This window comes from Barbus barbus (genome assembly GCF_936440315.1).
Source record: "Barbus barbus genome assembly, chromosome: 24".
Classification (NCBI taxonomy): Eukaryota; Metazoa; Chordata; class Actinopteri; order Cypriniformes; family Cyprinidae; genus Barbus; species Barbus barbus.
In genome coordinates, this window is record NC_136752.1 from 17,022,122 (window position 1) to 17,142,654 (window position 120,533).

At 36.8% G+C, this 120,533-nt stretch overlaps 6 protein-coding genes across 7 annotated transcripts; 4 read left to right on the top strand and 2 right to left on the bottom strand.

Annotated features, from left to right (window-relative positions):
• The first annotated feature begins 517 nt into the window (after positions 1 to 517).
• LOC306843446 (uncharacterized protein) lies at positions 518 to 11,214 on the top strand. The gene is made up of 8 exons (XM_079374962.1): positions 518 to 754; positions 1,332 to 1,381; positions 2,397 to 2,490; positions 4,492 to 4,560; positions 4,815 to 4,898; positions 7,088 to 7,396; positions 9,311 to 9,678; positions 10,238 to 11,214. The coding sequence occupies exons 1-8, from the start codon at positions 709 to 711 to the stop codon at positions 10,319 to 10,321; spliced, it is 1,104 nt and encodes a 367-aa protein (XP_079231088.1). The 5' UTR covers positions 518 to 708; the 3' UTR covers positions 10,322 to 11,214.
• A 716-nt stretch (positions 11,215 to 11,930) lies between these two features.
• On the bottom strand, positions 11,931 to 29,327 carry LOC306843409 (inositol-tetrakisphosphate 1-kinase; the record flags this gene model as incomplete). The annotated part of the gene is made up of 11 exons (XM_079374897.1): positions 29,197 to 29,327; positions 28,937 to 29,033; positions 26,418 to 26,442; positions 22,545 to 22,670; positions 22,148 to 22,265; positions 17,367 to 17,465; positions 17,155 to 17,195; positions 16,035 to 16,200; positions 14,202 to 14,269; positions 13,932 to 14,094; positions 11,931 to 12,232 (listed from the first exon to the last, which is right to left on the bottom strand). The coding sequence occupies exons 2-11, from the start codon at positions 29,029 to 29,031 to the stop codon at positions 11,931 to 11,933; spliced, it is 1,203 nt and encodes a 400-aa protein (XP_079231023.1). The 5' UTR covers positions 29,032 to 29,033; positions 29,197 to 29,327.
• Positions 29,328 to 31,203: 1,876 nt separating this feature from the next.
• LOC306843410 (lysosomal enzyme trafficking factor-like) lies at positions 31,204 to 33,438 on the top strand. Its single transcript, XM_079374898.1, has 2 exons — positions 31,204 to 31,324; positions 31,752 to 33,438. Exon 2 carries the CDS (start codon positions 31,767 to 31,769, stop codon positions 32,193 to 32,195), a length of 429 nt encoding a protein of 142 aa, XP_079231024.1. The 5' UTR covers positions 31,204 to 31,324; positions 31,752 to 31,766; the 3' UTR covers positions 32,196 to 33,438.
• A 1,413-nt stretch (positions 33,439 to 34,851) lies between these two features.
• LOC306844145 (putative E3 ubiquitin-protein ligase UBR7) lies at positions 34,852 to 41,545 on the top strand. The gene is made up of 11 exons (XM_079376087.1): positions 34,852 to 35,378; positions 35,706 to 35,839; positions 36,311 to 36,371; positions 36,457 to 36,552; positions 36,733 to 36,786; positions 36,914 to 37,019; positions 37,199 to 37,320; positions 37,780 to 37,971; positions 39,940 to 40,120; positions 40,247 to 40,308; positions 40,411 to 41,545. The coding sequence occupies exons 1-11, from the start codon at positions 35,247 to 35,249 to the stop codon at positions 40,501 to 40,503; spliced, it is 1,233 nt and encodes a 410-aa protein (XP_079232213.1). The 5' UTR covers positions 34,852 to 35,246; the 3' UTR covers positions 40,504 to 41,545.
• A 199-nt stretch (positions 41,546 to 41,744) lies between these two features.
• On the bottom strand, positions 41,745 to 101,260 carry LOC306844144 (BTB/POZ domain-containing protein 7-like). 2 transcript variants are annotated; one of them, XM_079376085.1, is made up of 11 exons: positions 100,828 to 101,254; positions 77,622 to 77,838; positions 75,334 to 76,458; positions 56,146 to 56,354; positions 54,618 to 54,693; positions 52,769 to 52,929; positions 51,057 to 51,200; positions 50,517 to 50,706; positions 49,818 to 49,996; positions 48,549 to 48,956; positions 41,745 to 47,401 (listed from the first exon to the last, which is right to left on the bottom strand). In XM_079376085.1, the coding sequence occupies exons 2-11, from the start codon at positions 77,701 to 77,703 to the stop codon at positions 46,745 to 46,747; spliced, it is 3,231 nt and encodes a 1,076-aa protein (XP_079232211.1). In that variant the 5' UTR covers positions 77,704 to 77,838; positions 100,828 to 101,254; the 3' UTR covers positions 41,745 to 46,744. The 2 variants fall into 2 exon arrangements, with proteins under 2 accessions (XP_079232211.1, XP_079232212.1); XM_079376086.1 differs by lacking the exons at positions 41,745 to 47,401; positions 48,549 to 48,956; positions 49,818 to 49,996; ... (3 more) ...; positions 54,618 to 54,693; positions 56,146 to 56,354 and adding an exon at positions 73,686 to 74,928 and having other exon boundaries at positions 100,828 to 101,260.
• A 1,608-nt stretch (positions 101,261 to 102,868) lies between these two features.
• LOC306844146 (cytochrome c oxidase subunit 8A, mitochondrial-like) lies at positions 102,869 to 103,645 on the top strand (the record flags this gene model as incomplete). Its single annotated transcript, XM_079376088.1, has 2 exons — positions 102,869 to 102,988; positions 103,535 to 103,645. The coding sequence occupies 2 exons, from the start codon at positions 102,869 to 102,871 to the stop codon at positions 103,643 to 103,645; spliced, it is 231 nt and encodes a 76-aa protein (XP_079232214.1).
• Positions 103,646 to 120,533: the final 16,888 nt, after the last annotated feature.

A 120,533-nucleotide genomic window follows, 5' to 3' on the forward strand; every position in this document is an offset into this window, starting at 1 on the left:
AAAAAAAAAGCTACAGCCTTGTTTTGAAATGCCTAGATGAGTTTCAGGAAAGGGTGATGTTATGTTTTTGTTTGCCTTTGGTCCCAAGCAGAATATTAACACAGCAAGCAAACCAGCATCGCTTAAATGTATTGCTTAATGTTGCGATACATTTCAAAATGAGTAAAAATAGGCAAATAAATCAATTTCTTTAGATGACCCAACACACCCGTCTATAAAATATGGGACCCCAACTATCGAATAGAATTTGTACTTAGGCTACTACTTAGTATAGGCTATATGCATACTATGTGTATTATTACTAGAATTAATAACATTTAAATAATCAGCAAATGTATGAAATTAAAGTAAAATTTAAGCATCCATATATGCATATAGTAATATAATAATAATAATAATGAACTTTTTTTTCATTATCATTCAGTAGATGGTGAACTAAGCAGCTGTACTTCATACTGATGTCATTTCCTCTTCATCACATCTTCTATATAAAGGCGGCATCGCTGCAGTAGTGAGTAGTGACATTGAGGCATTGTGATCCGGCGAAACAAATAAGAAAAGGCGCCTTATGCGCATAATGCATCCATAAATCAGCGAGTGTTTCCCTTCACTCCGAGGAAAGGACAATACTAGCGTTCATTCGCTTTTCTCTGGCTCGACGGTTCTTCACTTTTAAACAGACGGTTGCCTGCGCTTCGTATTACGACAATGATCGCACGAGGATGCGCTGCTCTCGTGGTGCTGGTGAATTTTGGTAAGTGTGCAAGATGTACAAATAATCACGTAACGTGTTAAGTTATCGTGGGAATACTTAGTGGAATTTGGATGATGAATTGATTCTGTTGACTACATTTTCTACATGTGAGCTGTGCCATGTCTCTGTCAGCACCAAGGACAGCGGATAAAACACTTGTGAGGAGCACAAAAGGCTTTTCACACTTGACATTTGTAAACGTAATCTCGTTACATGCTTTACAGTGTTAATACAGTCTTTTAGTAATTCATCTTTTTCGAGATTTCGCATTGTAAACCCAGGGTTACATATTTACAAAGCCATTGACATTAAGACAAATACAGCAATAACCGCTTGTTTACTGTATCTGTGTAAATCTCCTCACGTTGCTCCACCTCGGTTGTTTTATAACTATAAAACATACAACAAAACATGACATTTTAACAGTTTTCCTCAGATTACAAACAGCTAGTGAAAGTTTCTGCGACTTACAAAGAACATGAATAATTAATGAGCTAAGCCCTGAAGCAGTTTATGATTGGTTGTCTGTTGCACAGAGTCATTTGTTTTTGCTTATCAAAACTCTCTCTTTCTCCAGTCTTCTCCATACCTGTCTCTCCAGGTCACTTGGACGATAATGATGTGAAGGTACGAGTTGATAAATCATTGTTTAACAAACAAACTATTCGTTTTCGGCTTCACTGCTGTTCAGTATTATTTTGATGTGTATTTGGAGCAGCCTTTTGGAACATAAGGATGCACAGAATGGCAGCAGCCATAGTCCATGTTGTCAGGAAGTGTGGAGGAAAGCAGCATAAGTGAGACAGTGACTCAACAACACGATTTCAGCCTAGTGACAGCTGGTGCCATGTGTGCTTACTCAGAGGAGGCTACCAACTACAGATGACTGCAAACTGTGCTTTTAAACTATGATGAACTGAATTTAAACTTAAATTGAAGTTGGGTTGCAAACATTTATCTCAGTTGAGATTGTCACATGATTCTTTCCTTAAGAGAGGGTATGTTTTGATGAAGGACACTTGAGTATTCTAAAATGTGTGTAAATCTGAAGTTTTGGGGGGGAAGACATCGGCAATGTCAAGTTGCAAACAGATGCAGTTCTTCTCGGTAAAATGATAATGCCATTTCAGCAACGCTTTGGCCTTACTGAGGGAGGCTGTTTTTCCCTGACAGCAGAGAAATGTTTGACTTTGGGGGAATGTGGAGCCAAACAAATCGCAGAGACGGGTGAGAGGGATGAAAGCACTGAGGAGGAAATGATATTGATTGAAAGTGAAATGTAAGACAGTAAGGATGGCTAGATATGGGGGGTTTTGAGATATTGTTGGCATGCTGCATCTGTGTCCTCTGTTACATTAATCTCATGAGTGCATGGAGTCCATATATACACACTACCGTTTAAAAACAAGGATGCATTACATTTATTAAATGCATATTTGAAAGATTTCTAAAGGATCATGTGACACTGAAAACTGGAGTAATGGAGCTTTGCCATCACAGGAATAAATTACAATTTAAAATATATTCAAATAGAAATATTATTTTAAATTGTAATAATAATATTTCACAATATAATTTTTTTTCAAAATAGCTTAAACATGTCTCGCTATTTCCTAACCCAATCTTCTCTGTCTTTGTGTAGGTGATGAAGTGTATTGTGGAAGTAATTGCAGATGCCCTGTCCAAGCCTCATCCCATCCCAGTCTCCCAGGACTGCCTTGAAACCCTCAGCGCTGGTGAGTGCCTACATTAGTGACACCTGGACTACTATTATTTCTGTATATTTAGCTGCACTTGGGTGCACTTCCTTCCTATCATCAGCAGTGACCTTCCCGATATGATCAATATATGCTATCATTGCTGCTGTGACTTCACGTTTCTGATAGTTGAAAGTTAATGGAGCAAAGTAATGAATGACATTAGCACAGGAGTCATAGTGTGAAGTTTTGCCATGCACTGTTGAGTCACATTGCAGAGACTTTTTTCGTTGATACTTTAAATTGGAAAATCAATCATTCTATTAGCAAGGCAGGTACTGTTACTGAGATAACGCTTACAACAGTGAAATCAGACGCTCTGTGAGAGGCTTACACAATGAGTCTAGGACAAAGAAACAGTGAAGGACAGATACTGACAGAAGGAGAGAGGAGGACCGATTTGAGAAAAGCAGAATTTCATAAAGACACTGTAAAAATGTTTTTAAAAAAATTGAACAGAAAAATTGCTATACTAAAAACTTTAACTGTTAGTTACCTTACCAAAATATAGAAAAAATATATTATATTGAAGATAATATAATATAATAGTAGTAATAATAATAATTATAATAAGAAAATCATTATTATAAAATTAATTAAAACTTATAAAATAAATAATTGAATAAAATGCATTTTAAATTTTAAGAAAATATTGTTACTGTCAGTCCTCTGTCGTGTGTGCCATGTGTTCCTGCCTCTTGTGTCCTTTTTTGGTTTCTTTCCTGTCCTTGTTTAATGTGATTATTAGTTCATTCTTGTCCAGCTGTTTGTGTAATTAGCCTGTGTATTTAAGTTCCTGCCTGTTCAGTTTCGCGTCGTCTGGTCTGCTCATTACTCCCTGGTATTCCTGTTTGTGTCAGCCTTGCCTTGCCTTGTTTGGAGTCATTAAAGACTGTTAATTTGAGCTTACTCCTCGTCTGCGTGTTCCTGTATCCTCCTCGTGTGTGCACCGTGGCAGTTACAATGATAATTATTTTCATTTAAAAAAATAAAAAGTATAAATCACCTTATATATTATAAACCACCTTCTAATTCATAGCGAAAGGGACATTCTCAAGATTCTGTTTATACCCACCTTTTTTGTTATTAATACAGGAAGAAAAATAATTTAATAGTTCAAATAAGTTAGTGTATTAAAATTGCATTATTAAAAGACATACAGTTAGTAACTGTAAAATATACAGTAGGGTAATCACAGTAAACTACATCTATAACTGAAACTAAAAATAAAAAGATAAAGATCATTAGTTGAAATAAATGTTAACTGAAATACAATATATTAAAAAATAATTTCTCATTTTAATTTAGTTTAACCCGATGAACTGAATAACTAAAACTGAAATAAAAAGGAACAAAAAGTATATACACATATTTAAAAACTACTAAAAATGCATCAAAATGACTAAAACTTGAACTAAAATAAAATGAAAATGGACAATGCAAAAATAAAAAATGGTAAAAAAAAAACCTGTTATGTCTCAATGATAAAATAAGACTGATATACAGACACCAAAATACCATTCCCTAATGCTTGTCCATTATTTGTCAATTCTGTACAGCAATATTCTGGCAGCTACAGCTACAGCTGTCAGTTCTGTACCATAACTTTAACAGATTGCGAAGAGGCTTGGCAGAGAAATAAGGCGACAGACATTTTTGGAGAGAAAGTAAGGAGTAGAGTGAATAGCATTGCCATCGAGTGAGCAGCCAAATCTGCATGCTCTCTTTGTCGGTCAGCAGAAAAGGAAAATTTTGACTCAACGTTAATTCAACGCAAATCTCTCCTCCCCCCCTCTTTATTGCTTTCACTTTCTATCTTCTCTCTCAGTGGACCTGATCATTAATAGTGCTGCTCAGGAGAAGGCAGTAAATTTCAGGGCAATTAATGCAAATAATGTAAAAAATAAAGTGAAGTGCTAACTGCTAAAAATAGTGTTTGGAGTTTGGAACTGTTTGTGAGGTGTACCTTATATTTTCCAGATGACAGGCTTGTGAGCATCCTGCGCCACCGCAACTTTCTCCGAGAGATGCAAGATATCGCTGTGGAGGGTAAGAGGCAGATGCACCAGATTTGATTGGGACAGCATTAACTAACTCTGTTTCCTATAGAGAAACGCTAATGGTAGCAGAATGTCAGTTGGGTGCTAATGGCTTTTTTGGCAGCAGTAGGTCATTTGAAATGTAGAGCAGAGAATTGTATAACACTGCTGATGAACTCTGAAAGAGAATCCATACATTCTGTTTTATTGCCAAGAAGCTGCCATGTCTGCTTGTGACCATTTCCCCACCAAACTGTTTCTTAGGAGCCAATGAAGGAGCACAGAAACACCCAGGAGATCCTCCTGAACATGTGACTAGCCTCTCTAGAGACACAATGAAAACTGCAGGTGAGATTAATCCACTTCTTAATTGCCACGGTACATGACTCTATGCTAGTCTGCTACATCTTTATTTATTTATTTACATTCCCATACGGAAATGTTATATCTGAGAGTGTTATTGCCATATATGTTACATATATATATATATATATATATATATATATATATATATGTATATATGTATATGTGTGTGTATTAGTGCTGTCAAACGATTAATCATGATTAATCACATCCATAATAAAAGTTTTTGTTTACATAATATGTGTACTGTATATACTTATTATGTATATATAAATACACACATACGGTATATATTTTAAAAATATTTACATTTATATTCATAAATGAAAATATAAAATGAAATATGTATATTTTTATATTATATTTATTATATATATATTTAATATATAAACAACATATTTTTCTTAAATATATACATTCATGTGCTTGTATTTATATATAGGCTAAATAATAAATATACATAGTGTACACACATATATTATGTAAGCAAAAACTTATTTTGGATGCGATTATTCACGATTAATCATTTGACAGCACTAATATATATATATATATATATATATATATATATAAATATAATTTTTTTCCCACATATTTACATACTCTGTCTGGATAGATGAAAGTTAGAGAATATAGAAAGATTCTGTAGAAAATTTTGTTTGTGTACATATGATAATTATATCTATATGATGATTTTTTTTATATGGTATAATTAGTAGCAACCATATATGTCAACAATATATTTTATTTATATGCAACTTTATTAAAACAACATATATACATAAATCTGTATATTAAGTTTTTTTGTAATAATTTTTTTTTTAATGCATGTGTGTCTTTTATACTCATATAATATCATATATATGAGTATTATACTCATATATAATATTATATAATATATAATAAGCTGTATTGATGAGTTTTAGGATGGATATACATGTATGTGACATATGTCCAAAAAAGTTCATACATATTTGTGTGGGCTAGATATATATGTTAATATATTGTTCCAATTTCTAAGGCTTCATTTGTGTTTTTACTTCATACGAAAATACGATCACAATTTAATATATATTTTTAATATATATTTAATTTGTGTATGGGTTGTTTTACTATATTATTATATTATATATTTTTTATATACATGCTTATACACTTGCATATTAGAGAAGAAAGACGAGAGATTATTCTAATCGTAGAATAAATTCCTGGGAAAAAAACAAAAACAAACGCTGCTTTGATTTAGCATTGCCTGTCACTCTTCAAAGGATAGAAGTGCTCTCAAAGCACATTTTAGTGTGAACCACTGTGTTCTGCTCGTTAGTGATGCACTTAGCAGCATTCTGACAGAATCAGGGCAGAGGGCACATCTGTCTCTTCTAGTGTGCATCCTTTCGTGGTGAAAATGCACACTACCAGTGGTACAATATTGAGCTTGTAAAATTTCTTATGCAAATGATCCTGGACTTTTGTCTTGGATATGTCATATCTCAAGTCCGTGGGCACAAGTGTGTGGGTGCTAAATATCATTCTGTACTTACAGTGTGAGAGTCAAGTAAAACACAGATTGTGTTTTAAACTACCCCTTAATTTGTGAGTGGGTTGTCATTTCATTTGACCTCATTCAAAAGTGCTGACCTTGAAAATGGTGTCATCTATTTCTATGATCTGCTTGCATTGCAATTTCACATATTAAGCCGTGTCAGTCTACTTATGGTCAGTCTGCTTAACTTTTTCCTGAGGTTAACGTGTTTTGAACACACCATCTATATGTTCGTTTTCAAGTACTGTGCTGCTGAGGTCAGACAGATTGTGCCAAAGAAAACCCATGTAAACAGTCTGTTCCACAACCTTGCACTTTCATTAAAAGGCACTGCAGCAGAATCACAGACGAATCAAATCTAAAAGCTTAGAACCTGAAGACCTGAAAGAAACAAAAACAGATCTCAATAAAGTCAGTCTGTCATACAGTATATAAATCAAACCCTAAGGATCTTACCGGAAAGAAACCCATCTGGATAAAAGAATATCACACAAAACATTTATTTATTTTGATATATGAATATATTAATTTATTATCATATATGAACACTATATAATTACAATTTCTTTCTTTATTTGAATAATACAAAAATGAGCACCTAACCTCAGTGTAACCCTTTACCATCCTACAGATGATCAGTCAATGTTGGTTGCCTTGGATAAACCAGAAGAAGATGCAGAGAAGAGAGGAGTAGGACAGGAGAGCTCCAGGGAGAGTGAGGAGACAGAGCAGGAGTCTCAAAAACGCTACCAGATTGCTGAGGAAGAGGAGCGTGAAGAACGTGAGAGTCCTAGCAATCACATTTCCAACTCCATAAACCCAGAGCAGAAGAGAGAGTCACAGGAGGAGGTCACAAAAAGGGAAGAGGGTAAACAAGAGGAGAAGAAACACTCCAGCTTGGAAAAGGAGAAGGGAAATGATCCGGCTCACCACAAAGATGGTAATGACGAAAGCAATGTGTGGGATGCCATATGCGCTACTTTCTGAGTTTATCGTTGGGTTGACAGCCTTATTCAGTATGATATGATATAACAAGTGAAATTCTGACTGTAGATGAGGTGTAAGGATGCATTACTGGCCCGATGGGTCCAGTGCCCTGGGACCTCTCAAATTCAGGGACCTCCTGCTGAGAAGCTTGTGGCTCGATACCTGGAAACAAGCCACTGCAGATGTACAATTGATAGATGAATAGTGCTTGAAAGTGTGCCAGAAAGTACTGCCACGTTGTGAACTACACAAAGAAATGAAATATGTCACTTGTTCCAGGATCCTTCACAGCACCAGCAGAACACACTGATGTTCTACACTACTAGATTTCTTGATTTATTACGATTCTGAAACTCTCGATTCAGTTAGATTTCAATTCAGTTCTCATTTCATTCCTTTTTGATTCAATTCTAATTCATTTGGGTGTATTTCAGCTATAATGTCCACTTTGCTTAAAAATAAAAAATCTCTCTCTACTAACGCTGTAAATAACACAAGGCAGTGTTTAAAACCGATAACTTAGGTTATTTCCATAGGGTTTTTTTATATTTATTAAAAGAACTGATTTATAAGAGTTATTCATTTCAGGAATCATGCTACACTGATTGTGCTGTATGTTTTTGATTCACTACAAAGAACCAGCTCAAGAGTCATTTGTTTGTGAATTGGATTACACTGGTAACCAATGTAGGTTTTAGATCCACTAAAAATAACAGACTCATAACAATCGTGGAATGGACACTGGTGCCATTCATTTTGATACAAGTTACATAAAATGTGATTTCTTGATACATTAGGTGAATATTAATTTTAAAATTGCTGTGTAATGTTTTGTTTTGACAAAACATTGTAAATTCTAATTAGTGATTACGAGTTCTAACAACAGAACATTCATATTTTTACTTAGCTCTAGTCACACAACATTGCATTTCTTTTGATTTTAATTATAATGTGTTTTTCTTCTCTTTGTTTCTTTTCATCTCAAAACTGAGGTATTATTTAACATATTTACAATTGTTATTTGGCCATTACATCATACATTTGTAACACGAATGACTTCAAAGTATCATATCATATAAGGATCATAAGTACCATGATCAGATGTGTACAGCTTTAAGCCCAGCAGATGAACAAATAGCCACAGTGCTCCTACTAACAAATTGTCACCCCTCCTACATTCGATCAATAGCGACATAATCACTACTCTTTGAAAAGTGTGACTGTGAGTAACAGGGATGTCCAGGGAGAATTCATATAACAGGCACTTGCTTATATCATTGAAGAGGTTGGGAATAACAGCAGGAGATTGTGTCTAAGACAAAACAAGGTTAAAACGGGACAGGAGGAAGGGATGGGGAATGAAGATTGATAGGGGAATTTAGCAGTGCTCCATGAACAGGCCAGTGTGACAGTGCCTCCATTTATGAAATGAAATCCACGTTGCACTGTGGCCCGCTGAATCGATTCAATAATTGATGTTGAAGGCCAGCCAGATCAGCAAGCTGCCTGTAGCTTGTTAAAAGTAGCCCTCAGATCTCAGAGGAACTTGGTGAAAAATCAGACATTTCAGGTGACTTTGCTTTAGTGTGTCTGTTAATAGAAACAATGATTTGGGAATCTGTGTGTTCATGAGTACAGATAGGACAGGATGGGGGCTTATATTTCAGGATAAGAGGCAACAAGCAGTGAGCTGTGAGCTGGCAAGAGAGAGCATTTCATTTAGAAGAGTGCTGGGTTTGCTGATGCTGCACTAAAGTAAAATGTGTGTGTGCGTGTGTGTGTGTGTAGAATAGAGAGAAGTGACTAAGATAGATTAAACAGAGAAGATAATATAATAATTATAATTTTGTTCCATTTTTATCTGAAGGGGAAACAGCCACAGATGATCAAGAAGCCAATCCTGATGTAAAACAACCCATCATGGAGGACAGCGAGGAGCACAAGGGAGCTGAAACAGAAAGAGCACATTCAAAAGAAGAGCTGGAAGAAGAGGAGGAGAAGAAAAGAGAGGTTGGAGAGAAGCGCTGGAGTCGTGTGAGCAAACTGTCCCACAAGAGAGTAGATGCAAGCCCAAAACTGGATGAGCACTGGGAAGCACCACATCACTCTAAGGAGAGAGAAGATCAAGAGGGGGAGCTGTGGAGGAGCCCGGAGGAGCAGGAGCTGCAGCTCATGGCACAAACTCAACCACAGGACAAACGAGATGAAGAGGGCAGCGGCAGCAGAAAGACAGGGGTAGGACACCTACACGTTTTCTTAAAAGTACACAAACAGTATTTTTCTTCCGAGGAACACAAAAGTAGAATTTTTCTTTCTTTACATGGCTCTTTCAGTGAATCCATGGTTCATTGTGACCATGTTGGTCTAGCTTCAAAAATGACAAAAACAACATTAAAATAATCCATGTGACTAATTCCAAATCATCTGGAGGAGTCATGCTATAGTTTTGTGTAGATATTTTATAGTTTTTTGTTCTTTATAAATTAAAAAAATATGTATATGAAAACTATGTAATCAGTATATTGAAATGATTTCTGAAAGATCAAGAGACACTAAAAATTCAGCTTTAACATTAGGAATAAATGACATTTTAAAATATATTAAAATTGAACAGCTATCCTAAATTATTAATTTCAAAAAATTATAAATGCAAATAGATAAATACTGTCTTGGTGTGCATAAGAGACTTAATAAAAAAACGGACCTCAAACTTTTGAATGGTAGTGTACAAGTAAATGCTCATGAAGCAGTTTAAAATGAACTAATGGCCTGATTTTCTCTCTTCTGTCATCAGGATGCTGAGATTGAAAGTCTGGCTGCCATTGAGGCTGAACTGGAGAGTGTGGCTCAGAAACTCCATGATCTGAGACGAGGCTGAGCTGCTCCAGCTCTTCTTCTCTTTCCACTTTGCCCTTCATCTCTCCTTCAATAGAAAGGCATGTTAACTGGAGATGAGGCTCTCACCTTCTTGCTCAGTCCACAGCAGTGCAAGCTCTTATCTCAGCGCCGCAGATTCTGTGCTTATTCCCTCCATGTGTTAAATGAAACCTCAAAGCAACTTCTCTGGTGTCAGACATTCAGAGGTCCCTTCACTTTTTTTCTCCTAGCTCCTCCGCTTTGCTTTAATGTGCTTGCTTCCCGAAGAAATTTGGCCATTGAGTACATTGTAAAATATTTGCTACCCAGAATTATCACACTAGGTTGAAATTTTAATATACGTAAGGATACATATCTGAAAGATTGTACCTGATATAATGGAGTCTTATGATCCATAGGCAATAATGTTTTTATTAGATATGGTGATGACTGTAATTAAATGCTTTTTGGGTTTCAAGAAAACAAATAAAGATCAAAAAGAAGTGTTTCAAACTGATTCCACAAAGTGTGAGTCTGAACTAAACCTCAAAGCGACCCAAAACTGCAGACAAACAATCAGTCAAAGAATTCTCAGTGCATAAATCATTCTTTTGTTATTTTAGAGGCCTTTTCTGTCTCAAAAGAAAAAAATTAACATATTTACAAACTATACATCATGTACAAGTATAACGTGATGGGGATAAAACAGACTAACAAACTTACAAAGTCAAAATAACAAATTTAATACATTTGCCAATCATATTTCAGGGAAAGTTCACCCAAAAAATGCAAATTCTGTCATCATTTACTCACTCTCATGCCATTCCAAACCTGTATGAATTTAGTTTTTCTGTGAAGGAAAAAAAATTATAAATGTGTTGTTTTTTTTTGTCAATAAAATTAAAGTGCTCAGTGAATGGTTCAGTGTTGTTTTAACCTCAGTTACTTTCATTGTATCAACAAAAACATTTTTCAAAATATCTTTTGTGTTTTAAAGAAGAAAGAAAGTCATGATGACTGAATTACATTTTTTGGGTTAACTTTTTTTTTTTGGTGAAGTTTGTTAATTTTCGATTTGCAATCAATGCATAACCCCTATACAATCTCATAGCACCTGCCACAGGTTTTTAACGGGCCCTTCAGATATGAAATGATTCAGCCTTAAAAAATCGTATTCTTCAATCTTTTTAAAAAAAGCAAGCAGAGCTGCTGTTGCCGTGTTTTAAGAGATTAATTGCCAGCAGATTGCTTCATTCGGTGTTCCAGCTGGACACCTATTTAAATAATGCAATGTCTTACACCCAAATTATGACACCAATTTTCCTTTCAAGTATTTCATTAATATATTAACATCAATAAAATTTGTAGTTTCTCCACAAAGCCATTTTTCTGCAAATCAAGTTCAGTGCAACATTCATAAAAAATCTAATCATATATATATATATATATATATCTCCAAGATCAGGTCGACCATTCCAAACATGAAATTAAATAAATGAAAAGACGCATTCAGTCATTTCCTACACAATTCACATTTGGCACAAAGGAATCTTTTATACACCTACCCTTTGATGAGGGTTCATTTGGTTTATGAACAGTAAAGAAATATTCTATTGCGTTGTCTCTCGGCATCACTGCGAGGACGTCTCCGCTGCTAAACTCGACCTGCCATGCTGGTGAAAGTTTGGAGCCATACAAGCACCACCGCAACTCAGTCCCTGATGGGGTCCTTTCTTTATCCCCTCGCTGTCCATCAACCAACTGCTTTCATTTCCCAGCATGCCACAGTGCATTCCGCAGGCCACAGATGGGCTCTGAGCTATCCCGTTCAATCTCAGATGACCACACGCCACTCCATTAGACACCTGACCTTGCAGGACGCTGGTGATGTGACTCAACAGGTCATCGAAAAACTTGGGGACTCCCTCGTAACCTGGGTAAAAAGTGAAGGAGGTTTTAGATAACATTAATTAATGGGTTTCTTGTGACGGTTTTGAAAGGATTGTAAGCGCTCTGAGAGGTAGATTAATAAACGACAGATATCATCTGTTGTCTTACTCCTGCGGCATCATGGGACTCGTTGGATGTACCACTGAGAGATATGAAAGTGCCGTTCCCTGCTAGATACACAAGATCACCATGGCAACAAGCGGAGAGAAGGCCAGGTGGCTTTTAAACATACTGTAAGCTGACAAACACAGCTGTGCCTGCAGATACTACTACAGTCTTTAAATCAAGAGCTTCGAATGTACTTTTTTCCCCATCCTTCCACAACAATATACACACTACCAGTCAAAAATTTTTGAACAGTGGTTCAAAAAGTCTGCTGCACACCGAGCCTGCATTTATTTGATCCAAAGTACAGCAAAAACAGTAAAATGACTGTTCTCTATCTGAATATATTTAAAAATGTAATTTATTTCTGTGATTTCAAAGCTGAATTTTAGCATCATTACTCCAGTCACATGATCCTTCAGAAATCATTCTAATATTCTGATTTGCTGCTCAAAAAACATTTTATAATCATACTTATGTTGAAAACAGCTGAGTAACATTTTTTAAATTTTCTTTGATGAATAGAACGTTCAGAAGAACAGCATTGAGCTGAAATAGAAATATCTTATAACATTCTAAATGTCTTTAGCATCACTTTTGATCAATTTAATGCATCCTTGCTAAATAAAAGTATTAATTTATATAACCCCCCCCCCAAAAAAAATATACTGACCCCAAGCTTTTGAATGGTATCGTGTATAATGTTATAAAACCTTATTTCAGATAAATGCTGATCTTTCTATTCATCAAAGAATGCGGAAAAATGTACTCAACTGTTTTAAATATTGATAATAACAACAACAACAACAATAATAATAACAAAATGTTTCTTGAAGAGAAAATCAGCATATTAGAGTGATTTCTGAAGGATCGTGAACTGAAGACTGGTGTAATAAAGCTGACAATTTAGCTTTGATCACAGGAATAAATTAAATTGTAAAATATATTCAAATAGAAAGCAGTTATTTTAAATAGCAAAAACATTTCACAATATTACTGCTTTTGCTGTATTTTGGATCAAATAAATACAGGTTTGGTGAGCAGAAGAGAGATCTTTAAAAACAGGGGTCACCAAGTTCGGTCCTGGAGGGCCTGAATGCTGAAACAATTCTTAAACCTGAATCAGTTACTAAACAGCTCTCTCTCTCTCTCTCTATATATATACACAAAGCATGGCAAGAATAGTGGGCAAAAACCCAAAGTGAATGATAGGGACTGTCAAATGGGAAAAATATTGCATCATGTTTTGGAGAGAAGAGTGAGAAGCAGATAGTAGATGTTTTAATAAACAACATTCCACTGGGTGAATTCAAAAGTTGTATAAATCTGTTTAAATAGAGGTAAACTCCTTATTAAAGAAATATTAAACACCTTATTAAAGAAAAATGACCTATTTTAGCATTACAAAGCACTAAAAGGCCTCTTTATGATTCCGCACTGACACCATGTGGTCTGTTTGCATTATTGCATTTCTGGTTTTGAAAGCGGGAATAGAGGTCAGTGCATAAAGATAAGATATATTACCCAGTCATTATTGGACTGGATTCAGTCACTGGACTGTGAGGACCTGCGCGTACCTGGGAAAGCGTTTATGTCTATGACGGCGTGCTGGCCGGTGTGGTTGTTGATGATGATGTCAATCCCGAACAGAGAAATACCAAGGGCCTGTCGTAACCTTCTGGAAATTTTCTGAATGACATCATTGTTGGGTTCCCCGTACTGGCCCTCCATGTTGTCCCTCTAGAGGAAACCAGATAAGGGACAAATGAAATGCCTGTTTGTTGAACAGTTTGTTGCTTATGAATCATTGCGAAAGCCAAAACACTTCAGAAGGCATGCTGACTTACGCAGGTCAGGTCAGAAGAGGACTCAGGTTTGGACACATTATGACTGTTGAAGGATATTGCTCTCCTGTCTAGAAGAAAAACAACACAACTTCAGTTGTGTAAGAAATATTTACACTACTTTTCCAAAAGTGGGGGATAGCAAGTAAAAAAAAAAAAAAGAAGAAATTAATACTTTTATTCAGCAAAGACACATTACATTGATCAAAACCTTAAGCAGCACAACTGTTTTCAAGATTGATAATAGAAGGAAATGTTTCTTGAAGGATCATGTGACACTGAAGACTGGAATAATGGCTGCTGACAATCAAGCTTTTCCATCACAGAAATAAATTACACATTAAAATATATTAAAACAGAAAACAGCTATTTTCAATTGTAATACCATTTCAGAATATTAGTGCTTTTACTGTATTATTTATTTTTAAATTTAAAATTTAAACCCAGTTAAAAAACAACAACAATAACTGTTGAACAGTGTTGCATACACAGTAAATATTTCAATTCTTTTTGTCCTTGTCAGCTACATTTATTCAGCAAAGAAAAATGGCCAAATCCTTCACTGTCTCATTGTAAAGCAACAAAAATGACAAAATCTTGGCAATGGTGAATTTGATTGATTCATCGGGGGACATAATTCACCAAACCGCACTGGCATCTGATACCAAAATCTTTGAGTTGCTTATTCAATAAATACCATGTCAAAAACAAAATAAACCACTTCTCTGTAAGAGAAGGAAAGGGTCTAAACATCAGCAACATATGTTGACAGAATGGTCTAGACAGGCTGAGAGCCCTCACCATCACACAGAGTTGCTCACGAGCTGTTAATGTCAATCTCACTTTGTTTCTGATAAAGCTTTCAAACATAAGGAAACCTTATAAAAAGTTCCAGACTAAGCGGGTTTGTTGGGACAAGCTTGTGTGGATGGTTCAAACTAGTTGAAAGGATGTCCGGATGTCCAAATTTCTGAACCTGGCACCCTATAAAGTGTTTTTATTGGCTTTAATGCCACCTGGTGAACTTGTGTCCCATGTGTGACACACACAGAGTGCAATTTACAGATTTGTCTTTATTTCTATGTGCAAAGTAATATGTGACCCTGGTCTGGAGCACAAAAGCAGTCATAAGTACCACAGGTATATTTGTAGCAATAGCCAACAATACATTATATGGGTCAAAATGATCAATTTTTCTTTTATGCCAAAAATCATTAGGATATTAAGTAAAGATCATGTTCCATGAAGATATTTTGTAAATTTCCTACCATAAATATATTAAAACATAATTTTTGATAAGTAATATGCATTGCTAAGAACTTCATTTGGACATCTTTAAAGGCGATTTTCTCAATATTTAGATTTTTTTTTGGCACCCTCAGATTCCAGATTTTCCAATAGTTGTATCTCGGCCAAATATTATCCTATCATAACAAACCAAACATCAATGGAAAGCTTATTTATTCAGCTTTCAGGTGATATATAAATCTCAATTTTAAAAAATTTATCCTTATGACTGCTTTTGTGGTCTACGGTCACATATATCAAAAAACTATGTAATATCATTCAAAAATTTGTTCAAAAGTCTCTTATGCTCTCCAATGCTGTTTATTTGATACAATGAAAACAGTAATATTGTGAAATAATATATTTAAAAATTATATTTATTAATTTGACGGCAAAACTGAATTTTCAACATCATTACCTATAAAGAGTTCCTTATCTATAAAGAGTTTGATTTATGACTCAATTACAGAACCAAATATTTCTAAACTAATTACATTCATTAAATACTTTGAACCATCCATTAAAGGGATGTTGTGTGACTCAACTTACCTGTGGGTCCAGATGGGAAATTTCTAATGGAGGGCCGCTGAACCACATTGTAGGCCTCTCCTACAACAAACACCTTATACAGCACTGCATTATGGTTGATGAAGCTCTGGATGACACAAGGGGGCTTGATGTCCTTCAGATCTTCCTCACTGAAGATGATGGCCATCTGTTGAACAGGAACCAAATCAACATCTTAATACATTCCAGAGCAGGTAGGTTATAAATTACCACGATAAAATACACAGATACTTGTTGTTATCTTGAAATGTAAAGGAGCAAACAAGAAAGGTCAAATATAATGTATGTACTGCACTCTCACAACACTAAAACTGCCACACCAAAACCCCCTCAATCCATTTATGTTCCGTGTTTTTCCTTTAGCTAAGTAAACCCATGTGCTCACAGTCATAAAACACATGATCATCAACCTGTTTGCACAAACACAGTCGTTCAGCAGTCAGTGGTGACACATTAATCTAGTACGTTGAGTTACTAGTGTCTTCAAGCAGTATTCTGAAGGTATGTGAGTGATCAGAGACTTTGCCTGTACATTAGTCACTGAGAATCAAAGATATGGTCACCATAGCAACGGAGGCTGCACCTCTGTTAATCATCCACGAGGACAGCAGGGTTGCGATGAGAGATTCAGGTTTACTCTCTCTTTACAGGGGGATATGTGTCAAAATACTTTACAATTTATGTGGTTTTTATTCTTTTTTTTTTAGCATTTTTTTAGTATCACACGTTCAAGGCAAATTAAATGAATCACACATTATAATTTCTGTGATATTTCAACAACACTGTGGCCACTTCAACCTCATAAAGGCACAGAAATTATAATGTGTGTTTTTTACTACGAATAATAATAATGATAATAATTAGACCTCTCAGTCCTTTAGCTTTATGACAATAGAAATCCTGCATGAAAAATGGTGCTACTCAAGCCCAGAATTAATAATTTTAATGAGACACCACTCAGTGTTAGAAATGATTAACTAACATCATGTAGCACCTCTTATGTAATGGATCGGAATAGCACTGTACTCTACTGTACTTATATACTGATTATTATGTAAGATATGAAAAATAGTGCAGGTTACAGTAGAGTAAAGTCTCTTACCTCATGGGAGTTGATGCCATGAGCTACTTGGGTTTTGCAGACTGCAATCAAACAAAAATAGTGTGAAAATGTGTGTCGCACAAGTACACGAGGAAATATGTAATAAGCTGATTTTTTGAAGTCTGAAACTCCTTTTCTGAATTAGATGAGCCAAATCTATGTATGTAAATGGTCCTAAAGATTACTGCTGATTTTAACTGTCTTAAACTTACTGAAGGGAAACGTGATTCCATGTTTCTGAAGCTGCTCCAGAGTCTCAGTGCCACATTCACTCTTGAGGACCATGAAAGGAGGTGAGCAGATTCTGTCATCTACAGAAAACACACATGAGCACATGCTATGGTTTTGTCTAGATCTATTAAATTATTTAATAATACATTATTTAAATACGCATTTCATACATATAATGACTTGAATATTCTTCTTATGTGTTAAGAATGTTTTTAATTTCTGGTTAAAAATTAAGTTTGATAATGTAACTGCACTGATATCATAATGAAGAAAAAAGACAAATTAAAAGGGTGAAATTCTTGAAAATAAATTTAAAAAACAAAATTTGTATTATTATTTGTTTTAAAAAATGAACAAACTTCACTGCTTAATATTTGAAAAACCTCTTCAGATCATTTAACAAAGCAAGGTTGGTTTAGGTTATAAAATGTCCCACGGAGCGATAGATAGATAGATAGATAGATAGATAGATAGATAGATAGATAGATAGATAGATAGATAGATAGATAGATAGATAGATAGATAGATAGATAGATAGATAGATAGATAGATAGATAGATAGATAGATAGATAGATAGATAGAATATTAAAATTAAGATTTAAATATGTAAAATCTATGTCAAAGAAGTCTTCTTTACTCTTATGGATCTGATCATGAAAGTCAACTCTGATTCTAAATTTTGTTTGTAAAGGTCTGGGAGAAATAAAATATGGTATAGTTGATTCTTGGATGTGTTTTGATTTCATCTTACTTTCTGTGTCTTTTTCCCCCTAACTAGCTAACATTTCTTTCTTTCTTTCTTTTTGCTACACACACAAATGAAAATGCAACAAGACAGCAACATCTTGACAAGATTAACCAGCACACCCTGAACATAAGTCTTCGTAGACACAAAGTTTGGATGGGGGTCTTAATAATGTGTAGCCTGCACACATTTTAAGTGATGACTACACTTTATACAGGATAATATTACTACTGGATCCATGGAAACTAAACTGCTGAGGTATCTGTGAATTTTCAACTTGCTTTTGATCTGCAAACATCAATTAAATCTTATAAACAGCTCCTATTCCAAGAGTGAAAGTGCAAGCTATTTATAGCCGCTCATAAACAATCTTTTTCTATGTTGGGCAGCGCAACACAGCTCAGCATATTAAAGCATCACATTTTACATTAGACAAGGAATGTGAATCCATTTGATCAAACAAGCAGTAACCTTTAAAGCAGCTACAAATGCTGAATACTGCAATGTGATGTGTAACAGTGATGTATGAGATAAACCAAAGTGCGCATTTTGGGGGATACGGGTTGATTATGATTCATTATGAAACCATAGGATGAGCAATCAGTTTACACAACCAAGTCAAATGACTCAAAATTAACTGAGCCAAAATAGCATTGAACTTCACTGCAAATCCCACGAGTAAGAACATAAATGTAAGTCACATAAGACAGTACTTGCTTTACATTCAAATACTTGGCCCACAACAGCTTGTTGTCATCAATTCACATGGACTTGACATGGTGGTCGATTAGCTCATGGAAAAATGTGTCTCATTTAACAAAATCAGTCATTGATGGCACTTGCTGATAGAACCAAACATGCATGAATTGGGCAAGTGAGTTATTTTAAAAAGGATCTTGTGTAATGCAGAGGGTATATGAGCTGTGTTATCTTTCTTTTCCCAGAATCCATTGCAGTGTTGTTTCATAAGCTAATAGCCATAGAGGCAGTTGCCTGGTGAGCAGGCTCGAGAAAATAGTCACTCCCTTTGTATCCTAAACAGAGTCGTCTCTTTCTTAGAGACTGGGGAAGCACCAAGGCAGATGGTTAACTTCACACTAACCCTCAGCTGACACTCCTGTACCCACACGTCCCTCTGAGAACATTGACGTTCTGATATGGTTTTGATTGGTCAACATCGGTTTCTCTGATCTGAATGCAAGAGATTTCTTTGTGAACAATTTGTAAAGCATGCTAATTTTTGCACTTAAAGATCCTTTATAATATCCAAAAAGCCACACTGTCACATTGACCACACAAGATGCTCTTTGGATCATTCTCAAAAACCTCATCAGGTTGTACTCAAACTTGTGGAGTTTATACAGCTTGAGTGTGTCTGTCATTAAAGCAAAAGAGGGACAAACCAAATAAGATATTATATAATTCAAATTCATTTTAATTTAAGGAACTGCTTGACTCAAGTTTGTATCCTGACATAAAAAATGGTAATAAAATGGTAGTTTGTACTAAATTATAAAAGAATGCAAATTGAAACAGTCCCAGACTTTAAAGGGATAGTTCACCCAAAAATGAAACTTCTGTCATCAATTACTCACCCTCATGTCGTTCCAAACCTGTAAGACCTTCGTTCATCTTTGGAACACAAATTAAGATATTTTTGATGAAATCTGAGAGCTTTCTGACCCTGCATAGACAGCAATAAAACTGACACATTCAAGGCCCAGAAAGGTAGAAAGGACATAATTAAAATAGCCCATGTGAAATCAGTGGTTCAACTGCAATGTTATGAAGCTAGGAGAATACTTTTTGGGCACAAAGAAAAAAAAAAGACTTTATTCAACAATTTCAGTCTTAGATGCTTGTACAGGCGAGTAGCACGACGCATGCACGTGATGCTGCAGGAAACGGCGTTCTGATGTAGAACGTCCATCTATTTTAGTTCCTTGTCTGTATATTCTAGTTCGAATAAGTAAGGCTGGGCAAAAAATTGCAAGTCATCCTCTCTGTCAAAATCTTCAGACATGTTTACGAAGACTGTTTTATACACAGTGTGCATCTTCTTATGCTTGTAAACAAGGTGAAACATATCAAGGTTCTATGTAAGAACACTGGCTCCTGCGTCAGCATGCGTTGCGCTACTCTTCTGAATGTGCATCTAAAGCCCTATTCGGACGGGATTACTTTTACAGGGGTAGATGGGGTAATGTAATTTTACCACAGGACGTCTGTAATATTAATGGTCGATTCGCACGGGATTAGAAATCTCAGTAAAACTATCAGAAGTGAGAGGGGTAACTAGATTTACGCACCGTCGTCACCTGCTTGTCGTCACGTGCGTTCCTGAATGCAAGTGCTCTTCATCGTTCTGCAACAGTAAAAATGCTTGAGGTGGTTTAGACAAGACGAGTGATGCGCTGAGTGATTAACAGGAGCCGTGACTATGTAGAACTGCTGTGTGTGATATGAACTCACTGTCAGAGAGAGAAGAAGCATAGCGTAGCTGGTATTGTTTTACTAATCCTGCAACGTTTTATGTTGAGGTTTGCCACTGACTTATCCCTCTGCCTAGAACGCAACTGAAAGCTTCTTCAAGCGCCTCCATATTTGAAAAACCGCGGAAAATGACAGGAAATGATGGAATATTTACGTATATTTTTACAGCTGGTCTATTTGCACGGGATTAGTATTACCTGAGATAATTTCTCCGGATCTTTTTACAGAAGGTAAAAGTCACCGTAATCTTTACTGACATTGTCTGTAATGATTACTGAGATGGCACATTCAGACGGGACTAAAATAACTGAGAAGCTCTGGTAATAATTACTTTACCCCACCTCTCCATGTAAAACTAATCCCATCCGAATAGGGTTTAAGACTGACATGGAAGAAAATAAATTGTTGAATAAAGTCATTGTTTTTGTTTTAGCTTCATAAAATGAAAGTTGAAACACTGATGGCACGTGGACTATTTTAATGATGTCCTTACTAATTTTCTAGGCCTTGAACTTGTCAGTTGTGTTGCTATCTATGCAGGGTCAGAAAGCTGTCGGATTTCATCAAAAAATATCTTAATTTGTGTTCTGAAGATAAACAAAGTTCTTACGGGTTTGGACGACATGTATCTAACTATCCCTTTAAGACCCACTTTACACTACAGTTCAAAAGTAGTTTTTTTTAAAGAAGACATTTATTCAGCAAGGAAGCATAAAATTAATAATGTTACAAAACAGAATTCTTTTTCTAATAAATGTTGTTATTTTGAACGTCATCAAAGAATACTGAAATGTATCACAGTTTAACCAAAAACCTTTTTAGCAATAAATTGGATTTTAAAATATATTAAAATAGAAAACGGTTATTTTAAATTGTAATAATATTTCACAGTATTGTTCTTGCTGTATTTTAAGCATAAAAGACTTTCAAAAACATTAAAAACTCTTACCAACCTCAAACTTTTGAACGGTAGTGTATGTGTAGATACTTATGTGTGGAAATGTTTAGACTGAATATTTTGAATGCAGATTTATATAGAATTCCTTTGGCACTACGCCATTCAAACAGCTGGTGATTCTGTTGGCTTGTAGTGATCCTGCGGGCCTCCTGTTATTTCTGTGGCCAGTGAATGCAGCGCGCAAGCATCACAAAGAATGAATGACTCAGCAGCTTTAGGACATAAGCCCTCCATAAGCCTCACACTTCCCCTGTGGAAAGGCAAAACCTGCCCTCCTCATGTTAGTTCACCCCTGAAGAACAAAGGAGGTTCTAAAGGCCTGGTTTACAGAACCATTTGCAACATTTAGAATTAGTGGAAATGCTGTAAATGGTCTGATCTATATTACAGCTTAGCATGTCTGACACAAAAAGCAACCAACCACATGTTGCGTGCCATTTAGGGGTGAGCTTATCTGAAATATATAGCTGGGTTGCCCATTATCAACAATTGTATTTAACACAGTTGTATTTTGTGTGATTAAATCACACACATGTATAACTGTGGATTAGTGCTGTAGACAGACCTCTCATGCATTCTTCAAGTTTATGGATTAGCTTGTATGACTTGCAGCGGTCCAGCAGAGTACGAATGGCTGGAAGAGGGTCGAGAATCACTGTTTCAGGATGAGCATCTATGTAGTCCTGGAAAGAGGTCAAAACATACAATTCATGAGGTCTTGCTTTGTATACGCAGCAAAATTAAAGTACAACAAAGATATAAAACTATATCTATATAATGTTACACTATTATTTTTAAATATGTTTCTAATAATATATTATTTTAAGTTATTATTAAAATATTATTAGCAAAATGTAACAAATATTAAAAATATATACTATTAAATTTTTTATTTTGTATTAAAAGACAAGGAGTGACGAGCAGATAAGTGTATGGCCACTTGAGCTGATTTATCTATTTACCTGAACACCCTGAACAAGCAGCAGAGACTCTGTGACATTTTGGTCAGCATCAACAATGTGGTCAGTCAGCTTGTGGATGATGACATCAAATGGACCCTGCTTCTCTATTGGCTGGCTCAGATCCAGCTAGACCGGGAGAACAAGGTAAAGAGCTCAGTAAACATCCATGAGCCATTTTTTAACAATACCCCTCCGGGAGAATTCTAATGTCAATATGAATAGGCAGAGGATGTCTTTTTATCAAAAATGCACCTGTGTGTATTATTTGTCAGACATTAACTATTATAATTAGCTAATTAAATGCAATGAAATTGAAATTCCAGTTTTGCCACAAGTTCTGTTTGCTCAAGGGGGACATTTGAAGAACAGATGTTTATGACGTGATGTTAATTGTGAGGTGTGATCTGTGCCGTCATTCAGACCTTGTACTGCTCAACTCCAAAAAAACTATTTTGTTTGTTCTAAAGCTCACATCTGGAGCAAATAGAGACAAAAAATGCATAATTACAGTATTTTTTCATAAATATAATGGTAATAGTAAAGAAGCAGTCAACTAATTGTGTATGACAGCACAATGTGTTCTGAAGGTTTTACATGTTGTCTAATATGGAAAATGTCTGCTTGGGCTACGTAGAACATGTGGTCCCTTTGGGTTTAACCTTTGGGGATGAGAGCATATTTCTTTTGGATCAGACCACAAAGGTTCTCGGCAAACGTCAGAGGCATTTGAACATGGCCTAGGCAGTTAATAGGGGACAGGGTCATCCCTAAGTGCACTTTTATTTAAAACGCTTAGACCCTCTCTTTTAAAAGCAGCACCAAATAAAGAACTTAGGCTGTGTGGCCCACCAGAGGTAATCCAAAGGGGTTTATTATCTTATTCCCTAAATGGCTCTGTTTAAGATTACAGTGTTTGGAAATACTCTCATAGCCGGCACAGATGTGTGACAAACAATTTGCGAAAACAGACATAAAGAATGAAGAAGATGACACACAGATTCCACCTTCACACTTCAGAGAAAAGATCCCTCCACTTCCTTTTTGTAGAGGATATTCAGCTGATACACACATCATCTGATATAGAGCATGAGACTGCCATGCTTTACATCACAATAATATTGCTGTAGCATTTTAGTCATTTAAAGTAGCTTTTTAAATAACAATCAGGCAAAGAGCTTCACTTCTTCCTGGATATGAGGCCTTATTTGCTTTGCTAGATTATTGTTCTTCCATCTAACACACTTCTTCCTGAAAAACAGAACTAAATCTCTAACTTGCTGTTGCTTCTGTTGAACAGTGAGGGACATAACATCATTACACCAAGTTAAGTGCAAGCCAAGGAAGTGATGGCAAACAAAAGTCCTTCTTTAAATTACATTTTTAAATATATTAAAATAGAAAATGGTTACTTTTAAATTTACAATATTGGTGTTTTTACTGTCATTTATAAAATAAGCATTCAAAATCATTAAAACATCTTACTGACCCCAAATTTTGATAAAAAAAGAAAAGAAAATTGATAAGGACATTCATATCCTTATTAAACAAAAAGCTTATAAGGATATGTGTTCACTCCCATGACCCTTGGGTTATTATATTTTTGAAATAAGTGTTGGTAAATTCTTGAAGTGTAATTATCTTATCTGTATGGTGGTGACATGCTGAAATGGCAGTTTTTAAACTATATGAAAATGTACTTTGAACTTATAAAATAATTTAAGTAAGTAAAGTAGGACAGGCTGAGAAGAGAAGGAAGTGTATGATGACCAACAAAACCTTTTTTAACAGTATTTACCCATAGAAAATACATTCAGGTAAATATTCAAAGACTTAATTTTCAAAAAAAGTGATGCGATTAAGCCTTTCCCCTTGATTGCTTTTAGTAACTTAATGATTAAATAATCTCATTATCTTAAACAAATTAATGACACTCCCTCTGTCTAAAGTGATCAGCCCATGGACTGATTGCTAGATAGTTAAGTACTTTAGAGACCGTATAAAATCTATGACTGGGTGCAGCTGGGTAGCTATTGCATGAGGTGTAAACAGGTCAAAGTCCATCCTTTACTCTCTTCGGTTTCCACGCCTATATGCTGTTGATAGCAAAGAGGTGTATTTTGGCAGAAGAGAAAAGCCCTCAGTGTTTCACTCATCCAGACAGCAGACAGCGTCACTGATAAATGTCTGACTCACAATAAAGGCCCAGAATGAGGGACCAAGGACCTTGGTTTAGTCTACCAGCCCTCACATGCATGTCCCAAAACAAAACAAGGTGACTCTGTTCCGTCATCACTCATGTACTTTCCATGGCAAAACATTAAAGAACAATGATTGTCCATAAACATATACATGTATTGATTGATTTAATTTTTAACTAAAGATTTGCTTTGAGTTCTGTGGCTACAAGCAAATCCACACCTCATTTCCACTGCAAGCTGCTTAGTTTGTTATAGGCAGCCCTTTACGTATCTCAGGGCCACCTCAGTTCCTTTTTAACTTAACACAATACAAACATGCTTGACAAGGACATGTCCTGCTGGAATGCGCAAATACTGTCTTCATATGTCCACTGAAAATATTAACACAAAAAGTCTCTCCAAAATAAAGCATTTCTCCAAGTCATATATATATATATATATATACATACATACACACATACATATATTATATATATATATATATATATATATATATTATTTTACTTTAAAACATAAAATATATCTTTAAAATAAAATAAAAAATTTACATATCTTCACAATTTTTTCTTAATTGTATGTCTATTTTCTATTTTTCAACTCCTTAAAGTTTAAATAGATTTTAAATCACAGATTTTCAATGTGGTCTTAGACTTTTAGGGGAAAAACACCCACACACAAAATAATAATAGCAATAATGTCTTAAATATGTCACAGTACATTTTAATCTCTGTGAGTCACGTGTCTAATGATTTATCAGTGCCATGGTGAAACAAAGGGAAGGTGCCACAAGTGCAACAGAATCATTCAATAACTCGCCATCCTTGAGCAAACATAGCATGATGGTGATGGCCTAACTTGAAAAAAGCCATGCAAGAGCAGTCCATGTTCTGTTCATCAACACTAAAATGGGGCACCAATTGTTTTTGTAGGTATAAGACATCTGTAGACATCTTTACTTGAGTGAAGCCAAGGATGCAAGATTAAGCAAGGACAAACGGAAGACTTAAAGACCTATGTGTACCATGCTGTCCCACTGCACTAATGTCCTCAGCACAACCTTATAGAATTACTTGATAAGACAATGTTTCAGCTTAGACTATAAATGCGGCTCATATCACCCTGATATGAAGAAGGCTAATCAGTGCAATTTCCATGCAATTTTGTAGAAGCAAACTTATGTTATCTTATGTTAGGCTATATTAGGCCTGGCTGAAAACAGTTTTGAGGCAAAAAAGTCTATAAACTGTTTTTACTGGCATCTATTCAATGGCAAAGTAAAAAAAGCCACAAGAAAGTCCATACAATAACAGTATGAACATTAATAATATGGCATTACAGTAAGCAACACCAGCCCTATTAAACAATGCATTTATTATTATACAATACAAACCTCATAATGCACAATTCCAACTGCATTCAAAAGTGACTAACTGTGTAGTAATGCAGTAATGCAGTAATAGTACACAATACTCTGATGAATTTAAGTGTCCCCAGGTATAATAGCTGCATTTTCATTTAATGAAAGGTCTGAATGATGAAAGGTCATCTGTTTCGAGCAGATGCTGACAAGTATATTGTGATGATATTGTGGAAGCAGCCGCACATTAATGAGCACCCTTTTGTGTCATGGAAAAGTCATAAAAAAAGAAAGAAAAATGCCATAAGGGTATCTTACCTGGATCATCTCTATGCCTTGTTTCCTGGAAAATAAAACATTGGAAAAACAAACTATGAATATTTTATATTGATTCCATGACTCAAATAATGATCAACGTGGACTAGAACTTGGAATAATGAGAACTTCACAATGAGACAAATTATTAGGAAGACAGAAATTCATACAGAACTGGGAAATAGATGTGTGACAAAAAAAGGGGGCTTCAAAAAGCAAAAACTTACTTAAAGCAATCCCTGTTTAGCTTTGGACTCAAATAGGACAGAATTCTCCAAATTCCCACTCATAAACAGGCACAAAAAAGCAACAAACACACATGCTTAAAATCAAGTATCATCCCTCTCCATTTCCAGACAACACATTTATGCGACCGATAAAGCAAAACAAAGCACTCTTTAAATGATAATGCAGTTCATAATGTATAATGAACAGTGTGTCTAATTAGTTCTTGTGCTTTGGGAATATCAGTATTTGAGCAACTTTAAGTCTTTAAATTTAAAAGTCCCTGAAGATAACAATAAGCTCACATCTTTATTAACAGCTGACAATCCTGTTGAGATTTAACGAATGCAGCACTGTTTGGCAGTTTATCAGTAATGCTGAGTCAGTAGTGTGTTTCTAAAGCTTCAGAACTAAGTGAAAATATCTTAGCCTTTCATCAAATGTCCCAAGACAAATATACCAAACAGTAGAATACCAAATCACTGAGCATTCTGAACTAGCTTAAGTAAAATCGGTTAAACCGGTTATCTTTAAGTTCGAACATGCTTGTGAAAGACAGATCATGTTGCATTAACTCAGAAATGTCATGTAGCCCACGCACGGTACGTCTTCCGCACAGATACGTATCTAAGGCATGCTCAGTGCCTCCCTCCACAAACACAACATTTAGTGAAGTGACATTCAGCCAAGTATGGTGACCCATACTCGGAATTCGTGCTCTGCATTTAACCCATCCAACGTGCACACACACAGCAGTGAACACACACACACCGTGAACACACACCCGGAGCAGTGGGCAGCCATTTTATGCTGCAGCGCCCGGGTGAGTGATATTTATAGCTTTATAGCCATATTGATGACAATGCAATGTAAACTTGAATAAGGTAAGTAACACAATTCGGCTTTGAATCAGTTAAGGAACAGGCACAGTCTTGCTGCAGACTCTTGGAATGCATGGAGTCTAAAGAGATATGCGAGCAATGTTACTCCTAATTCTGTGAAATTCGAAGACTGCCTGACTGCCTGCATGGTGCTTATCCAGGTAACCGGTGAACTTTGTCCACGCCTTTGTCTTTTTTATGGTGAAAATTTCCACAGATTGTTTTACGACCATCGAATTATGAGAATCCCAGGACAGTGTTACAAGTTACAGAGTTTTATAAGCAATCTAGGACAGTTCAGAAGGGACTCCCTCGAATAGCAAACGCTTAGATTATTGACAGGTAGACTGACTACACTGACGAAGGATGGTTTTATGATTGAAGCTTCATGGAAGCAGGAGTAGGTGTTTATGGGGGGAGGGGGTGGTACAGGAAGAAAGTTCATTTCACATTTTTTAGACAAGACGGAGAATACAAACTACAGAGACGATGGTGAGAAATAGTGAAGAAATATTTTTTCGTTACATTTACTGGACACAATAAAGTGAGTGAAACTGTGTCGACGAGAGGACAAGTGTGATGAATCATGTTTCCTATATCCTATAACACTAATTAACACTAAGCCCCGCTTGTTTTAAATCTCTACAACTCATCTGAATTACACATTCACGTTTTGACACATCAGCACCCTCAAAAATAAATATCTCATTTCCCTAACATTAAATGACAAGTAGTTTTAACATTTATTCGTTAAAATGAACTAGTATATATTTTACATTAGCACCTTTTTAACTAGTAGTTAGCAATCCAAACAGTGACTCTTTTTCATTGCCACTGGCAACTGTTTATTAGATAGACGCCAACTTGTTTCTTTTAAATAACTACTACAATATATCACTCCAATTGTGTCAAATAACTCCAATAATGTCAAAAACTGTGAAATAATGACTCAATTGTTATAAATAGCTTACTTTTGCCTGTTTGTGGAGACGATGACAATTGAATAGGTACAAAGAGCAATTTAATAAACATTAGTATGCTCTATAATGTATTGCGTAGATTGTTACTAGTAACATTTTACTCTTAGTAACACGATTTTTTAATTGAAATATAACAAGTAAAAACACTTATAGCACTTCAGTATGCAAACCACTAGTACTACTAGTACTAAGTACTGATAATTCATAGTTACTAGTATGTACCAGCAACAAATGGAAAACTGAAGTGAATAGTATTAGTAAATAAAAAAGACTGCCTACTAGTCACTAATGGATACTTACTACTAAAACTTACAACTTATTATTAAAAATGACAAATAGTCATGTAAACAGAATCTAGTTCGTTTGAAGAACTCGCTATAACCTAAGTAGGCAACAGGACGGCTCTTGTCTAGCACTGAGATGCGCTTTTACGCACCTGCACATATCCACGAAGGTCTGGAAACTGAGTTTTTTAATCTTCTTTTCGCTGAGCCAGTATCCAACTCTCTTTCCTTTCACGAACGTCTGCATCTCTGGAGAGAGATAGCTATGTCAGTCCAATTGCAGAGTATATTAATTAAGAAATCGACCAGTAATCTAGTGTAATAGCCTACTGTAAACTGCACGCAAGGAGAATAGTTGGGTGGTTAATGTCAAAAGATGCAGAAGATTTCATGAATGCAAGTTTGAACTGACCTGACAAAATCAATGTGTTGAATCAATGCGTTCTGATCAGTTACTTCTCGTAAAGTCCAAGTTACAGGTTTAGACTGTCGTTAATAGTCCATCCAGTATTGCTAGTGTCCTCCAGAATGCGTGTCCCTCTGTCTAAATAGTTGTTCAATTTTATGACAACTTCGTCACATTATTTATATGACACCAACACATATCGACATAACAAACACATCATGACACATCAGAGTGTGAGACCGGCGCGTGTCCCTTGTCTAACCTCAGTCTTATTTATCCAAGTGGTCTCTCCATTACTTGGCAATGCTGTCGATTAACAATGTAATGATGATTGGTCATTTGGACAGCAACGAAACTTATTTGCCCAGACACACCCTCTTTCAGAGGCGGGCTTAAGTCACTGGTGGGGATCTGCTCCGGCTGGATTCATTCATTCATTGGTGTTTCGTTGAACCAAAGTTCAAACCTTTACAATAAGAAATATAGGGAAATAAAAAAGAGGTGCAGTGGCTTGTTGGAGTGGTAGAGATGTAGATTTTAACCGAGGCATGAAAAAATACCATTGTAATTTATAATAAATTCTGAAGTGTTTTTGAACCATACTATAGTAACGTACTTGAATTAATTTGTTGCACTAATTCTATAGCTGCTGTGGATATATAACAACTATAGCCTAGTAATATAAACAATTACTTTACCCAATAGCCTACTGTTTTCTACAACTATAGGGTATAGTCTATTATAGTACAATACACTAAAGTTTACTGTAGTAAAAACTAAAGTATAACCGTATTTATTAGTTTACTATAGTTAATACTACAGTATGCTGTAGCATTCATTAACAAAGTGTTGTAAATACTATAATATATAGAGTATAATACACTTTACTATAGTATGGTTCAAAAACACTATAAATTACTATAGTATTTTTTCATGTGGGTAATTTCAAGTAATTTTCGTCTAGGTTAGCTATTTCAATTATATAAAATATTTTCTAATAAAACATTAAAGGTTTTAATGATATAGGCTATTTGTAATATTTAAATACTCTACTATAATACTAAATACTAAATATTCTCTCTTAAAAGTTTTGCATTACTTAGGCCTACCAGTGTTGTAGGCTTACTTGTTACTTATTAATTACTCCTTCCAAAAGTAACTTTACTTAGGTTACAATACTTTCTGGCAACAATAATATGTTACACTGTAATACCACCCCCACCTCCCTAAAAAAAATAAAAATAAAATAAAATAAAATAAAAATCTGAAATGTTAGCAACAATATATTTCTGCCTCATCATTTGGATCACAGTGAAAGGTTATTACAAACAATCAGTGGTGATTGATAGTGACTTTTAAGTGTTGTATTAACCTCATTAATTGTCATGTGTATTATGTAGCTTGAAGTTAATTGTAGCTACAGTTTCTCTGTTTCCCAAATATGATTATACTCATGATGTATTTTATGAAAGGAAATTGTGTAAGTTCATAAGAAAATGTTTCATTTTCTCAAAAGATTTTTTAAATATAGTAATACAATTAATATCAGGATCAGAGGGATGTGAGTATGTAATGCCAGAGTAAAGTAATGCCACGACTTCTATAATGCCACAACTAACACACAACCCCCCTCCCCCCTCCATTTTGTTATTTTTTTATTATTTAGATTTTTTTTTTTTTAGATCCCCTTAAGGAAAACAGCTTATAAATCATATAAATCACTAAATTACATATATTTTAGAAAATGTTTAAATGCTAAATGTTTTCTGTGAAGTTTAGGGGTATGGAGATACATTAGCTATAAAGTTTAAATTATTTTCTTATCTCAAAATTGTTGTGGTCTTTTAAATCCCTTGTAATTTTACAACTGCTTACTGTCATGTATGATAATGTTGGTTAAACTGTTGGTGTTACAGCACACCCGTGTATGTGACACAGTGATGCTCTGGGGGGCAGTAGAGTACTTTGAGAGGTTAATAATAAAGTCGGCGAAGATTCACGGGGAAACTTCCCGGATGTTGCTATTCCAGGAAGTGAGTCCTATGACAACAGTCCTGTGACAGCGTTGTGTGTTTTGCCTTGAGAAACATATTGCCCTGAAAACTGCGCAAAATGGCTTGATCGTGTGATCACAGTAAGTAATACTCATGTATAATCTTGTGTTTAGTGGATGTGATGGGGGCGTGTCGTTCTATAATAACACAACAGCTTTGAGAAATCTCCAGATGGTGAGGTTTCTTGTGTTTGAAGGACTTCCTCTTTGTTTATTTAATATTTCAAGCTAGTTTTATAATTAGTTTAGCAATGTGTTTCGTACAACATCAAGGAATTTAAATATTTTAGTGTTGTATTTTTGTGAATATAATTAAATATGAACTAGTATGTTTAATAAGTATTTAATAACAATAATGGTATGTTTTTCAATGGTGACTGACAGTTTAAGCTGATTTGATTTTTATTTCCTGAATATTCAGCAGTGATCACACCACTGATCACATGATCTCACAACCATGTGTTTGGTTTCTTGTCATCTTGTGCATTTGCTGTCATTGTTTCTCCAGAGAAGAGCATGGAGAATGATGAATTTCCGCCAGCGGATGGGGTGGATAGGTGTCGGACTGTACTTGTTGGCCAGTGTCGCTGCAGTGTATTATATATTTGAGATCAGCCAAACATACAACCAACTTGCACTGGCACAAGTAGAAAAGGCGGCTGGAGCACAGACAAAATGGTCGGGAGATGCTTCTTCCTCTTCAACATCTTCGACCTCATGGATCGTGACTCTGAAAACAAGACTTCTCCTCCTGCCCTTCTGGGTGTGGGCCACCATTTTCCTCATTCCCTACCTCCAGGTGTTTCTCTTTCTTTTCTCCTGCACAAGGGCGGATCCCAAGACTGTAGGATACTGCATTCTGCCCATCTGCCTTGCTGTTCTCTGCAACCGTCACCAAACCTTCGCCAAGGCCTCCAATCAGATCAGCAGACTGCAGCTGATTGACACTTGAAGTAATCGTTAAAGATGAGGAGGAGGTGCCATACAGTTTGGTGTCTTAGGGGGTGGGCAATACAAAAGTGCATTCATAAGTAAGATTATTATTTTTTAAGACTTGGTCCTGATTTTTTTTGGTGTAGGAATTAAAAGGGGAATGTGTTTAGGATTCATTTCTTTGTAATTTTTTTTTTCCTTTGTAATGAAGTATTTTCCATGTTGGCTCAGTCTTATGGTACTTTTTTTTTTTTTTTAGAAGCTTAGTCTTGATTTAACTGAAAAAAACTTTTATAAATGAAATCTAAGTAGCCTAAATGGAGGCAATTAAGCCATTGTCCAAGATGTGGAGAATGTTGATGGGGCTGTGTACTACTTGAATTACACTTCTAATGGTGGGTAGATTTTACTATAAATCACGATGAATAAAGATTTGTCAGTGTGGACAGCTGTAATTGTTTCCGTACTATGAGGCCAATGGATTTGTAGTGTCACTTTAACTCTCCAGGTGTTTGTTCTCAACTCCAGTGGACATTTTATTAGTGGAAAATAAGAAAACTGCCGACAGCGGTGTCACATATGTATTTTCCTTTTGTTTATAACAGTGTCTAACTTTTTATTTGTTTTGAATATAAAATGCACTCAAGGCAGGAACAAAGAAAGGAGTTGTAATAAGGAAAGATTTGTATTAAAAATACACTTTTATTATCAGTATTTTGTTCAAATATGATTTCTTGTCAGCTCTAGACATGGCAGGAGTATTCTCTCCAAATCTTCTTTGTGTTTATTTGACAAATACAGTTTTTCATGTATCATAGTGATAATCAACTGTCCTCAGAGAAAAGACATCTGTGTTTCAAAAAAGTTCATAATCTGTTAGTACCTGTCCATATCTGTGGAATAGTTGTGAACTCAATCTTATGTCTTATTGTTGAGGGATATCGGCATCATTTTACAGTGCGAGTAATCTTATCTTGAATAAGAAATGCAAAGGTTATTTAGCCTTGTTGGGTGTGGTAGGTTGTAATGAGTCTGGCACAAAACATTAGGTCTCAACTCAGACCTGTGTTTTGATTTTTAAAATCACGTCTTTTTGTCCAGTGGCTTTTATTCATTTGTTGAAATGTTCAAAAAAGGCAAATCATTTTTGTCTAAAAGGGCTTGACTGTGAATTTATAATGATAATGTTTGATGGGTATTTGTTAACTTTCCATTGCAATCTATACACTGTGGTTTGAAACTCAAATCAATAAAGAAATGTTATGTGCAGTCTGTGTTCTTTTGTAACTGCTACATTGATTTCTCAATCAGAAACTCAGACATTTTATTGGACAGTTTGAATCCAGTTTATTATCACCTGTTAAACCACAGTACTGATAACCACTGTCAATTTGTAACTTTACAAGAGGAAAAATGTATTGATAAAACAATTTTCCTTTCACACTGATATACTTTAGCCTTTTAAAGGAGCCTGAAGTTATGAAAAATAACTTAGAAATACATAAAAATAGGAACAAATTAAGGCAAAATCTCAACATAATCTGGAAATTGTGGCTGAGGTTTTTCTGAGGAGGGGTTATTGATGTAACAACACATATTTATGTAATAAAGGCCATGACAAAATGTCAGTTCTGAAGATCATGACCGCAAGGTTTTTCTCCGCTTGTTTGGAGGCCCTGAGTTTGACTTTTTGGTGGTCATTTCTGTGGTATTATCCTCTTCGTCACTGTCCTCTTCATCTATAGACATGGGTTTCACAAATAGAATGAAGTTACAAAATGAGACAATTATGACAAAATATAATGACGTTGACTTAATTGTTATAAGAATTTTGAAGTAATAAGTATTTTAAAGGCAGTAGGCTTATATCAGTAAAGTTAAGGAGCTCGCTGTCAAATGGAGACTTTTAGCCACCTTCGAAGACTTTATTGTATATATTTTTATTTATTGTTTAATTTAACTGAATTTGAAGTGTCTTGGTTTTCAATAAACAACCCAGTCCATTTTAGCAGCTTACCATCTACATCTGCTGTGCTGTTTTCCGCTGAGCCCCTTTCTAGTTCAACAAGAGCCGTCAAAACTTCAGATATATCAGCGTTTAATTTCTTGATGCCAGTTATCATTGACTTCAAATTGCCATCTGCTTGTACCGTAAACTGGCTTGTCTGTCCATCTCGGTACTTTAGCTCTCCCTTCAGTTCGCACGCTGCCATATTGCAGAAACACACTGTAAATCGGTTGCCAGATCTCACAATAAATAAATATATACACGCAAAATGGACTGCCTAAATAAAATGGGAAAAAAAGGAGTATCTAAAAAATGTATTTATAAAATAGAATGGAATAGACTGCATTACAGGCTAAACTACAGCATATTATTATCAGTAATTATGTCATTTTACAAAAATAGCTAAAATATTTCAGATATAGAACTGCTCATTAAATAACTGCAACAGGCAGCAAATGAACAATACAATACAATGAACAAAATGTAATAACCATGTAAAAATTTGACAACTGAAGAAGTTTTAAATATATATATATATATATATATATATATATATATATATATATATATATATATATTTATTTATATAAATCGTACGAGTAAGTGACACTATTTATAAGCAGTAAAATGAGTGGACATGGCAACACTGATCTACCCTTTGAACTCTGACCTATCAAATTAGTTTTGCGAAAATTCCTATTTTTTCTGTTTATCCGGAATCGAGTTAATGTGGGTGTGATGTATCAATACACATTAGTCAGAAAAAGAGCTCTGAAATAATAATTTCTATTTACAACTCCCACAACTCTCCCGCCAAAACATCCTGCATTTGCATAAACCGGAAGCAGCATTGGGGTTTTGTTATTGTCACAGTTAATCCCGAGAATCTGTTCGGGTAATGTCAAATTGCATAACACTTTCCTACATCTTTCTTTTAGTTCTATTACAGAGGACCCACTTTCTCCAATAAAGCGTGATCTCGTTGATAGTTCAGTTAGCTCGTGTCTCGATTCGTGCCCTGGAACAGGAACTAGAAACATTTTTGCGCTCATCTCGTCAAGGATGGCGGCAAATGATGGAGCGGAGGAGGCTACTGTATCTCTGGTGGACGTCTTAGAGGAGGATGAAGAACTGGAGAACGAAGCCTCCGCTGTTCTTGGAGGGAGTGATTCAGAGAAATGCTCATATCCAGAGGTTTGGCGTCTTTATGTAAACGCAGACTTTAAATAGAATCCGTTTTTAGCAAGCGCATCATACCTTGACACAGCCTATTTCAACATAATTCTTGCAAAATATTAGTAGGATTGTTTTGATTTGGGTTTAGCACGAAACATTATTAATAATGCGTCGATGCTGCGTCTATTTGTTGAAAATAAACCTTATTGCAATAACAGATAATACCAAGATGCCTTAAACAGCAGTTGTCAGCAAATGCTCAGTATATACATTAATATTCTCAAATGGAAATAAGTTATATGTTCTGAAAACAAGGTGATTATTTTTATTTTTTTGTCCTGACAGGGATATGTGAAGCGTCAGGCTCTGTATGCCTGCAACACCTGCACACCAAAGGGAGGAGAGCCAGCTGGCATCTGTCTGGCATGCTCCTACAAGTGCCATGAAGGGCATGACCTTTTTGAGCTATATACCAAGAGGTGAATATTTCCACAGTCCATCTAAAATAACCACTGAAGCCGTGATACTATGTTAGAAGGCACATTTGCTGCTGCTCTAACCCATTTAAGCAGAGCCTGATTGGATCTGACATTATTGTTTGATGGTTTGCTTAAGGGGTTCCATGTGCATTATGCAAACTATTTTGCCTAATTTGTATTAATATATTTTTGACAGTATGACAGGGATTATTTAGCGGTCTTTCCTTTTGTATTAGAGCTAGCTGCATCATTGGCAATGAGAGTGAATACCTGAGTGAGAACCGTCACATAAAAATAACTTTAATGTGAAGAAATTTCCACATGGAGATCCGGAGGCAGTAAAACTATAGGCTTCAGTGTTTTTAGGTGCTTTGGATTGAATTACACACAGATCCTACTTTAAATTGTGCTTGCTGAGGCATTGTGATATGTTACGAGTAAGCTGCACTCAAAACCTTATTGATAATACAGGAATTTTCGATGTGATTGTGGAAACGACAAGTTTGGGGAAATGGAGTGCAAGCTGTTTGCGGTGAGATTCGCTTGGCTGTTAGTTTGAATTTGTGTCTTTCCGTTTTAATTAGATTTTTCTAATCTGATGGATTTCTGTTAAACAGGATAAAGAGAAAGTGAATTCAGGGAACAAATACAGCCATAATTTTTTTGGCTTGTATTGCACATGTGACAGACCCTACCCAGATCCAGAGGACGAGGTAATGTGCGGTTTAGTTTGAGATGCATTCTATAATGTTCTGTTATTGCATGTTGTATTGCAAATTAACTTTAATTATGAATCCCTATTCAGATTTGTATTGTGTTTGGATGTTTAGAGTGCTTTTATTATATTACATACAGTAGATTACATGCATATATGAACCAAGTTCTCTCTTCAGGTTCCAGATGAGATGATCCAGTGTATCGTGTGTGAGGACTGGTTCCATGGTCGGGTTAGTATCAAATCAGATTGCAGTCAGGCAGGACATGAACATGGTTAAGTGTTCTTTGTGTGTGTAGATGAGGAGCATAATGCATTCAGGTTGAATGTTTGAGAACATCTCTGTGTGTTTCTCTCAGCATTTAGGCTGTGTAGTGCCAGACTGTGTGGAGCTGCAAGAGATGATCTGCGAGTCATGCATGAATAAAACACCTTTCCTTTGGAACTATGCTGCACATATTGCAGGTAAAGTGGTTATATATATATTTCTGCTTCCATTTTGCATTTACAGATAGTTCTTTAAAAATAGAGACAAATTAATGTATCAGTCAGGACCTATTAAACTGATCAAAAGTGACAGTACATTTACAGTGTTTGCAACATTTATACATTTGTGAAGATTTATTCTGTCTTGTTTGCATCAGTGCCACCCATAACAAAAGTAAGTCCATGCAAAGGAGAGGAGGATGTGAAGGTGGAGGCAGAAAATGGTGAAGAGGAGAATAAAATTAAAAATGAGAGCCCGAAGAGCCCTGTCGATGAGAAGGTATTACTATTTGCTGTAATGTGTCTGTATTCTTGTCTCTAAATAGGAGGATGAAACATGACATTGCATTTTTAATTCTGTTCATTCCTGTTCAGTCCATTTTATTGTGGACAGCCAAACTTAAATCTCCTACTTAGATAAGTGTTTTAAGACACTAGATGCACTAAGCTGTTTCAGACAGATATTTGTCTTTGTTTTGAAGTCTCACCACAAGGTGGCAGTAGTTCTGTTAGATGATGCATGTCTGAAAGACTTTTCATTGGGGAATTGGTTCATCTCATCTGTCTCAATTAAGCCGTAATTTGAAGGAATCGAGTTAAACTGAATTTGCACCACATTGTTTTGTTGCTGTTAGCAAGAATGCCAACTCAGCTGTATGAATGAGAAATGATTTTAACAATCTACACAGAAAGAGAGGAATCAGTGATCAAGATTTAGTGACCTTCTCTCTGCCGTCAGGTGCAGGTCAACGGGACATCCACCTGTAAGCGGAAACACCAGGAAGAAGCTGAAGGCTCCTCAGAGGAGGGTTCATGCTCAGGTTGCAGGCTGAGAGAGATGAAGGCCTCGGGGAGGAGCCAGACTCTGCAGGGCGCCGTGTTCTGGCCGTCTGCCTGGCGCACAAAACTCTGCACCTGCACCGACTGCAAGGTACAGCTCAAACACACTTTACAGAGGAGATTTACTAAATAATACTGCTTTTACCCTTGTTTAAAGGATGAGTTCACTTCCAGAATAAAAATTTCACTCACCCCCATGTCATCCAAGATGTTCATGTCTTTCTTCATTCAAAACAAATGAAGGTTTTTGAGGAAAACATTCCAGGATTTTTCTCCATATAGTGGACTTCAATGGGAGCCAACGGGTTGAATGTCCAAACTACAGTTTCAGTGCAGCTTCAAATGGCTCTACATGATCCCAGCCAAGGAATAAGAGTCTTATCTAGCCAAACGATCAGTCATTTTGTAAAAAACAAAAACTACTCTGTACCGTGTCAAGTGCGGTTCGTTTAACCATACCCTGGCCCTCTTGAAGAGGTGGCTTGGCTGCGGTACGCATGTAGTGTGATCTCTAACCACATTAGAGCATGGAACAGTTAATTTACTATTTTTGTATGCACTATTGTTATCATTATGCCAGCAAAAATCTTTATTACTACTTGGATATTACACTTTTCAATTAACTTAATTTTGAGTACATTTAGGTTTATAATGGGTCTGCTTCTCGTCTTATTGATGAACAGGTAATGTAGTTTTTTGTGAGTAAAGCTGCAAATTCCACCACTATCCTAAACAGCCTCTGTAATAATCCTGTGATATCTGTCTGTTAGCGAAAGGAAAATCGTGCTTGGGATTTAGTACAAGGCAACTGTGCGTAGTGCGATTATACCCTTAGAACTTTTTTTTTTTTTTTTTTCTAATCTTTATTATTAGCATTACAGTTATCTTTGTCTTGGGGTACACACACACACTTAAAGCTGCTTATTACTCATTTATCCATGTTTCTTTATCGCATTCTTTATCAATAGTTCCTGCCCACTAAAAGCTCCACAGATATATTTGCATACCATGATAATATAGAAATGATATAGAAAAAGTTCAATCGATTTACACTTTATATCATCGCCAACATATATATTGTCATATCGCCATAGCAAGCAGTAATGATTAAAGTTTAACAAACACATTTGACTAACTAGTTGATAAAAAAACAAAATAGACCAACAAGAGTGACTAGTGCTAATGCTATGTTCCCATTGCTAGTGCTCTTTTTTTACATGCTGGGACAGGTATGCTTTTTTTTCCCCACAAAAGCAAGATCACCTTGTTTTAATGTTGAAGTCATGCACATAGTAGTGCATTTTGTATGGTTTATACACCGCAAAACAGCATGTGTTTGACTGAAAATCTAGCTAAACTGTAAAGATGGCACTGTGAATGATGATGATAGTTGTCAACAAATGGGATGCTACATTTTATTCAAAATTCAATATCTTATATATCTACAATTTTGGCTTTAATAAGATTTTCCCAGGAAACCTGGCATCCTCCACGATTCCTGTTCTTTCCAACAGCAAAGCACTTGAATGCGACATGCTTGTAATCAGGACTTTTGAAATTTGAAGTAGGAAATTTTGATAGAACACGAAGGCAGTATTATTCCTTATTTTCTTACAGGAATCCAGAAAATTTCATTACCCAATTCTAGATGGAATCACACAGCTGCAGCTCTCATGCATGAAAGTGGCATGTTTGAGGTTTGAACTAGTTGATACAGGAAATAAGCAGTCTAATAAAGAGGTTGATTGGCAAAACGTATTTGATGTATTTCGTATTTGACGCCATCTACCTACATTTCACTCTTGGTTATACCCTGTATAATTGTGTATGTGACAAATAAAAATTCTTGGTATTTTGAAAATACAAAAAAACTAAGATTAAATGCATTTCACTAACCACACTTAACCTTTCCAACGTGATTACGTAATCCGTGAAGTCGGGCATGCACAGGTAGTGCTAGAGCATTTGTGCATATATATATATATATATATATATATATATATATATATGGAAAAAAACAACATTGTTTCTGGTCTCATGGTTTGCTTTCTTTGCTTAGGTCCTCTATACCGATGCAGGAGTGTCTTTCCTTGTGGATGAGATGGACACTGTTCTGGCGTATGAGAACAAGGGCAAGTCTACAATGCAGGCTGAACAAGCAGGAGGAGCTGAGGGCCGTGACCCCTTGATGTCGGCCCTAAACAACTTAAATCGGGTTCAGCAGCTGGAGATCATCCATGGTTAGTAGAGTTAAGTGGCACTAACATCATTATCTGTGTGAAAGCAAAACTAATTCGTTTTCTGATTGACATGAGATTTCAAATGTAACTGCTCAACTGTGATGATGGCATTTAATTTTTCCTCAGAATATAATGACATGAAGACAGAACTGAAGGACTACCTGCAGCGATTTGCAGCAGAAGGAAAGGTAGGTTTTTGTGTGCGCGTTTTTTAAATGTGTGGTTTAGTTGAATGTAAGCTTGTAGTGTCTAGTGTTCATTTTCTTCTTCTCCTCTCCTTCCTTGTCTAGGTGGTGACACCTGAGGACATCCGTCACTTCTTTGAACAGCAGCAAAGCCGCAAGAGACGAAGAGCCAATGCAGGCCAGTACTACTGCAGTTAAACCGCCCTTCACCCTGCCACTTCAAGCATACCAGCTACATCCAATCCTTCAAGATTTTACCCCCCAGTCTGTTCATTTCAAGGCCACCCCTGGTTTTGTAAAATAAATATGCAGTTCAAATTCAGGCCCTGATAACCTTGTATGATTTTGACCTTGTATAGTGATGTATGACGGGTTCTGTTTCTCCAAAGATGTAGCTGTAATTCTTTTCTTGTAATCCTGCCATTTCAAATCAACATGTTGATTGGCTCTCAGATGCATTATGAAAAACAATGAATTTATGGAAAACCACTTCTATAATGTCTTATATAGGAATTGCAGTCAATCCTCAGGAGCTCTCTCTCTGTTAAGCAATTTAAAATGCTTCCAGTATTTCCAGAAGGCTATTAGGGAAGTCACAATCACATGACTGCAGTCAGTATTCATTCTGTTCTGATGAGACAGCAAATATTCACATTCACGTATGTCAGGGTAAATAGATCTATAGCCTATTGAAAAAATCTGTTTAGATAACAAACCTACGCAAGCGCTTTTTCAGGTTGTTCAGTTACAGTTGTGAATTGTCTAGTAATGCTTTATTCATTTTTATCTTGTTTTAACCTGCTTTGTTTGTAGATTGTTACTTTTTAATGTCCTATCTTTGAGAAATAGACATGGTAATACATTTGGGCCCTGCGATGTATGTCTCCGTTTATCCCAAGAACACTCCGTTGGGGAGAAATAGTTTCAGTGTTTATATTTCATTAGTTCAGTAACTTCTTGTAAATCTTTGAGTTCTGTTAATAACTGATGAAGCTTTTCACACCATTGCAGTGGAAAAAAACTGACCAAGGCTACTAGACTTAAAAACTTTATTCTTTAAAAAGTAGTATATGATTTCAGTCCCAATTTAAGGGGATGTTTAGGCATGTCATGAAACCTGCAGCTAGTAATTTACATAAACAGGCCCAAACAATATCCATAAGAGCTTTCCTCCATCCATCCATCCATCTATACCTTAAATAGTTTAATAAAATGACTTTTTTTGGTTGGTTTTAAATTCAATTGTAAATTTCAGTGGGAACTGAATCATGATTTCCACATGACAGTTTCTATGCAAATTGTGTGGTTAGTGAGACCTGCTGCGTTTCCCCCTCCCATTTCCCTCTAATGGCAAGGTGTTACTCACCGCTCGTCTGGCAGCTTGAATTAATGAAATCAAACAAAACACACACACACACACACACACACACACACACACAATCATTATAACTCAAAACTATTTATTTCCAAGACATTAGTCACCTAATTGCAGAGTAAAGTTCATAACTACACCGGCCAAAGAAAATAATAGAAAAATAGACACTTTCGACAACTCCACAAAAGAATGGTTTTTTTTGTGTGTGTGTGCGTGTATATATACAAATATTTGCACACGCACACAGTCTCAAATAGATATTTGCATGTTTTATATAGATTTATAAAAAAAAACTTTACATTTTACATACAACAAAACACCATATTTCTGAGGCCTATGATCAAAGGTACCAAAAATCTTGAAAAATATCTTTTGAAGAAGAAAAGAAAGACAAATTAAACATTATGCACACTAAGCGTTGGCTACAGTGTTTACAAAGAGACGGTTTAACAGAGGTTTGTAGAAAGGGCTTGCATAAGACAAAAGGGGTGTGGAGGAAGCCCAGCCTCAGGCAGGGAAGGCACTAAATCATCTCCTTAAGAGAGATAGCACAAGAGAGAACCTGCAAACACAACTTCCCTTGCCCCTCACACATCCAAAACACAAACCTTCAGTTCAGTTCAGCCTTGCGGCACTTTGGAGATAAATAACGCAATGCCATGCAAATACACAAAGGATTAGGAATTAATGTTTAAGACAAATGACTCAGCTGTGAATCTAGAACTGAATAAACAGACGTTTCAGTCAAAATAAATCAAAATAGCCAACAGAGGGCGCTATTCTACATCAAACCTTACACTTCACCATCAAAAATTTAGTGCAATGGGTACCTTCATCTGTTCTAGCTTTTACTCCTCAGTTTAAGTATAGTAGCCAAATTCATTCCCACCCAAAACAAACCCATTATTCTTAAGCAATGAAAAATTAAACGTCAAACTACGTGCCAGTTGAGTTCTACAGGACAGACTAAATGATTCAAGCTCCTCACTGGGAGCTCAAATGCATTTGCAATTCATTACCTAACAGTCTTTCAGGCAAGCAACCCACAAAACCCAAATGACCACAAATGGCATTTGTGATAGAAATGTATTAATTATGAGGTCAGTGTGCATCTCAAATACAAAATAATACCTTCAAACTATGCATCGACTTTTGCAGCAATCAAAATGATCTGATCGGTGTTTTGTAACATGAAATAAATGACTTCTTAGCAGTTCAAAATGGCCTGAGTATAGCATAGGCGAAGGCGATCTAAGGAGTTTTCCAAACCTCCCCCTTAAGTTTAAGGCATGGCTGGGTCTATATGAGACTAGATCACTGGGATCAGCATTGACGTCAAGAAATAATGTTCTCCGCTGGCAGGAAAATCTCTGAGTAGCAGCAGTAGGCCTAAATATCCATCTGTCGATTTTGGGTTATGGTTACGCAGCCAGTGCAATTCGCTAGAATGACATGACAAACCTCAGATCTCCTCTTGGCTGCCTTGAAGGGAAGTGCTGATGCCAATTACTCAACGCTTGGATTCACAGGTAACAGGAAAATCTGAACTAACATGCAACTGTTACATAAAAACAAGAAATAAAACATACTGAGAGGTCTTCGCTCGACAGAGGACCCAATTCAAAATGGCATTGGTACAGAAGGACGGACCGACAGCTCAAAAATACTAAGTTACAAAGTCGCAATGCTGAGAATTTTAAACGACTGCACTTTTGACAAGAGCTTCCGACACATCAAAAGAAGAACGTGAGAGCTGGTGGTAAAACAAGTCGCATGACAGGTGTATTGATTCGTCGTTATGCTGACATGAAACGTGGAGGATCTGCAAGGCAACAAAGTTTGAGTGAAACAACTGCTCTGAGAAAAAAATATATCTTTTTATTCTGAATAAATGTGGTTAGTAAATCGTCCTCTTTTTGCTGCAGAATTAGGTCAGGGAAGGTAGGTTTAAGTAGGCTGCGATGCATTGCATTTTGAAAGAACCACAGATACTGAAAGCTCAATCTCATGATGTATTATCAGGTTTGTTAAACGCCAATGGAAAGGCTGAATCATTTGCAACAGGGACTGAAGATCTTCATGTATCTGATAAGCCTGACGTAAAGAGAACCGCAGAGCTATGTCCTTGACATTCAGAGGAGACAAACAGCCTCCTACCGATCTCAGTCCGATTCAGATGACTTCAACTCTCTGAGGAGATCACTTGCACCCCAGCCAGGGTCTACGTTGGATCTATTTTTGGATCTGACCCTCTGAAGCTTCGCGGGACGGCAAACTGAAGCTCTCCCACTCAGGGTTCATGACTCTTTCAGGCTTGACTCAGAGGTGGGCTGTAGTAGGAGTCCAGGAGGACCTGTTCGTTGCACTGCAACTGCATCAGGCAGCTAACAATTCTGAAGAACAACCAAGGATAGATGAAGAATAACACAACACCTGTGATAACTGTAGATTGAGTTAATTGTCATCCAAGACGGCATTGTCCTCACATATATCTTAACGGTCTTAACTGTACTGTTAAGTTCTAATAAAACTGCAAGCGTAAAGAAAAGTAGGAGAGGAACCTCACAAAAATATGTGAGAAAGTGGTGAAAATCTGATTTCCTGCTGTTGGTTCTGGTCCCCCAATGATAAATGTTCAAGGTGAAGCTCAAGAGGTCTGAATAAGTTGAAAAGAATATAAAGATGGAAAATCGAATTGACTGAAATATGTTGAGAGAAGCTGGTCAGAGGTAGAGAGTCGCTCTGGCACAGAAGACCTTATGTGATTTAAGATGGAGAACTGCATTACCCAAGGTAAGGTCTTGAGGCCGTAACTACAGATACAGCAGCACTAACCCTTAAGGCCATCTCTGTAAGTCAAAATGCCTGGGGAGAGATCGATAAAATCAATCAATGACAAATGTTCCTTCGATGGTCAGTCACCAAAGAGTCTTGAGTAACAAACATGAATCTCAACCCAATGGTTCAACTTGCTAGGAGGCAAAGAAACCTGGTAGATAAAATAAAATGCTTCCGAGATTCACCAAGCAACACAAACATCCTCCCAAACTCATCTATGGTCTAACTGTGGGTTCTTAACAGTAAAAAACAAACAAAAAAACAAACAAATTAAAAATAAATAAAATCTGATCGACCATCCAACCCTAACTCAAGCCTTTTACCAGCGTATAAATTGTCTGAGCACTTTTATCTGACAAAATGAAATGACATTCTCAGTATTTCTCACAACGTTGTGCTTTCAACCAATAAAACAGTTCTTGTGCTCCAAAGAAGAAGCACTTGAAGTGAAGAATGTGGGATGGATACAGCTGAGGATCGTTCAGATATTCAACAAAGGTCCCATCCGGTTTAATAGAACATGAGATTCTTATATAATAATATTTGAGAGCATGTGGGAATACAGTACCATCATCGCTTGAGGGGAAAGGCGATTGTTGATTATCTTAAAGGGATAGTTCCCCCAAAATGCAAATTCCTTCATTTACTAACCCTGTTGTTGTTTCAAATCTGTAAGATTTTTTTTTTCTGAAAAACACAAAAGATATTTTGAAGAATGTTCTTTGAAGAAAGGTTTTTTGGTCCACACAGTGAAAGTCAAAGGGGTCAAATGCTGATATTGTTGGACCTCACGGACTTTGTATGGACAAAAACGGTTCTTCAAAATATCATCTTCTGTGTTCCACAGAGAAAAAAAAGTTACACAGGTTTGGAATGACATGATGTTGAGTAAATGAGGACACAATTTGCATTTTTGAGTGAACTAGCCTGCATATTTGCTGCATCAGTATTATCCGAGAAAGGTTCTTATTGTAAGGAGAAGAAAGCAAAATGAATATTTAAAATGAAAAAGCTGCACTATTGCACAGTTATTTAAGAATACAGGTATTTCGGATGCTAAAAAACAAGCTTATAATAAGTCACTTCATCTATAGGTATTGTGTGCAGCAGTGTGTATGATATTGTTTATTAAAGTGTTGTGTAACAAATAAAAAGTAAATACTTGTGTCTAAATCCATGACACTTCCAAGAATTCTCTTTTTTGCAAAGCCTGTTCATGACATCATAATTGTTGGTCATCTGCTGACAGAACTAGCACGGAAAAGCTAATGAACTCCCGCCCATGGACTGCTGCCGTCCTAATGAACCAGAGGACTGAGGCTGTGGCGTGAGGTTGGTTTGGTTGAGCGTCCTGTAGAGTTCTGGAGAACGTGGCTGATAATGATCAACCCATATTTGCCATCTCTCAGGAATGCTACCAACTGCAGCCTTGGAATGAGAATCTGAATGCAAAAGAGGATGCCAAATTTTTGTTTGAGAGAACAGATAGTTTTTAAAGTTAAATATACTGGAATGAATCTGCAGATCTGAGTTGTGAAACACGCTAAAACAAAGCCCCATTCACATTTAATGGTGCATCTGTGCCATTGTTATGCCTAATAAGTTGCCTCATAGGAGACAGGGGATTTCATTTGTTTTCCCTTTTATGTTCCATCTCGGCTCTTAAATTGCACAGGCTAATGTAAAAGCCAGCGTATGCGGCAGATTACGTGAGCTATTACTGCCACTCTGCCCTCAAAAGGAGGAGGAGCCGTTTGTCAAGGACTAGACAAAGTAATGAGTTTGCAACTTATTGCCTTCATATTTTTTCAATTTACTCCCTAAGAAACTAAATCTGTGCATATAGATGAATGTATATTTCTCCAGTCATCATAGTCTGTTCAGGAAAATAAAAGTAAAAGAAATATACTGTGATGCTTGTACCTTAATATCCTGTACATAAATCTAAGGATAAAGATTCAAATATTTTGCATTTTTGACATCTTTTCAGGGTGCACACAACCAAACCAAGTTCTCCTCACTGGGTTTCAAACCTATCCAGAGCAGTTTCCACGACATCTCCCTTTAGCCTTCAGAAAAGCAGCCACTTGCGCAGCTTATGGGCATTCATCACTTCAAGATACTGTCGGCCCTCAAAAGAACACAAAGTGCAGGGACTGCTGGTGCCTCACCTGTTAGCTTACACTTAGCATTTAAATCAGTCCTTAGTCTCTTTTTAATCAGGGGTCAGAGAGCAGACTTCCTATAGGGGTATTCGGGTTTGCTGGGCGACCTGCGGTCTCGGGCACCCAAGCCTCCCTCGTCCCCAGACCCAACGTTCGCCCCTAAGCCCAGCCCCATTCCTTCTGGAGCAGGCCGGCGGCCCGTGGGCCATTCCTCATACTGTTCTGTGGAGGGGCCAAGCCCACAGGTGAGGTCCGTCTCGTTTATGGGCCATGACCTCTGCACGGCTTGTGCAACGCCCCCTTGCGAGACGATCGCCAAGTCTAGTCTCTGTGGAGGCTGTTCCAGCACATCCAGGCGGAGGGATTCTGAAGCCTCGGAGTAGGATGGAGGTGGCGGTCCACCACCTGCCTGACGGCCGTGGATATAGAGGTCTGGTCCGCTGTAGGGAGGCACGTGACGGCCTGGGAACTCATAGAGATCTGGGAAGTCAGGCTGAGGGCCCTCGGGCTTGGGTTCGGCTGCGTGCCGCTTGCGGGAGGAGTGTGGGTGACGACTGGAGTAGCTGTGGGACATGGGAGGAGCTGTAGAAAGGTGAGGGTGGGCTTCGTGACTCTCCACCTCCATGGAGACCTCCGGAAGGCGCCGGTCCTTCAGGCTCATTGCCGAAACACCCATGGCGATGTCTGGCATGAACTCATTGATAACAGGCTCCATGTTCTGCAAGAATAAATTAGAGGATGTACATTAGCAAAGCTCAAAATGGAAACCCATTTTCATACTGTACATTATAATGCTGTAATCCCTAAATTCACTTGAAATTTATTTAGACAAAATATCCTAGAATAGCCTCTCAAGTGCTGTTCATAACCAAATCCTACACAAATCTACACATTTTGTAAAAAAAAAACATTTACACAAAATAAATAAAAAAGATAGTAATAAAAATAAGAAAATAATAATAAGGGGGCTAGAGGATTAATAGGAATGAAATCGAAAACAAAATTCAGAACTTCTACCTGATGTGATTTTCCCATGTTGGTTAAATATCTTTTTTTTTTTATATTGATAATATTTCCCCTTAAAAACATACTACCGCGTTGACCATTGGGCTTGCGTTTTTTTACAGCGTCTCGCACATGAGTGGCACGTTAAAAGTATTTAAACTTTTACACACAGCACCACTCATCAATGTCAATCCCAAAACAGTGGACCAATGGACCCTTTTAGCAAGACTGCGATGACGCGTTTCAATGGTCATCAGCATCCTCAAAAGTTTTTTATATTTTGATATTTTTAAAAATAAAAATGTACATTTATAACACTTTGTCTTGTTATAAGTACTGTGTTATAACACTTTGTTATAATAACTGTCATATCACCTTTGCATCAAATTACAAAAAACGTAGGTGGGGCAAGCGTAGCGAGTTTTTTTACAGTAGAAGGTTGGCATGGCAACTTCTGTATTTTATGGCAACTTAGTGGAATAGGTATACTCCGCTCTGCTTTTTTTATTTTCTACTTTTGACATGCCAATATTCATTTATTTTGTTTGCAAAAAATATGATATAATATATATTATAATAATATAATAACCATAAATTGTTATTTTGAAATAATTGAAGGAAAAACTAAGATAAGAGATGCACTCTTTCATTAGAAAAAACGCTTTCATTAGAAAAAAAATCCCACTTTTAATAGTTGAGTATATTTACAGTAGAAACATTTAATGAACTATGAGTGTAAAAAAAAAAAAAAAATCATTCATTAATCATAATTGAGGTAAAATGTTCAATTGACTGAGATCTTGATTTTAGGTCATATCGTCCAGCCCTAATAATAACAATAATATATTGGTATTAATCACCATTTGCTTGTCTGGATGAAGATTTCTCCCCCCCTGTGCATTAGTGCAGTCTGGGGGCAGGGGCTTGGCTCCGGGTGGGTAGACTGGGCTGCTCATCTTGGAAGAGGGCTGCCTGTGAAGGAGTGCATGATTACAGGGGTAGGAGAAAGATCTGGAGGGAGGCTGGGTGGGGACCCGAGGTCTCCAGCCCGTTTTATACTTCTGCTGGCTATGGCCCGGGGCCGTCGGGGGATGATAGGGTGGAGGAGGAGGGGGCAGAGGGGGGTGGAAGCCCACCAGAGCCTCCAGGTCAGTGAACATGCTCTCCACAGCTGGTGTACTGTTGACCCGGCAGCGACCTGACTGGCGCAAGGCCAGGACGGGACTCTCGTCTCCAAATCGCTCCTCAGGAAAGAATTTGTGTGGATTCTGAAACACAGCACATTTAACCGTGAGAACAATGTTTGTGCTAGACATGCTCAAAAATGACACTTAATAGACTGTCTGGTATGCTGAAGAGGTTTTGACTCCTTCCAAGTTATCCAGCTTAGGTTCACTGGTCACTTAATGGTGAGAATAACAAGATATCAAGGCAATTCAAGAGCTCAGGGAACTTTTAAACCAAGAGCATAGTAACTGGAGAAATTTGCTAGTCAAAACAACATGGAGTGATGCAGAAGTACAAGAATGCAGTTGTTCCCATCCAAAATGTGTCAGATTGCAAGTACCCACTGCATTCTCAGTAAACTATAGTTAACATTATTGTAAAAGGTCTTTTCATTTTTTTTAATTTGCATGTTAAGTGTCAAGTTGGTTTTGACATGAAATAATTATAATAGAAATGTGTATTTTTCTGCCATAAGAATAAATACAAATGTTAAAGTCTATTAAAATATTATATAATATAATATGTAATAATTAATAATAATAGGTATTTAATTGTAATAATATTTAACAATATTACTGTTTTTACTGTATTTTATAAAATAAATGCCGCCTTGCTGAGGCATTAGAGACCAGACTTTTGTATGATAGTGTATATAATACACATTTATACAGGCATTTGCAATGCATTTAAGAAGTGTTCAAATCTGAATAACAAAATTCTCCCTTTTTAATCTTTTTTTATTTGAACAAAATCAGTATGAGTGCCTGCAATCACTGGAAAATAAATTGTATTCATCAGAGGCCGGGGTAATACTAACTGATATGAAAGTCAGAGAGATATTCACGGTAGCCAGCCATAGCAACACATGTCAGTCTCCACGTAAACTGGATGTGCTGGGTTACCTGTAGGAGTTCTGCAGCTCCGTCAGGTAGGCCAAACTCTCTCAGCACACGGATCTGCAGCTCATAGCTGACTGTGGCGCCCTCACCACAGTTCAGAGCATATGCTCGCTGCACCTGGTCTGTGTGACGCAGCTCCTGCAGCCTACGGATCATTTCCTTCACTACTGCCAACCTGGGCACTGAAAGACAGGGTGATAAAAGGAAAACAGGTCGACTTATTCAACGTGCAAATACAAATGAAGAAGCTCATCAGTTAACAACATTACATAGCAGAAAAACAACATTATTACAAGATGGGTATATAAGTGAAAAAAAAAGTTTTTTTTTTCTTTTCTTTTTTAATGGGTGTTGAATTGTTTTGTTTTATAACACCCACAGGATCACAAAGCTTGCCAACATACAAAGCCAATGTTCCCACTCACATTATATATACCTAAAAAAAACTGTGAATCGCTTCTTGCAAAAGAATAGCAAAATTAACTTGAGAAAACAACATCTCATGGTTTGATTTATGGGATTCGAGACTACATCTAGATTAGGACATGATTTACTTGGCCTTTGTGAACTAAATCGCAATTTCTCTAAAATGACTTAAAACGAGTCACGACAATCATGTGTAAATGAGTATTTTAAACAGAAATATAGTGGCTAGTTTTGAAGACTGGCTGAAAGAATGCATCATTATAATGCTTAACCCACCTGGTATCTCGTTAGCAACCACAGACGGTGGAGCTGTCTGGCTGCCAGCCATTTGCTGGTGGTTGATCATGTGACAACACTGGGGGACTGCATTGTTTACCATGTAGAGTGTGTCAGGTACATTGGACATACGAACCATGCGCAGCCTAACCAGGTCGGTCTGCTCAACCATCATTTCCTCCAAATCCGCCTAGAAAAAAAATGCAAAGTTTAATGGAAGTCATATAATGAAATGAGTGTATTTAATAACAGCACTAAGGTTATTCTATAAACCAACTGCCTTTTTGAAAAGATTTGATTCACAGTCTACTATTACAGTCTATAAAAATTACATTCTATAAATTTATAAAATTAAAAAAAAAGTACTTAAATTTTTTTTTATCTTGTATTATTAAAGTTTTATTTTAAAGAAATTCGATAATTAATAGGTGTATCATTTAATTGCATTTATCTTTTAATCACCTCTTCTGCCTCCACTAGTTCATTGTAATGTTACAGTTAACCACCCTGCTGTATGTGAGGTGAGGAAGTGTATCCTACCTTGGCCTCCTCCACATAAGGAGAGAATAACCGTGGGCGGACATAAATGCCAGCACTCTTCTGCCGGAGCCAGGCGTTGGCTTTGCCTCCCTCTGCTGTGGGCAGCATGTCAGAGGGAGGGGTGCTGATCAGACCCCTCTTCAACTGTTAAAACCAGAGGAAAAGCCTTTACCGATACTTGAAGAGAGTGGTCAAGAAGAACGATGGAAAGATGATATAATTTGCTGGAGCATTAGCACATTGGGGTATCTGTTTTCTTACTCTCTAGCAAATTACATCCTGAGCAGTACTGAGAATCAGAGTATGTACCCATACACATCAATCAATATCACCATTTTTGTCATTCTTATTCAGCGTGCGTTGTACAGAAAAACAAAAGTAACATGTTACCCATTTGGCTTGTGGTACAATAAAAAATGGATTTTACAGACTAAAGAGCAGCGTTGGGAAGGTTACTTAAAAAATGTAATAGGTTACAGATTGCAAGATACCCTATTTAAAATATAATGAGTAGTGTAACTATTTCAATTACTTAAATTACTTCAAGTAATGTAACTGATTACATTTGATTACTTTCTAAATTTCTAATGAATGTTTTCAACTGTTATTCATTTTCAAACATTTAGACTAGGCAGGGTTAACCTTAGAATAGCATTCAAAATTTCTAAATTCTTCATCAGTTGAATTAAGATTATGAAAACGTAAAAAAAAAATCAGACTTTAGCACCTCTTTTAAAGGTTAAAAACTGATAAAAAAAAATTAAGCATATACATAAACCCAAATAGAAAATAAAATGTTTATTGAATAAGCATGTGTCCTATACTCCCGAAACATTGGTGTCTTTGACTCTTAGAAGAGTCAATGCAATTTGGGAAAGAAATCAATTAAAGCTTTGTGTCCGTGTGAAAATATTCAGATGTAACCCCCTTTGTAATATTTAACATTTTCATGAGTAACTAATTTAATTACATATTTTTTCACAGTTACTGTAACAGATTTCAGTTACATTTATTTTGTAATTAAATTACATAACTGTTACATGCAACTAGTACATGTACAACACTGCTAATTAAGTTTTATGTTGATTCAATTACATTCATAGCTGGTAGGTAAGCATATTCAGTTTAGTTTAGATGTTTAAGTTCAAGTTTGGTGAAAAAATGGACAAATATTGGATTTAAACGCTTCTTTTCTATATTCTCTTTGAAAAAAGACATGAAGGAAACTGATGGTTTTGGTAGTTTACACATGACCCTGATTTACATATTTTTATAAAAAGTTTAAAAGAACACTATTAAACAAATTACTGTTCAAATGTCTGGGGTCTGTAATAAAAACAAGCCTCTTATGCTCACCAAGTCTGCATTAATTTGACCAAAATTACAGTAAAAACAGTAACATTGTGAAATGCGAAATATGTTTTCTATTATAATATATTTTAAAATGCAATTTATTCCTGTAATGGCAAAGCTGTATTTTCAGCAGCCATTTCTCCAGTATCAGTGTCACATGATCCTTCAGAAACCATTATAATACTCCGAGTTGCAAAATATTTCAAAATAACTGTAAACTTCAATTAAGAGATGCTGCATGGAGCTTAAAATCAATTCTGTGTGCTTAAAATCTAGTGTGACTGCCCCTTAATGCTCCTGTTTAAACCAAATAAACCAAAAGACATACACATTAACAGAAGACACACAAACACACTCACAGTGTCAGAGAGGACCTCACTGTTGATTGGTAATATGTGCTCGGTTCTGACGAAAGGCAGCAGTGGAGAGAGAATCTCTTTAAGCTCTTCCAGGTCCAGATCCCTTCTTTTCACGCCACGTTTATTCACACTGTGTGCAGTACCACTTAACAGGTTAGGCTCTGGGGAACACACAGAAACACAATTTCAAATGCACACATACACACAAAAATTGGAGTTGGAGGATATGGTGGCCCAACTTTTCTAGCCCACAATATAGATTAGACAAAGATGGGTGAGAGGGTGTGTGCTTCCAGAGGATTAGCGGTATCGCCATGCAGCTCCACTGACTTTAGCCGTGCCCTTGAGCAAGGAATTTAAGCTCCTCTGCCCTGAGGATGTTGCACTGCATTGGACCCTGAATTACTATCTACACCTCAGACAGCAAATCAGCATTATTTATAAAGACTGTTAATGACAAAATGAAGGTGAATCGGTGCATTGCTGTTTCCCTTTAGAATGTGTTCTGGGAGAAAAGCAATCGGAGATCCTGTTTGTGGTTTGGCACCAGCTATAAACGTTTAAGATAGTGTTAGTCTGGGTATATTTAATTCTGTTGGGTATACAGAGCAATTGCAGACCCAGGTCTGGAGCCGCCAGCCATATGCTATGCTTCTGTATTGCAGGGGACTTGGCATGATTTCTCAGAGCTGAGCCAGTCAGAGTCTGATTAGTAGACATTAGGTGGATAGGGGAATAAATCATTAGACTGGCATAGTTCAGAACACCATCTATAGCAAGAGGTGGAAACGGGGACAAATTCAGCAGCACAGAAGAAAGTTAAGCACAGAGAAAGGTATGTGTGTGTGTGGAGGAGATGGAGGAATAGTTTAGGCAAAAATTAAAACCTAACATTACTTTGTCACCTTCATGTTGTTCCAAGCATGTATGATTTTTCATCCGTGGAACACAACAGTAGTAGTTTAGTAGGATATGTGAGCTGCTCTTTTCCATACAATGAAGGTGTATGGGGACCACAGGCTATCAAGCTCCCAAAAGCATCATAAAAGTAGTCAATATGACTTGTGCACTTCAATTCTAGTTAAAATACAGCACAAGACAAACGGACCACATTTAAGATATTCATGTTTATGATATGTTTATCATAAATATTCCACCCATTTTTGACATGGCCATTATGTACTGTCCCTGTATGAAATAAGTTATGTAATGAGTCTTGTAATGAAATGCACAGTAACGTTCAAAAGTTTAAAGACAGCAATTTAAAATTTTCTTTGAATAAATACCTTAATTCAGCAATGATGCATTAAACTGATCAAGTGACAGTAACATTGTAGCATTACAAAGCATTTCCATTTTTAATAAATGCTCTTCATTTGAACTTTCCAGAAGAAAACTGTATCATTTATTCATAAAAAATTAAGCAGCACAACTGGTTTCAAAATTGAAATCAATATATTAGAATAATTTTTGAAGGCTCATGTGACACTGAAGACTGGAGCAATGGATGCTGAAAATTCAGTTTTGCCATCACAAGAATAAAATTACAATTAAAAATGTTAAAATACAAAAACAACAACATTATTTTAAATTGTAATTTCACAATATTATTGTTTGTACTGTATTTTTGATCAAATAAAATGAAGCCATGTTAAGCATAGGAGTCTTTAAAAAAAACAAAAAACATTCAAGTCGAAACCAAACGGCAGTGTATATAAACACTTTTACAACACATCATATAAGTTTGGAATGACATGAGGGTGAGTAAATAAATGGCAGATTTGACTTTTTTGGATGAACTATTCCTTTAATGTGTATCTAGTAATATATCACTGTCTGTGTGTGATACCTCTATCGGCCATCCTCTTGATGAGCTGGTGCTCTCCCCACTTTACAACATACTTGAGGATGTCCTGTTCACTGGCCTGTGAAGAAGGAAGAAGAACAGTACCAGTTTATGTTACTGAATCTAGTCAGTGCTGCAAGTCACTGCTGTATGCAACAGAACGATATCGAAGGAAAAACAGGATATATAAAACCAATATATTTCATAGCAGCAGGTCCTGCAGGTACATAAATGATTTTCCTACTATCTATTTTATCTCTTACTGAGAATATTGCACAGCCAAAATCTCATTTCATTCATTGTCAGAAGCTGATCCAGGTTTAATGGACATAGATTAACCCTCAAACAAAATTACATTTTTTAATATCAGGTGGGCCACACTTCCTTAAATTTTATTTTTTGGGGCTTTCTGCCTTTTTTCTGCCTACAGCAGTAGAGTGCAGACCGGAAATTAGGGGTGAGAGTGAGTGAACAGGATTTAGACATGACCAACAGCTCTTATATATGTCTTTACCAAGTCCACAGCACTTAAAACATTTATTCAAATTAATAATTTAAACCTATTTGTTAACTTACTGAAAATGAATGTCAATAAACAAGCTTTACTTTACTCAAACTCTAGACAATAACTAAGGAAATGAGCATAACTAAAAAAAAATGTATATTCATTAGAGCCTAGTCAAAATTCACTGGTATTTATAGGCTTTCCATGACCATGCCAATGAATCAACCAGTTAATGCCCCTTTTTTGAAGCATAGTATAAAAACATGTTTACAGTGTCAAAACAATGCTAGTCTCTGTTAATATTTGTTTACAAATTCTCAGTCACTACAGGGATTTGATCATTTCAACAGGTTTGACCCAGGATAGAGTTAACAAAGACTTGAACAGCTAGCACACAGGAGTGTGAAGGCGCTAACAGACTTCTGTGTGTCAGGCCAAATCCCAGATCGGGTTACAGCTCTCTATACAAGCTCACACAGGAGACTTATGGGGGTCATCTGATACAGCTGACTAATTTGTCTAAAAACAAAAGCAGGTGACCTTTAAGAGAAGGGAGCCCTGATCAACAGAGATCGATAAACAGACTGATACGGACACGCTGCTGTCTGAAATAGACAGGCCTAAAGCAATGATTTGTGGACTAAAATAAATACATTTCCCAATAGTGCAATATGATTCAGTTACCCTGAATTATCCCTGTATGTTTTCAGAGAGAAAATAAACTTGACCTTGAAGGAATAGCACAAAAATCGTGTGTAACAGACCTTACAATAGGTTGTTAGAAATACTGAGGTAGAAAATTAAATTCAATCAGATTTTTTGCACACATGAACATATTTTGTCTGAGGATCCCTGTGTGAACAACCCCCTTATTGTTCACATTTAGTTAGCAAAAGACGTCTCTGTATTTACAGTGTAGTTTATTTGACTCGTAACCAGCTACCCTAAATTGCAAAATCGTGAGCTAGATAATCTTGCACTGGGAAATCCAAAAAGTACTCAAGGTGAATTAGTGTAGGTCATCACCTGCAGGTAATCAGACTGAATGGCCGCCAGCAGGTGCTCCTTGCTAAGCTCGTAGAGGACATCAGAGGTCATGACCTGGCTGAACTCCTCACACAGGAAGTGCATGGCCTGCCGATGAACCCATTTGGAGCCGTATGGCTGTGAGCTCCACTTCAGGATGGCCACCACAGAGTCCAGCGAGATGCTGTCTGCCACAATGTCTTCACAGCCTAAGACCAATAAACAATGACATCACATTTTATTTAGGCATAAACAGGGCTTCAGCTGCTCTTAAACATACAAATCTGTGTCCAAATGTAGTTAATCAAGATTTTAAAACAAAAACCTGGGTGGTCTGGATGCTCTTAGAATAGGGCACTACCTCCGTGTGCCCTCTGTGCTGTTTTCTATTTTTCTAAAATCATTTTCTCATCACTGTGACTGTAATATAACACTTTAAAAGTTAAAAATCCTGAAACACACCAGGAATATATTCTACCACAATATATGCAGATGTCTAAAATATTAATGAAAATGTATGCATTTAAATGTCACTGTGGGAAAAGATGAATAATTTACCCAATTATTCACAACGAAAACACTGCTTTATGCTGCTTCAAACTGTGCCTTGAATTACTGATTTGATCTGTTTTGTCTCTTCTATTCAATTCTTTTGGTCTCCTTTTCCAGTCATCAAAGACCAAATGTCAAAAGAGAGGCATGCATTCAGTGCAGTTTAATCAGTAAATGCCACCGGTTTTTTTTTTTCCTGTGCTTGATACAAAGACCCCCGGTGCATTGGAGAATTTCAACCTCAAAGCCAAGTATCTCTAGAGAGCAAGTATGGTTTTCCCTTTCTAACAGGCATTATGAGAAATTCAGTGCCAACAATAGTTTGCAAACAGAAATGTACAAGTTTATCATATAATTCTGAAAGTATTTGTTTCCACAAAAATATTAAGCAGCACAACTGTTTTCAACAATGATAATAATACAAAATGTTTCTTGAGGATTAAATAAGCATATTAGGGTCATTCCACGAAATCGATGCCTTCGGCGTCCCTAAGAAATAATCAAACATAAATTTAATATAACAAATAAATGTGCAATTTAAAAACATAGCAATACTATGTACCCTTGCATCAATATTACATAAAGTCAATTAAACATTATTATTTATTTTTAATTCTTATTAAATCATTTAAATAGCATTTATGCTGGTAAGGGTAAGGTTTTTGGCCTGTCCCTCATTATGATTTTTCTTTTTCAGCTTTTAATATAGTCTCATTGTTAAGCAATGTTTTTGGCATAAGTATTTAAACATAAGCAGGTTTCTCTCACTCCTCTATAGTGTTCTATTTTTGATGATTTATGAGGCTTGACTGAGGGGGGCCATCATGCAATGTCAATCTTGTTACCATTTTTAAAATGTAAATGTAAACAATTAGCCTATTTCTTACATTTAATATAATACATATCTACAAGTAAAATCCTTTCAAAGTGTTCAATATGTTCTTTTGTGAACTTGACTATTAGCTAGCAATTAGCTAATTTGTTTGCAATCGTCAAACCTGTTACTGTAAACCTGTTACTTTTTAGAGTAACAGGATTTGACATTTGGGTTAGAGGTCTTCACGGGTCCAAAAATTCATACCCGAACCCGAAGAGACCCGTAAATGTGCTGCACAGAACCAACCCGGACCCATATTTTATTTGAAAGTGGGACCCGAACCCGTGCAGACCCGAGAAATGCCTTTAATGTACTACCTGGACCCGACCATTACTCGAAAGATGGACCCGAACCCGGCTGGGAAGACACAGACCCGACACCCGATCGCACAGCAAACTGCTATTAAGTCAATAAACATTTTGCGAAAAAATAAAAATAAAAAATAACCGTTAGCATTCTCGCTGACTGTGATGGCTACAATCCTCCTTGCCAATAAGTTTCCATCCATGTTAGGTTGTTCCTCTCTCTTGTCGACAGAGAGAGCCTTAAAAGTCTACTTGCTGTTACGGTTGGTGACGGATGACTAATGCAACTTCGCAGTTATTTTCATCTCGAGTCAACTTCGACTGTTGCGTTTAACCTACAGAAACTTTTTGTTGGTTGTAATAAAGACTTGGAGCAATTATTTTTTTGCAAAAATAAAAAAATGCACAGAACAAGAAGTGCTTTACGTGTTCGATAACAGGTTCAGTTTTGTTTCAGCTTTTTTTTTTAACACGTGTTTTTTTTTTTCTTTATCTTATTTTCCTCTCACACTTTTCTCATCCTAATTTTACAAACTTTAAGTTACGCATGCTGACTGACACTGATCACTGGCGGGTGCGGTATTCTCCGATCGACTCATACATGGTATTACATACAATGTTAATCAGACCCGGGTTTCGGGTCCTCCGTGAAGACCTCTAATTTGGGTAACAGGGATGACATTAGTTTTGACCCTGTTTTTAAAGATTATCTGTGCAAAATTCAAACATTTTAAAGCCCACCCTCGGTATATTATTGAACTAATGCCTATATCATTCAGTGGCATATGAGTTTTAATTAAACTATAGTATCTAGTAACGCTTGTGTCTGTAACAGGGTTGACAAAAATACCAAAACATGAGGTAGAAAAATAGCCATAAAATAATAAATTACAGAGCCTGAGATGGCACAATACAATTTCTTATCATTTTAAGGTGTCTTCATTTCATGTATATTTAAAAAATGTTGATTAAACATTTTATTTTTCAAATTTTCCAAGTGGAAAAGGCACAGATTTTGTGGAATGACCCATTAGCAAGATTTCAGAAGGTTCGTGTGACACTGAAGACTAGAGTAATGGCTGCTGAAAATTCAGCGTTGCCACCACAGGAATAAATTACATTTTAAAACATGCTCCTCATATTTGGAGCTTTATATAAATCATTATCCAGCTTTAAAAGGTATGAAAAAAGCAGCTCAAATATTCTGTATAATAATTCATTTCAAGATAAACAGAAGAAAGAAAACAACATGTTGATGGAATGAGGGGGAGTAAATTTCCATAAATGGGTGAACTACTCAAACTTGACTTCCATAACATTTTCTATACTATGGAAGTCAATGGGGACCAGCAACTATTAGGTTACCGACATTCTTCAAAATATCTTCTTTTGAAGAAAGAAACCCATACAGGTTTGTAACAACTTGAGGGTGAAGAAAATGATGAGAGGATTTAGATTTTTGGGTGAACTATCCTTTTAAGTGTTCAGGCACACTGTGCTGATCAGTACCATTAAATATTCAAGAAGGCAGCCTGCGTCAGAGCAGATGCCTCTCTCAAAACTCTGGAGACAGAATTACGTTGTCGAATGACATTTTACGTAAATAAGCTGTTTTTCAAGACTCATAAGGGTGACCTTGAAGATGTTAAAGAGCTGAGGAAGTCAAATAAAGACAACAAGCATTCATAGTTTCTCACGCCATAACCCCGTCCTGTCCAAAACCACAACTTGAACCTTTTGTCTGCAAATATAAAGTCAGATTTACCATAAAATTACTTGGGAGTGTTTATAAAAAGCATTTCAAAACGTTTTTCTATACCCCAAAAGACTCTGTACATAATTTAATGCATTCGTGATTACCTCAAAATCAATAATCACTCACAATTGTGCTGTTTTACTGAATCTAAGCCATGATTGCCTGCAGCTTTGTGCCAAATCATAACCATACTGATATTCAGCACAAGTGTGATATTGCTTAAATAGCCTTCTATACCTTCTCTTATTGCCTGTAATGTGCTAAGGTGTACTGTTTAAGTCTGGAGCACACAGAAGATTAAGAGTAGCACTGCATCTGTTTCACTGCATGACTAGAAACCATTTAGCATACAGAAGCAAAGCAGTGCAGTATTCCCTAATAAACCCGTCCCAGTTAATTATAATCTCTAGTCGCAGAGCCATAAACTTGTCATTTAAAAAAAAACAAAAAAAACAATTATATTAGCCTCTAGGGAGTGTGTCACCCAGCATCCAAAAATCTCATCATTCTTTATTGACTTTGTGATCAATGTGTAGATTGTTCACATTGGGCATGAATGCAGAGCAACAAATCAATGCGAGTTAATGAAAGTTAATGATTGGTGCGAGTCAAATTCAAACCATAAGAATGATTGCAGAACTTACACCAAGGAGTTAATGATTACTCAAACATGAGATGAGTGTCCTAAAATGAGACCAGAAACAAAAGTCTGCTAAACAAAAGCAACACATGGCAAGAAGACTTTGCACAAACAACTTGCAGTGTTTTCCACTCAAAAGCACTTGAATGCCAAGTGCAGAAGATGATGAGTCCCGAGCAACTGCTGCAGATTTCATCAGTACTTCGATGTTAGTTTTGTGGACTCTGTATCTCCTCATCATATCTATAAACATGGGAAATGCAGATAAACAGTGTTGTTTTTAAACAGCATATCTTAATGTTTGTGCTTCACATTGGGAATAAAAACATCTATTCAAATTAATGGGACAAAATCTGCATTTACACTAGGCTGCTCAAATTTAAATGGATTTTGATAAGGGTTTATTAAGAAATGTGAGAACCCCTACAGGGTGGGCTCTGTTCTACACAAAAAAACAAGATGCAACAGAAAAGTGTTGGTGGGTGTGGACATCTGCATTTGTGTGTTCTGATCGGTCTCATCTTGTTGCTGATCACTTGTCCGAAAGCACAGATGTACTCCTCAGCAGTTAGTGTGGCCTCCTTTTTAGTGGTTTGATCTTATGCCCACATTTGCTCTGTTCCAAAACCTAGAGAGTTTCCTATGGAGGCAGCAATTTGAGACATCACAGTCACACTCCTAACGCAAAGATTAATTATGCCATACTACTTAATACCAAAAGCGATCAATAAAAACGGTATAATATAATTAAAAATGAATTATTGTTAGAATCCAGCTGTATGTAGCTCACAAAAAAACTCCACATCCCAGTTCCCTAATGAAGTGAGGAGGAGTCCTCTTAAGTTAATGTCAATGAGAAAAACCCATGCAGATCTGTAGGGGGAAAACTAAACAGGAAAGTTATGAGAGTGAAAAAAAGTCACAGCCTGCACGGTGAGAAAGGAGGATGATGAGGATGCACAAGGAAGGTCGGCTGATTCAAGCAATGTGGAACTGCTAACAAATGAGTCATTTAAAACTCATTTCACTAGAAAACTCATAAAAAACTCATTTAAAACTAAACCACAAGCAAGGCAACGTTTTATAACAGATTCAGCATCCATTTAAAATATGCTTCCTCTAAAGAAATACATTTTGTCAAGGACTCCAAGCTAACAACAAGGCCATGTGATGTGAAATACCTAATGGTAGTCTTGAGCTCATTTTACAGTTGAGTACACCTGATATTGGAGGAACACAGCAACACAGGAAGAGAGCAGAGACAGTGAAGGACTAATCATTAGGGTATCTATTAGCCTTGAACAAGTGCAGTACCCCAATTAACTAGCCAGAGCCCCGGAGCTTGATATAAGGGGTAGACAGACTAATAGACAGAAGAGGAGGAGAAGAGATAGAGCGAGCCAGTCAATGAGAGAAACGGCGACATGCTGAGAGGAAGAAAAATGGAAGGAGGAGTAAAGATTAGGAGGGTAATGTCAAAAAGGACAGAGATAGTGGAAAATTAGCCCGGTCTGTATGACTGAATGTGAAAGACGGAAATTGCTGAAAGATAGAGAGATGAAAATGAGAAGCGGAGAGTGAAGGAGCCCCAGAGAGGTGTTGGGTTAAAATTCTCCATGACCTTTCAGACAAGCTGTAACAGACAGAATCATTACAGAGCTGACAGTCTCTCATAGGCTTAATGGAAACACCACCAGCAATCTGTGTTAATACTAATCAGAATGGTGCCTTGGGGCCAGGAAGGGTTTCCGTATCGAGTTTGAAACACACTCTAAAGGACGTCTGACTCAACCTCTTGCACAAGCATCAAAGCGTTGTCGTTTCAAAAGGACTCTCTCTCCAAAGATATCAATATTAGACCTGTTCTCTCTAGGAACAGAGGTGTTGAGGTGACAGTGTTTGTTACCCACAAGATTTTTGTTACTTCCAGGCTTTATATTCAGTACAAAATGTGAATGGCTTATAAAATGATATTAAATCAGGAATAAGATAAAAGAAGAATGTTAGGGATACACAATATATCAATAGCATTTTGATATTAGTGATTTATTTGTGCCAGATATTACATTTTTAACTGCACATGCTCATTTGCTCTATTCTTACATTTAAATTAAATAAATCTTGAAAAAATAATCAATAATCTAAATGAATTTTTTTGAAAATCTCAAAATAATTTCGATATTATACATTATAATGTTGTAATACCTAAATTAAATTGTTCAGTGTTTTTTGATGTATTTAGACAAAAGTATAGAAATTTAATAAATCAACCATTTAACAGTTAATTGCTGTAAAAAAATGAGTTTATAGGTAGAATTTAATATCAGTGGATCTCAAGAAATGAAGTCTTCAAATATAACAAATCAGCTTTATACATATAAAGCATGCAAGAATATAGAACAACCCCATTAAACAGTTGAGGACTTGTTTTTTTAGCTCATTGGTAGATAATCACAATATGAGATTACCATTTACACTCTGCAACCGTACAAACTGGAAAAAAATAAATAAATCTTACTATATAAGTTATTTATAAGTATATAATATATATTATATACTTATAAATAACTTATAGTAATGAGTTATATATATCATTGCCTGCGTCCCAATGTGCACACTATCCATCCTAAATTCTATGTGATTATTAGTCATTTTCAATACTATTTAGGGCAGATAGGGTGGATATACATTGGGACGCAGGGGTTGTGTGATTATGAGGCGCCGGGCTAGACAAAAGTGAAGCGAATGCGGAGAGAAAGAGAGTGAGTGTGTCCAAGAGAGAGAGGGAGAGGGAGAGAGAGAGAGAGAGCGCGCGAGAGAGAGAGAGAGAGAGAGAGAGAGAGAGAGAGAGAGAGAGAGAGAGAGTGTGCGCAAGAGATCTTATACTCATATGTGATAAGGGTACAGCGAACCAGTGTTGCGGTTTTCCCGCACAATTGGGCTATTTTGAAAATAGAGTCGCAGGAAAAATTACAGAGCTGTGGGTTGCGGTTTATTGGGCTACTTTTATAATGTACCGCGGCCGCCCAAAGTATACACATGTGATCGCAAAAGGAAGTTATTACCAACTCTCGATGGTGGTTTAAAGTGAGTTTTGAGTAAAAGTGCACTATTAATCTCATCAATTGTCTTATGTAGCATGATGCTAATGTTAGCTCTAATGCAATTCTTCTTCATAATGCATTTTATCATAATACTTCATGTAAGGTTGCAAGAAAATGTTTTGTTGTATTTATTTATAAATACTTTTGATAATAGTTGGGTAAATGTGTGCTGGGATCGAAGCGATGTGGCTTGGTAAACATTTTATTGCCAGTATAAAGGCTGATAATGGCTGAAAAAAAAAAAAAAAAAAAAAGAATGAAGGATTATGTCTCATACGTGAAAGTTTATGTTTCCTTAAACTAGTTTGTCATGCATTCCTTCATTTCAACACATTTACAGGTAGTAAATATTTACTAGTATTTTAAATTTGCGATTAATCACAGTCCAGGACTGTGATTAACGCGATTACATTTTTTAATCGATTGACAGCATTAATATATATATATATATATAAAACTTACTACTATATAAGCTATTTATAAGTATATATATATATACACACATATATATATATATATATATATATATATACATATACATATATACATAGGCAGGTAGTTTAGTTGATTTAATTAAATTGTATGAAATTAATGTCTGAAAAGCTTTATAAGAAAAAAAGGTAACAAAGACCTTGCTTTATGGATTTTTTAAATGCTCCTGCTGCCCAATTTTCATTGTTAGATAATGATGAAATATCAAAGGATCCTGTTTTAACCATTCAACTTAATGAACAGTGACACAAAACTGCAAGCGGAACAAAGAATGAAAAATACAAATGAACACATACTGAAACACACAAAAGGTTTTCAGTTTGTGAACAATTTCTCTCTTCATCCCCAGATGTCTCTTTCTCAAATGAGAAGCGATGCATTTTTTAAAGGTGCTGAGAACTGGAAGAAATGTGCACAGCTCTCTGTAGCTTCCAGCCTCCAGGCCCATCGATGCAGCATTTCATTTGCACTACAGAACAGACCTATGGTACACCACGCTGTCAGTTAATGTTATCGTCACAGGTGCAGTGTCACGCTCAGCCCTGTGTCAGTTCATTCACAGCACGAACCCTCACCAGAACGGTCTCCTTCAACTCCAAGTCAGTCTATTTCCATCACACTGTTTGAAAACAGTCTCATGCGTCTAAGCCTGATATCTGGACCACCACTTTGCATCATCATCGACTCTGTGAGATACTGATTAGATGCTAATTTTTCCCCCTGAGGCCCACTTTTAAAGTTAGCCAGGTTTCCTGCACCAAAAAGCCATCATTTAGTTTTACAGGAGCAATTACTACCCTCTCTCTGACCCTTAGAACTAAACAGCCTGTTTAATTTGCAACTGCACTTTAAGACTTCTATATGTAAATGATCACAGTTATGAATATGACAGTACTCTGCAGTTAGCCAATGTCATTCATTAGGTTGGGTCAAGTGCCAAGTTACTGAAGAACTCTTAAGGCAAATGTGACCTCATGTCTTCATTTGCACATGCTTCTGACAATATAACCATGCTGGATCTGAGCGAGTCTTTGCAACTCACTGTCCATAAATGGTCTGGCTGTACTAGGAAGGAAACTTTGCGTTGTGAGTATTGCATTAAAGGAATCGTTTTACCTAAACAATTCTGACCCTGAAGTCTTTTTAAATGCAGAGCCTCATAAAACACAAAAACTGCCATAGAAGTACAATAAAAGTAGTTGAAACTACAATTCAAAAGTTTAGGGTCAGTAAGAAATTAATACTTTTATTCAGCAAAAATGTTTCTTGAGCACCAAATCAGCATATTAGAATGATTTCTTTGCAACACTTTCATTATATTTTGCCAATAGCAATACCTGTATTTAGGGATGCACGATATTTATCGGACAGATAAATTATCGACCGATATGAGAGAAAATGACGTCATTTTTATTGCTCCGATAAATAAATTAAATCCGATAACTAGATCCGATAAAGTATGCTTGCTGGTAAATCAATCAATCAGTCTGATTTATCTGAGATTCATCTTCTTTCCGAGTGCAAGTGATTGCAGCTTTAAACTGCAGTGATGTGTTGTGCTCATTACGTCATCATTTGCGAACATGTCTTCGCCGGTCTGGAAGTTTTTCTCGGTGGCAGAGGAGGACAATGCCATTGCTATTTCCAACGCATGTTCAGCAGGGATTCCGAAAGGAGGAAAAAAGGCATCAAGTAGGGTTGTGACAGTGAGGAAATTTTCCCACTAGTTAATCGACGTGTGTCAACACCTTACCGGTATCACCTCGGTGGATGGGGGGTGGACGTCGTTTGAGTCTTCTCTCTCCTTCGGTTTTAAATAGCTTGTAAGCTCTGTGCACGTTTTATTTTCACTTTCAAATTAGTGGCAATTCGGCGTCAAGCAGTTGTTTGTTTTTAGCTCGCTTGAGTTTTCTCACATTCCTTTGCTTAAATAGCTTGTAAAATCACCGTGCGTATTTTATTTTCACTTTTAAATTAACGGCAATTCGGCATTGCTGAATTCAATTCAAGCAACAACAAAATACAACATAGAACATATAGCTAACTTTTATTAACAAAACGAATAAAAATACACCATGCTATATGCCTAATATAAAATAACAGATAACTTACAAATTTTAAATATGCATGGTAGGCCTATACAAAACTGAAAATCAGTAAAGACTGAGGAACAAATAATTATAAAACGTAGAACGTTTATTAGTGAGATGGAAACTTTTGAGGCATGGACTGCATACACCTTGATGTAAAATAATGGGAAAAATATCAGTTTAAATAAAAGTCTGCAAATACTGTAGAACCAAATAGGCTAAATGAGAAATGAATGTTTAAAAAATAAATAAATAAATAAATAGACCTTCCAATTTCACCTTAGATAAATGGCAGGTCAACAGGCTTTTCAAAATCCAAAAATATTTTTAAAACTGGCGCTTTTACATTTCGTTTTGAAACTCTTCTGCCATCGTCTTGTCTTTTTCACCTCACTCTTGTCAGTCAGCTTGACTCACTCTTCTCAGGTGATAAATTAAATCTGATCTGTGATGCGCGACTGTCGTTCGTTTGGTGTGCTGCATTGAGCAGCCGCGTTCAGTTTTAATTGTAGTGTCTGTTCTCTAACTGAACTAAATGATTTTTATTACTATTAAAAAAATCTAAATGACAGTGAGGGACGGTGCTGCGGTGGGCAAGGGATAACCGGTGTTGCGACTTAACAACCTTGGTATGAGCATGCACTTTTGTTTAAAATTTTTTTCGAGGCTGACAAATATCAATGCATTTTTTTTTATAATGTATTTGAAAACACGTGACTTAAAGACAGTGGTGTGCAAGTTACTTCCAAACTGTAATACATTACAGATTACTTGTTATTGTTATTTAAAAGTAATTCCTTACCTTACAATATTACTGTCTCAGAATTATAATGCGTTACATGACTCCTGTATTACTTTTGAGTTACTTTCACCAAAATATCTACAGAAGTAGAACTTAACATTCTAAAATGACAAAATGTACTAGAGCCCTGCCCTAATGGCAAAGTGTTTAAATTTAGCTCTTTTTATTAAGTTCATTTAGAAAAAACGTTTGGAGCATTTTTTGTTCATTAAATACGTTTTTTCTTTCTTAAAGTAGCGGCCAGCGGCAGACCGGCAGGCTGATCATAGTTTATGTTTGATCAATTTAGCCTTCTCAAATCATCACAACTTGCCTAAAATAAAATCTATAGCTATACTAAAACAGTTCAAGCATATAACAATGTTTAAACGTTAAACCTAGATAATGTGCGCTGCATCAGTAGTTTGTGCGGAGAGTGGAAGCTAAATCGCAGGACATGGAGGCACCAGCGCAATCAATTGCATTTTTGTTTCAATGGAAACAACTTACGCCATAATGTTTGCTCATAAAGGTAAGAGTAATACATCATTCGGAACTTTAAAGGGTCTACTTTTATTTGTGTGCACTCACAATGTCAACAAAACGGCCTTTTATCTTGAACAGGAGCGCTTCACAAAAATTAACCGAAATACATGCCTCACAGACATGATAAATATATCATGTCAGAAAGCTTTAAATTGCTACTTAACGAAATAAATAAAAACGAAAACTGTTTAATATAATCATTATCCGTGAAGATGCACTTCTCTCTAACGGCGCGTCTAACGAGGAGATGGCGAATCCTTACTATTTCCCCGGACACATTCATGGTAATTACTTTTGCTGGGGCTTTTGCTTTATTGCGTGTATTTGAAGCAAAACTCTTCAGCTGTGCTGACGGCTCGCTGCTGCTGCAGGACACTAAACACAGTCGAGCCGGTCTTGACAGTCGCGGCAGCACGGACTCGTGTTATTTCCACCAGCGCGGCAATTTTTTTTCATCAATAATTGATGGATGTCTAAAATATAAAGATAAGGAGAAGCCTAAAACAGGCCCGAGGCCCAGCCCGCGTCTGAACTATGACGTTAATATTGGCCAGAAGCCTGGCCCTAGGGTCATAAAAAAGTAGGAGCCCGACTTTAAATTAAATAAAAAAATATAATAATAATAATAATAATTGGGGGCTAAAAGGGTGTAGTAATGCAAGCGTTACTGAACATGTACAGAGTAAAATATTACTAAAAATTGATTAGTAATGCCTTACACTACTGCGTTACAGCAAAAAGTAATACGTTACTGTAATGCATTACTTTTGTAACGCCTTACTCCCAACACTGCTTAAAGACTATATAGCTTTCTCATCCTCATGCACTAAATATGTTGAATAGATGCATTTCTTTATGCATGAAATATTTGAATATAAATTTGTTGTTAATGAGTTGTTAATTGCAGATAAACCATAGTTCTGTCATAATTCTGTTAAACCATTTCTGTTACAAAGTATTGTGGTGCCTTACACAAAAAATAAAAAAACATTTGAAGAGTCAGGACTGATGTTTGCTATAGTTAGGCCAGAGCTACTAAAATATCAGTTTAATCAGTGAATCTTAGATTTTGTATTCTCCTGGGTGCACAAACTGCAGATTATATGAAAATTATAATAAAAATATGAATTTATCGGTATCGGTCATGAGAAGGATTTAATTATCGGTATTGGTTAAAAGTTTTCATATCGTGCATCCCTACCTGTATTTATTATTAATTTAAGGTAACATTTTCAGGAACTGTCACTGTTAATAACATCGATCACCGGTATAATTAAACTATAGCTGATGATCACTATGGTATCATAAAACAAAATACATTTACCATTTTCTACAAATGTATTGGCTAAGAGATGCAACAGATAATCATATGAGTTGGCTTATTTTGTTTAGCAAATACAGATAACCAAGTCAACAATGCACTGGGAAGACCTTGTTACTTTCACTGCTGTTATCTGTTCACAGTTTCTCTTGACGTCAATTTCCTGTCACAGCAAAAACACAGCGATAAGAAGGGTTTTTCACACGACTTCCTTAAAAATTGGGTGCTACAACACCAAGTTATTAGGTTACATTTAATGTTTTGTCATTGCTGGGATAAATATGCAATTTTTGTTGTGATGAAAATGATTGTGCTTCCTTTTATTTGACTGGCACATACACAGTCTGGGCGAACATACGGCAGTCGTGCACACATCAGAAGCTAATACAAGCAAGCATACGGCGAGCTCTCTCCTATGCATCCTCATTCTCAAAGGAAAGTCTGTCTGTCTTTTCTCTGTGAAAGTGTCTATTTTTCCAACTTTCAAACAGGCAAACAAAAGTTACCGCAATTAAACCAAACTTGAAACCGTTCATGGAAACTCATACATTCTAGTTTTCTTCAAAACACAACAGTTATTGGTGTCTGTGCATCCCTACCATATGTCACCTTTAAGTTCACAGCTTAGGTTTAACGAAGAGGTTAATAAGATCCACAGCTGCAGGAGCTGATTTCCTGCATTTAGTGTGAACAAGAGTAATTTTCCTCTGCAGAACAGAGTTGGTTCCAGACCAATGGGTGGATTATCATCAATGTGCGTCTGCCTGGTCAGCACATTAATTATCTTTGCCAAGTACCAACCACTGGCCGGCTGCTGACTGGGTGTTAAATGACTGCTGTGCCTCCATTTCCTAGAGGTCATTGACACGTTTGTCTCCCACCGGATGTTATCAACACTCATGTACTGAAATGACCTCAATGATTGCCTGTGTTAAGTGCGGAGTACTCCATCTAGGGCTTTCTTTGACTGACGGAGTGCCTAACTAGCCCTAACAAAACAAACAAGCAAATACAATGATAGGGCTGATCGATTTGACCTGAAAATCAAAACCTCGATTAATTGAACGCTTTAGCTCGAATACGATTATATATATTATTTTTTGGCCCTCATAGTTTATTAAAGGGTTGTACTTTAAAAATACTCCACTATTAAAGGTGGGATTTTTTCTAATGAAAGTGTGCATTTCTTATCTTATATGATTGAAGGAAACAAACTATTTATGGATATTTTCTGAATATTTCGAACAATTTAAATCAAAGCTTGTTTGAAATGAAGACGTCTTATGAAAAAAAGTCATTTCAGTTTTATTGTAAAAAGCAAGTTTCCTAAAAAAAAGGAAAAGAAAAAAAAATTGAAAATAGAATAACTTATTTTTTGCAAACAAAATAAATTAATATTGCCATGTCAAAAGTAGAAAAAACAGCATCTCTTTCAAACAAAATACATTTTAAATATTGTCATGCGAAAAGTAGAAAACAACTTGTATCTCTTGTAAATTAATAGGCTATTATTTTAAATAATGCAGTGAGAAAAGTAGAAAATGATAACTTGAATCTCTTGTAAACAAATGTTTTAAATAGGCCTAATGAATGTATGCAAACAGAACACTGCTGAGTTAGAGAAAGAGCATGACACAATCTCATTGATCTTGTCCTGTCACCCTGTATGTGTATTTACTCTAGGTTCTTACTGGCTGTTCACACGGAACGTCTGTGTGTCTAAAACCGCGAGATGCAGCGTTCAGGAATGGTTTAAAAAAGCGCAGAATGATGTGTGTTATGTCAACCAGCTACTGTAAACAAAAGCTCGCAATGCTTGCCCCACCTCTGGGGTCTTCTGGGGTCCGTTCTTCGTACATCGCTTAATACATCAGAGATGATTTGAAATATGCCAGATCTTCTAATAACTGATCTCTGGCTAATTTGGTTCTTCAAACTAATTTGCGTATTAGATTAAAATATCTGGATTAAGTTGTCTAAGAATACTGCGCTCTCTCGTGTCCCCCGAAAAGGGCAGATGTATCGATACTTGAAACCATGATCAGCAATGCAGCGATTGGCTGGCGGCAAGACAGCAACGTGATGACATCATATCATTAAAAAAGACACCTAACGAAAGAGTTGACAAATTTCTGGACCTTTATAAAGAAACAGCCAAGCAAACAAAACTACATAAATGTATATAGATATAAATAGATAAATGAGATGTAAATAGATAAATACATTTTTTATTTATCTGTATTTTTTTTTTACATGATTCCCAATTATTTATATCCATGACTTCTAGTATTTGTACAGGCTTTACATTTTTATTTCAATGTTGTAATTAGCAATTCATTTAATTTTATCTTTGAAGCAGCTGTTACGTGACAGCATTAATTCAAGTTTCTTAGAGATCAAGTTATCTGCATCTCCTGCGCTCCATCAAGCCCCTCCCATAATATCTGTCATCACTCAAATTAATGCACAGCTCCGATTAACTGTATAGCAGGTGTGTAAAACTCCAATACAATTAATAAGACTCCAATACAAAGTAATTATTTCATCACTAATAAATCTTTCAATGAGTAAAACTGGAGGTGTCTATTGCATTATAGACTACACAACATTGTTATCTTATTTTCAATTTAATTTTTAAATTATTATTATTTTAAACTATTGTCCCTGGACCAGTAGGGTACTCTTGTAATAAAGTAGCGATGGCTGGGACCTATTTTAAGTATCAATTCCGCTTAAAAAGATGCAATCTAATCCTGTTTACATTAAATAAACCTGCTCCCGAGCAGGTTTAAGCTTATGTACCTGTTGCTATGACAGCAAGTCTAGGATGATCAAGCGAAATCGTCAACCATCAAATCCAGCTAACTGAGTTAGTGACGTACGAAGAACGGACCCCTGATTGGTCCACTGTTCTGGAATTGACATTGATGAGCGACGCTGCCTGTAAAAGTTTAAAATCTTTTAACATGCCACTCATGTGCGAGACGCAGCAAAACTCGTGAACGCAACACGTCCGTATATGACGTGGTAGTAGGGGGTCTGCAATATTGAAAAAAAATTCTCTCTCGATGTTTTTGGGGATTTTTTTCGTTAATTAGAGGATATTTTGCCGAGTGTGTTATTGTGCTGAGATCTGACAACCGTAGACAGCTGCAGTTTTTGATATTCTTCATATTCTGTGTGGTCGGTTCACATCAGTGATAGAAATTAATCAATTCTTAGAAGTTTAAATTCATTTTTACCTTTTATGGGCAATTTGACCTTTAATAAAGCCATTTTTGTTGTAAAAGTATGCAGCTTTTGAGTCAAATTGTTACATTTAACCAGTCAATTAGAATAATAAGACATTTAGGCTGTTACCAAACAAATGAAACCAGTTTCAACAAAATTAATATTTGCAGTGAAAATTAATAAGTTGCATCTGTAGTGGCATATTTACACACGGTTTGATGCAGCTCAGAGGGACATGGAGTGATTTAACCTGCAGTTACAAATGCATAATGGTTTGATATTTTAAACATAAAACGTTGAATAATGATATTTCAAATTATTAAAAAAAAATTAAAAAGATACTTTAAATGTGAAATTAAAACGCCAGTAGGTGGCAGCAAGTCACTGTTAAAAAGTGAGTCATTGCGATTGAACCGAATCATTTAACGGTTGATTCATTCAGGAACGAAGCACCATCATGTTGCTCAGAGAAGCAAAAAACAGTGCTGTGGCTGTTTGGAATTATTTTTAGTTGGCGAAAAGGAGCTTGTTTTTGAACTATTGTATAAAATCAATATCACATTTTTAATTATGCTTATTTTTGAAGAGAAAATGGCACTCTTCATGTGATTTTAACTATATGAAATGAACATTTTCTGCCCCCATATCTTGAATTTTGTGATCATTCTTAATGCATTTTAATAGACTGAATCATGTAGTAAAACAAAAAACCTCTAAATGCACACGTGCAATGTTTAAACCACTAGACTTCATCACGTAATGTATGCGTGAGCTCTGTAGGGGCGTTTTGTTTGGTTTTAGCAAAATACTCGATAATGTGAAATTGCACATCGTTAAAACAACAATTATGATATTATCGCAGATGATATATATCGCACACCCCTACATGGTAGTATGTTTTTAAGGGGAAAGTATTAACAGGATTAAAAATAAAAACTAAATAACCGATATGGGAAAATTGCGTCGGTTAGAGGTTCTGAATCTCAGTTTCGATTTCTTTTCGATTAATCGTCCAGCCCTATACAATGATGTCAGTGGACTCATAAGATTTGTGTGTTGAAAATCTCATGCAACACACTGCAACTACATTGTACCATACAAAAATAGCTGTTAAAAACTACCAGGAGGAGCAGCTGACAAGGTTTCTGACAATAGTAAGTTAAGTTTGTAAAATATTAAGTCAAATCAAATCAAAGTCAGGGCTGTACAAGCAATTTGTATTTAATTGCCATATGTTTCATGTAGGTGGGAAAAAACAAGGGTTGACGTAGCAAGTGGCACAGCATGTTCTGGAAGAAAACAAGCCCTCCTGAGCTCATCATCGGGCTATGCTGACAGGGCTGAACCGGATCGCTATCTGTTACAAACCACAGCTGACCAATGGGTCACAAGGATCAGCTGACACTGACGCTGCAGACCTGTGCTATAGAGCTCAGGGTTTGATACTCTCATTCAGATGAAGTAATCAGAAGGAGGATGGCTCGCTGAAAAACATCTCTTAGCACAGCACAGCTGAAGCCCATCACTTTATGCAGTAAATAGAGATAAACTAGCTAATTCACAAAAGGGGCTGATGATACAAAGCACACAGGCAAGGGGTGTACAAGCTAGTAAATGTGTAATGGAAAAAAAAAAGACAAGGCTGCAAATTTGCTGGCGACAAAAAGCCCTTTTTTGAGAACTGATACACCGGCAGGTTTTGGCAAGGCTGCAGTGATAAATTAAATGTAAATTACAGAGAGGAACTACTTTAGATACCACTCAAAGAAGTTATTTCATCCTCCAGTGAGTAGGGCTAATTTTATATCACCAGTAGAATTTAAATGATGAAATAAAATTCAAGTAACACTGAATATCGCAATGATTTTATTGCCTTTGTATTTGATCATTAAGCTTCCCAAAAACCATGTAATTTGAGTAGATTCCTAATCTCTCCTCATTTTCCTTTACTTCAATTCATTCATAAATGCTCAAAAACTGTTCTGGAGTGGAACTTTTCTTGTATTAAGAAAATGCATTGTCATATTGGTGCATACTACCATTCAAAGGTTTTGAGTTGGTAAGGCTACATTTATTTGAAAAAAAACATATATTTGGTAATATATAACCACAAAATAAACTGATACATCTTAACAGGACTCAATGATAGATGGATAGACTCAATGATAGATAGCAATGATAGACATTTAAAGGAACTATTTATTTTAAAAAGAAACCTAAAACATTAAAAATTTCTTCACTGATCAAATATCAATAAAATTAGTGCCTAAAATTGCTGACTTCAAATGTTTGAATAGGAGTGTAGATATTTTACATTTAAATGTATTAATTTAGCAGATGCTTTTATTCCAAAGCGACTTACAAACGAGGAATACAAGTGATTTATCATAAAGAGGCAAATAAACACAAGAGGTGCTATTACTATTATTATTAATAATAATAATACCTTATCTGAATTATGTGCTGAATGGTTTATATAATTTAAACTCTGCTAAGATAACTTGCTACATGAATGCTTTTAAATAATTTAACATGCATATACACATAGATACATCTGTACGTAGCAGGTAACATTATGATATTTCAGTCTAACTTTATTAATAATTTATCACAGGTACATACAGTGTTATGTTTGAGCATTGATAAAAATAATTTTTGATGATATTCTTTATAATATTGTGTTCATCTACTGAAAAATTATGCACATAGTAAAAATCCACCTTTTGTCCACCTTTTACATCTGGCATAAAACATTGAATGTACTTAACAAATGGCTGTACAAACCTTTTAAATAATGTAAGAGAGAAACCTATATCAAATATCATTAAAAGGGATTAAAAATATCAAGACATGCTTTAGCTATATCACACAACCAAACCAATAAGTAATATTACCTTCTTTAAAAAAAAAAGGGAAAAAAAAGAAAAAGAACTGTCTCCATCAACTGCCATTTTCAGAAACTACAGACACAGGACATTAAATACAAATCAATAGCTGTACCCTGCAGCACACATCAACAGTAGGAAAAAGACATTTGAATCCAGAACACAAACCACAACTTGAGAGAGGTGACCAATTCTTCTATCTCCTGCCACAAATACACAAAGGAAAGTTAACAGTGTTTAATGTAGGGCTGCTTCAGAGAAAGTCGACCCTGAAGCAGATTTATGTCACTTTGGTCATTAAGTACACTTCTAACAAAAGGACCAATTCTGCAACCCTTAAAACTTCCTAAATAAAATTAATACAGGCAGGAAATGGATGAGGGTATTAAGAGAATTGCAGAGGTTGCAATGCTTTGTTGTTGGGCACATATGGGAATCTTTCACAAACAGTATTCCCAACACGAGGCGAATAAACTACAGCAACCCCACCCTGTTCCTCCGGTCTTCCCTTGACAGCCTGTGAATTAATCAGGCAGTAAACAAAGCTGGGGGAGCGATGGAAGGGGAGCGTAAGACAACAACTAGAAAAAAGAGATGCTTAGACTTACCCTGAGCCAGCATGCTAAACTCCAAGAAGAGAGCGATGTGGTAGAGCTCCATGGCCTCTTCAGCCCGACTCATGCATCCTCTTCCAGCCACCAGCGCCTGAACTTCACCCAGACTGCCTTCGGAAGGGCTCCCGCGCAGCACCAGCGAAAGGTCCACTGCATCAGTGTACATGCAGTGCAAGACCACACGGGCGTATTTCTTGGGAATGATGGATTCGTCAAGGATAATACGGGTAGGCGTTTGCAGAGTTCGCTCTGTGATCTCCTCACCCGAGCGGATGCGTCGTTGTAGCAGGTTGCGGAAGAAGGGCGAGCGTGCTGAGAGCACGGCCTTATGGGCCCTTAGCTCCTCATCAGGCGAGCTGTGGTTCACCCCTGCATTTCCAACTCCTGCGCCACTAAGTGCAGGTCCACCTGCTCCGAAAGCCTCCACCAGCTCAGAATCTGAGGAGAAGCTCAGCAGTGAGTCAAAATACGGCATGTGCTCACAGAGGTTTCGCATGTCGGCTTCTAGGGAGTTGGGCGTACCGAACTCCTCGCTCAGTCTGACCAGCACATCCACATTCTGCAACCTCACGTCCTCCGAGCCCAGCTCACCTGTATAGAGGTAATGCAGCAATGAGGAGAACATGGGCGCATCCATGCCTGCCGTCCCAACGTCTAACAACACCTCGGCCCCGTAACCCGGCGATGACGAAAGCAGGGTCTTGAAGAATGGGCAGCGAGTGGCCAGAACGGCACGGTGTGCTGGGAAGCAGGAATCCTGGAAGACCAGGTCCACATCAGTGCAGTACTTGTGCTGATAAAGGGTGGCTAAATCACGCTGCAGGGTGCGAGCCTCGGGCCGGGCCAGGCCCGCCTGCAGACTGAGCTCTTTGAGTGCTGCCGTGCCCTCATACTCCTCCACCAGGGCATTGACGTCACGCACGTCCCAAACCGAGAGGAGCTCACGCATCTGTCGCGCATGATCGGCAGATCGACTGGATTTGCGTCGCTTAATGAATTTCCGCTTGAGCGTGGCCAAACCAGAGCTCTTTTTCTTCTTGTCCTGAGGTTTTTCAGGGCCATGTTCTAGGCTGTAGAGCTTGGACTCGCCGCCATAACCCTGTGGTGCATAGGAGGCGCCTGGTGACAGAAAAGAAACGCTGTGTAAGAGTCTGGAGACCTTCAAAGTTGTCAGCAGGAAAATATGCATTGTGAGGTCTGCTGACATTATAATTAAAGTTTATTCCAAATATGTGCAACACCACATGGCTTTGCTTTTTGCAAATGCCTCAGAACAATTCTAAAATACACTTTACTTTTAATGACATTGGACCGATGGAGTAAACAATGCAATAAGAGTACAAAAATTACACTACAACTAGACTCAACTTGTGTGTCTATAACAGCCATCAAAAAATAATAAATTCATTGTATGGCGAAATTTAAAGGGATAGTTCACTCAAAAATGAAAATTCTGTCATTGTTTACTCACCCTCACCTCTTCTTGACGTAACATTGTATAAACAATTCCAACTTCAAAAAGGAAAGTATGTATCCCCAAACCACTTAATGTGCACTTTTAACTTTCCCCCCCTTTAAAACTCTAAATTTTCACCTGCCAAAAAAGGAAACTATGAAGTCATCTAATGTCCTCCCCAGCATGGCTAATATCTCCCTGACGACACTTTATGTCTCAATCCAATGTTCCATTTCTCATTGTAGGCCCACTGTCATGCATGGCTTAGCATTTTGAAAGCACCATTACTTTACTGATCTCAAAGACATGAAAATATTCACATCAGAATATGCCGTTAAAGCCAGACTCTGTGGGATACTGAAGGAAAAAAATTACGAAGCAACTGCTGACAGTTGTGATACAATTTCCAAGCCTTTAAATAAATGAATACAGACAAGATGTTACAGTGAAAGAATATGAAGACTGTCCCAGCTGGTGAAGTCAATAATTTAATGAGATTCTATTTCTCTGTGCTGTTGAACTGCCTTTGAACATGAACATTGTTCTTTGTTTTTGTTTTTTTTAAACAATAAACAAATGTATAATTATTTTATATTCTAGTCAAAGATGAATTTCTGTCTTTGAGAGAGGTTTCCTTTTCTTTTAATAGAAAAACATCATCATATTGCAATGTGATCCAGAGAATTTGGGTCTGATATATGCCATCTGAAACCCAACAAAAGTAATATTTTTTTCCATTTCTAACCTTTCTATTGTTATTGATCACAATAGTTGCTAAACTAGGAACAACAAATGTCTCTATAATAGCATTGAAATGTGAGTTTACCTATGAAGGTCTGCTGGGTGTGTGGGTTACCCCCGAATCGAGGGGAGCACGAGTGAGGGTAGCTGGAGGCATTCACACCCATCCTCTCCCCCCTTCTTCCTCCTCTTAGTCACCCTGCTGGATCATTCCGTCTGAGCGTCGACGCACTGAGTAGCTCACGGCTGCGCTCAATCAGACCTATATGAATGTGGCGACACTGCAGCGATGTCCTTCATTCCTGGGAAAGAGAGAGGTGGGGGTAGAGAATACATTAAACGTCAATAAGACAGTCATGGACAAACAAAATATAATAAAAATACAATATTTTATAATATATAATATAAAAATACTACATCTCAATATTATAATTTATATAGTATATAACAATTACAATTTTTTTATTGCAACATTTAATCAAAATATTTATAATAAAAATTTATTATAAATTAATTTTAAAAAATCCTTTTTTTTTTTTAAAAAGGAAAAGCAATTGTGTAAAATGGCACCGAATTGTTCTTGTTCTAATCTGAAAGGAAGGCAAACGAAACAAACAATACAAGCAAACCAAACAGACTACATAAGCAGAGCTTTGATGTTTACTTCTGCTCTTGAAGATCATTACAATACTGCTGGAGGATTCCGACTTTATTCAAACCCTCCCACTGATGTCATGCTAATGCAATCTGACACAGAGGCACAACTGGCGTGTTTACTCAAACTAAACAATGTCTACAGTACTTCACATCTCTTTTTAGTTCTCTGTAATCTCCTAACTTTGACCTGTGACTTTGCTTTGGCCTTCAGCGCTCAAGGCTGCAAGTTCACACCATCGGCACAATGTATAATTTCTAGAAAACCAGACATCTTCCTTTGAACTGGCCTGGCAACAAACTGAATGTTCTTTGCCAAATATGAATCTTCTTGGGGAGGTGGAAGACTGGGTTTTGCTGTATCCAGATGAAGAGCTATTGCTCCATCCAGATATTTATGTTTCACATTACATTCCAACCTTGTGCTGCTGGGAACTCCTCAAACGGGGAGCCCATAACATTTTGGGGAGATGTAAACGCTTTACATCCCCACTTGTGACATTGAGAGTCACAAGGGCTGAAAAGAGAATAATTTTCCAGGCTGAGCCAAAGCCTAAGGACACCGGACAAAGTCATCTTTAGCTTTACATACACAGCTAAACCTCGATTAGACTTCACTGCATGCGCGCTAAAGCACAGATCCCTCATCTGCTCCCTCAACACTGGCCGGAGTTGTTTGTGAAATCCCCAGAGGCCAGAGCGATCAAGACTCTTTTCCTCTGACAGGGTGTGAACGAAGCTGTCTACAGTGGAAATGAGTTGCAATATGCATTCAGCTGATGGAAAGCCTGCCAGCTACAGAAACTTGCTAAAATACAGCGACTTCATTAACTGACTGCTATCAGTTTTTTGTTATACTTCAATATATTCTGACAGGTGCATCAAAAGCAGCATAAATAAGATAAGTTAATTAAACAAGATTCTTAAAGTCAAATTGCTTTGGATATTAGGCCTAAATAAAATGTATTCTCAAATTTGCTCAAGTAATAAACATACATTTCCAAAACCTAGTCACCTGCCAAACTGCCTAAATGAGCATCATTTTAACAGTCATAAATTAAAGCAAACAAATTGAAATATATATTTGGTCATAATTTCTGTGCTCCACAGTGACAGTGAGGGACATGCATATGCATTCGCAGACTAATGTTTGGCATTTAGTCTCTTTTATGCTGTCTTTGGAATGTTCGCAACAAAGTAGCAGTTTTAATGCAATGACTTTGCTGACAAAAGTCAGCTGTCTCTGTTGTTGGATCTTCAACATCAAAGCGCTGTGGCATTACTACTAAAAAAGAAAAGAAAAAAGGGCTTTCATTTAACTTCTGACCTTTGTCCATGAAATAATTCCAATTTTGCAGATGTGCAGGGTATGAAATTACAACCTGCCACCATCCAATGCTGTGCGTTTTGCAAAATGGCAGGTAATTTTGCTTATCTGCCAGCCACTGTGGCAAGAGTCTAGAACAACATCTCGGATTGACACTGACAAGAAATGCCATTGCAACGGTTTCAGCTTAATGTCCACAGTGTGTATTATTTATAACATGACAAAGAAGAGCTCTGCAAATTCACTTTATTTTGACAAAGTTAATGACATGCAATGACAGAAGGCTATTATTATTAATATTATAACATTTAGTGTTTTAATAATTGCCCCAGTGCAACTGTGTTAGGTTTTAATAGTTTAATAATTATAGTACTAATAACAACAAAAACAGTGCTATTATTATTATTATTATTAAGTAATATTAGATAATAGTGGCTATAATTAGATGTGAATAATAATAGTAACAATAATATCATCATCATTATTATTAGTATTAATGCTATAGTTAATAAAAAATAAATAATATAATTATTATTATTATTATTATTATTAATTGCTAATAGTATTAAACTATAAACAAAATGTAAAAAAAGAGGTAATTACGAGCCTAACTAAAGTACACCAGAGGTGTAAAGTACACCAAGGGCCTTAAATAATAAAGACTTACAAGCTCTTGAAAAAATGTTTTTGATGTGTTGATCTGTCCAACAGCTTATTTCACTGGTATAGTAAGTGGAGAACCCTAAAACAGGACTCTGAATGTTACATCCTTAACTTACAAAAATAAAGGAAATGACAAGCTCCAGTCTAAAAGAAAATCTTTAGACACTGAGGTGCAAACCTAAGCAACAGTTTATCACATATTTCATCATTCCAGCAAAGCGTAAACAGGCAGACTCTGCCACTGGAGAACACATCAAATTTACAATTACAATTACTGCGAATTCACTGCCACCGTGAACTTGACGAGCAATGCTGAATATGTATTCACTCAGCGCAGCCGAACCCTCCATCAGGTGAAGTAGCGGTGCATTGTGCATTGTTTAATAAAGTTGCTTTAAAGTACTAAAAACGTTAGTCAAAGATAAGGCCTACATTGAGGGACAGCAGGCTCATTATAAACACTCGGCGGTGAAAAATTACAATCACGGTGTCCGATGCAACAACTGTCTCTCAACGTGAGTGACAGGAATGGAGAGGGAATAAATGAATGGTTCTTTAATGCTGCAGAGCTCCAGAGCAGGCGCTGACACAGACAGCAGTTATGTAAGCAAGCACGAGAGTGGAGCAGTTTTGCCACATTAGGCAAATCAATAGGGAGCCTCTGCACCGTTGCTGCAGGGGAAAGTATCAATAATGCACCTCAAGGTTTTCAAACCGGCTAGGTTTGCTTCCACCCAAAACGACATTTAAAGCTTCAGAAATCCAACGTTTCTTTTATTTGGACTACAACTCTAAAGAAAAGAGACCGCAGAGTAAAACATCGAGAAATGTGTGCCCTGTGTGTCTGCAAACCTCAAACTGGGTCACATAAATCAGCCTGTATACTCGTTCATCAATTGCAAGAGGTGGTTTTCCTTGTAGCTGCCTCTGACCCAGCTTCATTCCCATTCTTACATCGACTTCAGTGGAGTCAGGAAATTGATCCTTGATCAATATTTTTTCCTCTCTGGTTTAGAACGATCAGAATCAGCTTGACAAAGAAAGGTCAGTGTTTAACAGGAGCACCTGTTTCAGACGGGCTGTCTGAACAAGCTCTTAATGTCTGAAACAGTCAAACGTTGCCTTTGAAACACTGTGATTTTGCTTAATATGGGCCTATACCTAAATGCTACGCAGAGAGAAAAGATTTGGTTGTTCTTCAGCTTCACTATCTCAGATGACAGGGGTTTCTATGTGGATCCTCCCCTGAAAAAGCCTGCCATCATCACTTCGGCTGGGTGTGCCCCATATGGTGGGTGTTTGTGTACTCGGATTAAATCGGGCCCTGTGGTTAGAAACGCAGCAGCTTATAAAAAGACGTTCATACACACTAAAACACTACACAAAACAACTTAGCACACCATAAAAAGGGCTTCAGACATCGCAACAGTGCCTTAAAGGAACATTACAGGTTCAATAAAAGTTAAGCTCAAGCAACAGTTTTTGTGGCACAATACCTGAAAATCTCATTTTGGCTCATCTCTCTTTTTACAAGCAAAAACTGAAGCACTTATAATGGAGTTAAAGGGGATCGATCCATAAAACTTCAAAAACTCGGTTACAATAGTATAGACAGATGATGTAAACAAAATCTGTTTTAACATGATTTTAGCAGGGAACAGCAGAATCACTTAGTAAACTTTTGCATGTATTTAATTTCCAATAAAACTTAATACTGAAATACATAAACTCTTAAAACAACCAAAATGACTAGTTCAAAACATACTCTAAATAATAAAATACCTTTAAAAATTTTGGGTGGGTAAGATTTTTAATAATAGTATTATTATGAACTATTGCAATTTAAAATAACTAGTTGATTGACTCTCTAGCTGATTATATTTTAAAATTTAATTTATTCCTGTGATGGCAAAGCTGCATTTTCAGCATCATTACTCCAGGCTTCAGTGTCATCTGATCCCTCAGAAATCATTTTAATATGCGTATTTGCTGCTCTAAAAACACTTCTTATCAATATTGAAAACAGTTTGTGGTGCTTGATATTTTTGTGAAAGATTTTATCATTTTTTTAATTCATCAGTGTGTGTGTGTGTGTGTGTGTATACACTGTATATATAAAAAAAAACTGACAAATGTTGACAAACAAATGCTGTCGATTAAACTTAATTTTTATTGAATCCAGCATATTCCTTGAACTGAGCTGGCACAAGCTCTTATTTCACTTTACTCTTCCAAATCACATAGCTGCATATCCATTACCCAATAACAACATAAAGACATTGCAGGATGTATTCCCAGTGTTATTTGTGCCATTTTCATTCTGTTGCATTTGGACATGACCAGTTATATCCCAGGGCTCCAGACAAAAAAAATCGAGTAAGGAGCCATTGGCTCCTATAAAAGAAAAACTTAGGCGCCAAATAATTTTTTTAGGTGCCACAGAATAAAAGTGGTTTATTTTATTATTATCATTTTATTTTTCCCCCCTATTTTAACATTTCAATAATTTTGTCATGTGTTTATGTCTTATCTTTTCTAGGCTTTATCAGCATTTTAATCCATCTTGTAGATGATCAGGTCGACCGGGGGACTAAGGTTCACTTAAAGTGTGAATTAAATGTCTTTTACAACTTGAAATATACAGTCACAAAGAATTGTTCGTTACACAGAATCTGTACCAATATCATGGACCATAAGAATCACTTGGCAACTGAGTGCAGTGCATCCTATAAATGTTGTCACGTCTTTCACACATTCAGTCTGTTTTTCTTCATTAGTAAAATGCAATTTTATAGGAGGAGTTGAATCATGTACAACAGAATAAGTAAAAATATTAATATGCAACAGCACAAAAATATAGCAAAACGCTCCTCTTTATAGTTATTTTTCTAGCTGACTGATGAGTTTATGGACACTGAGTGGTTATTCTGAGGTAAATGTATTACAATGCAATGTTTACAAACTTTATACATTTCCTCAGTTTGAAACACTGAATATGCTTTTACATAAAACATTTCAGTAAGTTGTACTATAGGCTTTCTTATTGCCTACCTTTTGATCATGTTCATTTCATACTATAGTAGTAAATCGAAATATATAATGGGTTCACTTGCTGCTTTAACTGAGGTGCTAAAGAGATCGCGCCTGCGCATTAAGTGCGATACTCTCCGCTCGCGCGATCCGGACGCATACACAGACCGTGTGGACGCGGGGTACTGGTGTTTATATTACCGAAAGTGTGCGCTTGTGGTCCGCATTAAAGAGCACCCAAACCGCATCATTTGAATTTCGTAGCATTTTAAAGCTGATACTTTGTTTATTAAAAAGTAAGACAGCACAAAGCTTTTTGCGATTACTGGATGGCAAGTGCGCTTCAAATAACAGGAAGTCCATGCATTAACAGAGCACAGCATATAGACTAAGATCTCGATAAGAAGATCGACCGGACAAGTGTAAATGCATCTGGTTGTTGAAACCACATATGGTAATTTTACTCCTCCCATAATATTAAAATAATAGACGCGTGAGAGCGTTTTATAGGCTATATGGCATGTTATAGTCAGATATGACAGCGCAATGCAACAAGCATCACCGCGGATGAGTAGCGGAGTATTTCTTCAGCAAGCGACGCGCAAACTGAATGAACCTGAAAGTAAGTCGCAGACGCTCAACACACAATCTTCTTCATTAAAAGTAGCGAGACTAGCCTATCTTTCCAGTGCTGATGCCGCGCGCTCTCTTGATATTGAAATTAGCTGATAACTAATAAAATTATCCATTGCTTTCATTGACGTGAACTCCGTTATATTTGCATATGAAGCGGGAATTGAAGAACGGATTTATATCCGTTTTGCGAAGACATATGTGGCCAAGTGTAAATGGGGAAACGTTTTAACAAATCATATAGATATCCGATCAGAGAAAATGCATGAAGTGACCAGGTGTAGCCTAAACATGCCCTTTCAGGTCTCTCTCACTGCGTTCAGCAGACTGTGTGCGGCAGAGACGAGGACTGTTTGAAACTCTTTTCAGTAAAACTTTGATGCGCATCGTCTTATGTAAGTTTAATACGTGAACATAACAAAAGATGTGAGCACAAAACAATCGGGAAAAAAGTCCTTTCATGCAAATTATATATAGTCGCCAGTGGCTCGCAAATTAATATTTTTGGTCGCAAATGCGACCATTTTAGTCGCAGTTTGGAGCCCTGTATCCCATTTGATTTCAACATAAACATGCACTCAAATTCTGCTGCCATACGTGAATGCCAAAGACATCCAGTTTGCACGGTAGCATGAGAGTAAGAAGACTGTGAGAGAGAAAGTTAAATGTGTTTGGGGTACAAAACTTTACCAGACCACTGAGCATAAGCAATGTCCATTGAAAATCACTGGTATAAACGGTTCTCTGTTCCAGGGTGTCTGTAGTTCTCTCTGAGGTGGGGAGACAGAGGTGGGGGTCACGGGCACCCCGTGGCAGTTTCCTGTGAGCGGTGGCGGTCTGGCTCGTGTGAAACTAATGAGCGTGGACAGAGCCAAGCCACACCGGGCCAGCTGCAGGTCGTCTGGTCCACCCTGTCCTGCTTTTCTACTGGAATTCCACAGAGATTTGAGCATCAGAGCTGGGCAAAGAAGAGAAAAACGCGATGCGATCAAATTTTAATCGGTCACGTCCAACAATATTCATTGAGTGAAACATAAGGAGACCAGCACCCTTGAAGGACAACATGCCGCCCCAAACTGCTTCTTTTGATGATGAGGAGGCATGACATTTCATCAGGAAACACGCTGCCTTGACAGACAAGACTCGCCCTTTTCCGGAGGGAGCTTGAGGAATGCTTCACACAACACTCGACCCATAACCCGCCCTCAAAATGTGAGATTCAGCAAATACAATTTCATAAAACATCTAATTAGGTCCTAAAAGGTCAGTCCGGCACAAGACAATGAGATGTTTTTTAAGGAGATTGGCCATGTTCCAGTAGTCTTTTATAGATGCCAGGATTGGCAAGTCTGATTTGTTGCCAAAAGGAGGGGGGTCAGAGGAGTATCGGGTCACTTCAATGTTTTAGACAGCAGATTCAAGACGTTCCTCTTTTTAATACGAGATGTAACAGACCTAAGTAGTAAAGAAAAAGCACAAAATGATCTTGAGATTCTCAAGTTAATAAACAGGGTATATGAGAACTGTCTTAGGCATGAATTTCAAAGTAATTAATATGGATTTATCTTGACTGATGATGTTCATTATGCTTGGGTCACAGCGGTCAGGGAGAAAATTGACAAACACATAAGCCAAAGCTTTTCTATGTCATCACTCTTTGCATCCATTCATTCATTGTCCTAAATAATTCAGCGCTGTTCGCAGGGGAAGCGTCAGGGGTTTATTGGTCAATCCTTGATGGAAATCTGATGACGTGTAACTGGGTGAATCTTACAAGAGGTGTGCATATCACATTTTACCGCAAAATCAAATCAAAGAATAAATAAATCTAAAAAGAATTTTAAAAGAAATATTATATTTTGTAACAAATAAAACCTACTATTAGGACCCTTAAGGATTTTCAGGATAATTAAAATTATTTTACCTCCATTATTGTAATTGTAAAGTCCTTTGCTCAAATGAAAAACACTAATATATAATTAGGCAATTGTGATACTAATTCTTAAATATTAATTTTTATTTTAAACCACAAAAAGTTAATTTAAGATTATTACAACAACAACAAAAAAATTTTTTTTTTTGGTGTTGGGGTGAAACTTGATCTGGGCATTACTTGGTAGGTTTCATGGGAGATCATGCACAGTTTCAGGTTCATGGGCATAAAATATTTAAAATCCTTTGTCTTGAAATAATTACAGCCTGCATGACAAAGAAAGACTTTTCTCAATGGTATCATCATAAGAACAGTTCCAATGACATGAGAAAGGTTCACTAGGTTACTCTAACAAGCTCTTGGTATCACACACATGGCAGGAGGACAATTATGCATGTTTTGTGCTTTCATTGGCAAATTGGCCTGCTTCCTGTTTGTGATTATTTTTCCATTCGTCTAAGCATCATCGGCCTCTCTCCTCCGCAAAAGGGAAATGCCACAATGACTTCATTCATTTCTCCAAACTCATATGACAATATGACACTCAAAATGTCTTTACTATAAATAAAACAGAATAAAGCACTTAGGCCGGACATATCGTCATTCTAATTTTGGTGTCCTAAGCAAATTCAAAACAAATAAAAACTAGATCGCTTCTGAATTTCCCACACACAAATAATTATATTCTTAAAAAACAAAACTTCACTATGATGCTGTATGAGATTTTCAATGACTATATGATAAAAACAAAATTCTAGTATGTTTTAGCCTAGGTGGTTTTTTTTTTCCATCTTTTAACTATTTATTTGTTACAGAGCCATCAAGAAAGAGTGCTGGTCCTGGCTGAAGGGTGTTGGGATTATCTAATCATGGTGATTGAGGTAAACGGTAGTGCCACACTTTTGGACAGACGAGACGAGGAGGACCAAAAGAGAGGCCAACTGATCAATACCGCAATCTACCATCTCACGGACTCAAGCCTTATAGTTAATACTTTAAAACCACCCCTTGCCATTTCAGCTGACAACATGAATGAGTCTGCTGAAATATCATCGTCAATATTAATTAGTCTAAATATATGTTGTGTGTTACAGAGTGCAAACCACACTGGGTCAGAAAATTCAATTTCCATTGCGTTTCAATATTTTCAAAGATTTAAACGGCTGGAATAGAATGAATTCTATAGTAAAAGCAGGAATCTGAAAAACTACAACTTCGGTCCCCTTCTTTGGCAAGAGTCCATCACTGTTCAATTTTTAAAAGGGCTTTCATCAGCTCGCACTCCCTGTAGACTCAGCCTATGACCCTTTCAGTGATGCATGAATGAATGTAGGAGGAGGAAAAAGAAAAGGAGGGGGAGAATAGTGCGGAATTCCCAGATCACACAAATATTTGACTGAACCACATGATATGACGGTAGAGGATAGCTTGTCTGCGGTTAGAACACTGTTAGTCCTATGCGTCAGTTAGGCCTTGTGTGTGACAGACGTGCTTCCTTCAACATGAGACAGTTTACAGTATCGTCTGGTACAGACTCAGGAATATACTTTTATTCTACCTAAATTTAAATATTTGACCAATGAAACATGACACTCAATTTCATTAACATCCTGAGACATTAAGTACATTTACATGTGTAGTTATAGTCAAGCTACTGCTGGGTTTTGCATAGTTAAGAAACAGTCTTCATTTGTCTGTTCAAAAACACATGACACAATGCAAAAATCTAATAACTGAAGGATTAAAATGACTGGAAGAAGTCAAGCTACAATTGCATTAGATAGTTCAGCTTCACAAAAACCAGGCTGGTGGGATTTCAGTCAGACTAAAGTGTGTGCATGATAAAATAAATAGACGAAATTATTGCTTTAGTCCGAAATCAAACTTCTGAAGTGCATGTAAACAAACTTAATGTTAAACAAAACCGGGGCTGAATGAACCCTGTGTAAGATTCTTTTGCACTAGCTAAATCTAAACCAGATGTGAAATGCACAATCTGAACTCTATCGAAATCCATTTTTCTCCTTCAACTCACGTTCCGCACCAGAACACCAAGACAGAGAGAAATGCAAGCAATCGAGACAATTACCTTAATGAATGGTGTCCTTTCTATGTAATTACCTCTATGCTTTCAGCAGCAGTTTCCACAATCAGCTGGACTAAATTGAGTGATTTGGCCTCCATACATTTCTTTGGAAGCTCCATTCTGATAAAATGACTCCAGACCGTTGTGTATAGAAGACCAGGAGTGACACTTAAAAATTAGATTTAATAATTTAAACAAAAATATAAATAAATAACTTTTTTTTTTTTTTTTATGTACACAAACATACACATATATAGACATTTAAAACTGTTTAAATATGCCTGTTAATTTACAGTGCCTACAAAAAGTTCAAACCCCTTCACTTTTTTCACATTTTATTTTGCAGCCTTATGTAAAATTGCTTTGAATTACTTGTTTTTTTTTTACATCAATCTACACTCCATACACCACAATGACAAAGCAACAAATAGAACTTCCACAACCTCGTGAATTTATTAAAAATAAAAAAACTGAAATGAGCACATTGCATAAGTATTCATACCCTTAACTTAGTACTTAGCTAAAGCACCTTTACAGCCTCAAGTATTTTGGGTATGATACAACAAACTTTGCACATCAGAATTAGGCAATTATCTGCCATTCTTCTCCTCATCTCTTCACCTCTCAAGCTCTGTCAGGTTGGATGGGGACAGAGGCACAAGCCCAGGCTGTGGCTGGGCCACACAAGGACATTCACAGAATTGTCTATAAGCCACTCTTGCTGTGTGCTTAGGGTCAATGGGTCTCATTCACTAATAAGTGCGTACGTTTTTCGTATTTATACGCACATTTGAACTTCTCGCGAAAACTTTCCGCCTAATTCACAACACGTGCGTACGCACATGAGCTTGTTCTTAAACTCGTTCTTCTGTTAGTGAATCTGGAGTCTTCTAAAAGAGCGCCCGCGTGCACAAGGTTAGTGATTAGCATAATACACGCCCAAACCAGCTCCATATAAGGGCTTTCCGCAAAGCGGCACTCGTCTAGAGAAAGACAATTATGGCATCGAAACAAAAGACAAAGCAAAATAACTTTAACGATAATGAACGTGAGGTTTTGCTGTCGGAGGTGGAAGCCAGAAAAAATGTGTTATTTAAAAGCAACTGAACAGCCATTCGTCGCTCTCAGCAAACATATCTGTGCGCCAGCACCTCCATCGGGGGGTATTTCAATTTCTGGGGGGGGGGGGCACAAATCACGTTGTGTGTGTGTGTGTGGGGGGGGTGTATTCGTGAAGAGCGTGCAATCTGTGATCGCGTGCAGTTGCTGACGCTCGCTAAAGCGTTCAATTGCTTTATTATGTGCGCTGTTTAATCGGTACTTTCGCTTTCAAAATCGATCGCGTTCAGCAAGGAGGGGAGAGGATGGAAAGTGGGGAGGCACAGTAACTCGTTTGGGGGGCCACGGCCCACGAGTGCCCCCCTTGGCGCCGGTGTCCTGACATTTTATCCTCAGAACACCGGCCCTGCTGTGAGCTCTCTAAAGACGCGAGAGCACGCGCCGCAATGTCTTCAAGCAGTACAAAGTGTGCCTTGTTTCAAAGTGTGCCTTGTTCACTAAACATGCGTACGCACAAAATTGTGTGTACGCATGTTTAGTGAATGAGACCCATTATCCTGTTGGAAGGTGAACCTTCTGCCCAGTCTGAGGTCATGAATGCTCTGGACTGAGTTTTCATTAAGGCCATCTCAATATTTTGGTGCATTTAGCTTTTCTTCTACTCTGACGAGTCCCTCAGTTCCTGCAGCTGAAAAACAGCCCCACAGCATGAGGCTGCTGAATATTGTTTCTCAGAGTCTGAGGGTCCTTTAGGTGCTTTTTTGCAAACTCCAAGTGTTTTTTCATGCGTCTTCACTGAAGAGAGGATTGAGTTTGGCCACACCGCCATAAATCCCAGATCGGTGGAGTGTTGCAGTGATGTTTGTCCTTCTGTAGGTTTCTCCTATCTTCATATATAATCATGGCAACTAGAGTGACCATCAGGTTCTTAGTCACCACTTGGTCACCAAAGCTCTTCTCCATCAATTGCTCAGTTTGGCCAGGAGGCCAGCTCTAGGAAGAGTCTTGGTTGTTTTAAACTTCTTCCATTAAGGGCAACAGAGACTACATGCTTCTGTGAACCTTCAATGAAGCAGAATTTTTTCTGAACTCTTCCCCAGATGTGTGGCTTGACGCAATCCTGTTTCTGAACTCTACAGGCAGTTTTTTAGACCTCAGGGCTTGGTTTTCGCTCTGATATGCCTTTTCAGCTGTTAGACCTTTTATTAAGATGTGTGTGCCTTTCCAAATCCTACCCATTCAATTGAATTTGCCACAGGTTAACTTCATTCGAAGTGTAGTAACATCTAAGCAATATGAATGCTTCTGAACTAAATTTCAACTGTCCCAGATAAGGGTATGATTACTTATGCAATGGAATCATTTAAGTTTTTGTTTTTTTTTATAAATTTGCAAAGATGTTAAAAACCATTTTTTTGCTTTGCCATTATGGTGTATGGAGTGTAGATTGATGTGGGAAAAAAAAAAAGTAATTTAAAAGCAGTTTAACATAAGGAAGCAACAATAAAATATGGAAAAAATGAAGGGGTATGAATACTTTTTCTAGGCACTGTAACTGATCTATTATTTATTAGATAATGTATCCCTATTCTCATTTCATTTTTAAAAGTCACCCCTAGTCCTCCATTGTTGTGAACCGCTGACAGCTGAAGCTTGTAAAGTACCACTGATCAAAATGAATAAGTAATTACTGGACTATCAGTCTTGGCAAAACACTTCTGTTATACAAGAGACAAATTAATAAATCCGTACGCACCCATTAGACTATGCAGCATGCTGTTCAGAAGACCGTTCTGTTGTACATAGGACTGTATAAATAGAGCAGGACCTTGGTTATTCTTAAAAACTACAGAGAATTAGATCAACACAGGACTGACAAGCATGAAAATGTATTTGACATCTGTGTCCACTAAGTCCACAGTTTATGAGCTTGATCCAAAGAGAGGGAAAATTGGGATGGCAGCTTTTTTTGGTCTCTGTGCTACAGAAGCAGAGCAATTTCTGGAAAAAAAGGCTCCAACCACAATGGACAACTAAAATTGTGTCCAAAATGAGGTTGAAACTGGATCTTCCTCCTCCCTGTGGAGAGACTTTTGTAAGTATTTCTGTGCCGAGCGTGACCTGATATGCCAGTCCAGATACAGGTAGGCGTTCACTTTCTGAGGACAAACGCCTCGATCCAGATGAAACAAAGGAAGCGAGGAGGCCTTTACTGGGCGAGTCGAAGGTTGTTCATATGATTTTCTTCTCATTACGATGAGTCATTGTGACCATGATACCTCATTAATGTGAAGCAGAGGAGTGCTGGGGGCTTTCTGACTTCTAGAGTCAGGAAAATGGGCTAATCGCTATGGACTCGATCTCTGTATGGGGGTGGGGACTTTTGACTGCTCCCGTTGCACCTTTGAACAAAGCACTTCACCCCTGTATACACCTTCCAGCTACCTCTAAGCTTTGCTTCTTGCCTCTACCCGTCTGTGTGTGCCAGATATATGCAGGAATACAACATCTAAGCACTTGGGATAATAGAAGCCATCGATATGAATCAATATAAAATTAGTGTTTAATCAAAGTGAATCTAAGTGTGAAGGATATTCATTATTCCTTCTTTCATTGTCTAGTCACCTGTGCACAGTATGTGATTATGCACTATTGTAAACAAGCACAATCTGTTCCTCATAATGTACTCATAATCACAGTTTAGCCGTCAGGAAAGACATAGCCTGCGGTGAGAAGGATGACCGGGAGCCCCAGCGTGTTTCAGAGTCTAAGTATGCCTGACGGAGTGAAGGCTTCACTATCATCTCAGCAGAACGTGGAGTCTCAGTGAAGCCTGATGCAGGGCAGACTGCTAATGCATTATCAAAACCTAAAATGGGTCGCTGAGAGCCTCCTGTCAGTGCCATCAGAAAGCCAGTCCGTCAAAAATTAAAGCTTTTTTGGAAAGCGCTTCTGAAATCCCTGCTGAGACTATAGCCTAGAATTAGCAATGCATTTTTAGATGGTCATGTGGATAGAGACTTGTCTACTTATAACACTTGGAAAAGCTATTGAATATGTGTGCAAACCATTCAAGCTAACAAAACAAGCAATTGGCTATTTAAAAACCAATTGAGCATTAGCGATTTGCAAATCAACATTTTCAAAATCAACTTGAGTCTGCAAATTGCCTGAATGACTAGACAAATAGTCGGTCTAAAGTAAGCCCTGTATTATTATGCTGGTTTTGGGCTAATTTAGATTGGATGGGTTTCTTATGGGGGAATTTATATAAGAGTGCAAAAAAAAAGAAATAAAGTGAGATACAATACAATGGCCAAAGATGCTAATCTGTTAGTGTACTGCTATAGCAGCGATGCTTTTAGTTGCATTATCTTTTTTTACTGAGAGGGTTTGAACCATCCATACCCCAAACAGCTACAACACAGAATGTAAATTATAAGTATTGCAGCTTAAATTATTAAAACATTACTTTTATCTTCATATCTTTATCTAATACAACATCATTAAGGGTAAAAAAAAAAAAAAAAAAAAATGATAAAAAAAAGCTGAGTAAATACAAATAACCCTCTATCTGGGCCAAAGGAGGAGGAAAAACGAAATATCCTGACCGCAACTCTCCAAGCAGGGCATTCCAGCAGTGAGATGTGGTTTGTGAACACACACTCCAACAAACCACTTTTGCCTATTTCATGCCTTTAAAATGAATGAATAAAAGCCTGCAAGATCTGAGGTCTCATACAAGAGTGATGTCAAGCCACAGAGGTAATGCTGAATGAGAATTAAACTTCAAGAGACTTTAAATTGCAATGCAATATTCCTGAATGATTGATACAACCCTCGAGCCTGGGAGATGCTCAATACAAGCAATATGGGGGGGGGGGTTCAATGTGGAGCACAGAAGTTCAAGTTTTTGAATGGAAATGTCAAAAGTTTTCCAATCTCAGTGAATAATAGCTACATGTGACGTCAACCTGTAAGTTAACAGGCACAGGAAGTGTCTCATAGTAGACCCCCTGTGCACTGCAATTTACCATTACTTTTTATTCCTCTTGTAAAATATGGCAGATCCCAAGAATGACTTTTCTATATCAGAAATGAGTGAAAAACAGCATTAAAGCTCACTTCTAACTAGGGCTGGGTATCGAGTTCGACCGAATTGCCCCGATACCACAGAGTATCGAAAAACGTCTTGTCGTTCGGTACCAAATTTCGATACCTAAGGGGTTAATCTCATTAACGTCAGTGAGCCAATAAACCTGCAGCACTAGGTGTGTTTGACTAGAAGTGACGCGGTGCTGATTGATCAGTGTTTGACATCCGCGAGAGCGATTCGAAAGCGTACGGAGCAGTCTGCTCTCTATATCGCGCAGTTTCGCTTACTTGACACAGACTGAAGCTCGCGTGACATTTCAGCGTCGGCCGTCTCACTAAATGAGGACATAAACACATGAACAACAGCTCTAGAACTGCTCTGAGAGTCACTTCATGAGCATTTTACCGTTTGATTGGAGTAAAACTTGCGTAATATCATATACACACAGAACTGTAAAGGTATTCCCGTAAACCCGTCAAAATAAAAGTTCGGTTTAACTTGGAAGACACTGCGGTAGAAATATATTAATATTATTCAGCAGAGTGTACATACTGCTACTACTAGGCTACTATTAAAATTATTAAAACTCTTATTTTTTAATTAATGATCACACAACATTTCTTCCATGTTTTAATTTTAATAGTAAAATTTTGTTATAAATAAATAAAGTTTTATTTTCAATAATTTAAAAGAAAAATGAAATGAATGTTTTATGCCTTCATTTGAAAACCAGATACAGAACACAGAATTTCTGAGGAAAAAGAAAACATTTCATAAGGCTGTTTTAAGAATAAATTTGAATAAACTAAGTAGTTTTTATGCATTCAAATAATTAGACATACTACAACATAGAATTTAATAACAATAAAACATATTGTGAAAGAAAATAAAACATCCACTTATGAAAGCGGATAAAGATTTTAAATTTCTTGAAGTCTTTAACAACCTAGAATAAATTAATAGAAATGATGATTCTGTCTGAGCTCTGCGTTTTAAAACGAGCACGCACTAGTGTAAACTGAAAACTATTTGAGCTTTATTAAAATTATTTGCACTGATTTATTGTGTTGGCTATATTTTGTTCCTTTGTGCAGTGGCTCAGGAGATGAGTCTTTGAGTCTGTATACATGTCAACAAGCTGAAAAAAATAAAACCAAAGTTTTTTGGGATAATGTAATCTTGTTAAAACGGTTTTCATAAAATTGGTATCGAAAAAAATATCATTCAGGAACCGGTATCGAACTCAAGGTATCGGTATCGGTATTGAACATTTTTGAACGATACCCAGCCCTACTTCTAACATTTGAAATAAATCCACTGCTGCAGTCTTGGTCTAGAACAGCACTGGGTCTCATTAGTGCATGATGATGAGGGCTAGACAAAGGAAGTTAGTACTTAATTCCCTTATGTGTGTGCGTGTGTGTGAGAAAGAGAGAGTGTGCAAAAGAAAGAGCTCAAACATCCTATTGGACAAGGTGAAATATTGGGACCTGAGTCAGCCTGTCATTTTAAGAGAAGGGAAAAAAAGTGGTTGCCAAGGACAACAAGGGGGAGTGGAAAATGAAAACATGTCCCACTTTCCTTTCCCCCATCCAATTTCTCTCTCCAGTGACAGCAGCCAGAGGTCAAGCCAGTGTGCTTGTGGAACTACAAGGACCTTCAAAAACTGCACACTGAAAAAATTAATTTTATTCATATTTCTATATCCATGTGTATCAACCAACTACCATTTTTTGGATTAATGTTGCAAAAAATAGCAAACCATTATATCAATTATGTCAGCAAAATCCAAATGTGCAGTCCTTATAATGCAGCAAATTTCCTTGTTTCCCTGAAATACATAAGCCAAATGAGCTGAAACATCATTGTACTGAACATGAGGACATGAGCAATGTTTCATAGCATCATTATACTTTTGTTGCGATAAGATTACTATAAGATTATGAGTGCGCAGTCAACAATAAAACCTTATTTTCGCATCATACCTGGGGCACAGTTTATCGATACAACCGGATTTGCAGTTGTTTGTTGCTTTTCAAGGTTATGCAATTGGCAAGCTACTCATGTTACACTGTACCCAAGTAGCACACAGTCAGTCTGCAAAACCCTGACACATCACTACAGAGAGACAGTGAACTTATTCAGGATAGCAAAAGAGTTCATAACGATTCTTGATGGACTGACTAGTAGTGTTGTCAAAAATATCGATATTTCGATAAATATCGATACTGAAATATCTGAACGGTACCAATATTAAGTTCCCAAAGTATCGATACACCGATACTAGCCGAGCTGTCACTTTCACTTCTCTCCAAAGGAGCGTGGACAAGCACCACACGTGACCGCACTCGTCTCCTTCGCTCTGGTTAAATAGCAAAAGTGAAGTGAATAGAAAGATGACTGCTCTGGTTGTTAAAGAACACAGCAGGAGCGCTATCTGTAGGGATCTGTGATCTCCGCGATGCAGAGAACCCGCACAGAATCCAGTCATAAAAACGGAATTTACAGTTTAACGCGGAATGTCACGGAATTTGTCAAAGTTTGGATGAATTAATCAAAAGTAGGTCATTACACTTAAATCAAATCGCGATATGGACTAGTATCTGTAAATATTAAGCTGCAAACGTCGATTTAAATATGAATCCTGCATGTTCTGCGCGTCTCTGTGTGAATGTGTTGCACGTGCGGTTGTGTTTACTAATGTGGCGCTCGCGGTGATTTCAGCGTCTGCCGTCTCAATGAGGACATAAATACATCAACAATATCTCCAGAACTGATGTGAAAGGCACTTTACGAGCATTTTAACATTTAATTTGAGTAAAACTAGCATCATATCATACACACACAGAACTTTAGAAGTATTCACGGCAACCCGTCAAAATAAAAGTTCGTTTTAACTTAGCCTATTAAAGACCGTGTGCCAGAAATAGGCTATATTACTATTATTTAGTAGAATGTACATAATACTACTACTTACTACTACTGTTAATTTTAAAAAAAGAAATAATCACAAAATATTTTAATTTTAATAGTAAATCCCCTTCATTTGCCAAAAATGTAAATGTTTAATTTTCATTAATTCAAATATAAATTAATTAAAATTGTTTTATGCCTTCATCTGATATCCAGTAAAATTTAAATACACAACACAGAATTTCTGAGGGGGAAAACACATTTCATAAGGCTACTGTAAGAATAAATAAAAATTGTTTGTATGCATTCAAATAATAGACATGCTAAAACACAGAATTTGGTAACAAAACATAAGGTGAGAAAAAAATAAAACATTTCATACGGCCCTAAACATGTCATTTTTGTTACCCTTGTAATAAATTAAATGTTAAATTGTATAATGGATCATTGTGTCATGTGGCGGAAATACTCACAGAGCAAGTAAAAAATTCTGAATTATCTTTATTAAAATCTGAATTACTGGCCTAAATGAGCCAGCAGAAAAGAAAAAATCTCTTCAGCCATGCCTATAATTTTGATTTAGTGTCTATGCCAGGGGTCTCCAACACGTCGCTCGCGAGCGGCCTGATTGGAGGTAGCTCGCCAAGACATATTGACATATCTGCAGTGAGGTTATTTTAATGATCCCGTTACATATTTTAATTATCATTAAACATTTGATTACCGCAATTTGAAAAACACAGTAAATACAGTTCAGCTTCAAAGTTATTAAGAGTCTCACGCAGGCGCAACAGAGTAGTTTCGTTTTGTGTGAAAAAATTACTGAAGGTAGACTGCTGAGGGAAATTATATGAAAGAATAAATGATTTCATTATTTGTGTGAATGCATAATAGGAAACCGACTGTCTTCAGAAACGTTTCAATGGCATTTTCTTTCCATGTTCCCTCCGTGTAATGCATAATTAATTAGCCTTTTTCACACTTCCGCGTTTCTGGCTTCCGGATTGGCGCTTGCAGGGTAAACGTTTTTCCGGTGACAACAGCGGCCGTACTGAACAAGAATGAATTTGAGAATCTAGTCCTTTTTTTACAGATTAGATCCTATGAAAATGCTTGAACTGCCGGTACTGTACTCTACATTTACATTTAGTCATTTGGCAGACGCTTTTGTCCAAAGCGACTTACAATTGGGGAACATACATAGCGCAAACATTTCACAACTAACTGTTTGGTCAGCTTGGGTCATCACAAATACAAGTTTGTTTAATTCTAAATGGTGGCAGTTATAATTCAGTTAACGTTTGCTTTGCCATTCTGTCCGTTTGGTGCTGGATGTGCATTATGACTCTCCAAGTGATTTTTTTTTTCGCTATTATTATTATTATTAAAGTAATGTTGTATTTTCTATTTGCGCTCCTTTGCATTAATGTGATGGAGTAAACGTACGTTGCATAATGTGCCCTGGGAAATACATATTAAACAAGAGATGACTCGTATTCATGGCTTTGTTCCAATTCTATCGGGATTACGTTGTTGTTTTGAGTTTAATATGCTTCAACCGGACTGAGAATTGTTTAATGTATTCTTGGAAAAATGTGCATCTGGTCATAATTGTTGTTATTTTGAAGTAATTTATCATGATGTGGTGATTCGAGGGAAATGACTGAGTAAATTGAGATAATATGCTCAAATGTACCGGAGATCAAAGACTATTTAAAAAAGGGACTTTGCCGGAGACGGAGAATAGAAACCATCCAGCGCTATGTTAAGCACATTATCTCAGAGTCAGCGGTCTGAGTGGCCATATAAGTTACAAACAAGTAAAATGTTTTTTTCTTTATAGATTATATAACAACAACTTGGAAAACAGACAAAACAGAAAAGGTAAGAAACATTATTTGAGAAATGGGCGTACTGATATAATAGGCGCAGACCTGTAACGGAACTAATTTTACCCTGCGCTGACGTAATTTCCGATTCTTGTGAAAAAGGCTAATAAAGCAGTGTTTAGAAGCACAGAGCAGCTTTGTTTACAGAGGTTACCGTGGAAACAGCTCTGTTCTACAGTTCATAAGCGCCCTCTGCTGTCAAACTGTGGATTTACAAATGGTCTGTCTGCCATATTTTTGTTCAGACCAATGCGAAAATCAGACCAAATTTTTGTTGTAAATCTTAACCGGTCAATGGAAAATAGCCTACCTTGTTATTGTTATCAGAAGTGTTGAGATTTTTAGAATGCACATTAGCTTATGTAGCACTGTTTATGGAGCAGATCAAATTTAATTTATCATTCTGACTCATCCCTGATTCAACGGCTAATATATGTTATAATTTTATTTTTAAAAATGGTCAAAACTTTATTTGAACATGTAGTATATGTCAGTAGATAACATGTTATGAATATTTTTTGTTAGTTTAAAATCTGGCCATGATTTTTTTAAAAATGTTTTATTTCACTGTTTAGGCTAATAAAAAGTGCATAGTGCTGCTAATTTTAATTGTTGGCTTTTGTCATAAAACTTGGTAAAATTATTTCAGTGTGTGTATCAGTAATTTTTTTATATTTCCAACACATTTTAACAATGTTGTGTATAACAGTTTGGATTAATACATTAAGAGATTTAAGTACTGTATAACATTGGTAGTTCTCAGCCGCTTTCATTTTTAAAAAGTAGCTCCCAAATTAAATAAGGTTGGAGACCCCTGGTCTGTGCCCGATGCATTGTGCTGTTTGCGATACAAAATACAGAAAGCACAAAGCAATTCACAAAAACAAAAAGGCAAAAATGAATACATAAACAAACAAACAACCTTTTGAAGAGTTCACAGAGTTCATTTCTATACAAAGACAGCACCAAAAGCACTAACGGAAAAATGCAGTGTTTTCTATAAATACTATAAATACACTAAATGCAAGTTTTGCACTAAATTTCAGTCAATCTGAAAGTTATGAGGAACAGATCAAAAAGTGAGTCATTATTCAGTGAGGTACAAACTGCAGCAAAGACCATTGAGTCAGTTGAATTATGAAATGGATCAGTGAACTAATTACCCAGTTCATCCAGTTCACAAATCGAGTGGCAATATCAGTGAATAATAACTCAAATTTTCAATCTATTCCTCTCACAGCACTATCATATGACTTGTGATACAGAGTATGTCATATGGACTACTTTTGTGACATTTTTTTTAGCAGCGGTCACTGATTTGCATGAATAGCTATTCTTCAAAATATAACAGGTTCCAAAATTCCTTACAGGTTTTGGAATGATATGAGAGGGAGTATAAGATGACAGAACTCACATTTTCAGGTCAACTATCCCTTTAACACAGAACTGCAGCACCATCACACATAAATCTGACTTAACTGTTGGCACAGGCACATATTGCAGCACAGTAGCAAAGGAAAAGATGGCCTACATCACAGGAAGATGAAAAAAGAGGGGGAAACCCCTACACATCAACCACAGTCATAACACGTCTACAACATACTGCAGGACCCAAACCGCACACTGCTCTCACCACTCGATTGTTTCTTGAATTACCCTCGTTGATGAACAGCAATGGTGCTGATTGAGCTATATTAAGGACAAAATTCTCTCAACAGAGCAGCGGCAGATAAAGCAGGACAGAATTGGATTGGTTCGTTTCATTAAAACGTTTACCTTTGTTTCTCATAGGCACTAGGCTATCAGTAAATCACACCGTCTCTAGTCTTGCTTGGGGGGACATCTGATAACCAAGGCACTTGAAATCCCTGAATATTTCCTACAACACCAATTAATTCTCACTGTGACCATCTCCATTATAACAAAGAAAGCAATTTGGGTTGCAAAACAATTCTTCATTAGCACAGTCTCACAACACATTTGACGGCTCCTGGGAACACTGAATCAAACGGCTCTGTATGGGAAACTGAGAGATACTGTAGAGGTGAATGAACTCAAGGGGGCCAAACAGGATGGGACTTGATGTAAACCAATTTGGTCATCAGTTAAAACTTTGCCTTTAATTAGACCCTGATGACTTCCAGAATTCCAAAGGAAATAAACAGTCAAGACAAAGACAGGGGAATATGTTCCTGTCCACCAATTTTCCTAAACAATACCATGTCTAATTACAGAGGTCCAAAATAAGGCACATTGCACAAGCCTCTTTTTTAAATACAAATAAAGGCAGGTCAGTGAGGAAGGACCTGTTAGATGAAGCAAAATAGCTCTCTCGTGGGGACTATACTAGCTTTTTACAAGCACAAACATCTCTTACATGCCAAGTATGCTTTAGGAACGCATTAGTATCTATAATGTTCTGCTGGGCAACTCGAAGAGTATCTCTTAAATCAAGACATTCACATATTTGAAACTGGTTATAACATGCTGGTGGCTACTGACATTTCCAAATGAACGTGCGTGCTTATTCCTAGGACGAATCTTCCTCTTTATTAAACGATGTGTCCGCATACATCAAAGCATTACATCTGTAATAACTGCACACTACGCATACTCAGCTAGCCTAGCTTTATGTGCATTTAGCATTCAGGTGGCTCTTAACTGCTCCTTTGGGTGAAAAAGTTACCAAAATGCGGCGTATCTAGTTGTTTCAACCTCTTTGTGCAATAAACTAAATAACTTACGTGATGTTAATGTTTTCTTTTGGTTTAGCATGCAAGCTAACCGTAATAACTAAGCTTTGCTTACTAGTTCTACGTGGAAGAGTGAAATAGGTTACTATTTGAAGTTTATCCGGTTATAATAACCAACATTATGGATAAATATTCAAAGGCTGTTGTGGTTTTAATACACAAGGCACAACTATAAATGTAGCTAATTCAGCAGCTCGCCATGGCAGATTAGCAAGCAAAGCAAAAAAAGGAGAAAAAAAATGCCTTCAACCCTACCTGAGTCAAGTTTACTCCTCTCTTCTTGCTCATAAAACGAGCCAAAATCCAAGCCAGCGACTCCTGATATTTGCTTAGCCGAGCAAATTCTCTCGCACTTTTCTTTCGTAGAGTGTTATTGAGTAAAAAAAAGCCTCTGCGCGTCCCGGGTTCACACACACACATACACACATACAAACAGATATGTGAAGCGCTAGCAGGCTGCTAGTACTTTTACGTTACACCATCCGTCCTACATTAGTCGCTTTTAACGCCTCGTTCAACAACAAAACAGCTCAAATAGAGTCTGTGCTCTACGCTTTCAGTTTTCCGTGAGCAAATATTACATGTAGTGTTGTATCCTCCTCTTATTCAGTAAAACAATGAAGGGAGGGCTAAGCGTCAGGATTTGGTTAGCAATGTCGCTACGCCATCTATCTGCTCGAGCTCGGATGAGGCATAGAGCAAAAAGGTCCAATCAGTCTTCTGTGTAGGTTGGACCTATAGGCCAAATGTAATGAAGAAATGCGTTTAAGCCTTAACTACTCGCTTTAACATATAAAATTTGCGGTCAGTAAATTTTTTTGAACAGAAATAACTAAAATACGTAAATTAATAAAAAAAAGAAATACATTTATATTGGTACAAAAGAGTCATAGTACAAATAAATTAATATACAATTTAAAATCTAAATAATTTTAACAGCGTTTTTATTATAACACTTAACACCTTATAATAATGATATATGTATATAGAATATATATAATTTTATCATTCTTAATATTTTAAGAATATAATTATGTCATAATTCTTAGTATAATATAATATAATTGCTTCTTTCTTTTGTCATCAGGCTTTTCCCATAGGAGGGCGACAACACCACATTATTGAACTGTTGTCCACTAGGTGGCCTACAATTTCTCATAAATCTTTATGACGTCATTAATAATCTATGCATATCTGGATGAAGTTGATTTATAAAATAATAAAATGACTTAATTTAATTTCAATAACTTCACATAGGCTACACCCATCACTATCACCAACAAAGGCTGGTGGGGGTTTATGCTTTGAAATAAAGCACAAAAAAACTGCAGTATCTTAGTTTCAGGATGATTTTGTCCTACTTTCATATTTAGTGGTGTTCAAAAATATCCTCAGGTAATATATCTTCTTTCCACCAAAGATATCAAAACAGCACAATAACAGGACACACAAAGATTTACTCACACCCAGTACATAAACCAAACAATGAATAGGGTGTATCCACTGTGGACACACTGTGGAAGTGTTGAATGGCAAGCGGTGTTCTAACATGAAAGACCAGCCTCTGTAATGTGATCACCAAACATGAATGAAGCGCAGTACCACAGGCCATACTTGACAGCTGACAGACCACACAGCCAGCTGCACCATTTTCTGCACTTTTATCTCCCTTTAATCTGCTCCTCTAATCAGATCTCTTGTAATTTGTATCTCTTTGTACTGGACTCAGCCCTGAACGCATACTAAGCAGAGAGCCAGGTGTTTCTTAGCTACCTGTGTTGCTGTGAACTCATGTGCTGTCAAACAACGTCTGCAAAGCAGGTGTACATCAAACAAGACATTAATCACAGAAGAAAACAAAGTTACGATCTGTGAGACTATTACATTATGAGCCAAAATGAGCTTTGCTTGTCCATCAACTGTAAGTTCAAAATCTTAACAATTTTATAGATTAGCGGTCCAACATGAGATGATGTAAATCGAAATAACACTGAATCTAAGACAATATGATGTTATATTCTGCTGTTTCATTAAGATCTTGTCAAAAGGAGCAGTGAGAAAAGTTGATATACTGGGTGGGTGGGTGGTCGAACTGTCTAGGCCCCTCCCAAAGAGTGGGCTGGTTTTGGTAGATAAAGTCTATAATATGACAGGATACATCTATTTTCTCTTCAGCAGTCCTGAGGCAGGAAACCTAGGGCACCCAGTGAACATCCCCTCTTTCCTTCTCCCTTAGCCTCTCTCTCACTCTCAGACACATCCAGACTTAGTGGTGCTGACCCATACAGCTGGTGGGATGCTGACCTTTCTGAGGGGAGCTGTGCAGCTGGTGACTGTCTGCAGGGCGAGGGATATTGTCCAGAAACGCAACTCCAGCATCTACAGTAAACCACCCAAAAGCAAGATTGGACCTGGGGTGAGTGAAAAAATTACAAAATCCTAAAAGGTTGCAAAGATTCATGGGATCAGCCTTAAGATAGTTTAACTGAGGTCAGTGGAGATAATGGGATTCACTTGGATGACTCCTTGTATCGAATAACATAATCATTGTGGTTAGACAAGAACAGAATAACAATGTCAAATCAAGCAAACCATCCAAACATCATATTGGTTCACACAGTTAGTAGTATAAATGTACTCATTTTAATATAACTGTTCAAAGATTTGGGGTCAGTATGATTTTCGTCTCTTCATTGAAATCGATTCTTTTATTCAGCAAGGATGCATTAAACTGATCAAAAGTGTCAGTAAAGACATTTATAATTTTATAAAAGATTTCTGTTTAAAATAAATGCTGTTATTTTGAACTCGCTATTTACGAAAAAAAAAAAAAAGGATTGTGGTTTCCACAAAAAAGTGTTTTAAATGTAATAATATTTTACATATTACTGCTATTGAATTAAATAGCAGTGCAAATTTTGTAAGTAATTAAAGCTCTTAAATTTCATATGTGTGTCCGCAGCAAAGTTTTTTCATCATGTCTGTGTTTGCTGTTGCAATCCTGGCCCCCGCCGGGTGGATTCTGCACCACATCCCAGAATATCGTCAGAGAGCCAAACCTCCACCATCTTGAAGAACGCACACCTCCGTCACGGTCAATTTACCGGGTGTCGTGTACCACTGACAGACCTGGCTGCCTCTAAAGCATTATTCACCTCCAGTGTTTAGATCTTTAAAACATGAGCAACATCACAAGTAATAAAATAATAATAATAACAACAATAAAGTGTATAATAAAATAATAAAACTATCCAATAATACAATTGTCCAATTTGGAGGGAGAAATTGGCCCCATTTGAATCTAATAAGAACTTGAATTCCTTGTTGGTGTTTAATTCCTTAGGACTGTGGCCCTTATTACATGCATGACTGTATGCTTTCTCCTGTAATAAAGTTTCTTTTTACACCATCTGTTTTTGGTTGATAACTTTGTGTTTTCACTGTGCTAATTGTTCTGGCCTTGGGGGCACTGCTTAGAGATATACATAGTAATCAGATTTCTTGAGAAAAATCAATTCAATATTGTCTCATAAGTTGAAGCAGAGACTGAATAAGAAAGCATATTGATGCAACCAATTCATAGGTGAAGGTTATTAGAAGGCCAGTGGGCAAATTTTGCCATGACACCAGGGTTAAACCATTACCCTGGGATTTTTCATGACCACAAAGTGTAAGAACTTCGGTTGAACATTTCATCTGAGGCACAGTGCCTTTTTAGAGTATAGTATCCTATGCAGTGACTGTTCTGGGTCCACTGGGATTCAAACGGATCACAGGGTGAGCACCCCCTGCTGGGCTAAACAACACCAGCAGCTACCCTTAGTTTATCCAGGAGTCTCTCATGCAGGTATCGATTCAGCTCTCTTTAGATTCAGGAGAGTTGCAAGGTGATAGCTGCTGGCTAAATGGCAAGCTACCACCCACACTGAGTATCTCAAAAGGTCTGTATACTTGAGGAAACTACACAGAACACTGATGTCCTTGATAACATCCAAAACACAAACATGATACGGTCAATGTTTGTCCATGAGTGTTTCAGTCCTCCTTGGAGCAAAGGAAACCCTATTACATGACAGGCTAAGGTCATTGCGGTCAAAAATATTTGTTGTAATAATGAAGCTGTTCACATGTACACTTTGTAACCCCCCCCCCCCCCCCCCCAAAAAAAAAACTTTTGAAGTGCCCATGAAAAGAGATTCAATCCAATTCAATATTGTTTACATTTAATTTCAGCATTTAATAATACATTATTAAAATCAAAAATTGTCTTTGTTAATAGTATTTAATGGACCTGAGCTAACATGAACAGTTGAATTTTGATTAACTAACATTAACAAAAAAATAATAAATACTATAACAAATGTATTGCTCTGTCAGTGTTCATTAATACATTAACTAATGGGACCTTATTCTACAGTGTTACCCAAATATGTGTTTAATTTATTTTGTTTACTCATGCCTTCTAAGGGGAATATTAATCTGCATTTCATATATTTAGATGAGCAAGATTTTTTTTTTCAGCAAACTGGATATAAATAAAATGCCCTGTATCTTCTCTTTGTTATTTTCAACATTTTTCAGCATAGTAGCATGGGCTTGGAGATCTAGACATGAGACTCAAGTAGTCCCTAAAATGAGATGCTAAGTGTTATTGGGACAATCGGATACATTCATTTTCCAAAGACTGCAGAGAGTGACCCTGGTCTCAAGCACTTTAGAATCCCCATTGTTTGTTTATTTTTCCAGAACAGCATGAATGTTGAGATTCAGCCTCATTGTGGTAACATGCATTTATTTCTGTTCTAACATTGTTTTAATAAGTTTCCTTAAATCTTCATAAAGGAAACAAGATGCATTCCTAGTCTTAAGAAATGTATAATAAAATAACCTGAACATCTGGTCCGTTTTGCTGTTATATTATCATTGATCCCCATCATTTTAAAATCATAACCCTGTGCCATAGAACTGGAAATGAACAAACTAAACTATAGTGATGCTTTTACATTTAATATCACCATGACAGCAGAAAGCTATTGTTGCAATAGTATATATTTTCCTTAATTTATTAACCGAGTACTTATGCAGCAAAACACTCTTTATTGCTGTTTTACTGTTTAAGAAGAAATCAAATGCTAGCATGTAAACGGTACTCTCATATGTCTACTATAGCATTGTCTGATTGATTCTCCCTAACTGATTCATCTTAAACAGTCCTTTCTCTCATGCGTGTGCAACCCTGGAAAGTCTGATTTATTCTAGTGAATCGGTTCCTGATAAAAGGTCCTGTCTCCCACACGTAGCAATAGAAAGTCTAATTCATTCTAGTGAATCGGTTCATCCTAAATGGCCAGTTCTCTCACATTGCTTTGAAAAGTCTGGTTCATTTGATGATTCATTTAAATGAGTGGATTGACAAAATGATTCACCAATTCAATGTTTTTGTTGTGGTATAAGCACAGACCTGTTCAAGTTTGATACTGTTACACTAATTGTTGTTAAATGAGCAAAAATAACTTACTACGTAGCAATTATGAAAATATTACCTCCTTAATTCGATGTGTTTATTGTCAGTATCTTGTAATGCAGCTAACTACTTTTTCAAAGCAGCAGCTTGACTGTAGTTTAACTACTTCAATGATTAGCTTGTAGCTTTCTGCATGAATTTTAGTGAATCCCCTGGGACAAATTCAATAGTGCGTCACTCATCCCAGTGTCTCCAGTTTTTTTTTAAATCCAGTATAGTGAAACTCAAAACGACCCACAGTGAAATGGAACAAGCAGACCCCCCAAGTACTGTGAGACCTGCAGCTAATTGTTCCAGAAAAATGAAATGGTTATTTTGTTAGGCTCTGTTGATTATGGAAAGTCAAGCAGAGATTTATTATCATTATCAAAAGCAGATTATCCATCGTTAACCCATTGTTTCCTGTTGCTTTTCAGATAGTGTACAAATATCGTGACAAGTGATGCTATATATAATTAATTTTAGAAAGATTTAATAATGTGCACCTGATCTGTATACTGAAAATAAAACAGATTTATGCTCCTTCCCTTTCTGGCATGCTGCAGCTGATCTCTCAAAGATTAACATGTAAATAGCGGCAATACTGTCTCTAGAGCAAACATTGTTTCCTGATATTCCCACAACTTGGGACAGAATGTTCTTTCCCTCCTGCTCACAGCTAAATAAGACTGTGCTTCAGCATACAGTATCTGTTTAATAAATAAGAATTATGAGGGAAAGGACTGGATTTATTTGATATTTGTGCATTCATGCATTACAAAACATGAAATGAGTTCAAGCATTTAAGTGATTAGGTTTAAATGTTACCACAGAGCTTAAACACTCACAGTGCCATAAGGCGAGGATAAGCAAGATAGAAGATACGTGACCACAGTCGTGTGTGTGTGTGTGTGTGTGTGTACAGTATGTGTGCATGATAAATAAGTGAGCTCTGGGTGAATTGGTCTCTGGGGTTGTGTGTGAGTTTGTATCTGTTTGCTATAAGGATGTACACACAGTTAAGGTGTCAAAAGGCTCATGCTTTCCCACACTGTGGGAAATTTAAATTTAATTTAATTTTCAAGTTTATTATTTTTTTTGTTTATGCCTTGGCGAGACCCTTTTCTTGTCTATATATTGTACTATGTTGAAAACAACAACATTTTAAAATGATTTGAAATGACATAAACACCTAACAAGCTGGAGCAGTATTTATGAGCAGAAAAAGATTGAAAAAAAAATAGTAAGTAAAATTAATGTATTAATGCAAAAAATAATTTTGGCAGTGTTCCCTTAAAAACTGGATTGCATAATTTCAGATCAGACGAGGTCTACGATCAATCAGTTCCAAAAAGAACTACAAAACCTAAGCTAACGGAGAGAAAACAAAGAAGATTGAATTGAGTTTTTGGTAATAATATAGCATAATGAGAAATTCATAAACACATTTTTGTAGGCTGGTTATTTTTGAACAGGAACACCAGAAGTGTAACAAGGTGGGAAAAAATCTCAAAGAAGAAGAAAAAACAATCTCTCTCTATTTATTTATTTATTTTAGATAAGTTGTTATAACCTGTGAGAGCAAGGTCAGTATGTTTATGTCCAATGCTATAACAACAGGAAAATGAAAATCTCTCCTGGGTCAAAATGACTGGAACACAACACAAGGTTAAGTATACTGAAAACTTAAGTGCACTGATTTAGTGCTCTCTTGTGGTGTAACACTGGTACTGAATGAAACTATGCACACAAAAGTAAGATTTTATAGTAAATCTGCAGCTACATTTTTAATATAAAAATATTAAAAACATGTTAATATAAACATTAAAATATATAAATCAATGTTTATGTATTTTAAGAAACATAAATTCAGTAACATCCAATGGCTGTTTTATAAGAATCCTTTAAGATGACAGCAAATAAATAAGTAAATAAATAAATATAATAACATTTAAAAGGGTACTAAACTAGTCTTTTTCTTTGTACTAACTTAATTCTTACTCAGGCTAAAACTAGGAAGTGTAAGCTAGAATGCAATGAAATGAAAAAAAAGGGTTTCAAAAATTCATAAAATAATATTTAAAAAATATCTTGTCTCTAGATTAGATTACAATTTTTATTTTTTTTAAAAGGCAGCGCTGTTTTTTTAAACACTGTGTCCAGTCACGGCAGTATTAAAAAAAAAAGAACACAGCGAGACCCTTAGCCCTAAATGAACCACATTCCACATTTAGGGAATTCCCCAAACAAGTCACTATCACATCTGAGTGGCAGATTATTAATAGCACAGAGGGCACAGAATAAATAGGATGTAACCCTGTCCAACCCAGAACACAGTGCCATCAGACCGTAGTCTAAGTGCCCCGTCTTAATACAGCCCCTCTAAATTTAGACAGATGAATAATGCATCAAACCGTTCTTACTGTAGGCCTCTACTTTCAAAATAAAACCTAAAAATAGTCATCTAAAAGTTTCATAAATATAGACACAAATCTAAGATATGACCAGTATGAAAATAAGTGAGGACAGGGTATTTTTTAAACACAATGACCTCCTTTTGTGTTATTCTCATCTTGTCTTCTTCTGCGCATTACATACTTTTGTTTCTTATAATTTAGTGTCAGCATGAAGACTTACAAGGAGAAAAAAAATCATTGCTGACACTGCATTGCCATTATCACAGCTTCACAAGAGAGATAAATGCTATTATCAAGACTGAACTCATTGCTTGGTTCGCTAAAGGCTGTACGTAGCTTTGTGATATGAAAAAGATGACAAATCAAATCTATTCAAAGAGGCTTCGAGTCATCTGTTCTTTATGTTGGAAATGTTAAACAGCCTCGGTGGTCAACATAAATCAGCATAAAGACAGCAAAAGGGGCAAAGTATGATATTTTAAGGGTACACAGATCATAGCATTTGAGAGATGACTTGGTGTTTCAATGCCCCCTGCAGATGGAGCCTTTGTGTAAAAGACAGCAGCCATTTCTCTAACTTGTTCAAGGCTTAACCACAGTCTTACTACAGGATGGTGTGTTATTTTTGGATCAACAGCTTTTGTTTGGCAATTACCTTCTGCTTAATGAGAACATCTGTTAAAGAGCACCTATTTTGCCAGAGCTGCACTTATGCAGTGACCCTGTGACTTGCAGAAACAAAACTATTGTCCTATTTCTGAGAATGAATTAAGAAAAAAAAAATGCTTAGATTGTGATTCTTTAATTGTGGCTCTTTGATTCTGTAATTCATTTAATATTCACTGATATTCAGACGAACGACTGAGTGTGACACTGCTTTTGTACATCAGTTGAATACACCAATTTAGACACAATACTATAATGTATTTTTGCTACACAAATGAAAGCAAAGTCCAAAACAATGTTAAAAAAGAGCAACATTACAGAAGAGCAACATAGTCATGAAATAGTGGCGTTTCATCCCTGAATGAATCCATTTTTGAAAGAATCAATAAATTATTCAAGGATTCACTTGAATAATTTTAGGAAAGAATCAGTTGAGGGAATAATTCAAGGACTCACTCACAATGAGTCTCGTTCATAAATTAACAAGTGCAATATTTCAGGATGTGGCCATTTGTAGTGGTGACCAAAACAATAGTAGACATTTTCAAGTGCACTCATTCAGCCACATAATTATGGTGGCCCAGTAGTGCACAACACAAACGAAATCTCCACAACACAATGAAATCACCACAAAACAATGCACAGGACTAATTTCATTGTGTTGTGGCTTGTTTCTGTTGTGTTGTACTAAGTTAATTTTGCTGTGGCTTGTTTCTATTGTGTTGTGCTAATTTCATTGTGTTGCAGCTTGTTTCTGTTGTGTTGTGCTAATTTCATTGTGTTGCAGCTTGTTTCTGTTGTGTTGTGCTAATTTCATTGTGTTGTGGCTTGTTTCTGTTGTGTTGTGCTAATTTCATTGTGTTGCAGCTTGTTTCTGTTGTGTTGTGCTAATTTCATTGTGTTGTGGCTTGTTTCTGTTGTGTTGTGCTAATTTCATTGTGTTGCAGCTTGTTTCTGTTGTGTTGTGCTAATTTCATTGTGTTGTGGCTTGTTTCTGTTGTGTTGTGCTAATTTCATTGTGTTGCAGCTTGTTTCTGTTGTGTTGTGCTAATTTCATTGTGTTGTGGCTTGTTTCTGTTGTGTTGTGCTAATTTCATTGTGTTGCGGCTTGTTTCTGTTGTGTTGTGCTAATTTCATTGTGTTGCAGCTTGTTTCTGTTGTGTTGTGCTAATTTCATTGTGTTGCAGCTTGTTTCTGTTGTGTTGTGCTAATTTCATTGTGTTGCAGCTTGTTTCTGTTGTGTTGTGCTAATTTCATTGTGTTGCAGCTTGTTTCTGTTGTGTTGTGCTAATTTCATTGTGTTGTGGCTTGTTTCTGTTGTGTTGTGCTAATTTCATTGTGTTGTGGCTTGTTTCTATTGTGTTGTGCTAATTTCATTGTGTTGCAGCTTGTTTCTGTTGTGTTGTGCTAATTTCATTGTGTTGTGGCTTGTTTCTGTTGTGTTGTACTAATTTCATTGTGTTGCAGCTTGTTTCTGTTGTGTTGTGCTAATTTCATTGTGTTGCAGCTTGTTTCTGTTGTGTTGTGCTAATTTCATTGTGTTGTGGCTTGTTTCTGTTGTGTTGTGCTAATTTCATTGTGTTGTGGCTTGTTTCTGTTGTGTTGTGCTAATTTCATTGTGTTGCAGCTTGTTTCTGTTGTGTTGTGCTAATTTCATTGTGTTGTGGCTTGTTTCTGTTGTGTTGTGCTAATTTCATTGTGTTGTGGCTTGTTTCTGTTGTGTTGTGCTAATTTCATTGTGTTGTGGCTTGTTTCTGTTGTGTTGTACTAAGTTAATTGTGTTGTGGCTTGTTTCTATTGTGTTGTGCTAATTTCATTGTGTTGCAGCTTGTTTCTGTTGTGTTGTGCTAATTTCATTGTGTTGTGGCTTGTTTCTGTTGTGTTGTACTAAGTTAATTTTGTTGTGGCTTGTTTCTATTGTGTTGTGCTAATTTCATTGGGTTGTGGCTTGTTTCCGTTGTGTTGCAGCTTGTTTCTATTCTCTTCCGGCTTGTTTCCATTGTGTTGTGCTAATTTCTTTGTATTGTGGATGATTTTGTTGTGTTGTGCACTACCGGGCCACCGTACATAATGCACCTCAATAGTGAGTATACAACCAATGTACACACAACAGCTACTAGAGAACAGAATATGCATTGTGCTGAATGAATTCCCTTGCAGCACTTCTGGCACACTTAATTCATTTACTCATTCAGTGGACTTTTTAATTAAGTAATGTATGGATTAGTAAGTGTGGGTTACGGTTTCCAATACAGCAAGTATTTTTTATTTTATTTTTTAATGAATTGGTTGATTGAATGATTCATGGATTCACTCAAAAAGACAAGAATAGCTTGTTGTAATCCTTCTTAATCATTTGCTAATTTAAATTTGAATTTGAAGACTGGAAGTAACAGTTGTATAATGCTGTGCTGCTGATGGGCATACATTCAAAAAGCATTCATGTGTGCAATCACGTTGGGTACATTACATTTCAAGGCTGAGTTCAGTCAATGGCTCTGCCTAACTGGGGTGCTATAGACTGAATCAAAATGACAAACGAGGAATGAAAACTCAGCTTAATTAGATCAAAGACAGCTGGGGATTTTATGCATTTGCAATTTTTACTGTTCGGAAATGTCAGATTTCTGCATGCATAAGTAACTATGAAAAGGCTGAATAGGTGAAAGCCGAGTAGTGGCTGCATTGTTGAATTAGAAGAAAGCCTGACAGAATCCACTTATCGTGTTGGAAACAGAAGATCATCTGATACTTATCTCAGTTGTAGCCTTTTATTGTTAAATTGTAGACAATCTATACGTGTAGGTGTATATTTCATAATTTCAACCATTTCAAGACATTTGAAACCCCCATATATTATGTGTGTGTGTATTTTAAAGTGTAGTATTTCAACCTCATTTATGTGCAGCATCTGCTGGTGACAGTACTTGAGATGATCAGTGATCTAGTGAGATGTCTCGATGGTGAGTGAGACCAGAAAAATGCATGACTAGGACAAAGTGCCCTTCATGTTAGAAGAGGAACTGACTCCTACCATTATGGTTTGGGATTGATTCAGTTAGACTGGATAAAATCTGTGGTCAGATTACACATTACTATTTAATTAGCCTGTCAGCATTTTACCAACATGTTCGCTTATTTGTAAAAATCAATTAGCTTCGTAATCAAACTATTTTCGAAGGATTCTAGGCTTAGCTGCATCTCATTAACTCAAGCTCTGATTTTTTTGCAAAAACATTAAGCCTCACTGTCCAAGATTTAATGTGTCCATGCTGTGGCAAGTATAATAGCAAGTATGTAAACCTCTGGGCTGGCAAGCACCATTCTAGACCACCATGTGATTGATGCAAAGATCTGCAGTGGCATCTGCCAGACATCAGCACTGCTCTGAGTCATTGTTGACCTGTAGAATATTTTTTTAGAGATGCTGCAAAATTACTGTATTATTTTGGATATGTTTAATTTCTTTAATTGATCAAGAACACATTCAATTGTTCAAATGCGACAGTAAAACAATAGAAAATGTAAGCAAATATATTTATAAAATTAGAAAAAGATTTGTATGTCAAATAAATGCTGTTCTTTCGAACCTCCTATTTATCAAAGAATCCTGAGTTTTCAACATTGATAATAATAACAAATGTTACCAAATCAGTATATTAGAATGATTATTGATGGTTCATGTGACACTAAAGAATGGCTGCTGAAAATTCAGCTTTGCGATCACAGGAAATAAGAAAATATTGTATGTTTCCCCCCACCCAAATCAAATAAATGCAGTCAGGGTGAACATAAGAGACTTCCTTCAAAAACATTTCAAAATCTTACAAACCCCAAACTAGGAAAGATGCACAGTGGACAAGAGTTAATGCTGAAAGTGGTGACCCCCCTCCGGAGGACACTGCATGATTCATGCCCCGTTATCCACAACCAACTGTGCCGCTGTGATGAGGCAAATCAGTCACATAATTTACCCTGCCAGATGCACCTGGCAGCAGAAACCCACTCACTGTCCGCTGTACGGACCACAATCACGAGTTCTCTCTGTCCTCCCCAGGCTTCCCAACTCCTCTCACAGCTGGGTCTGAGTTCTCAGAAACCATTAAATTATGACTCTCGGAAAAGGTGTTTTGCTGACATTTAAAATAATTTCTTTCATCTAGTAAAAAATCATTGATACTAACTGATAACTGTGCAGTGAAAGCAAGCCTTGGACCAAATGATGCAAGACTAGAACATAGTTGCATTTGTAAAATGTACGATGCGAAGATGGCTGGGAAAAAAACTCCACAACTTCTTTGATCATGCTAAAGGCCCGTTCACATCAAAGACGTTAACTAGAATGATAAGGTTGTGAAGGGATAGTTCGCACAAAAATGAAAAATCCGTTATCATTTACTCACCCTCAAGTTGTTCCAAACCTGTATGAGTGTATTACTCCTGTTGAACACAAAAGTAGATATTTTGAAGAGTGTTGGTAAACAAACAGTTGACCGTAGCCATTGACTAGTATAGAAAAAATACTATGGAAGTCAATTGCTACCATCAACTATGGTCTTATTTTTTCCAAATACAATCACTTTCAATTGCTTTTATTGTCCCATCGCCACCGATCCCTCACATTAAATGTTGCTATATGATCAAAGCTGTTCACTGATCCACTTGAGATGCTGCTCATCAGATCCTTATACAAGGGCCTTGGGCTGGTAACATCCATCTTGCCAGTCACAAGGGAAATAATAAAGGCTTTAAAAATAGAACGGCTGTTCTGTGATACACACTCTATGCTGTCAAATAATTTTATGGCTCATTCTATAAATAACCATACACAACACAATATTAATAATATACTGCAATCTGTCATCATATAATCACCCTCATGTTATTCCAAACCTGTATCTTTGTAATGTAGAAGATATTTTGAAGAATGTTTCAGCTGTTTTTGCCTGTTCAATTAAAATCAATGGTTGGACAACATTGGGCCCCATTGACTTTCATTGTATAAACAAAAATGTTTCAAAATATCTTCTTTTGTGCTTCACAGAAGAAGAAAAAAGGCATCCTTAATGAAAACTTTCTAGTATGTAGGGTGGTAAGCAAGAAATTGTGAAATGAGAATATAATTTAAGAACTGCTTTGTGCTGGAATTTCATTTCAAGCACAATTCTATGCTATGATCACTCCAGTCTAAACGATACCTAGCTAATGTCTGACAGACAAAAGGTGAAAAGAAGTGCTCTTGGCTATCGAAGTTCAATCATTCAAACAAGAAGCTCAGTTACAAAGAAGGGCCCTCAGTCCCACAGCTGTGGATCTATGTCTATTACCATCACATTCATTTTGCTCTCTTTCATCATGCAGACCAAGCTGGAGCCCGGGCGTTAATAATGGCTGGGCTAACAATGCATCCATCGTTTCAAAGGCCCTTACCTGTAGATAATAAATGAAAAGAAGTCATTAATCCATTCAAAGGAACACAAGGACACAGACTGATATCTCAGGCCCTAATTGATGTATGAAAAACATACTGCATGACGACACTAATACAAAAGATTGCACCATGTTGTTCATGTTCATTTTTGCTATTGATGATGGCCGGCTAGTTTTCAGGAAAATAAACATCTCCCCTCTGCAGACTTGCGATACCATACACAGCGTATCCATCTCTGGAAGGTCTTTGGACTAAAGCCCTGTTTGATCTTTTGCCATGGTCTGACATTTGATACTGTGACATTTTTCAAAGAAAAAATAGATTTGACCAAGGCTATTGTCACACTTGAGTCCTCTTTAAAAGAACCAAACTGAGACCCCTTTAAAGGGATAATTCACTCAAAAATGAAAGCTCTGTTATTTGCATTATTTACATATACCCTCATGTCATTTAAACCTTTATGCATTTTCTCTCTCCTGCAAAAGACAAAAGAATAGGAAACACTTTATTTTAAGGTCCAATTATTGCTATTAATTAACTGTTAACTATTGACTTTTGCCTCAATAAACTCCTAATTACTGCTTAGTAAGGTATTGTTAAGTGTAGGTATTGGGTAGGAATAGGGATGTATAAAATATATGCTTTGTAAGTACTAAATAGCCAATATGCTAGTAATATGCATGCTAATAAGCAACTAGTTAATAGTGAGAACCGGTCCTTATAAAGTGTTACCAAATAACACATTTTGAAGAATTGTTCAACTGATTTTGTTCATGTTGGACATCATTAACTCTAATTGTATGGATGAAAAAAGCACAGAGACGCCTTTCAAAATATCTTCAAGAAATTCATACAGGTTTGGAATGACAGGAGGTTGAGCAAACGATGACAGAATTTTTATTTTTGGGTGAACTATCCTTTTATATAGACATCACATTATTTTGGGAAAGCCAGATGAAAATAAAGCAAAAAGAAACATAAAGAAATGGAAATGAGGCCCCCGGCGTGTGTGTGTGTCTATTACAGTGTGTTATTTTTGTACATTCTGACATATCAGCTCATTGTATTTTACTGACAACTCACCTCCCTCACTCCCCTATAATCTTTCCATTTGTTCTCTGGACTGACCGGTGCTGTTGAGCCAGGTGATGATGATACATCAGAATGGCAAGGACAAAGGTCAGGTCAGCATTTCATCAAACCGGACTCTATCATCCCTGGCATGCTACTCCAAAATAGAGCAATTATAAACAAGACCAAAACAACATCCCCAGATCATGTCTAAGTTTTATTGCATTTTTAACAATTCATTTGACACTAATTAGAATAAAGCCAATCATTTTTAAATAAATGGGTTAAACAATATGTTTTACTGTCACTTTCGAATAATTGAATACATCCTTGCTTAATAAAAGTATTAATTAGCTATCTTTCAGACAACCAAAAATGTCATAGTGTAATATTCCTGGACAATGTGCCAGTACAAAGTATACTACACCTACAGATCTTTTACAGCTGAGTAATTAGTTGTGAAAATAGTTTTGTGACCAAGGAGTCAAGGTTTATTAGTTTAGTATGGCTGAGTAAGCTGGCAGATGCCATGACTACATCACCTAGTTCCAAGTCGACGACCAGTCAATATGAACCTTGTTTTCTGACACAATTATTTGCTTGCAAGCAGCACATATATAAATTTCATGATATTATAGATGTTGTACCAGACATAGGAAAAACCCAATAGAATTACACCACTGTATAAACATTAAGATATGACTTTAGTTTAAGTCATGAGGTATTAATGGTCCAGTCAAGTATTTCATTACTGTGTAAAAGTAATGACTCTGTAATTTGCATGTCAGTTCAACTCAGAACGCCTACAGTTTATTTCTGCTCGTGCTGCCGTAAAATCTAATCCAGGGGTAGGCAACGTCAATCCTGGAGTGCCGCTGTCCTGTAGAGTTTAGCTCCAACCCTAATCAAACACACCTGAAGCTTATCAAGGTCTTCAGAATTACTAGGGCTACTGGCAGGTGAAGTTTTTTTTCAGGGTTGGAGCTAAACTCTGCAGGACATCGGCACACCAGGACTGACCTTGCCTACCGCTGATCTAATGCATGGGCATCTACAGTTATATCCCAGGACCAGGACTTCACCATGTTTGGAAAATACTTAAACTCTGTTGTCGGACATGACGCAAAGATCAACGGAGGTGAATGCAAAGACGTATATGATGCAATCCCTCTTAATGATAATGATAATGCTAATGCTAAAAGCTTTTGCCGATCACTTGTGTCCTGCTATCTGTAAAGTGCCATTAGCTATCTTTCGCAGTAGAGAGTGAAGCATCCTTCAGCAATGGCACTTAAAGCTGTTCTCAGCTTAGATTTAAAAGTTACCTTGACAGTTAGAAGAGAGATGAACTGGCTCATGAAAAAGGTAAAAGACCATTAATCACAGAGCAAACATTCAGTGGCTATAAGCCTAATGAAAATATAGACTACTACTCTCTCATATGCTCTCTCAGATCATCCACAAAGGACAACAAGTATTCCATATGACAAAAAGCACCATAAGTCTGTATTGTGCAGAAGTTGCATTGGCTCTATATAGCACACAAGTTGCACTGACACATTTTATGGTGCTTCTTTTGGTGCTTGACACCGCTTTCCTGAAAAGGCACTGTATAATTATGCTGCTCACAATGATTAAAATAAAAAAATAAAAATAGACATTATAAATAGCTTTACATTTACTTAGAGCAGTTTATATTGTTTAAAATGTTATAAAATATTTATATTTTATTAAAAAAAAAAAAAGTCAGGCTCAGGTGGCCCAGCTGTTCATTTTAAATGCTTGAGTAAAAAATAACTCTGGCAAAGTTACATGTTGCACAGGAAAGCAAATAATTGTTATCCATTATATTACAGCACCGATTTTTCTGTAGACATGCTCTGTAGCGATTTACTTTAGGGATTGCATGAGCTTGCAGAGGCTTTTGGCAGCGCTACGCCTATCCTGTCAGAAAGTGCAATGTGCTCCCTGGGAGCTGAGGGATACCTTGCTGGATTTGCTTCTCTGCTGCTGGCCACTCAGGCTTTTCCATTCAGATCGATTTACTGTTGAAGCACAGGCCTTAAATCACAGCGCCATGGCTGTGCTGACTCCACTCCACTTCACTCCTTGACCTGGGGCGGAAAAAACTCAGCAAGAAACGAACGGCTGTCACAACATCATCTATCACCACTGCTCCCTCCATCTCAGGACACGGTCTACCCCCCCCCCCCCCCCCGAACTCGTGCAAGGCTGGACACTGTGCTTCAGCTGCATTATATCCAAGTGCTCTCCACAAGCTTCGATAGAGCATTACATCATGGAGAGACCATGCAAGCACGAAGAAATGTTTTGCAACATGTTACTAGAGCAGGCATGGAGTGATGCAGTGGTCTGGAAGTCTTCTCTGAAAGACAAGATAAGAGGTAGGCTGTTATTATTTGATTCATCTAAAGGCCACAATAAACTTTATACATGGATTTTTACATCAAACATTGTGATGAAACAAATGACTGAAGTGTACAGTGCTTTAATCCAAGTCATATCATTCAGACCTGTAGATCATTTGTTTTGTTACAAAACAGTGAAGAGCAATGACAAGATGAAGTAGTAAGTAATCAGACAATGCTGCTTTTGCAAAAAGGATTTCCCATTATGAATTATGATACAGGTTGTTTTGTTGATCTTTTTGGTTGGACTGCTTACTCATCATCACAAGCAAACAAGCTCGTTTTCAGTTGGGTTGAGTTGAGATCACCTCCTTCAGGCAATCTTGAACTGAGTATTTTGGTGCAGATTTGAGTGCAAGTATGCATTCGTATATGCCAAACAAACTGAACTATTGGAGAAAACATGCCAGATTGTATAACAAACACTCCAGCTGAGCCAGGTGTGAAAATGCCAATGTAGAATGGATACAAGTAAATTAAAGTTTTACAGAATAATCAGTTATAGGCCAAAACATTCTCAGAGCTCAAATATGTGTTGTATTCTCAGCATTACCACAAGAAGTGCTATACTGGGAATAAGCGCAATGTCTTTACGTATTTACAATCACTTTTCTTTTCAGGTCAGCTACTGTCAAGATGGAGCAACTGTTAGAAGAGAATCTACCAAGTCAATATTTTTAGCAACTTATCTGAATAATTACATATTCAGTTTAAACTATGCATGAAGTAAAAGTTGTTGTCAACTTTACTTAAAATGAACAAGGCTTGATTTTAGTGGTTCATGGCAAGTCGATGACTAAATTATAACATGCTGACTTTTCGTAGCGCTCTGAGTGTTGGAATTGTGTATAATGAAAGAATGTCATCATGCGGCTTATCATCCAAAATGTTTTCAAGCACACTTTTGAATTGCTTAATTTTTTTATAGTATAGTATTTCTGCATGAGTGACCAATTCTATTTAGAAATGAAGATAATTGCAAATGTACTTATGAATGACTGTAGCTTTGCAAGATGGTCCTCATTGTAATTACTTTTCAGAAGATGGATGGAACCACATTATTTCTTAGAATTAAACATGAACATTTTGTCATTGACAACAGCAAAGCCTTTAAATATTATCACTTTCATTGTGAAAGTCAATTTTGGTTTTCCAAAACTCTGATAAAATATGACTGGATTATTGATTGAGTGACAAGCAAAATCTAGCGACAATACAATTTGTCAAGAAATATTTGTCAAAACATACACAGAGATATAAATTAAGAAGGCAAAGGCCTCTGAGAGACCAAAAGAAAACTACTTTAGGATTGCTACCTCAGGGTCAATAAAATATGAATATATGAGATTAATTTATTAAAATAATATCTCTTGTGGTACCTTTTATCTTCATGCTGTAAAGACCCCAAAAATAGGCTAAAGACTGAGTGCTTAGAGTTTTAGTTTATGATCATTTTAGATTGTGTTATACTGTTTGAGTATCTATAAAATTTCCAAAGTATTAAATCCCAGAGGTCTTTTTGATCTCTTTTATAGCAAGAGCATCGACATACTGTCTACCGAGAGCATTCAGGTGGTCTGCAATACTACTTTATTACCATGAAGCTGGCGCCAACTCGAGACAGAACTATAGGGTTGTTAAGGTGCAAAGTTCCCTCAATCCTTATTGAATCTGCCAAAGAGAATACCTACTGCAGCCAGTTTGATTCACAATTCAATTCCATCTTCAGCAGAAAAAAAGCCCAGAATAGACTAGGCAGTTCTTTAGGTGAGGAAGAATAAGTAAAGAATTCAAGTCCGGGAGATAAGGAACACAAATCGAAAAGACGGAGAGGAAGAAAAAGAAGCAGCGTGAGCTCATCTTGATTGAACACGGGCCTAATGGCCTGGACTCAATTGGATGAACAATCGGACAGATCTACCTTAATGTACACAGAGCCATCAATCTCTTTTTTAACTAGATTACAGCACCCTTTAGGTTTGGTCAGCAGGCAGGAGAGAGGACTGCTGCAGACCAAGCAGGACTTCCTGGCATCAAGCTGTAGGATCAGCTATTGTCTGAATACAGCCCTCTCTGTTCGATGACCCCTCTTCCTATTTTTAATCTACTCTGCAGTACGCCATGTCTCAACTAATGAAATGGCATTAACTTGGACTAGAGCCTATCACTAAAACCAAGCACTCACATTGATTCCATATTGACTAAATCTGTCCAGCACTCAGGAGAACGCATGTATGGTGCCTGCATTTCTAATAGCTTTGCACTGGTTTTCAGATCTTTTATGAAAAGTAAACCCAGGGAGGTGGGTTTTAATTTGAAGTATTGACTAAATAGTATATTGAATTACCGTAATTACTTTCAGATTGTTAGATAAAGGTGTATTTAAACTGCACTAAATAATCCTGGTGGTGTTTACCAAGGGAATAAATCAAAATATCCGTTGG

Bases quoted from the DNA above. Each gene is read 5' to 3' on its own strand.
- LOC306843410 (XM_079374898.1), top strand. From the start codon at position 31,767: ATGATGAATTTCCGCCAGCGGATGGGGTGGATAGGTGTCGGACTGTAC.
- LOC306844144 (XM_079376085.1), bottom strand. From the start codon at position 77,703: ATGGGTGTGAATGCCTCCAGCTACCCTCACTCGTGCTCCCCTCGATTC. The intron at 56,355-75,333 runs GTAAGTCTAAGC...TATTGGTCTTAG, and splicing joins GTTTAGCATGCTGGCTCAGG to GCTGTGAAGACATTGTGGCA. The intron at 50,707-51,056 runs GTAGGATACACT...TTTTTTTTCTAG, and splicing joins CTTATGTGGAGGAGGCCAAG to GCGGATTTGGAGGAAATGAT.
- LOC306843446 (XM_079374962.1), top strand. From the start codon at position 709: ATGATCGCACGAGGATGCGCTGCTCTCGTGGTGCTGGTGAATTTTG. The intron at 1,382-2,396 runs GTACGAGTTGAT...GTCTTTGTGTAG, and splicing joins TGGACGATAATGATGTGAAG to GTGATGAAGTGTATTGTGGA. The intron at 4,899-7,087 runs GTGAGATTAATC...ACCATCCTACAG, and splicing joins AGACACAATGAAAACTGCAG to ATGATCAGTCAATGTTGGTT.
- LOC306844145 (XM_079376087.1), top strand. From the start codon at position 35,247: ATGGCGGCAAATGATGGAGCGGAGGAGGCTACTGTATCTCTGGTGGAC. The intron at 36,372-36,456 runs GTGAGATTCGCT...TCTGTTAAACAG, and splicing joins TGGAGTGCAAGCTGTTTGCG to GATAAAGAGAAAGTGAATTC. The intron at 37,321-37,779 runs GTATTACTATTT...CTCTGCCGTCAG, and splicing joins AGAGCCCTGTCGATGAGAAG to GTGCAGGTCAACGGGACATC.